General features: G+C 33.7%; 10 protein-coding genes across 15 annotated transcripts; 5 read left to right on the top strand and 5 right to left on the bottom strand.

Moving 5' to 3' along the window:
• Positions 1-29078: 29078 nt before the first annotated feature.
• LOC116769071 (mitochondrial pyruvate carrier 1) lies at positions 29079-34448 on the bottom strand. The gene is made up of 4 exons (XM_032660051.2): positions 34319-34448; positions 33933-34005; positions 33755-33855; positions 29079-30202 (listed from the first exon to the last, which is right to left on the bottom strand). The coding sequence occupies exons 2-4, from the start codon at positions 33998-34000 to the stop codon at positions 30036-30038; spliced, it is 336 nt and encodes a 111-aa protein (XP_032515942.1). The 5' UTR covers positions 34001-34005; positions 34319-34448; the 3' UTR covers positions 29079-30035.
• A 583-nt stretch (positions 34449-35031) lies between these two features.
• Positions 35032-42916, bottom strand: LOC116769007 (uncharacterized). The gene is made up of 11 exons (XM_032659977.2): positions 41986-42916; positions 41556-41689; positions 41024-41153; positions 40263-40428; positions 39929-40109; positions 39186-39303; positions 38781-38901; positions 38468-38587; positions 37510-37798; positions 37107-37224; positions 35032-36711 (listed from the first exon to the last, which is right to left on the bottom strand). Exons 1-11 carry the CDS (start codon positions 42757-42759, stop codon positions 36460-36462), a joined length of 2403 nt encoding a protein of 800 aa, XP_032515868.2. The 5' UTR covers positions 42760-42916; the 3' UTR covers positions 35032-36459.
• Positions 42917-43394: 478 nt separating this feature from the next.
• LOC116769143 (large ribosomal subunit protein uL1) lies at positions 43395-46647 on the top strand. Its single transcript, XM_032660173.2, has 8 exons — positions 43395-43543; positions 43636-43688; positions 43781-43911; positions 44115-44328; positions 44949-45116; positions 45613-45846; positions 46178-46275; positions 46462-46647. Exons 1-8 carry the CDS (start codon positions 43525-43527, stop codon positions 46592-46594), a joined length of 1050 nt encoding a protein of 349 aa, XP_032516064.2. The 5' UTR covers positions 43395-43524; the 3' UTR covers positions 46595-46647.
• A 183-nt stretch (positions 46648-46830) lies between these two features.
• LOC116768881 (ras-related protein Rab-11A) lies at positions 46831-54462 on the top strand. The gene is made up of 6 exons (XM_032659747.2): positions 46831-47109; positions 47496-47617; positions 51353-51585; positions 52585-52700; positions 52893-53024; positions 53288-54462. Exons 1-5 carry the CDS (start codon positions 47070-47072, stop codon positions 53021-53023), a joined length of 642 nt encoding a protein of 213 aa, XP_032515638.1. The 5' UTR covers positions 46831-47069; the 3' UTR covers position 53024; positions 53288-54462.
• Positions 54463-54496: 34 nt separating this feature from the next.
• Positions 54497-62799, bottom strand: LOC116768880 (glutathione S-transferase 1-1-like). 2 transcript variants are annotated; one of them, XM_032659744.2, is made up of 5 exons: positions 62655-62799; positions 59375-59519; positions 56671-56871; positions 56050-56255; positions 54497-54710 (listed from the first exon to the last, which is right to left on the bottom strand). In XM_032659744.2, exons 2-5 carry the CDS (start codon positions 59513-59515, stop codon positions 54608-54610), a joined length of 651 nt encoding a protein of 216 aa, XP_032515635.1. In that variant the 5' UTR covers positions 59516-59519; positions 62655-62799; the 3' UTR covers positions 54497-54607. The 2 variants fall into 2 exon arrangements, with proteins under 2 accessions (XP_032515635.1, XP_032515637.1); XM_032659746.2 differs by having other exon boundaries at positions 59375-59516; positions 62655-62794.
• Positions 62800-67499: 4700 nt separating this feature from the next.
• Positions 67500-79895, top strand: LOC116769342 (WD repeat-containing protein 44). 4 transcript variants are annotated; one of them, XM_032660415.2, is made up of 19 exons: positions 67500-67706; positions 69893-70037; positions 70461-70573; positions 70943-71031; positions 71104-71196; positions 71490-71609; positions 72535-72665; positions 72949-73048; positions 73310-73390; positions 73601-73736; positions 74258-74373; positions 74846-74969; positions 75589-75699; positions 76156-76209; positions 76523-76724; positions 77193-77324; positions 77534-77917; positions 78035-78628; positions 79140-79895. In XM_032660415.2, the coding sequence occupies exons 1-19, from the start codon at positions 67639-67641 to the stop codon at positions 79269-79271; spliced, it is 2925 nt and encodes a 974-aa protein (XP_032516306.2). In that variant the 5' UTR covers positions 67500-67638; the 3' UTR covers positions 79272-79895. The 4 variants fall into 4 exon arrangements, with proteins under 4 accessions (XP_032516306.2, XP_032516305.2, XP_032516308.2 ...); XM_032660414.2 differs by having other exon boundaries at positions 79137-79895; XM_032660417.2 differs by lacking the exon at positions 71490-71609 and having other exon boundaries at positions 79137-79895.
• Positions 79397-85645, bottom strand: LOC116769343 (desmoplakin). Its single transcript, XM_032660418.2, has 9 exons — positions 84206-85645; positions 83543-83776; positions 83022-83276; positions 82660-82863; positions 82066-82292; positions 81593-81695; positions 81217-81346; positions 80908-81017; positions 79397-80277 (listed from the first exon to the last, which is right to left on the bottom strand). The coding sequence occupies exons 1-9, from the start codon at positions 85445-85447 to the stop codon at positions 80164-80166; spliced, it is 2619 nt and encodes an 872-aa protein (XP_032516309.2). The 5' UTR covers positions 85448-85645; the 3' UTR covers positions 79397-80163.
• A 3218-nt stretch (positions 85646-88863) lies between these two features.
• On the bottom strand, positions 88864-89683 carry LOC116768985 (trafficking protein particle complex subunit 1). Its single transcript, XM_032659927.2, has 2 exons — positions 89425-89683; positions 88864-89291 (listed from the first exon to the last, which is right to left on the bottom strand). Exons 1-2 carry the CDS (start codon positions 89521-89523, stop codon positions 88953-88955), a joined length of 438 nt encoding a protein of 145 aa, XP_032515818.2. The 5' UTR covers positions 89524-89683; the 3' UTR covers positions 88864-88952.
• A 195-nt stretch (positions 89684-89878) lies between these two features.
• Positions 89879-91491, top strand: LOC116768984 (mitochondrial import inner membrane translocase subunit Tim17-A). Its single transcript, XM_032659926.2, has 4 exons — positions 89879-90035; positions 90123-90286; positions 90374-90551; positions 90761-91491. The coding sequence occupies exons 2-4, from the start codon at positions 90143-90145 to the stop codon at positions 90934-90936; spliced, it is 498 nt and encodes a 165-aa protein (XP_032515817.1). The 5' UTR covers positions 89879-90035; positions 90123-90142; the 3' UTR covers positions 90937-91491.
• A 1831-nt stretch (positions 91492-93322) lies between these two features.
• On the top strand, positions 93323-96772 carry LOC116769209 (periplakin). Of its 2 annotated transcripts, none has more exons than XM_061529383.1 (8): positions 93323-93481; positions 94174-94269; positions 94403-94507; positions 94670-94771; positions 95016-95147; positions 95821-95985; positions 96281-96418; positions 96630-96772. In XM_061529383.1, the coding sequence occupies exons 1-8, from the start codon at positions 93479-93481 to the stop codon at positions 96720-96722; spliced, it is 834 nt and encodes a 277-aa protein (XP_061385367.1). In that variant the 5' UTR covers positions 93323-93478; the 3' UTR covers positions 96723-96772. The 2 variants fall into 2 exon arrangements, with proteins under 2 accessions (XP_061385367.1, XP_032516141.2); XM_032660250.2 differs by having other exon boundaries at positions 94400-94507.
• Positions 96773-111049: the final 14277 nt, after the last annotated feature.

The following is a 111049-nucleotide window of genomic DNA, read 5'->3' as shown; positions in this document are numbered from 1 at the left end:
TTGAATCAACCAAATACGGTACTCCAAAGCCCTGCCAAATTCGGAGGCACCTTTCGTCATAGATCCCGATATTATTTGGCGTCATTCCAAAATAATTACTTTACGTAAACCTGCCCAATCGCCTGGAAATTAGACAATTGAATACTTGAAAACTGATGGAAATATGAATTAAACAGAAATATTTATTAAAAATATTTAATAGCAAACAATATTCCCAACATTTATACTAAAACAGTTAGTCATAATCAGAAAATAAATAAATAATTTATATTTATCATAAGACAAAACCTACCGCATATACCGCATCAACATAAATTTTAGATCGCTGTTCAATCTCCGATACAGGATTGTATCAAATATTCGTTATCTCATCGTAAAGGGAATTTTGGAACCAGAAGCAAGTAATTTGGCAACAACGTACGAACAAATTAAATACCGCTATAAACCTATCAAATAACATCGTTATTATTCTGATTAATGGCATGAATAAGACAAAAGGTTTTTTGTAAGGGTCAGTGGAATTGATACGTCATCTATTGTAACCGTAGCCAAGGCTTTAATGAGACCTATCTGTAAAAAGATATTATAACATGATGACTTTAGTATAAGATTCCAAAAATAAAATCAGCATAATTTGGCAATGTAATATTTAAATATTTATATAAGCAGTACCAAGCAAGGGGAGTTAATGGAGCCTCTGTAACTATAACCTTGTTATTGCTAGGTTACTTGCTGTCTTAGTGACAGTAATATCAATGCTATTAATAGCGATTCGTGCCTCTAAATTTGTATATTTACAGACACATATTTTCATTAACTATCTTAACAAAACATTTTTTTTATATACCATAAACATATTAAACAAATTAATAAAAAAAATTGACGTTAGACTATTTATCAGCAAAAAATGTGCACATTTGAACTGGAATTAAAAGTATTCTATAAGGAAAAATGTGATTAAATTGAACATAGCCGTCAATAACATCTATATAAAATTTAATTAACATTATGTAATAGTAAATATCTCTATATAAGTAACAAGAACTAATGATACTATCACATTTCGTATCCATTTAAATAATCCACTTTCAGAAATTTGAATGTAATTTAAAAGCGACAAGACGTACTAAGGAAAGGATTCTGCAGAGTCATGCTCTGAGCAAGATGAATTATGGAGGCGATGACGGTTTGAAATAGAATCAGTATAACTCTCTTAATGAGCATCTTGAAATTACAGTGTAGTTTGTATTCGTTCATACAGGAACGACATTTTCAATGCTCTGCTTTTGTGGATTAAAATAAAAAAGTCTCTTTTGTAAAAAATCACAAAAAGAAATGTTTTGGTTTTTAATTCATACGTGTAAACATATATTCATTATTTTTCCTATGTGCCATAGTTCCCACCTAGCAGACAAAGTCATGCCGCCAACCGATTAATCAGGATCCGTCACGTCTTGTTCAAGCCTTGAAGAGTTAGGGGCCTTGTGGATTAAGCCGAGTACGTTATCCCGTCAGGAGTTTGGTCGTGGAGGGTAGCGAGTTCCGAAGATGGTTTCGTTGCAGGCCTCCCGCAGTCAGTCTAGTCCACTGAGTGGACTAGACTTCCATGAAAGTCTGCCTCGCCAACTGTAATCTCAGGGTGGCTCCATCGTGCCAGTTGGCGATCGGATGAGAGAACCGCTGGTGATCTCCGGGCATCTCTGCTTTCTCTACATCATCCTGACCCTATTGTCACATTGAGTTGTGGATATGTTGTTGGATAAAAATATTAAAGCTTCTTGCTACTTCAATTCTCCATATTTACCTACGACTAATTCAAAAATGAAAAGTTTCGACAAGAAAACTATGCTATTACAGCGGTTGTCTATCCTCCCGTTAAAGGTACACCTCATTATAAAAGTTCTTTACTTTAACCTCCTACATGTCTATCAACACCTAATTACTCGTAAGCAATACATGCTGTTTTTGTATCTCTCATATCCAAGTTATACTATATCCATATATATCCCCATTGACAACTGCTGAACGCGTCTTCGGCACCTTAAAAACACAAAATATTCTAGTTTCTGGTAGACAAAGATATGGTCAAAATAATTTATGGCGGTTCCGATTGCATAGCTGTGATCAGGAGATGGGTTGCTTATTTGAAGATAACGATATGTCTTCTGATATGGCTCTACTTCGGTGCTTTTTAGAACAACTGGTCTTTTAATGTAACTTTAATGCCCACCATTAAGTTTAGCTAGTACCATATGACCTGACTGACTATGCTGCGAGAGAAATTTTGAGTTTTCCCTTATCGTTAAATTTTATAAGCTATAAGGACGCCGGAACTGAATGGCCATACAGCCACTGGCCTGAATCTTTTGCTGACAACAGATTCAGACATATACAAAATCGAAGTGTCATTCATTGAGAACATATGACCACAGTCCGGAAATCTATACCGACATATCTTCCATAACTAATAAAAGCAATTTATTCTAGGAATAACAAAACAACCATTAATTGTAGGGTACTAAGGTAACCTCGAACCTAAACTTGATAACATCATTGAATCCAAAGTTGAAGAACTTGCAAGAAAAACACTAAGACCTAAATGAACGTGCAGAAGAGCTTATACCATGATTTGGATAAAACTAATCCAGTCAGCTTCGGGCACAGGCTAAAAGAAACCTGCCCCTAAATATTCTATAGAAACCACTTTGAAGAGTATGTACAAGAATTGGTTTACGCTTTAATTTCTGCATTCCCTTTTTAGCATCGACAAACCAGGCTTACAGATCCAACGATCTTGCTCGGACGGAAAAAATCATACTTCCTAAACGTAACAAAGGATTGGAACAGTTTCTTTCCTATTATAATTTGGGTGTCTGTCGTCACTGAGACAGTGTGTGCACCACTTGATCTTTATTTCTACGTACCAATGGGTTCAGTAATAAACAATATAATAATATAAGCAGGCAATTCTAACTTACTACTTTGGGTAAATGAGAGAACACATTTGTAAACATGTCACTGTTTTATAGTTATGACATACAAAACTATAGCGACAATAACTTTACTCTAAGTAACTTTATCTGTGGAATATAAATAAGAGAATAAAAGAAAATATTATTCTGAAAAAAAATATTAAATCATAATCAATGAGCATCACCCCAAACTCAGTACTGTAGAAAAACCTAACTAAATATTAGACCGATATTTATCAGCTATAATAGTTTTACCGCGTAATTTATAGCGTAATTTTTTTTACTAATTGAAATAATAGCCGAACAGAATAAACTTAACATTTTAATGGCTGTATATAAAAGTTTTTATCATATTTATCTCTTCTATAACGTTTACATTTTAAAAAGCTCATATTGTCTTATAAAGTAGTAATGAAGTCTATGCAGGCTAACAAAACGATCCACCTGGCAATTCTCCAAGCAATTAAGCCATCTGATTGTTGCTCTATTTTATTAGAGGCTTTCCTATTAAAAACTGAAGATATGTCGCACTGCAGACTATAATAACAAAAATAAATATTTACTTTTGAATATATTAGACCGTTTTTAAAATGTTTCTACAATAAAAATGAAACCCTTATAAAGAAAGAGTAAAAAAGACAAATATTACATTATTTATATTGTGAAATTACAATAGCCGTATTAAAATGAGGTGATGTTCTTAGTTTATTGTACTAAATAGAACTTAAATCATAACGACGATAACAAGGAAACATATAGCATAATAAAACCAAATCAAATTCAATAATGTAAAGGTCGAAACAAAAAATATGATAACTATATTATTGTATAACAAATTCCGATATTAACATGGAACACAGGCTCAGCATTGCGTCAGAAAATCCAATAAAACAAACCACCCCAAAGGAAATTCTTTTCATCTGTAGCTCACGTACACTCACATAGAACTTTGCACACACACGTTTCCGTATAGATGTATGTTTATCATTTTCGTACATTGCAGCTTAAGTCAGTCGAAAACGAGATGGATTTCGATCATGTTTTATAGACTAGAAATGAAACTCGGCACAAATAAATTGAATTTGTAGAAAGCAATCAATATGAAACCTAGCTTAATCCGTGACCGAGAGCCATTGTGTTATGAACGCTAGCGACGAATCTGAAAGAGATTTCTGATGGACGACGCCGGCTGTCCAAGTCACGAAAGACTATCAGATGCAATTCACACCTTCCCTTACTATAGTATATGATCTTGAACCACTAATCATCAAAATTTAAACCCTAGTATATATATATTTTTTGACAGTAATAATTTTATTATGTACGTAATGCTCTCGGCTTTGATGTAGTATTTTTTTAATGGTTTTATATCTATGATTATATTGTACACTTTTCATTGTTAATGTGTCTGTTTTCATGCATGCCAGGAATAGTCTCTGATATGACGAAACAGGTTGATACGGAAGTTTTACTGATAGATCATTTTGTATTACTGACTATGATCCCCTTAATGTTACACTAATATTCTTGTTACGTCTGTGAAAGAACAAGGACAAAGTCAAAGGAAAAACTCGTTTTACATGAGCTAACTTCACCAAGTGACAATTACTTATATATTTTTTTAATCTAACCTATTCTTACAATTACTTCTATATTCATCAAGAAGCGTAAAATACATGATATAATTTTAGAACTTTTTTCTTGTTACTTTCAAAATATATTTCTCTACATTAACAATATCTAAAATGATGTACAATTCACATGTATTTTCTGTCATACCAAAATATAGATCACGTTATAAACTATTTTCTGTGACTTGGTACGCCTTTAAAACGTGGATTACCTCCGGATTTTTTCCCACTAAGCTTCCGTAATTGGATCCTAAATTGACCGTCCGTTGTTTGGCCATACCTAAAGGATTGTAATTCTGTTGGATTGCATCATTTGGATCCCATTAAAACAGGATTAAACAATCCAATTGTGTTTAAAATGTATCCACGATAATCTTCTCATTTTGTTATTAAGGTTATCAAATTTATATTACATAATATTATATGGATTAAATGAAATTTTGCAATTCGATTGGTTGTAATAACAAAATGGATTCCAATTACGTTTTAATACGATTTATTGTGTTATTAAAACGGCAAGTCCACATCCTCGCGTGTTTTTTGGAGCTCACTGATTAAATATAGCGATTTTATTTCATCCATTCAAGGTCGTAATATTTTACTTCGCACTATTAGTCGTATTTTATATTCTCGTAAACTCCTCGGTATGTTCATTGTAATTTAATATTTCGTATCTTGTTTAACGTATTTGTTATTGATATTACATAAGTTCGTTGATTTGAATAATCGATACAATAGCGTCTGTATTTAAAGCAGTAAATAAAACTATTTACAATCATTCAGGCATCCGTAATTCGTTTGAACATTTCAATGCGATGCCGTTTGTTCGTGATTAGTTATTTCGAAGAAATGTTACAACTTTGAAATGCGTAAGAAAAATATATTGAAAATGTACCATACAAAAGTTTTAAGTTACACGCCAATAAAGTTTAACTTGAAGAAAATTATGAGTTGAAAAATTATGATGTGTATCTTTTCGATAACAAAAGAACATAAAATGTACACTTGCTTCAATAGCTGACGCAAAATAGAGCTTTATATTAATGTAATAATGAAATTGAATTAAAAAAAAAAAACAATTTAATCCAAAAATCCTTCAAAGTTTCTCTTAACTAAATAATCATCGTAACTCTGTTTAAACATTTAAATTAAACTCAAATAGTTTTAAGGTAAAAGACAATTATATATATAAATATAAAACACAATACAACTGAATGTAATAACTGGAATGATAATTCGAATACTCTTAATAGTTTGTAAACAAGTAAGCGCTGCCATAACAATAAGCAAACAACATTAAAATCTGAAACACGGAAGGACTATCAATTTGTTATTAAAAAAAGAGGGATCGTAAAAGTGTAAAGTGTTTCTGCGAGCTTTGTTTGCGGTTCGTTTCTTTGTAAATAAATTTAATACTCACGACTTTGTATATTACTATGACAATATACTTAAATATATTAATAAAATAAAACTAACGACAATAATTTATGCATTCATAATTTGTATTAAAAAAATATCAGCCTTTTATCAGAAAGACTCTAAATTATAATATTTTATTTTCTGCTGGATCTTTGATTTTTAAGTATCCCTCTTTGATTTTAAAGTATAAAATGAATTATCAATATCGTGTCGCATCCGTCGCACGTCACGTGCAATGTAAACGTCACAACAATAACGGACTTATTTACATCTAGAGGACAATCGAAACTAGTTCACGATCCGAAATAAAAACTCCAAAATGTAATATACATACATATTGGTGAAGTTCTCTCATATTTTACCACTCCACTGAGGGAAGTCAACATTCCGCAGGATCCTTTATATTCGGTATGATATATGTTCTAATAAAAAATATACACCGATATTTGTTTTTGAATAGGAACGAGATGTAAAGAACGCTTTGAATGTAGTATTACTTCATATCAGTGCAGTGTGACATCACTGATACCTACCACTAATACTAATTTAGCATTAATTTAAAAATGTCATCACCGTTAATAAAGACGCTTGGATACTATCCATTATCTTATTTGCATTAAAATATTTGCATATAAATTTCTGAGATTGTTTTATTTACTTTGAGGTTCGCATAAATATTTATTATTTCTTGTAAAAAAATTCCTTTGATTTTAAAACATCAGCCCAATGATTGTCAAAAGCACGTTTAATTAAAAGCCAAGATGGTGCGTCCGTAAGCCTCATAAACATCTGAAAATATTTGCTCTGAGATCCAAGAATCTCAGCTGCGTGTTGTGCAATTATAAAGAAAAATCTAATTTCAAAACATTTCATCCGTTTTCATATTATATGAAATCGCTGTACACCTGCGGTTTATTGCCACAAATTACTTAGACTTTATCCTTGTTCTTAAAATTAACCCGAATTTGTATGAATATTAACAATTTTTTTTATATTTTATTAATTAAAATTAAGTAAGAAACTAATGTTAAATTAAGCAACATAAGAATAATATAAAAAAATCGAGTGTACCTACATCGAAAACTATAGTTATTCAATGTTTTATGAAACAACAATAAAGCATATATTCTGCGTTCCGTGGTCGCAGCGGCGAATACTCCCAGCGACTCACACAACTTCATTATAACAGAGAGACTTTATGAAGCCACGTAAAAAACATAACAAACGTCCCAAACAAACCAACGGGGATGAATCTCGTTAAAATAACACAGTAATGATATTTGCATTAGGAATTAACCGCGCGGAATATACGGCAGTAAATAGCGTACTGCCATCTAACAGATTAGTATTTTTATTTTATAATATTAGTATGTATATTTGTTTAAAAAACTAAACAAAGAAGAGAATAAACCTGTATTTATTTAAAGAAAATTCTTAATAAATTAATTATTTTGTGTAACACACCTGCAACCTGGATGATGTGTGATAATTTTCGTATAATAATTTAAACGCTGCGTTTTTAAACATACTATACAAGCGTATAATCACAGCCGCACACTTTCGTGAGTCAGATTTCGGTCGTCGGCTTAAAAATTAACACTTTCACCCGAACTCCTTACACTTACTGAAATCTTGGGCCTCTGAATAATAAAAATTTCCTGCGGCTGGTAATTCTTAAAAAGCTCGACTTTAATAATGTTTTAATCATATTTGCGGCCTTTATAACTTCCCTTAACTTTCTTTGCTGAAGAAAGAGTCGTGAAATTATTAGCTACTTGGAACGTTTCTCGGCGTAATTTCTTCCCTACACGATACGGGGCCGGTTGCACTAAAACTATATTTGAATATCAAGAATATTTTGTTGAATTAAATCTATAAAATACAGTAGGTATACTTTTACGTTTTTGCTATAAAATTATAGCTGATAGGTAACAGATTCAATAAAAATTTTTTACTTCAACGTTAAACAAGATCTCAACAATTTTTCAAATTTTTATCGTATTGGTTATATAAAAAATTTGAATTGAAATGAAAACTTTTTATTATTGCAGTTAAAATAAAATTGAACAAACCATACGAATAAAAAAAAACGAAGCTAACTCGCGATGGCAAAACCGGCTTTCAACGACGTAAAAGCAAAATCGAATTTGCTGACGAACTTCGAGTATCAAAGAATAATACAGTACTTTTCTCATAACTTTATTTTTAGTTCTAGCTACCGGCAATCTTTAGTTTCTTTGGTCTTCTTCTTTTGCTGTAAATTCATAGAATTATTTACTACTAACTACCCGCCATTTCTTCCCCGTGGAATTACTTTTATTTCACGCTTATAAAGGTTGAGTAGTCGGTGAAAATATATTTCCAGACGAAACGCCTGTTCATAATAAAATATGTTTTGAATTTTTTACATAATGTTATAAATATAACTATTTATATTGAATTAGTTTTAAAATGTAATTTAAGACAGAGCAAGGATACTATAAAGTAAGAAGGGACTTAGAATTATGTATATATTTTGTAAGACTTAAATAATAAGAGTAAAGATATTAACTTTGTTTAGAAGTATTAATGGCAGAAATTTAATAGTGAGAGAGAAATTTAAGTACACATACTCGTTTAGCTGACTCTATTCAGGATTAGACCAATTGCAATACGTGATATGAAGTGTATTCAAATAAACGGAAAAACAATCAATGACAAAATTAAATATTTAATTAGCCAGATCTTACGGTTTATGAACAGCACATCACTAAGTTACAGAGTGGAAGGATTATCACACAAGTTCACGACAACATCAGAACTGAATTAAAAAATTAGGAAGCTAAGTATAAAAACAATGGAACAAAAATAGTTAACCATATTGATAAATTAACGACTTGATGTTAAAAATGTTCTGATAGATGTCTAAGATACACTGAAGCTAAAATTACATGAACTTTCAAGTCAGGACTGCGAACTCCGGAACACCGCAAGTTTTGACGCTAGTTCTGTTCAACGTCCCAAGAATATACAGGGCACTGATTAAACGGGACGTACAAATAAGAAAACAAAACTAGAACGTGATTTGAAAACATATATCAAGACATCTTCCAACAAACTATTTAAAATTTCCCGTTGTATATGACAAAATATAACTGTTATTAAACAAACATATTTATAGCTTTTATCCTGATATACCATTATTCGTTTATCACAGAATACGCGAACTATGTCTTGATACGACAAATAAAATAAATTTGAAATAATAAATAAAATAAACAAATTAAATATAAATATAACCGAATAAAAAATATGTTCATACGAAGAAAAATTCAAAAAAATATAGCGAAAACTACAAGAATAATGGCAGTTTACAATAGTTCACCCTTTTTATGTATTATTAGAAGAAAAAAAACATTTTTAGAATGAAGAAATGTATACTTTTTAATTTATTTCCTTTGCACATAAATGTGGCAAAGAAGGAAAACATAAAGTCAGATTAATTCTCTACCTGTACGCTTAGTCAAAATTTGCATCGTCACGACAAACTAAGCGTTTCCCGTTTCTCGATTAATGATACTAATATGATGGGGAGAGGTTTATAAATGAAAACTATTCACGTTCCGTGTAGCGTGATACTAACAGGAGAAACTAATTATAGGTACAGATTACTTTAGCGGTCTAGAAGAAAAAAGATACCTCAAACGTTAGTTAATTATTATCTCGGATCACAGAAAAAACATGGCGCCTCGAATACATCAAGACACCTAAACCCAGGTAACTTCTTATCTGGTCAGTTTACTAGCTGCAGAGAAAAAATATAAAACAAGCAACCAAATAAACTCAAAGGTATACATTTTCAAAATTCATACCGCCGACTTCAAAGGGCTGTCATAATTTTCCGTCGAAAAATCAACACAAAAATTTTAGAAATTTTCATTGAAATAAAATGAAATAAACCTTTTTTTTTATTTTATTAACTGAAAATACTTAACATTCTTATTATTATAATAAGACATAATAGATAATAAAAAAAGGACTTATTAATAAAACTGTTTCTTACTACAAATATTTTCTTACATTTGAAATGTCTGTTGTCGGAATAATATATATATTTTTACAAAATGATTTTCACTGTATATTTTTAAAAATAAACCGTATTTAAAACCTTTCATTTCTGCTCGACTCTGTGGTGTTTTTATTTAAAATACTTCATAAAATAGAACGATGCAACAAAAAGTGTAGTAACAAACGTTACCGAACGAAGTCACTTGTATAAACTAAGTTAATGTTAAGTTATTAAGTAGTGCGCTGGATGTAATTAATCGTATGCGTTGTAGTACATAAAATTACAGCGCTTTGTTCTTTGTCCTAGTTTCATATATTTTCCAAGTAATACCTCCAGTTGCTAGATAAGAGGATGTCAAGCCTTTTAACTTTGAGCCAGTTTTCGCTTGACTTGAATACATTGTTGCCTTTTATTTACATCAAACTAACATTCCAAATACAACCCGAAGCGTATTCTCCTGTGAACTGAAACCATAATATTATATTTTTAAGAAATAATCAAAGACACCAATGAAACATATAAATATATTGTACTAGTTGTTGATCTCGACATTGTTTTGAATATATAATGTTTTATATTTAATGTATACAGAAACGTGTTTAATAAAATAATTGTGAAAACCAACTAGCAGTGACATCTATCGCCTGTTTACATGACTTTAAACAAATACAAGTGCACTCTTCCCACAAGATTGCTTCGTCAAAATACAATCGGAAAGTTTTTAAATTTTTCATTTCTATATCTTAAATCTTTATTTATTTTATGCAAAGAGTATCGTCGTAGTTTATAAGTATAAATCGGGTTACGAGCAAAGTCAGGGTCATTAGTATGTTTTATTGTATGAGCTATATTATTGTACAGTTTCATTGAATTCCTCTAACAGTCTTTGAGAGAAATAGTGACGATAACTTTTTATAGATCAAAACATACTGTCGCGTTTATATGGAGACCCAGCAAATAATGAACTCCATAAATTAAATCAGTTGATTCTGGTTAAGACGTAAATTGACAAAAAATATATTTTTTTGTCATTGAACTATTATTATCTTAAATTCAATATTTCTGCTTGTAAATGAGATTGTAGCACGACGTTGAAACAGTTTGGTGGTTAGTTTAGACGTTTTCAAAGATCAGAAAAGTTATCCGTACATTTTCTAGATCGCCGATGATTATAAAAATAATTATTTAAATACATTCTTATTCCTTTTATAAATTATCACATTCTCAAAAGCTTTTTATATTATTGCACATAATTATCACCTTACTCTGCCTGCAATTATAAGTTGTTTTCTTTGACCGCAAATAAAGCTGTATGCATACATAAAGATAATAGAAAGTTTCGATGCATCCTAAAAACATTCGGTATCATAAAAGCAAACAATAAATGATTTTAAAGTAGCTGGAAAGTTGCAAACTTTGAATGTTGCAACAGTGTCTACTTTACAATCGTGCCAGCATCCGACTTCCTTAAGCAACTGAACGCGTTTTAATAATGCATTTCGGTTTTTGTTTTAAAAATCGGAAAATGTTTGAAAGCTGGTACAAGTTGTAAACTTAGCGGAAACATTTCATTGCACAAACGAAATGCCTTTAAACGTTTGCAGTCAGCTTTGTTGCAATATTTAAAAATATATACGTTACAGTCATAGTGATTAAATTAATTATAATATATAATGACTGGCCTTTATATATAATATCAATATTGACTATATAGTGTGAAAAATTTATCATTTATTTTAAGGTTAGGTTAGTTAGGTACGCTTGAGGCAAATTGAAATACAATTTTATATACTTTACCTACTTGTTTCATTACTATATCCAAGACTTCGAAGATATTATATTAAATTGCTAGTTAATGTGTACCATGTCAGTAATCACTCTATCTAAATTGAGTAGACATTATAAAATAATGGCTAATTAACGTATATTATATCCAAATTTATTAGATCGGCTATAAGATACAAAATAGGAGCGAATAGAATTAAAATCATCGCAGTATATTTTATAATTCTTCTAGAAATAAGTGATAGTGATAGACATTATATACTTTATGTTATTTGATATGTCCGCCCGCGTCAGCTTGTGCCTCGCGTCCTTTGGTTTCATGTAACGAGCGAAGTTGCGTCGGTTCAGAGCTCGCGTCAATTACGGCCCAGGTGAGAATAAAACGCAAGCCCCGACTGATTGGAATAGCGCTTTTTTCTATAGCAAATAGGTTTTACGCTACGCCGCAACTTAAAATCAAAAAAACCCACGTGAACACCACGTAAAGAATTGATATGGTATTAAAGACTCTGTTGAATAATGAAATTACCTCACTGGAACTATCATTAAGTAACATACATACATACATACATAAAATTAAATAGATTTCTCCTTAAAATATTACGCAAAGAATATTTTTTAGAAAGAAAATCGCAAGTTTGCGACGAGTTAACAGCAAAATAATAGAAACTTTTTCAATAATTCCCTGCCTTCCGCTTCATACCCGCAATTAAGGAGGAAGGAAAGGGAACAGCACAAAAGAAGTTTATGAGAACCGAATTACCGAAGCTGACTTCAAAATATCGTGTAAATTTGATAGCAGCTGAAAAAAATACTCTGCTATTTATAAACTTCAAGAGCAATCGAAGTCGAAAACGCTGATTTCTCATCCAATGATAATTAAAACGATCTATTGACTAACATCGACTGATGGATTTGTGTAAATTCGTAAAAAATTAAAAGGATCAACGAATTTAAATAGATAGAAATAAATAGCATACGCTTTGCTGCGGTACGGCTGTAACGAAGAGTTGTTAGTGACCGGAATGAGTGATGAAGTGCCGCGGATGAGAATGTTTTTAGTACATCAGTAATGAGCATCCAATTCAAAAATAAAACACGTTCTTGTTATTATTAAAACAAGTATCATTACTGTTATATTATACTTTAACCATTTATAATATTATATATATATATATATATATGTGTGTGTGTGTGTATAATTTAACACAATACGGAAACGTTGTGATCTATATAAAGTCCTTTGATCAGCGAAGTGCATCAACTTAACTCTATAAAGCGACGGCGCTGGTTAGTACTGAAGTTTAAAAGTGATGTCGACTTATAGCAGGCCTTATACTCCACAATTATAACACGCAAAGAGGCGTTCATCAATTAAAAAAAATGTCATTCCGTACAACATATTCTATTTTTGAAATTTTATAAACCTATGAAAATTTAAACTATGTTCTGATGAAAGAAAATTTAATCTTCCACTATACGTGAGATAACTGCAACAATAATCTGACAAAGCTTCAGATAACTTGTTAATAGCGAGTAATTTAATAATCTCCTATAACAGATATAAATTAATACCGACACAAACAAACATAAGCACGTCGATAACAACGTACTTAACAAAGTGCATTTACAAGCAATTACGAACGTAACACCTCCGTAGTCCTGATTAAACTGTCATTACCACTGTCGCATTCCGTCTCAGTGATAAATAACAATACTGCTAGTGCATTCAGTGTGTACATAGCTTTATTATATTATAACATTTAATTATAGTATTTAGTTATAACGAAACGAGGAGAACTTTTGTTCATTAGATGAATTCAACGAAGAAATGGTTGGATTAAATGATAAATAGGAGAGCATTTTAAATTTGTTTGTACGTTTGTTTCTTTGATTTCTTAATTGGGAAATGCCTATCGTGATTATATAGATTCTTAGACCTAAATTAAGTTATTATAACATTCAGTATATATTTTTAGGCAAATTTTTCATTTTTAAATAATATACTCTTTAAGTTTTACATCTTTCATGTCTTTTAAACGTCCTTTATAATATTAAACAGAGGTAATGTAATGAAAAACATTAGAATAAAATTAATTGGCGAGAAATATGTGAATTATTATTTAGAAAAAATACAAAAAAAATAAATTATATAATTTAGTTTGACTATCAAAATACACACCTACTGTCTGCCATAAAATTTTAACTTATTTGTCTTCTTATAAAAAAAATAATATAAGAATATGTCAAAGAACAATTTAAAAATAATAAAAAAAAAACAATGGTAATCTTTATTGCTAAAGAAATATACTCATATAAATATTTTTACAAATAATCATATTTTTATTATTAAGTTTTTATAAGTAATTTTCAAATTAACTCAAAAGTTCCCAAAACCTGACTTGATAGGAGCCTTTTTCTACTTCATTATTATGTAACCAAGTATATATGATGAATGATCTCAATACTTTCAATCAACGATTTCCTCTCCTCGATCTGAATTTACAGTTTTGTCTCTACCAGAGTTGTATCCGATGGGAAATCACTCGTTCGTAATTTTAGTTTGCAACACCGCAACGTCTTCATCGTTGAATTTATTAATTTTAAGCTCTGTTTATATAGTTTTTCATATAAAATTTACATCTATAAATCATTATTTGAAGTAATATACACAGATTATATATTTTATGTTAAACTAAGATTTCGATTTCTGTTCCTATTTTAAAATACAATTTGTTGGGTTTCAAAAATAGAACATAATGTCATTGAAACAAAAAACTATTCTTGAAGCAAATATAATTGCTTGAACAATTAACATTCCAAGGAATCTATAATACATTTCAATTATGAATATTGAATGAGAACGAATTTAACTTCTTAAACTTAAATTAAATTGGAATTCACAGATATTTTAATTAAAACTATTTATAAGCGAGAAATATTCGCTTTCTTTTGTGTTGTTATAGTTGGGATTGCATTCTTATTTAGCTCGAGTGTGCATATGCATACATTATATATAAAAACAGACGTGAGGGTATTTTTAAATCCTGTATATTGGAAAGTAAGCCGCGTTAATTGGTACCGGAGCGTGTGCCATCAAGTTATTCCAATTACTCGTTGCTCCATCAATATCGATGCTCTGCTTAATTTTCAATTCGCCTTTTATAATACGTAGATGTTAAAGAATTATTGTATGAAATACGAAAAATATTTATGATACGTAGATATTAATTCCGCTTGGACATTTTTGTTATCATTTGTTTAATATTGATATAGTAATTGAATATTATTTTCGGATATTCAAAGTGTGTTAATTGTAATAAAAATATTTGATCCACCCATATCATTAGAAACCTTTATCAAAGTATTTTGCAATAAATTTGTGTTTTAATAATTTCTTTGCTCTTTGACATTTAAAGAATTCGTTCTGTTGAAAGATTTAAAACTTTAAACATTGAGTTATTTGTGAAAAATTGTTTTAGCGTTGGGGTTGCAGTACGAATTATATATGGTGTGTATGAAAAAGTATATATAGTAGGATTTGTGATTCAACATCTTCGTCTTGAACATTTTAACCGCCAAAGAAACCTGTCAGCCGGAGATCCAAGTAATGAAAGAATAGAAAACATTTTGTAGCGCAAAATAATTAATTATTTACCTCCAGGCGATAAGAGTCGTATAAATAACGTTTGCAAAACATCCAACAAAGCTCGAGGAATGATTATCGCAAGAATTAATAATAATAAATAAACAATAATTAGGTAATCTTAATTGGTTTTTTTATTTACAGTGTTTATGGATACAGGAAGATTATCACTCACGTAGAGCTCATGAGGACCCTTCAAATCCTGTCCCCTACTATGAAACTCAAAAAGTAATAAGTGTTTTGTGAATAATTCTGACGTCATATATTATAACTTAATAAAATTTGCCTTCGCGATTGCATTTTTATAGAATAGAAAAGCTGGTCCAGATTGGTCCATACTGGTCCATACTGGTCCACACTGGTCCACAATCAATTACAATTCCTGTCAAAATTCAAAGTATATCAGCATTGAATCAACTGACTTCATTCACACATATATTAAAGTATCAGGTTATCTAGACATTTCAGCAAAAACGTTATTTCATCATCATCATCATCAACATCACCCTATCGGAGCCCAGTGCTGAAAAAGACCTCTTCTCACATGGAGAAGGTTAGAGCATTAATCACTACGCTTGCTCAAGAGGGGTTGGCGATTTCAATCTTATAATTTGAAATTATAAGACCAGGTTTCCTCACGATGTTTTCCTTCACCGTCAATCAGTAGTGTCTAAATACTCTTAGAAAGTACATATGACTCGGAAAAGATAACATTGGTAGTTGCCAGGTTTCGAACCCGCGCCCTCACGGATGAGAGGCGGGCCTTTAACCTCCAGGCCACCACGACTTTAAAAAAAAAACATTATTTACATGAACCGATTTATGAGAAAATTATGTGAAATAAAATACAAGTAATAATAAAACAATAGGAATGAACAGACATTTAGAAAATCTAGAAACTAATCTACGGTTTAAGAAATATCATGTCTCAGTTGTTAGTGAATATTTTATATTTTCCAGTCGTCAGCATCAGACTAACTCGCCACTGATCTGATTTGTCTCTTCTCAGGACATCTTCAACTCTGTCGATTCCAAATCGAATCTCAAAGGAGAAACGTACTCTATCTGCGATAGAAAGCAAACTATTCCTTTCCCTTACAAAATAAGTTTTATAATCTCCCAGTTAAGGTTCCTAATCGAATAATTACGTGAATAAATATTTAATTCTACGTAAAACGACACGGAAATTGTATTTGTACTAAAAAAAATGTTTATTTAAGAATCGATAATAAAAGGAATATTGCGGTTTCATAAAGTATTTAAGAAAAAAGTACTAATAATTCTTGAAACATAATAATTTATAGATATTAAACGAGACTGGAGCTTTATCTTCAATGATTGGCGCGGTCAGAGTGTATTCGTGCTGACCGGAATGAATTAATGAACGGCCTTACAGTCTACAGACAACAACTAGTTTTCAATTAAAAACTCGACTATAACTAGCGTTTAGATTTCAAAATCTCAATAATAATAATAATAATGATAATATTTATTTTATTTATTCTTTATTAACAACTTTTAGGATTACAGAAGATAGAAATATACAATCTTGGTGACCTTATCGCTGAAGAGCGATCTCTTCCAGAAACCAACAATATTATTATTGTAGTAATAACGTATATTTTTTAGTATGAAATAAATTCATTCACGTTTACATAACAGTTAATTTTTTTCCCGATATTGATGAAGTTTTTCATAAAACAACATTGCTCTAACAATTCGTTATTGAAGATTAGTTCAAATGTTGCCAGAACAGGTAATAGCTTCAGCAATTAACAACTGTCGGTATTCAGTTACACAACATAAAACGACGCAGTAAATTAGAAGATGAATGCTATACGAATTCTTGTTTACTGAACATTTCAAATGAAAATCTACTATTGGAATGTAACGAGATTTTTATAAAAATTTATGTTTGATTTAAACTCACGTTTGTATGAAAACTGAGCATTTTATTTTCTTTTTATACAATGTAGCGTAAAAACTGTGTTTATATTTACGTATTTATAATGACTAAGGAGGAGTGGCGATTATCGAAAAGAATACGCTTCAGCTGGAAATCACAGCAGTGCAGTATTGCGGGTGAGATCTCATTCAAAGCCTCATTTGATCCTCACTCTGCAAGAAGCTTAAGTCCGCACACAGAATTCAGAGCGGAATTAATGCACAAGCAAACCAAGTCCGTCTTTCTAACGACGCTGCGGATTTAAAATGGAAATAAAAATTAACGAATACTGTTTATAGCTAAACAAAGCTACCGTGGACCTAATAACGTGTTATATTTTAATGTTGCATAAAAGCTTTGTAAAATGTTAGGTTATAGTGGAAACCAATTCTGATTTCTTCGGCACTTTATACAAATTAAGCAAAAAATTATAATAATCGCATTATCAAACTAAAAACGCAGAGTTGCTAGCTTGTCATTCCTACCTTGGTGGACACTTTTATCACGGTCTATGATTGTAAAACTTTAAAATGTAAGTTTTAATCCGAATTTACCGAGTGGGTTTTGCGATTAAGGATACATTACAAACATTATTCAGACAATCGATAATTCTATTCGGTATTTCTCAGAGACCACACACAGGACGTACATATGTATCAATGTTAAGAGGAACGTCTTAACGACTATATACATTGAATTTAAAATGTCTTTGCACTTGTTCCCTTAATTTTATCGATTTTATATAAATTATGTAATATCTTTTTTACAAATGAGACCCGGAGACAATTCGGAGGGCGTTTAACCTTCTTGTACTCCAAAACTTATGCTTAACTGTGGTATTAGCGATACTTAGTACCAAGACTAACGATTGTTACACGTTCGGGAATAATATATTGGAATTATTAAGGTATGCACTAGATAAGTTCAAAAGCTGATCTCTTAATGGCCTAGTGTGCTCACCTACATATCCATCAATTCCCTTAAAACAGCTAATTATCAGACGACAGGAAAGACAATTCAGGCATTACCTCTGACGTCAGTGCTTACTAATCGTCCAATAAAGCCATATTTTTCGTCATTTTCAAAGAATAATATTAAAGATATCACAACACGTACATCAGTCCAATCAGTGGACAGTTTGTAATTCTCTCGAATATTCTGGAATATCATCTATATATTCAGGACGTACCTCGTAAAAGTCTCCTAACAATAACAAGGATGATTCAATCAAATTCGATGTTTTTCTAATAAAAACAACATGGAAGTTTGGTTGCCAAATACCATAATTAAAAATATGATATTTCACTGACTTCCTTTTCATTGTTTCCTGTAGTATGAGGTGAAATAAAACTCTTTTAATCCTTTGAAATATTTTTTTATTTTAATGTATTATATAGAAAATGTCAAATAAATATATCCGTCGTGTCTCTAGAAAACTCTTTCCCGTATATTTTTCCATATTAACGTATTGTCAATAGAAGAATTATGATCCATATAATTTCCGTTTAAATGATGAATTTATTAATCTAACTTTATACTTGTATACCAAATTATAAATACTTTACGATTAAAATAAAATTAATCATATTAAATAATAATAGTACTCGCAAAGAATCAAACGAATAACTACAGAAGATAGGAACAAATTAAACAGTCGAGCCCCACATGAAATAAATGTGACAATATCTAATATAGTCAATTGAACACTCGGTTGTGTATCGCTTATCAATAAAGTTTGGGCGCCGGGCTGAAAGGCTGTTTAAGTCGGGAGGCGTTTACACAGACAATGGGACAGACGATTTAGAAACGTGAACAATGAACGCTGTCTTCATTGTGTGAACAAGTGTTTGTGAACGAGACCGCGTCTCGCAGGTCGCTTTCAGCTGATTTGATGAAGACGCTTTGTAGTCCGCAGCAGACCTTAACTTTACTATATATTGTATAACTTTTTAATACTAACTAAACGACACCAATAACTCTTCTAGTGCCTTGCTATATATTTTTGCGCCATAGAATTAAATCATTTTTTCACATCAAAACCTAATAAAACCTTTGGAAACAAAGTAGTACATGTTATACTATAAGCTGCCATAGTATATAAACAAATTATAATTATACACATTTACTGGAACATTTAAATTCAATGACTGTGGTTCAACTTCATAAATAATTACTATAATATATATATATTAATTTTATGACCACTTTTTAATCAACTTGGAACGATCTACAAATATACTAATGACTTAATTTCAATATAAGTCTTGTAATAATATAAATTTTCTCTTCTAACAAATAAAATAAATACAAAAATATCTTCTACTCATAATGTTTTCGAGATCACGAAAAAATATATATGAATAAATAACCCGAATGGTTGACAGTTAAATGTCTCCCTAAATATATATTTTAATGTATACTACTCGCAATTATCGTTGAAGCATCCTATAATATAACTAATATCCAAATTAATTTAATGTCCAATTTTATCTAGAATAACTATTATTTTTGCATGATATTTGTTTTAAAATAATATTTTCATCTCTAGTTATCACCATACACTTTGTTTATTGCTCAAAAATAACCATACACACGCAATAAACTGAGCGCGAATCTTTGAACTTGACATCAAATAATAACCGAAAGATTTTTATTAAATGGAAACGCATGGGTTTTCAGTCTTCACATAATAATTTTTCCATTCAATCACATAATATATAACAAAAGTTAATTTATCTTATAATGCAGTGTAAATTCCCCTCACCGTTTTGTTGCACATACTTATACTCTTTTGTAAAAATTCATAACTGTGTCTGAATTTCATAGCTTCAAGTTCCTCTCGGATGTCACGCTCGGATGATTTATTGCTTGTTGACTTTTAATGGCTCCATAAAAATAAATCTAACGCCTATAAATCATCAGGTCTAGGGTGATGTAATGAACGCTGAAGGATAGTTCACGGCTAGTAATACCTCAGATTGTATTTTAATTGTTTCAGGAACATCTTATTATGTTACAAATAGTTTACTGTAAAGCCAGTGTATTCAGCATCTCTAACTGACGCCATCAGCATGATTTTTTTTTTCAATTAATCTCTTAACAGTTTAAACAGTCAACAATTACTCTTACATATTTAATATGCATTTTTTTAAAATAGGTATTTTAAAAAGTTAGTTAGTTGGCAGGTGAAAAATTTATAATTTTTATGTTTCCTAAATATAATTAAGAGATCTTGTTCCATCATATGGGGTTTTCCAATAGGGACGCTTGAACTTTGACAGCTGATTGCGGCCATGTTGTTTGACTGACAGCTGTCAAATGCAGTGTGTTATATTCATTCCGTCCTCCCAAACCACCATGGCAGGTTACAGTGTCGAGCAGCACGTGCAAATCATAAAATTGTTTTATGAAAATGGGTCTTCAGTTCGAGCAACGTTCCGCGCACTTCGCCCGTTTTACGGTCGCGATGATCGTCCTGCCGAGTCGACTATCCGTCGATTGGTGGACAAATGCGAGTCAACCGGGTCAGTTAACAATCAGCCGGTTCCCGTGCGTCAACGTAACGCGAGATCTGCCGAGAATATCGCCGCTGTGCGCGACAGTGTCCTCGAAAACCCGCGGCAGTCAATTCCGCGTCGCGCACAGGAACTCGGCCTTTCGCAGACGACAACTTGGCGAATTTTGCGTTGTGACTTGAGCCTGCACCCGTACAAGATCCAGCTGACCCAAGAGCTCAAGGTTAATGACCATAGACAGCGCCGTGTGTTCGCTGACTGGGCATTAGAGCAGTTGGAAGTTGACGCCGATTTTGGCAAAAAAATCATCTTCACCAAGTGGCAATGCACCCGCAGAAAGTGACTGTTTGGTGCGGATTTTGGGCCGGAGGCGTGATTGGTCCGTATTTTTTCGAAAACGATAATGGTGTGGCCGTCACCGTCAATGGTGAGCGATACCGGTCGATGATAACCAACTTCTTTTGGCCTGAAATCGAGAATATGGATCTGGACAACATGTGGTTTCAACAGGACGGCGCTACGTGCCACACAGCACACGCTACGATGGAAGTTCTGCACGAGCAATTTCTGGACATGGTCATCTCGCGCGGAGGCGACGTGAACTGGCCACCGAGATCGTGCGATTTGACCCCGCTGGACTTTTTCTTGTGGGGTTTTCTTAAGTCGCAGGTCTATGCCAACAAGCCGCAAACCACCGATGCCCTCAAAGTCAACATACGCCACGCCATCGATCAAATACAGCCCGATTTGTGCGCCAGAGTCATCGAAAATTGGACCTTTCGTGTGCGCGCCACCAACCGAAGCCGTGGCGGTCATTTGAATGATGTCATATTCCATACATAATGGGGTCGATAGACCTTCCAAATAAAAAAAAATTTCGCAAATATCTTTCCTACATGTATTTTTTTTTGCATTTCAAAGATTAAGCGCCCTTAATGGAAAACCCTATATAACGCAATATTTGTGTAACCCTAATTAATGGTAAGTACCATTGTTGTCGAATCATTTATTTATACACATGGCCTAATTCAAATTCCGGACCAAATTTCTAACACCCAACATTGACTCCTACAAATATAATGAGTAACAAAGAACTAATTAAGAATGGCAAAACAATTCTTCCCATAAAAAGTTTTATTTCATGAACAAGCGTAACAAAATTCTGTTATTTTTCCTCTTCTCTTGATTCTTCCTTCCGACATCCCAACCGAGTAACCAGCTAGTATCAGCCATCAAGGATCGTTTTGTCTCGTGATTACACTCAACTGTGGACTGGTGTCACGTCATCAACAAACACGTGTAAATAAAACATCACATGTTAGTTGTTGATATTTAAATGTAATGTCTAATTGCCACGAGGTCCGTGTTTATTGATGCCGGAGGACGGTCACTATTAAATTATTTCAGTCACTAGCTGCTCCATCAATACCAAACTCAGTGTAACACTATTTGGATATTGTTTGCGCATATATATACATATATATACATGTATCACTAACTCTGCCCGCCACGTCGTTCACGCGAAATAGTTATGTATTTTTTTAATGTATACTAATAAATGAATATATAATTTCTTAAATTAAAGTAGACAAAATAACGCTTTTTTACATGAGCTATCTACTACTCACCAGTGATGTTCCCGTCAAAATAATTCCAACCGTTTCCGAGATTGGATGGAACAAAAAGACAGACGATTATTTTTTTTAATGATGTTTTTTTATCCGTATAATGTATACATTTAGATTGACGTATAGATTTATTAAAAAGAGCTTATTTTAATACTACCAACTCTCTTAATAAAATTGGTATTATTTATAAATATATAACCTATGAACGGAAATCATAAAATTGAATTGTATTTCAGTTACCGAATTCAATATACTCATTGTTAGTTTCATTGTCATGTACAGCTATATATATGTAGTTGAATAAATTTTAAGTTATTTACCTGAACAGTACACAATATACTTTAAAGCGTACACAAATAAAATGAACAAAGAGCGCCAATAACAGGCGGAACGGCAAGCAATCAGTTAAGTCCATCTAACGGTAATAAGTGACTTAACAAGAAATTCCACAGCAATGTTACGCAACAACAATTTGTTTCGTTGCAGCCACGTAGGCTAAGTTACTCAAGCTAGGTAATAGCTTTAGCAATTAACTGACCACCTATAACTTAGCTCGAACGCAAATGGACCGTGAAAGAACTTTACCTACTGGATAGCTTGCACAGCAACGAGCGCTCCAAAATGTAAGCAATCACCCTGTATATAAACATAGCACGTTTATAATGTACTTCATTTCTAATTATCATATAAGACTTTGTAATTATAAGGTCGAAATCCTTTTATTTCAGTGTGCTGCTTTCAGATATTTTTTATTTCATCCAAAATAAAATATTTTAAGATATACCCAATAGAATTAAAAAGCTAGCAACCCAACCCCGTCTTGTTTTTTCATGTAAATTTATGACTGAAACTTAAAAATAACACAAAAATTTTATGTTTATGTATACTTGAGCTAATTTAATAATTAAAAAAGTTATTGTAGGAGAAATATAACCAAGCGTCTGCGATATTATCATGTCTACTGAAAGTTATCTTATAAATTAAACGAAGGCTGTTATAATGGTAATGATAAATAATATTAAGAAAATAGGATTTCAACAGTATCTTGGGCACTACCTAACAAGGCCATTCACCTGTAATTGTTCATTTATGCAAACGAGTAAATTACTGAAATAACTTTTTCAAATGGTGTCTATTTATTTAAAGCAAAAAAATCTTCATGATCGGAAGAAATATTTCCATGAAAATATCTCAATTGGTCCTATTGGGGATATTGGACCCCAAACGCGATGTTATCGGAATTTGACAGTACAGCAATCATTGGATATAACGAGAATTCTTCCATTGTCAGTCCGCGACCGTTCTTTCCCAATCCCGTTGACAAAAGATAGATTAGCGAAGACACGACCGGCCCGCGTGGTTTTAATAATTCAACAGGCCCGGCCGTGGCGCCATCTTGTTCAGTTAAACCGTATTCTACGAATACGGAATAATTTCTGTTTCAAATATAAATGCGATTTATAGTGTCTTGAGTTTTATGAATCGAGTTGGATTTTTTTAAGTTATAAGCTTTAAATATATAAAGAAATATAAATATAGATTGAACGTGAAAATCCTTATATAACACAGTGTGGTGTAGTGAATGGAGGCGGCAAAGTGTACGTGTGAAGGCGGTTCAAACCGGACGGAGGTTCGCCGGCGCCGCTGCGGAAGGCTCTCTCCCGGTTCAATCGACCGTGAACGCGTGAACACGTGATCATATAAAACTCCAATATAAATGTTAGCTGGTTTTGTTTTCGCAGACAGCTTTTTGTTTACCGTCTTGCTTCCGAGACTTGTGACGTCGGTTCCAAAGAAAAATGTGTGTGTTATTGCTGTAATATTTTAAACGCTTCTGTTTACATACGTCGAGATTTAAGTACGACGTTTCATACTAATGAAAACACTTTCACGTTAGTATTTCCTATTAACATCGAGAACTTATCTTTTCCACGTTTATTCACTTTACTAATTACTATTTTACTTATGAACAAATATAAAATACAATTTACATTTTTATAAAATATTCAAGTAATATTTATAGTTTAATAAAAATATATTTTCAGTAATATCTAAGACTTTCGCGTGTATTCATTTAAACAAAACTAATGTTTTCGGAATACTAAACGTTTTTTATTATTTTACATCAACATACTCCCGACGTTTAGGTTCCTTTGCAGAAACCGCGATCAAGGGCAGACGAGATGTAAACATAAAAAACGCATTTTATATCCGAAAATATTTTAATTAATAATACATTTATAAATTATTTAAATGTCAAATTGAAACGTAAAATTTTTGTGTTCATTTGCGTTCAGAAACAAGAGCATTTATTATCTATGGTGGGCTCCGATACATATGGCGGGTTATTAATAACAGGAATACGTGCCGTTTGTGTGTTTTCCTCTTTTTGTTGTTCTCCGTTCATTTCCTTTCGTACATCGCATGTTTAGACGTAATAACTGGATCGTACGTAATATGACGCTATATAAGCTACACTGTTTATTCCGTACATATTATATGAATTACGATAATATTCAATATAAATACAATATCTCTCTCTCTTGACATTTCTTCTTATATTCGTAACTTTTGCCAATTTCATTTTCTAGTAAAAACGAGTACTTAAAAACAAAAAATATTTACCAAGAAATTAAATACACCGAAATTAAATTGCTATAAGTGTACAGCATACCTACATTACTGCTTGTTTGCGACGGATGAAATAACATCTTTGGCGTTCATTAAGTAAACTTTAATAAGATTTTTTTTATGAAATTCGTTTTATTACTATTTATCATGAATTTATTACATACAAAAAATTGTTTTTTAAATTCTTTGAAAATGGAAAAACAATTTTCATAATAGTTTTTATTTTCAACAATATCTTTTAAATATAGGGTTTTCCATTAAGGGCGCTTGATCTTTGAAATGCAAAAAAAAATACATGTAGGAAAGATATTTGCGAATTTTTTTTTTTATTTGGAAGGTCTATCGACCCCATTATGTATGGAATATGACATCATTCAAATGACCGCCACGGCTTCGGTTGGTGGCGCGCACACGAAAGGTCCAATTTTCGATGACTCTGGCGCACAAATCGGGCTGTATTTGATCGATGGCGTGGCGTATGTTGACTTTGAGGGCATCGGTGGTTTACGGCTTGTTGGCATAGACCTGCGACTTAAGAAAACCCCACAAGAAAAAGTCCAGCGGGGTCAAATCGCACGATCTCGGTGGCCAGTTCACGTCGCCTCCGCGCGAGATGACCATGTCCAGAAATTGCTCGTGCAGAACTTCCATCGTAGCGTGTGCTGTGTGGCACGTAGCGCCGTCCTGTTGAAACCACATGTTGTCCAGATCCATATTCTCGATTTCAGGCGTAAAGAAGTTGGTTATCATCGACCGGTATCGCTCACCATTGACGGTGACGGCCACACCATTATCGTTTTCGAAAAAATACGGACCAATCACGCCTCCGGCCCAAAATCCGCACCAAACAGTCACTTTCTGCGGGTGCATTGCCACTTGGTGAACCTCGTGTGGATTGGTCTCGTCCCAAATACGGCAATTTTGCTTGTTGACATAGCCATTCATCCAAAAATGCGCCTCGTCGCTGAAGATGATTTTTTTGCCAAAATCGGCGTCAACTTCCAACTGCTCTAATGCCCAGTCAGCGAACACACGGCGCTGTCTATGTTCATTAACCTTGAGCTCTTGGGTCAGCTGGATCTTGTACGGGTGCAGGCTCAAGTCACAACGCAAAATTCGCCAAGTTGTCGTCTGCGAAAGGCCGAGTTCCTGTGCGCGACGCGGAATTGACTGCCGCGGGTTTTCGAGGACACTGTCGCGCACAGCGGCGATATTCTCGGCAGATCTCGCGTTACGTTGACGCACGGGAACCGGCTGATTGTTAACTGACCCGGTTGACTCGAATTTGTCCACCAATCGACGGATAGTCGACTCGGCAGGACGATCATCGCGACCGTAAAACGGGCGAAGTGCGCGGAACGTTGCTCGAACTGAAGACCCATTTTCATAAAACAATTTTATGATTTGCACGTGCTGCTCGACACTGTAACCTGCCATGGTGGTTTGGGAGGACGGAATGAATATAACACACTGCATTTGACAGCTGTCACTTAAACAACATGGCCGCAATCAGCTGTCAAAGTTCAAGCGTCCCTATTGGAAAACCCCATATTTAGGAATTAGTTTTTTTTTCAATAAACTAATAATTTATATTAAAAATCGGTTAACCGGAAAACCGCAAATAAAAAAAATAATTATAAATAAGTTTAAAAATGATAAATCAAAGTACATAAACAATTTATAAAACAAATTATAAATATTTGAACTACAGATCAATCTGATTAATATGAACTTTACAAAACTCGTATAACTCATCTCGTGTCCCAAGTCACAATCACTCATCTACCCAAGTAATCTAAATATACACAACACTATAATGTAATAAATAATAACAGCTCTAAAGAAATAAAAAAAAACATAAAATAAATCTCTTAAGTCATATAATAACGTAGCGATAAAAAAAATTACTCCGTTTTTTTTTTAATCCAAATTCATACTAATTTTATTTGAATCGATTCAGAATATATTTTGTATCTATTTAATTATATGTTCTATATTTGAAGACATAGATTTATATTTTAAAAACCGCGAATATCTTATCTTCCATTGATTTCCTTGAACAGTATCAGTGACAATTTTATAATTATCACTTTTGCAATGATTAATGTAGTGTCGATAATAGATTTGCAAGTGATTTCAATATTTACAATTAAGATAATACTTTAAACGAATAAAAAAGTCTAGTTAGTTATCATTGCACGAATCTTAAAGCTTATAATGGGTTACGTTTTACATAATTTATTTACGTTTGAAACAAATTTCGAATTCGCGAAAATCTATATGTACGTACATAGTTTTCACTTAATTTCTTTTGATATTTTTTTTTTCGTCAAAATGGTATGTCGCCCGGGATGCAACTCATCGGCCAGTTCATTACATACAGCTCAAAATAATCGAAACGACGGGTTAATTAAAGAATTTTAATTGAGAAAAAATTCGATAGCCTTATTTTTATTTAAACGAAATGTTTACTGCCAAAATACCTCCAGAAATCACGTCAGGATATCAGGATATGAATTATTTTGAAGGGTGGTGAGAGTGTGAGTAACAAATGCAATTCAATTAAACTTAATTTATTTAACCTTCTAATAACACTACGCAATAAAATATGTATTTGGGCATTTTTTCATATCATCTGGCCGTGATCACGGTTGCTGCAAAGGAACCGAAACGTCGGGAGTATGTAGGCTTAAAATAATATAAATCAAAAAAAATTTTACAAGTGCGACTCGGACTCGCCTATGAAGGGTTCCGTAGCATCAAGTAGATTACATAATATAAAAGTAATTGTAGTGCGTTGTAACTTTGGTCGATGTTTAATAAAATAAATAACTTGGTTTTACATAATGTTTGTATGAATGACAAAGTTGTATATGCGTTTTTTGAAAATGTATTATTTGTTAAAAACTAATAATGATATCTCGTTCAAACCAATTTTCGTTGAAAGTTTCGATTGAAATCTACAGCATATATTTTTTTAGTTTTCTCACTCTCTTAGTTTAAAAGTTAGAGTGGGGGGGACACACTCAATTTTCCACTTTGGAGGCGTCTATCTTCAAACAATTGATTTTGACGAAAAGTGGTTATAAGAACCTTAATGCCTTTTTTAAAGCCCTATCCATAGACACCCATCACGTATAGGTTATCTGAAAAGAATACATCAACCTTCAAAGTTTCAACTATGTAAGCCCAACAGTTTCAGAATTAAATGGCTGTGTCATAGGGACGGACGGACGGACGGACAGACATGATGAATCTATAAGGGTTCCGTTTTTTGCCATTTGGCTACGGAACCCTAATAAGAAAAAACGGCTATTTTATCCGAAAACCTCAGTTTTATTTAAATGAATACACACGAACATCTTAGATATCATTATTTGTGTTTGAGTTAACTTCTTTTAACCGCCTTATAACTAACATCGCATTCATGTAGTCCATACATTTTGTATACAAAAATATTGAATGTAAAACATATTAACTAACTTTATGTTATCTGTAGAAAATACTGAGTCTATATTTCCCGCCAACTTTGACAATAGCCAGCCTTGAGACTGTTGACGGGCGAACAATGCATCTTTGTCCCACAACTCGCGAGTGACATTCAGTGCGTGACCGATACATCGCTTTCAGTGTATCATTAACAGAACCATTGTTAAATGTGGACTACGGAATGTTATTACGTGTGGAGGCAACTATTAATAAATATGCTAAGTGTCAATATTAAAATAACTTACTCTTCAATATATTTTCATTATCTCATGTGTCAATTTATTACCATTATGATTTATATAAATATTTCGCTGTACATTTAAATCGGCTTAAGGTAAAAGACGGATTACCAATAAAACTACAGAAAAATATCAACAAGAGAATATAATCGGTGTAATAAATTTAATTACAATAAATATTCAAAAAATATATAGTTTGTACACATCCCGAGTAACTACAATCAGTTTAAAGTTTAAACGAATCGAATTCAAATATCGAACAACAGTGACAGATAGGCACATTAAGTAACACAAATTATTCAAGCCCATTTATATAGAAGTATTCTAACTACGTGGGTTGTAAAATCCACCCACATAAAAACAAAATAATATTATTTCGAAATAAACATAACATTAATTCGGAAAATATCTTTAACTTATATAACATTTAATATATTTTGTATTTTTAAAATATGTTTAGCTAAATTGCTAATGTTCGAAATTCGACAATTCTTGGCATACATGCTGCGTCACGTCTAAGTGTTTGTCACTTCCAGCTGCTTAAAGCGCTGTTAAAAAAGCTTTTATTATTTCTTTAACAATTTAAAGTATCCTGACAAAAAATTGGAGCAAAATATATTTATCATCACCAACTCCAATTTTGCGACTCATGTGAGGAAGAATGGACCAAAATAATTTAAAAAATCTTGAAACGTCGAAACGTATCATAAGTTCTATATAGTTACTGTACGATTCGTTACTCGTATTTTATTTTCCACTACACAACACGCTACATACATCGGAAGAGATTGATATATTATACAATTATCTAAAATGGATAACATGTATCATATTAAAATGGTAACTGAGCTATTATACACTTATCAACGTTTTTTTTTTCATCTTACATTAACTAAAACAAAATATATAAAACAATTTCAATTTGTGCAAAAACTGTAACAACTAACAATGTGTCACTATTTTGGCAGAATGACAGCTGATTTATAACTTTATATATATATATTTAAAAAAAACTATTGTCTATTCCACTAAGTTATTGGCAAGACCATACCAGGTATGATCGTCACGTTTTCATTTAATTATTTAATCACTTTTCATTCTTCGTCTTATTTTCTATGTAATAGTAATTAATGAATCTAGCGCCCTGAGTCAGTTGGGCGCATTCGTTGGTGAAGTGACAGGCAAACAACAACAAATTCCTGGGCTGCACCTTCCACGCGAAACGCATGAACATTAGAGAGTACAGTGTTAGCGCTGCAACAAAAAACATGTGGGTATTAGTGTTCATAATCTGAAGTTTACTTACTTAATGGTGTTACTGACTAAGCCGACGGCTGTGACTATTTACAGTGAAAAAATTACTTCTGATTGATTGAATAAATACAAATATAAATCAATTAATCTACAGCCAGGAACAGGCTACATCAAGCCTTGGGGTCTTAATAGCCCCAAAAAAGTGCTGGTGCAGAAGGCAAGGGGAAACCACTGCAACTATCTTCCCATGAAAGTCACCTGTATACGGATCACTCATACGTGATGTCCACGACGAGTCCGCAAAGACTCTTGCGACGATGCAGAATTAATGAATAAATACATATATGTTTAGAAAATGAAGAAGCAAAAACACATCCGAAAATATTACGGTTTATGTTTAATGAAACATTTTAATCATCCTATTAAAATCGCATGCCAATTTATTAATCCAATTTGGATCATTTTCACGCTCTCTTCGTAAATTATGACTAATTTCACACATCACACTTTATGACGATTCTAATATCGTACGGAGTACATATTACCAGACAAATTATAAAATTATTTTGTCAAATCCCTAAAAACTTAAGTAATTGTGACAAAATTTCAGACATGTTTAGGACAAAAAAATAAGTACAAAGTGTATACAGGAGGAATGCCATATCTGGATTTATTTGGCACGAATTGGAATGTTCGGCAAAATCTGCTTCGCCTAAATGTCTATAAGTCGAGCTTTCATGACGACATACGAGCAAGAGAACTCAAAATGGGTTCTACATAGTTGTGCCCTGTCTTAACGCATCAGCGCTTAAGACAGCCTATTTGGTTTCTATGACTAAAAAAGCTGAGAGATCAGACTCATCGAATTACAGGCCTATCTCCATAGTCTCCCGTCTCTCCGAGATGAAGCGAATGATCAATTATACTGTTTTTGTCGAAGTCGGATATTATATTTATCTTACTCACCGCCTAATTTCCACCATTCCGAGTCAAGGTGAGGCTCTGGCAGTCGGCCTTGATATCATGAAAACGTTCGATCGGGTTTGGCACAGGAACCTTCTATCGAAGCTACCATCTTGCGGATTGTCCAAGGAACTTTGCAAAAGAATCTCTAGAACTTTGTCCAACAGATGGCATAAATGCTGTTTTTGATGGCACTTGCTCCGAAAGTATTGACTTAAATAATGACGTCCTACAAGGCTCGGCGCAATTACGACACTGTTTTGCCTACACGGAAAAGATATGAGTCTATGATAGCATTCATTGCTATGAACTATAGAACCAAGTACAGTAGCTCACAAACGGGCCTTACCAATATCCCTCGTCACATCTTGGAAAAAAGTCGCAAACAACTTGTGCATGAAATCGGAAGTACCTTATCCACGGCCTTTGATTTGAGTGCGATTTGCCCAGAGCAAGCCAAGGTTATGGGTCAAAACTAAGAAAACCCCATTTACTGTTGATCACAGGTCTAGAACACTTCCCTAACCACCTCTAAAGGTATTGGGATCCTTGATATCAAAGTCTCCAAATAAGCACAATTCCAGAGTAACATAGAAGATAAGGACAAGTTGTTTTCCAAGAAACTAGGTGTGATAAACATACACGTATGATCATACCTTTAGCAAACATTATTGCCTACAAACCATTTGACCCCTTACAAAAACAAATGTCGATATTCCCTTGTTCACAGGCGGTATCGAGCCATTAAGTCTCAAGACAGATCTTGCCTCCTGTCTTCTACTGCCTGTATAATAGGAAATGTTCCAAGAAACTGTTCTATATGTAGGTCCATTCTCACTCTTTGGCTTACCAATGGTCGCGTATAGTGTTGTTCGAGAGATTTTTTTTCTCATAAACGCTGGCACTATAGAATATACCTTCTATGAGGTTTTCACAAGAGTCTACAGTATGGACATCTTCAAACAATGAATAAGGAAAAGCCAGCAACACAAAAGGGATACGTCTGTTATTATAGGTGTTCATAGACTATAGTGACCGTTATCTACCAGGCTGACCATATGTCCGTCCCATCCCTCATATGATATAAAACGCGGAAGCAGGAAAAACTTAAATTAAAAAATTATAATTTTTCAGATATAAAACCTAAAATTGTATATGAATAGAAAAATTACACATACATAATCAAAAGACAGTTAGTACAAAATTATATTAACTGCTTATACACATATACTACTCGGTAATTTATAAATGCACAGGAAGTCAAAGAGACATTTGTATTGTCAGTCGCTCATTGAGTTAAGAACAATACTCCTGATTTACAAACACGGTTGACACATTGAAATTAAACAAATTCATTACTTAAAAAATGATTGTATACATTTTTATATCAAATAAAAATCTGTTTTTATCTAAGAGCAATATCGCTTTATCAATGCTCAGTGCAACAATAAAGTAGTACTATAAATATAAAAAGATTTGTTGAAGATAAGAACAATATGACTTTGTATAAATCTGGTCAGAGCCAGTTAATATATATAGCATTTACTTTATATGATAAATAAATATAACATTATACTAATTAAGAAAAATATATTTATATGCCATTTGAAAATGTATTATCAATGTGTCACCTTCAAAGAGTTTCATGTCAAGTGTGTGATTAGAAGATAAAGCCCATTTACATATATATTTATATATATATATATACAGACATAGTTTGTAGTAAGAAATCATACAACTTATTTACTATGACAGCTATAATTCTTATAAGAATTGTATTTTTAACATTCCATTAAATTTCCGATGCTTCATAGTATTATTTACTATGAGATAAGTTAACTACATACACTATTAGAATAAGACATTATCACAATGCTGTATGGATATGATAAATAATCATTGTGGGCAAGTAGGTTACTAATGTATGAGTTACGTGACAATAATGTTACAGCAAGTGGGTAATTCCAGGAGATTTTGGTGACAAAATCTATTACCGTAGTTAACATCTAAATACTATTAAAAATATATCATGTTAGGAATTCACATTATAACATAAGTACGAGCTTCTTTATCACATAATGTGAGCAATTTATTAGATTTTATGCCATTTTATCAGATTGAAAGCTGTACAATGATAAATCTCATATATTTTTCATATCTTTTAATTTTCTGTTTTTATTTATTATCATTGTATTAAGTATGTATATACTTCGTTACTGTTCTGAATATTTCATGCCAAATAAAAGACATGAAACTTCTCAGCATTCCATGGATTCACCAAGCAAGTGCCAGGTCCATCAAAGATTAGATTTAGAACCCTGTAGGGTCTTTTTTAGAACATTTAGAACCTTGCATGGGGTTTCTTATACTATATTTCTTTACAAAGATCAATAAATACTAAGTGTTTCTCAAATTGAAATGTCTGAACAATTTTTCTGTCTTTCGGTCTGAACAATTTTATTACCATAAAGTATATGAGTTTTAAAAACTGGTTGCTTTCACGAAATTCGTTTATAATTGTATATATTGACACAGTTGTTTCTGAATCATTGATGTTTGTAGTATGTCATAAAATATCTAAATGCATACCAAAAGTCATTTTTCCGCTGATAAAACTGGGGTCTTTTTTAATATCTGCGATGGCTGCTAGTGGAATACCCCAATTGGCTACCGGACCCCAGAAATGAGTACTGAAATTATATTAAACATAATATTAATAAATTATATATAATGTATTTTGTGGTGTTAAGTGTCTGTAAATACTGACCTCATTAAATAATCTCTAAATTCTTTGCTCTTCAAAGAATCTAGTAGTTTTCTCACAGCGCCACTCATTTTTACTGAAATTAAAATATTACAAAAATTTTTAAATCTTAGTTATAATGTATGATCGTTATCCTTACATAAAAAGTTATTTATATCGAATGCATTTATAAGTAAATAACAAAATCGACGCCTTCAAAGAAAAAATATATATATATTTGAGTAAGGTGTAATATTAAAATAATTTGTTTAAATTAATTTATTAAAAATTCACTTATTTAAATTACGTATTCAAGTTCAACGAATGGATGTCAAGGTTAAAAAAGGTGGTATTATCATTAACGGAGAATAAATTAGGGCGGAGTAAAAGGACTATGAAATATAGCTCACCTTTTTAATGTTCTTTGTCTTTTAATAAAATAATAAAGACTATTAGATATTAATTGATAATTTCTGTTTGCTTTACGACTCTCACTACTGATCTCAATGTCATTGTCAATTGACAAGACTATTTAAAAAATAATTGTTAGGATTCAGATGACAGTTGAGAATTGTCAAACATGTTGATGTTGCTATACGAGAACGCATAGGTTTTGTGCAGAAACGTTAAAATTAATCCATTTTTAGAATAAGGCTTGAAAAAATATTATGAACGGTATACTTTAAATATCAAATTTATTTCGATAGAAATTCAATTATTTCAACGCATTATTTACAACGTACGTCAATATAGTGACAAATTTTTGAAAATAAAGGATTTTTTTTTTATCATTGACAATTTCATTAGTGAGTAGTCAACTCGCTTCAAAAACATCAAATCCGAATAAAAACATTATAAAGAAATATGGTGTGATCAGAATGACCTTACTCCGAACCATAATAATAGTGTACATGTTAATATATATAACGCTATACATAGGACTGGTTGGGGCTCTCGTGTATATAAGGAGTACTATCATTGCCGAGCACAAGTGAGACATCTTTTGTGATCATTTTTTCGTGTTTTTGTTTAATATTTTACCATTTCAATATAGTGCAACCTTAATTTACTATTATAATTCCAGCATACCTGAAAATATGTACATACAATAAAACACAGGACATAGTTTACGTGAGATTTAATAAAAAAACTATAAAAGGCACATAAAATGGACGGCACATTATTACTCTGTACATGATATATGGAATGTATAATTTAATATAAAGCATTAGTATAAAACAATACAATTGTTTTTTTATATATATATAGTTTTAAAAAAATTACCTATGAATAAAACCTGTGAGAAGTAAAAACATAACTATCACCTACACTATATATCCTATGATAGATCTTAAGACAATTTATACAATAATTTCGTCTTCAGATTATAAATGCATGTGAATCAGGTAAAAACATTAAGTAACCAAAAATATGTGCAACATATAGAATACATATTTTTTATGTTCAGAAAATAATTATATTATATATATATATATATATATACATATATGTCCAGTATTCTTTCTAATTATTTTGCTTTCATATAAAAATCTAACAAACAAAATTAATACAAGACAAGGTGAGAATTGATTTGACAAAAGTCAGTCATGTTCCACACGTGTATAAATTAACACTAGTGTGGTGAATCTAATAGTATTGAATTCTGCATTAAAATTAAACATTGAAAAACACACAGCAATGATAAGGTACCCTGGGTGAACTAATATAAGACTCAATTTACTTATAAACAAAACACAATGTCTTAATTAGCTGACCTTGGATTCATATATAAACAACTTATTCTATAAACCTTATTTAAAAGTCCATTAAAAAAGTTAAAAATGTTACTGGACTTAAATAAGCACAAAAATAATATTGTTATCGATCTTAGAACTGTTGTTCAATTTCTGTTTGCAATTTTAAGTATAATTTTAATTAATTGCATGTCATAATTTATCAGAACCACAGATAAATAACATTTCTATATTATATTTATATAAATTTTACTATAAGACTGTAATAGTAGATTTACACTCGCGTAAGAATCGCCAGCTAAGTACAAAGTGAGAGTGTAAATAGTCGCTCGCGTCTTGTCTCGCGCCTCGCAGCGCTCGCGTCCGGAGGTGCTGTGATACGAGACGGAACTCAAGACGAGGTACGAGGCGAGAGTGTGAAGGTAATATTAGACGATGTTGGTTTGTTATACAATTTATTCTATGGCGATTGTACAATATGATATGCTCTTTCACATATCGTTAATCAGTTTAAAATTCCATTTGTACTAGATATGTCTGACATACATTACATTTTACCTCTTACATATGAAGATCCCATTAACATAACCTTGTTACAATATAGATAAAACATTCAATTAAAACATACAAATGTTACGAAAACATCGTTCACACAACGCTATTGGTCAGATCAGTAATATAAATTTCTGTACAAAAATCTAATAAAAAAACACTAATTATATTCCGTTATAGTTTAAAATATTTGAATAATGTTTGAAACTGAGGATTCTCAATAGACATTCATCATACGAGACACTTCATCTCCACCAAATAAACATGGCCAGAGCCATGATGAGAACCAGATCAGCCCTGACCGCACTGCCCCCGGCCAGCCTGCATTTGAACATGTCGATTCTCGTCTGTTTGTCCTCTATGATGTTTTGGAACTCGGCCTCCACGATCTGACCGTCGTAGTACGTGGTCTGGTCCTCGAAAGGATATTCGAAGCCCTGGAGACACTCGCACTTGTAGCCGCCGGCTTCGAAGCCGCGACCTTGTATCGGAACGCACTGAAACGAATTTTTAATGTCATTCGCTTGTTAGGCTGAGGATACACTTGTTATTACGGGTCGATATATTTCTATGGTGATAAAGTTCAAGAGTCCGTTATTTTTAATTAATATGTTTTTAAGTAAAATTATTCACAAGAGATTGATGTATACACTTTTTTTTTGTTTCTATTTGTTCTGGCTAATTTCTCGAACGGCTGGACCTACTTTGACGGAAATCGCGCTCACAATTAGATAATGCCATCAGGACTAACTTAGCCGCTTTATCGGCCTCTTCGATAAACTCTTATAAATTAAGTTATTTTTTTAAAGAAACCTATGTAATGACATATATTTTAATATTTTTGATTAATACTCCTATATCGATACATTACTTGAATTCACTCTACACTCACATATGAGGAGCTCCTGTCACATTTGTCTGTGCTCTTAAAAGCATTGGGGACGTAATACTTGTCCGGGCATTGATTGATGTCTAGCTGCATTAAAGACATCGTAACCGCTACCACCCCTCTGAAATAATATAATACAATATTTATTAAAATTAATATACTGTAAGGAATTCTAAAAAAAACTATGATTGCCCCACAAATTATGTTTTTAACGTTATCAACAAAAAGTATATAAAAAAAATATCACAGCACACAGAAAGCTATATTCCGGAAATTGATATTTCACGACAAGCTAATCAATCAATGACTTCTTAATTATTTATTATCTGTTATATTTTACTTCCTACAATTATCTGTCCTAATAGTGTTATGCCGACTGCCTTGTTTCGCACTAACTACTACTAACTTGAATTCCAATTTCACTTTAACGTTATCCCAGCCAAAGAACGGCGCGGCGTATGTCACCACCCATTGCTTCAGATGTCCGTCACAATCGTAGTAGGGCTGGGTCCAGTGTCCGTGCTTGATGCTGGCCGCTCGGTAGTACGTGGGGTACCTCTCGTACTGTTTCAAATATTTGCCGACTTCGTCATTACGTATCTTCATTTTGAGGAAATATTTCTCCAGATTGTCGAAGTTATTGGACCAGCGCTGTTTAAGGAATTGGAACCACGGTTTGTTCGTGTACAAATCCTCTGCAACGTAAATAATAGTGTGGTTATTGATTTGATACGTTTTTCCTATTTCTACATATAAATATAATCCCGGAGGATATTTTGCTCGCCTCAAGACCAGACATATTTATGTATTCGCGAATTGTAAAGCGCTTTGTGTTAGAGCTCAGGTTCCTTGGGCAACCAACATCCCCAAAGACCCTGCCATCAAGGTCAACAAGTATTACGAGCTCTCTAACGAACTCACTAAGAATAGGTTCGTTGTAAATTTATACCCGGTAGAAGTAGGAGTGAGTGGTATAACAGCCAAATCTCTCTACAACCGACTAAAATGCTTAGGCCTGCAAAAGAACTAACACGAGTTTATTCCTAAAACGTGCCTCGACGGCGGCCCTAGTAGGTTCGTTTCAAATTTCGTTAGGTTAGGAGAGGAGCTTGGACGGTGGAGGGGAGCGTTTAACGCGTTAGATAGGGGCCCCTTAAACCTACACCTGGGTCGCAAGTCCCAGGCACTGTTGAATCTCCTCTCCCTGCAACGATGGTCCCGGCACCGGACGGCGAATCCATTGAATGCTGAGAGGTTTCGTCTGTATCTCTAATCGTAGCTTTAGTACATGTCTCATCGTCTTACTACGTACTGAAAGTTATATTCCGTCTCTTTCCCACTCGTGGTCAAGGTGTATGTCTTACCCGTTTTATTGATTCTCGCTAAATCCTCCAACTTAAACTTCCTTGTATTCAACTCGGTCTTGTATGCGAATGGTGCGAAGAACGTCCGGTTGGTGAATTTATTCCTATCCCAATATGTACCTGGAAACCAGTCACAGAATAATGTCATTTATTGATAAAACAAAGCATATAATTAAAATATTTAATAATATTAAATAGTACTTTTCGAGGTTTTACATATATTTATTTATATATAAATACATAAATTACAATACTGTTAAACTCTGAATATATAACTAGTACTAAAAGAAGAAAATGATCTGTATCAGCCCACCTGCTGACCAAACCTTGGAGTCACCCAAAACCAGTGCGAGTGTTTCTCCTAACATTTGATCTTCTGTCAGAGGTTTGTCGGCCACCCTGGTGCCGCTGAACACTTCCTTAGGATCCGATACCTGGGAAACAGAAACACAAGAGTTGTGAGAGAAATGTACCACAAATAATATATATATATATATATATATATATATATATATATATCATCACTATGGAGTTTCTATGATTATTAAATAATTAAAAAAAAAAAACTGCCTATAGATTATATATAGTTTTAAAATATAAATGAATATCTCGTAACAATTATACACAAAATGGCTGAACTAATAATCTTGACTAACAAATTTGAAATTTTGTTTCTTAATTTTTCCTTATATCTTTTATTAAGTTAAAGTGTCCATACTTGTAAAAAGGCACTGATGAAGTTGGCCAACCTAACGGCCATTTTGGCCTGGTTCTCAAACTGTTCCTCCGCACCAAAAGCTATGTCCCCATTGAGAAACAGATCCGTCGGGTTATACCTGAAACAATATAGTATAAGAAAAATTAATTTATTATTCAACTATCATTTAATATGTCATAGATATTATAACTTTTATTTTTTTGTCTCTTTTTCAATAAAAACATTTCCATATTACAAAAAAATATCCTGCAAATAGATTGCAATAGACGAGTTTACGACAGCGTTGGGACTTTTTCATTGTAACCTATACTTAAAAAATTGCAACAAAGATCTGCGTAAAGCGCTTATTCGGGAAGAAAATAATCTAAAAAAAATATAAACAGTATTCATAGTATTTGTAGATAATATTATTATGAAAGTTTGGTAAAGTCTGAGCATTTTCAGAAATCATATGATATCTCAGCGAGAGGGCTTTATATATACACTAGACTTAGTCTGAGTCACTATCAGAATTAGAAATGTATAAGGGACCAGGCGACCTCTGTTCCACGTTAGAGGCAGTAAATAAGGAGATATTGGATATAATTAAGTAATTTTTTTTTCTATTTCTATAGAACAGGATAAAAAGTCTCCTAAATCCGTTTGCTAATTCTTAGCTTCCTCACTACAAATTTTCAGCCGTATATATATATATAATTTTAAACAGTTATATGAAGATCTACTACTAAGGTCCAACAACTCACAGCGAACAATTATGCGGCTGGACGCCTCGTATATAATTCAGCACGTCGTACACGTTGACCCTCTCCGCGTGCAGGGAGTCGCGGCCGGGCGTCGTGTTCACGTACTCGTAGTAGCGGTCCATGTACAGAGCTCGCAGTATGGGATGAGCTCGCTCCCACTGAACCGGCAGGCGTTGGATCCCTGGAATGTGACCAATGACATATCAATTTCGGCTGTTGCTAGAATTACGTCTGATTTTGGGAAATAATGCTTTTATTGTTACAAATAAAAAACTTCTTTAGTGAAACTTAAAATCTATCAAATATGAGTATTAGATGCCAGCGTCACACTCACATCCGATCTCCAGACAGTCAAAATTGTTGTAATATTGATCAGCGGTGGCTCTCTCCACGATCTCTCCGAGGTAGGGTCTCCTAACGACGCCGGGGAGACGGTAGCCCGGCTTGCACCGACACTGATAGCCGCCACGACGGAAGCCGAACCCGTGTATCGGCTCGCACTGCAAATCAGAATCACACATATATATATATATATATAGCTATTAGAATTATTAGACTACATTCTCGCAAACAAAAACTTAAACTTCATTCATACATAGTTAACACAAAAATTATAAGAACCACAGTTAGATTTCAATTATCATTAACAAAACCAACAGTAATATTGATTTTTGAAGATAAACCCGACTGGTTTTTAGAATATTTTTTACAGTGCCGGCGTTAGGGGGGGGCGTGATGGGGCGATGGCCCAGGGCGACAAATTTGGGGGGGCGCCAAGGTCTGAAGTTGGAGTCTCTTGCCTCTCCTGGTGCAAACCCTCAGAACTGTCCTCTACGCTCTGTGCATATGCATATTTTTTATTGAGATTTTTTTTTGATGAAATTGTAAATATAATTTTACTTGGGATCAGCAAAAAACTAACACTTGAAATTGCTTCCCTCAAGTGGGCGCCACAATATTTTCGCCCGGGGTATCAGTGGCCCTTACGCCGGCACTGATTTTTTATGTAATAACTTTTTCTGATTACAAATTTTCTTATTAACATGTCAAAACTCAAGCTCATATACCATCTCCATATATTATCTGTTAACTCACCTCTGTCGTTTCGTTCTTACACCTGTCGGTTGAGGCGAACCTATTAGGTCCCTGATTCCCTGGACCTGTGGGACACTGGTTGATGTCTATCCGGTCATAATCGATCTCCATAACTACAGTTGCTGTGTATCTGACAACAGACACATATATGAAATATTGATATCAAATAAGATATTTTACTTGATTTCGTTTAAACTTTGAAAACACCTTTTGATATTCACAAGAGACACAAACATACACACTCGCTACACATAGGTACATAATCACACAGACTTTGTACTGTAGGTTTGTAAGTTTATGTACATATTAATTCCTCTGTTAACTGTAATTTTATTTATAAATAGTTCTGTATCTTTAATTTTCGGGGTGGATGTTAAAATTTTAAATTGCTACCAAATACCAATACCAAAAATAATTTTGTACAATTCAATAGAAAACAGTTATTGTTCGTAAATTTTGATAATTACCTAAGTATAAATATATAGTATTCATACTACTTGCTATAAAGATAATATGAGCAAAACAAACTCACAATGGAAATTCAATGTGCCTGAACTGTGTGTGCCGAGGATAAATATCAGCAATGGGAGACACTGCTCCAACCAGCCATTTATTGAGCCTGCCGCAATCAAAGTATGGTTTCGTCCAATTCACTGGCCCCGGATCCTATAATATTAATAACATTCAAAACTTGTCACATCCAAAAACAATTTGCAAATTCACTTCTCATGTAAATGATATCGAATAGCAATGTATTACACTGTAGTTGCTACTATAGAAGTTTCTAAGTTTTGTCCTTACAGTATTTTTTATATGAAGCAAAAATAATAGAGAGTTGAAAAGATTATTTCTGGTTTACATATAAAATTACTGAATAGTAGAATCATTTGCCTTTATTATTTGTTTCAATGAATACAGCAATATTAATTTCTTTCTAAGCTGTAACACTATATTCTACAAACCTCGTCATTTCCCGGTGGTCCGTGGAATGTAAATGTTTCGTTAGTGTTATTAGCGTATCTGATCTCTACTTGATAAGTAGTCTTTGTATCATGTCTCTTATTGACTTTGTCCGGCAACCACAGAGAATACCACTCGTTTGTTCTATAGAAATCTGACGTGTAATCCTTAGAGAGGCTCTCGGGATCGAATGCACCCAAATCTTCTACGAAGAATGTGTTTAATGTCGATATCTTTTGTAAATGTACGGGATCATTGAAGTCGTCGGCTCGGAAAGCTCTCGGCGCGAATCTGGGCATAGTCTTGTTGAAGAATCCTCGGTAGGAAGAAGTATAAGACATATTGGGTGAGAAGTATATGGAACTGGCGTTAATATACGGGTTTGCTGAAACATCGGCTACAGATGATAAGAAGTAATACATCATTCCTGGATCGTAAGTGTCGTTAATGGCGGGGCGTATGAATCTAGATTGGAGGATATAACTCCAGAAAAACGCCCTATTCATAGCCATGTTATGCAAATGTAACAAGGCTGTACGATTAGGGAATATAGGGTTGATATTTATTTCTTTTACATCCGGATGATGGGAAACTGAATCTTTTGGAAGGAATAGATCATCCAAATGGGTGATGTAGCAGTTGTCTTCATTGACTTTGTCCATTTTTCCTCGGATTTCATCAAACGCATCACGTATTTGCCATTCATATTGGCCTGCCACACCCCATAACAAAACACACAATGAGATTAAAATGAGACTACAGTTTAATACCTCCATATTCACTTTATCACTAAAAACACAGTATTGTATATTCACAAAATCCTAAGCATAATTATGATCAAATTCATTATCAGTTACAATTTCCGGCTTTAAAACACATTGTAACCGCTTTTAACTCTTAAATTCACGGTTGTTTTGATTTGATGAATGAAACTACAGAGTACAGACTATACTCTACTGTCCATACTACCCCAGTATTCACTTGAAATTTTTAACTAAAAAAAAATATTACGTGCAGCTGTACCTTCTTAATATTTGGTTAAAAATAATAGAATTTACTTTTAACCAAATATAATTAATGATAGAGATTGTTTTTGGGATGGTTTAATATATTTTTAAAACACTCTTAATTAAGTGAAATAAAAGTGCAAATATCAAGAAACATTAGTGATTATTTTACTTTGATTTTCCTGCAGGATATTTAAAATTAAATTTGAATTTGTGTGTGTAAATATATTTTTTTTGTTTCTCGATATTTTTACTCCCAACTCTTAAATCCTTATATAATTTTCTTTTTTCCGGCTAATAATATTTTGTTCTCTACAATTTTCATAATCTAATTAAGTATACACGGATAAATCGAAAATTGCATTCGATATTAAATGGAATATTTAACTTTTTACTACTTACATGTATTATCTATGCATAAATATTTAATATAGTCAATTGTCAATAAAGAAATAAGAAACTCTAACCTAAAATATATGGCATAGTAGTAAATATAAGAATAAAGTTTCTCAAAATACATCAGTCATAAATAAAATGGCTGGAATAATATTTCGTAAGTTATTTTAATAGTTTGATAATTTTTCGTGTATTCTTTTAAAGTATTTAATTTTACAAATCTTATAAAATATAAATATCTCGTTTCAGGTTCCTTATTCAATACATCTTTAACATTGAATAAAACTAATATAACAACAATAGTAAGTATACGAAAAAATAATATTAACTTAAGTCAGTGAGAGATAAAATAACGTTGAAATTGAGATTCCAATGACTTGGTATTCCATTTTAGAGATCCATTAACACCGGCGCAGTATACTATGCGGCTCGTAAGGGAACGAGGGCGAAAGCGAGGGCAAAGAAAGTTAAAGTAGAAATTACAAAAGTCGGTTTTATACCACACAACCAGAGAGGAAAAAATAAGTAAGCATCAACAAAATTGAGATAGATCAATGATCACACTGTCGTAAAACATTGTTTTATAATTTATAATATGCTATATATGTTACATATATGACTATATAAATATAATTCATAACAGTTCCAAATATAAAATCAATCATAATCTTTGTACAAAGGCAACTATTATTATTGCTGTCATCAAAATATAACTTTTACAATTACAGAGACACAAAGGTACATGTTAACAAGCATTTAGATGATTCAAACAAGCAGATATCAAAGGATGATGTTTACCCGATGCGGTATTATCGTTGGGTAGTGTACACCGCCGAGGAGGCTGTCCTCGCTCACAAGGAAACTCACCATCCAACCATGTACAATGTACCCGATGCACTTGTCCTTGCTCAAGTTGAATTAAATATGGAAGCCGTTAAGAAGGTATTGGAAACATATTTGGATGAAATAGAGACATCAAAAAGCATCTTAAGGCCTGTCCTCACAGTTGGATCAGTAAACAAGCCCAAAGTGCTCCACTACGGTGTTGATTTGAATGATCATCCATTAGGATATAGTCTGTAATCTTGATTCATTCCAGAGAGCCCTGCATTCTTCTGAGTTTCCCGTTAAGTTACAGTAAAGTTAATAACTTCTTCAACAATTATAAATAAGATTATCATTATAGTCAGTTTCATATTATAAAAAGAATTTTGTGTGTTTATCCATGACAAGACAGATCTGAACCACTGGTTAGTTAGGAACACCTGAGTCTTCACAGATTCTTTTGGTGTTAAAATCACTACACCATCTTTAATATATAAATGAAATTATACGCTACTGATGAACCACGATTGAAATAGTTTATAAAAAATATTCCATAAATTATAAGAAAATTTTTATACATCAAAATAGTATATAAATGATTCATATACTAAAAGTTCTATGCAAACTGTCTTCCATTTGTCCCAAGTCTCCATAATTCCCTTGAGAAGAAAATTGATAATTTTCACATTATATAAGCTAAAGAGTTAATTAAAAACATATAAAATTAATCTTTACAGAACCGCTACATAGATAACTTCTCCCGTCTAACGCTTCTGCCAAGGATCTTCCCTCGTGATGAGGAGCGTACTATCCTCGCTTTCTGTAAGGGTCCGGAGCTGATCAAACAAGTGGCGGAGGCCGGCGCCACCACCGCCGGCAGTACAGAACTCGTCAAGAAGATACAGGTAGCAAAACATACATACATAATAACTTATCTAGCGTGCTACGTACGCGCTACAGATTAAAAAATAAATGAACGTCGCCGGGGCAACATCGTTGTATGGATAAAATATTACATTATGAGTGACGCCGCTGACTCCGCGGAACCAACACCAAGCCGTGTGAACCAGAAGATTCCTGATACCACACAAGCAATGGAATGGTATTCCTAACATCGGGGCAATCATGTAGTCTCAGGTATAGGTTATAAGTTTTAATATGTAATTCTTATTATAATATACATATAAGTTAGTTTCGTAGTTTTCCTGGAACCTCTGGTTGCTTCGAAACATACCCTATATAATTAGTGTGTAATCATATTTTTATAAATGTATAAATCGCTGCTATTTTCATTATTTGTATGAAGTTAGCGGTAGTAAGCTTCAATTTGTTACAATGTTTTTAAAGAAATAACTTAATTATTTCTTAAACATTACACATAATATATGTCATTTGTTTCAGGAAGGTTCATTAAAACTCAGCGACTATGACTATGTGATAGCTCATCCTAATATACTGACGGAACTGGTGCCAATAAGGGGTCTGATGAAGAGAAGGTTCCCCAGTCCCAACAACGGTACACTGGACGCTAATATATGTGATTTGGTGAAGAAGTTTGCCGCCGGAGTACAATACAGAGTTGTTAAGGATGAACACCAACAGAATTTTGGGTCTGTTGAAGTGCCAGTTGGGAGGGTTAGTACAGCATACAGACAGGATATAAGCCTTTTTATATATATATATATGTATGAACTTTACATCATAAATTTTAATTTTTAAAATTTCTGTTAAAATATTTTTTTTCTTTCTAATGTATACTTTTTTAATAAAATCTTTTTTTATAATTTTACAAATTACACCCTGTCCAAAAAGACTTATATATAAAAATACAGATTGCAAATCAAAAGCTTATCCGAAAATTATAAGTCGACTTTTATCCCAAACTTTTTTTTTTATTAGAGAACTCAAAAATTGTCTATGAAGTAAAAATAACAATAAAGGAGAGTAATAGAAACTTCTTTTTCAGCTGGACATGGACGCTCAACATATTGTAGAAAATGTTGATGCATTGTTGAAAGATATTCAGTCGGCGCGACCGAAGCGAGAGGGTCTTTTTATAACCAGGTATAATAAAAAAAAATTTAGTAAAATTACGAAATATCTCAAATACGAGAGTTAAAGTGAAAAAAGTAGTAAATGTTCAATACTTTTGAGATGCATACTTTATATGAGAAGATTAAAATGTACTGCAAAGATTTGTCAACTGTTGCTCGTATAAGTATGCCACTAAATAGTATTTATACATTGTAGGTGTTTTATTACAAGTCCGCCCTCAAGCGAGAAACTCAAGATAGATCCATTCGTTCACGTCGACCGAACACTATCTAAGGAAGTACAAGAAGACAGTGATGATGAGGATGAAGCTGTAGCCGCGAGATCATAATTACTTATTGTAAATAGTTAGAAGTTGTAATTAAAATATAAATTAATAGTTCATCTTGTGTTTCACTTCCTTTCAGCCTTTAGAGTTGTTTCGACAAAAAACTAGTCCCTATTAAAATTTATTACAATATTTCTTATAGCACACACAATTAAAAATATTTAAAATGTATGAAAAATATATAATAAAAAAAAAAACTTGAAAGTTACCTCTATATTCTCATGACGTTTCCGAACGTAACAGGGGCGTAAAAGTTAAAACAATCCGCCATTTTGTCCCAGTGACAATTTTAGATTTTATCTAGTTTTAACCCGTCTTTATTCAAATAATCCGTATTTAAAAGTGATATATTGTGAGCTGTGTAGTGTTTAAAAAGCCTGTGATATTTTTGTGTACAATTATTTTTTGTTTACGTTTCTTATATCTTGACGTTATTAGTTGACCGATTTTGACGTCGAACGGACAACTAGATATCAAAATGGGTACAAGAGAGGACGAGTACGATTATTTATTCAAAGGTAAATATTCTGATTCTATTTTTATCATATCGTTATTCATTGGAATGTATTCGATATATAAAAATACATAATGTGTATAATACGTTTAAACCATTGTTTTATCTTGAATGACGTACATCAATAAGTCATGTATCGGATTTTTATCATATTTTAAAAGAGATTTTTCTTAATAAATATCTTGTTATGCAGTCCATATCTAAGTATATTTATTTGCAAGCGCCTATAAATAGTATAAAACTTGCGCTTTGTATTTTATCAGCTGATTTCAGCAACACCCCACAACAATATGAGTCACCATATACCTTCGCATAAAGTCCGAATCACTTATCCAAGATATATAATGTACAATAAATAGTTATAATGAAGCGCCGTTTCTTTTGTTCCAGTTGTTTTGATTGGGGACTCTGGTGTGGGAAAAAGTAGTCTTCTCTCCCGTTTCACTAGAAATGAATTTAACCTAGAATCGAAATCTACGATAGGGGTGGAGTTTGCAACAAGGAGTATAGAGGTAAACAATGTACACATTACATATAAAAAAAACAGTGCATTACACTACACAAAGGCTTTGTCCCTTGTGTCTGATTAATGTTAATGACTACTGAAGATAGTTATTTCTTTACAATCATCATTTCAAGGTCATTTTCGTTATATTTATTAATGTATCGATGACTCACCGCTGCCAAATAGCACCATTAATTGGTTTTATAGTGCTACCATATCTTTTGGCATTCAAAAACATGCCGTACAATCTTTTGTGCATCAATTTGTATTAATATGTCGATAACTAAATGTGAAAATCAACTATCACGATGAACCTGATATATTGAACCATAAATTTCTTTAATATAATACGAAACTATGTTAAAACATGCAACGGTATATCAATACTCTCATTATTACTATAGTACTGTAATGTTATGATGTCTATTGAGAAACTGTATTGTCTAATTCCGATATCATCTCTCCACACACCACAGAATTCACAATTCTGGCATTATTCCAATACAATTTTCCCTTCAACCTGAGTTGTATACGGTACTTTGATATGAACTAATCGCTTGAATGAATTTTACAAACGGTCTCAGTTGTTTGATTTATGTGAGTATCATTTAATCATTACGTCCGAGACTATTTAAAGATTTTTCAGATAATCTAAAAAAATATGCGCTATTTTCTTTTTTCTTTCCTTCGACTTGTTAGGAGTGAGAAACATTCAGTTCAAAGATATAGGGCGGAGAGTATTGATTCTCATCTCATTAACAAAATAGTTATACATATTCTACTGTCTTTGTTATATTGAGGGATTTTTAAGGATCATGGAAATATAACTTTGTAGATTACCTTTGTTGGTAAAAAAATAGTTTTTCACGCAATAATATCCCTTTAACTATCTTTTCTAGATTGGTTTTTTATTTCAAATCTATATTCAATTTTCATTCTCAACGCAGTTCAATGTTATCAGTAAAATATTTTTTAACCAACTTCAAAAAGGAGGTTTCTCAATTCGACAGGATATATGCATTTTTGTATTGATGATAAAAGTTCTTTTTAAGATTCAAAATATTAGTCTTGCAGCAATTTATATAGATCTCTTAATTTTTATAATATAGTAATACAGTGTTGTCTGTGTTATTCTACTAATTATCGAAAGTATTTGTTTCAGCCATTCCATCCAATTGATATAACTATTATTTTAAAAACCTATTTGAATATTTGTTATTTGTCACGGTGTTCAATAAAACTCTTGTATAATAGGGAAAGGTATTTTTTATCTGTACGTAAAGTAAATTAGTTATTACAACAAGCTCACAAAGATAACTTTCATTTTCGTATTCAATGTGTAATTTTTTACGGTTGTGGGAAGATTAATAGTTTCTTGCTCGAGTAATGTCAATGTGTACAGATGTTGATTTTCTTGATTACCCGTTTTTTCCATACGTGTAGTCGTGTAGGGTATATTATTATCCCACAACAGATGGGTTTTATGTGGTGCTGAGATGTTTCCTTTCAATGTTTTGTACATGGAAAGATTACCTATTTCAATACCTTAGTATGTAATCTTTGATGATTATATATAGATTTTATCATACGTAATGATATCTAAGAAGTTCGCGAGTATTTATTGAAATAAAACTATAATTTTCGGATTTACTACGCGGTTTTTTTACTATTTTAAAACTACATACTCCCTATGTTTCGGTTCCTTTGCAGCAACTGTGATCAAGGGCAGGCGAGATGATTTTTCATGATGATGTCGGGAGTATGTAGTTGAATTAATAAAAAAACTCGTAGTAAATCCGAAAATATTTGTTTTATTTCAATGACGCGTTAAAGACATATAATGTGTGAAATGTTTAAACAAGTTTTCGTATTTATATAAATATTGGAGATAATAGTTTCGTTAATGTATACTTATACGAATATTTTGCTGATTTTTTTTATACATTTTCATTGTGTAACACGTTTCTGTATGATAAATTAATTCGTATCTTTTTATTAATTAAAAAAATTTTTTTTAATTATAAATTAATAAAAGTACTTTTTCATAGATTGCAATGAGGTTATATAACTTTGCCATGTCTGTGTGATATTTCATCAGCATATTTAAAAGAAACGTATCAAGATATGTTTATCAATAAGTGAACATAACTGTTTTTATTATATATTAATGAATAATATTGTCGCGGTGACGTCACCCACGCTCTGCCACAGCAGTCGCCGGCATATTTCAATTAAACACGAATGTCGTATGAAAGATCGCGGAAGTGTCAATGAACCTCTAATTAATTTATATGACCCCTTTGAACCCGACGTCTTGTTGGCCGACCTCAGTCTGTACTATACGATCCAATAACATATACTATAGTTTTTTTTTGTCTGATGATATTCTGTTCTCAAACTTTTCTCTTCCTTAAAACGATCTATAAAAATATTCTCTGTATTTTCACAATCTTAACGAAGTTTCTGAATATCTTGTTGTATAGTCACAATTATAATTGTTTTATGTATATAGGTGTGTGGGTTGTCTGTGTGTTTTATTATTTAATTAAACCTACATCATAAAGTAAAATTTCAATTTCAATTGTTCATAAAATACTTTCATACTTCGAGAAGTTCTGAAAGATTTAGAAATCTATTAATTTATATGCAAATTTTTTTAGCACATATTAAGTTAAATGTCTTTAGATAAATCATTGAACTTAAAGTGAAACTTCTAGCTAAATTAAACTCTATTGAACAGAGTCAGATGTTGCGTTGCGGGAAATTTGTTGTATTTATTGGCATTACATTTTTATTTGTTAGAAGCCTGAGTAGCTACGAATAGTGAGTTGGCCGACTGAGCCGAATACCGAATTGTGGCCGAATGTATATCTGCGTTTGAAACATTGCAGTAGAAATTGTACCATGACAATTTTTCTTCGTCGCAAGAATCTTTGCAGACTCGTCGTGGTCATCACGTATGAGTGATCCGTATACAGGATGACTTTCATGGGGAGATAGTTGCGGTGGTTTCCCTTTGCTTTCTGCACCAGCACTTATTTGGGGCTATTTAGACCCCAAGGCTTGCTGTAGCTTGTAGCCTGTTCCAACCAGTGGACTCTAAATACTCTTCGAAAGTACATATGACTTGGAAAAGATCACATTGGTACTTGCCAGGTTTCGAACCCGCGCCCTCACGTATGAGAGGCGGGCTTTTTAACCTGAATGCCACCCCGACTTTCCCATGACAATAGATTCACAAAATATTGCCAGTCCAAAGACTTTGAATTCCAAATCTGTAACAGCACTTAAATTAGTAACTAAGTAAAATATCAAGGACAGAGAGGTATTGTAATAAAAAAGGAATAACTAATATTTTTTAAAAAATAGAGGAGTTCAGAAAGGTGTGATGAATGACTGGGCGAAGTTAGTAGGAGTGGACTATAAATAAATTAAAGCAATACAGTTCGATTGACCCAAAAAACTTGCGCCGTTACGACTTAATTTCCGCTAACACGAGCTGAATAACTTGTCAAGTTATAATAGTAAAGAAAAAATTATTACATATATGTATTTACCCAAAACCAATACGACTTTGATTAATAATGTATTTATTTTCTTCATTAACACAAGAAAAATGTTGTAATATTCTAAATATCATATTTTCTATACCAAGCCCATTAATGACTTGTCAATATTGACTTACCACAGAACTATATATACGTATACTTTGAATGTTCTAACAAATACATTTAAACCGAAGGTCGACGGCAAAACCATCAAAGCCCAGATATGGGATACAGCCGGCCAGGAACGGTACCGGGCGATAACGTCCGCGTACTACCGCGGGGCCGTGGGCGCGCTGCTCGTTTACGACATCGCCAAACACCTGTCCTACGAGAACGTGGAGCGGTGGCTGCGCGAGCTCAGGGACCACGCCGACCAGAACATACTCATCATGCTGGTCGGCAACAAGAGCGACCTCAGGCATCTCAGGTACGTCGCACACGGCGCTTGTACACACTACACATATACTGGACATAGTGTTCGAGGTGCACTTTCAGATTTGCTTTTCAATCTCCAGCGTTACTTCCAGTAACGTCTTACAATATGGCTGAGGCCAGTGTTTATAGTTTTCAAATACAAGAAGATACTTGTATGTTGCCATAACAAAACTACAATGGTTCAGTGTTATAAGTAATTACAATCGATCATTAAATTAATTGTAAGGATTATAGTATATTATGATTAGTACGGCGCAGATGGCGCCACTTGTAACAATAGTTATATGATAATTATCGGGAGATTCCATTAGAAATTTCGAGGACTTATTTTTCAAATTATGACGTGTGAAAGTAAAACTCAGCACAAGGATCTTTGGACGAAAAAAAATTATTTCGCCCTTTCATTGAATGAGCAATAGTCTAATAAACATTCGGTCTGATTGAAACCTTCCTTGGCATTCAAGTTTAATAAAAAGTAGACTAATCACTCCTCATGACATTACCGTCCTGTGAGTAAAGTTTTTGACTAAATTCGTTCAAGAGATTAGGAGAGACAAGCGGACGGATAGAAAAATTTTCAGTAATAGTATTTCGTTGTAGGTACCTTATAAGTCATATGGGTGTAATGGAAACCTTTTAATTTGAAATTTAAAAGTGACGGTTGAATTTCATGTATTAGTATAGTTACGTGCCACTCATTTACCTACATCATGTTTGATAAAGATCTCGTTCTTATTCAGGAAAACAGTTTTAGTTATAAAATGTTTGCCTTCTGTGTATTTTAATACGCTTTTTTAGTAGTTAGGATGCGACGACATGACAAAGATTTCGTATAAAATTTATTTATTTTGGAAAATTCTAAGTTTCTTATTCACAAAGCATAATAAAATCAAACCTTTTGAGAGACATTCAATAGCGAGTCGTGTTCGATATAATAAAATTGTCCAATGTCTATTAAAGAAACTTAGAAGATCTTATTCTGTGTTCACAGATCTATCCCCACGGAGGAGGCGAAGGCATTCGCGGAAAGAAACGGTCTCAGTTTCATCGAGACCTCCGCTCTCGACTCCACCAACGTCGAGCCGGCCTTCCAGAACATACTCACTGGTAAATATACAGCACTGGAAAGAGTACGGAATGAGATCCTCGCTGTAGGCTAGTCACAAGAAACGACAGTATTGATTAAGACAGATAAACTCGATGTCACGTCTTAATCTTATAATTTCTGGCCAAAAACAAATGATACTAAAGTTTAAAATTAAATTAACATAAATTATAAACATAACTACTGTATTCCAGAGATCTACAGGATCGTGTCCCAGAAGCAGATGCGTGACCCGCCCGAGGGGGACGTGATCCGCCCGGACGCCGAGCCCGCGGACGTGCGCGCCGCCGGCGCCGACGCGGTCCGGCGCAACTGCTGCCAGTAGGGTGAGTATACGGATATTGTGATACACACACTCACACGTGCGCGCACACACACGCTCACTCACTCACACGCGTACAAACACACACGCACGCACGCACACGCACACATGCACCCACGGACGCCGAGTATTCATACAACGCGAGAAACACAGTAAAGTATTCAGAGAACACTAAAAACAGTCTGTTTTAAAGTCAACTAAATATCCCCGAATATATTGAAGTAATAGTGAAAGAAATGTTTACATAAATGTTATTTTCTGTTGCAGAGAGTCCAATTAACATTGGGAGAGAAAGTCAGCTATGAAAGGAATATTAAAGCAAGATAATGAATCATTCCCAGACAAGGTCAAACTACCAACGTAACTAATGTTGCCAGTCCGCGATACTAAAATCAACAATAGACAGTATTATACCTGTGTCTCCATAACGCTTCATCGGCTGGCAACACTACTGCTGTTAAGAGTGGCTCATGTAGATAGCTTTGTGTAATTATTGATATTTAGTGTTGGAACGATTGAAACTAATAAATCTATTATAATAATAAATCGGAGGCAACCACAGCAACGCGTGGCCGGCTGAGAGTGCACGCGTCGCATCGTTTGGCGCTTGTAGTACACCACAATGGAAAATACATTTTGCGTTAAGACGGAAATATATATATTGTTTCGATGTAGTAGATAATACATACATATATCTATTTATTTAGTTAATAAAGTGTTTATCAGCGACCTCGTCAGTTCGTCCGGAGACTCGTCTAAAGACATCTACGGGATCTATATCTACACAGCAATAAATCGACTTCATTCAAATTATTTTCGCATAACACTAGCAAATAGTCTTTTGTAAGGGATAGCTTTTTAAAATAAAATAAAAAAAAAACTTTTTTTATTTACGGATATTATGTGCCTTCGGATTCGGTGATGTTTTGGAGCTGCCAGGTGTCGATATCGAGCGTTTCTTATGGGTCTCAGCAATGTGAGTATGACTCCAACAGTGTGGTCCAACGCCGTGCAAACCTCATTAACATGCTCGTTACATATGTTCCGTAACATCCTGCCCGGTGACTGCCATCTTAGTGTATATCGCGGTGCCAGGGAGGCGCGGTATAGTTACTAAATTGTTGGAGTTATATTTTAATTTTACTGTCAATGCAATCCGAGATCAAATAACGCTTATGATAAATTTACGCGTATGTTATGATAACGAGGGCTAGTGCTCGGGCGCCGTCGGTGATGTTCGGGCGTTCTCGGGATGGTTCGGGTGCGCTCGGCAGGTCTCGGGATCGCTCGGGCGTGTTCGGTGGTCGTCGGGCGTGTTCGAGCGGTGTTCGTTAAGGATATGTTATTGTATTACATATGCATAGTTATTTTTTTTAGTGCCTGTCTGTGCATTTTCTGTAATTACTTTATTAAAGACAAAGATAATAAAAATATAATGTGAAGGTCTGCGAGTTTTATTCGCCAATGAAACGATGCTAAGATTTGATTCCGTTTATTGTGCCTTATTCCTATAACTTAAATATCACGACAACAGCGGTGTTGACTTATAGTGAGGGGTTCAGTGTGGGCGAGCGACACGAGCCGGGGTTACTTCTTGAGGAGGCTGTTGACGAGAGCCTTGAAGGCGTCCAGACCCTTCTCGTTGGCCTCCTGGTACCCGGGGGCAGTGGACTTCACGGTTTCATACCATCTGGAATAAAACGTTGACACGACCATATCAGAATTTGACTTCCGAAAGACAAAAATGACCTATGACCCAATATAAACTTAGAACTGTGTAATATGTGGAATAGAAGTACTATCATGAAAGAATTGCGAATAAATCATGATTAATACTAGCTGATGACGGCGGGTTTGCTCGCAACCCCTTTAAGATGAGTCATCCTAATGAGGTTTCATTATGTTTTTCGAAGATACCTTCCTTAGACCTGACATAATAGCAACGAAACTATCTCACGACATACTTTTTATTTTAAAATATAATTTTATATATCCATATGATTGAAGGAGGAATAAAATAACAAAGATTTAATTGAGAACACTCCCTTTTGAATTCTATTAAAAAGTTGCCTAAACTAGTGTTTATTTCATACTCTACCTGCAAGCGATCGCTGCTCGATCGTTATCGGTCCAGCCATTATTAGCCAGGACGAACAAACACACATACAAATAATTTTAAATATGCATATTTTGTTATAGATCATTATCTTAGGTACTTTTATATGGGTTCATTGAACGGATGTTAATTTGAAACTAAACGAGACAAATTTTGTCAAAACGCAGTATTCTAGGCTGAGGCCTACATGGTAATTTAAGCCTACCGACACTTTCATATCAAACTGGTTTTTTTTTTTGCTTTATTATAGAATATATATATTTTTAATCTTTGCAAATACTTTCCTTACTTTTTCCAATCACTCGATCTATAATTAAAAACGTCAAAAAATTCCTTATATATATTTAAAAATAATAAAAAGACTGGTGCAAGTTAGCATTATCATACCACAGACGAAGCGTATGCCGTCCCTCACTCGATGAGATACTTTAGTACGAAATGACCTGTACGAGACTAACACGGACTAAGGATATTGGAGCGACCTAACTTACGTAAGAAATACCTGTCTATGACTTCCTGTAGGAGAACGTTCAGTGACGATCAAAACAATAATGTATCAGTTATGACTTAAACGCTGCAACTGCCTTCGATCACCGACCTTTGTATTATAACCGTTAAAATCAATAATCTCATGATATACTAACAATCACTACATTTTATAGCATCGTTTAAAATATTTTAAGATTTATACAAAAAAAAATATGTCAAAATACGTATATGTTTCTTCTTTTTTAGTTCTTGTAATGTGAATGTCATATTTAGGGTGAAATACGACATCAAAATGTGACGTTATATAAAGAAAATTTACGAAGAATTTAGATTAAATAATATAAAATATCTCTTGAGAAGCTGAATGACATCGGATTTGTATGTATTCAAGAAATTTTAATCGTATTAGTGTTTATCGTGGTACCTCTTAACATTGGCGTATTTCTTGAAGTCGATGTCGGAAGCCTCGAAGCTGGAGACCCCGGCGACGATGCTGAGGTCAGCGACCGTGAGGTTGGGCCCCGCCACGTACTTCTGGCCCTCGAGGAACGTGTCCAGTAACTTGAGGGCGTCCTCTACTTTGACCAACTTATCCTGGTCGGCCGGCGCGCCGCCGAATATTTGTGGATACTGGAATATAAAGGGATAGTGACGATTGATACGCTAATACTCACTAGATGGTTTACTTTGATAGGACAGTATGTGGCTATGATCACATTTGTGTCTGTTTGAGTATGCCTCGATTATAAATTAATGTTATCAACGTGTATTAACACAACAGAGCAGGCGGCTCGTAATAGTCTCGTACTTCAAGTGGAATGTTTGCTTACGAAACCCGCGAAGGGCGAAGCGGTCGGCTCATTGGAATGCGTTAGAGTTACGATCGCTTACACAGTCTATAGACAACTTGACTGTACGAAAACATTATAGCAGTCCGTGTTGGACCGTAATGAGCTTTAAAACCGGAATTATATTTTAATTTATAAGATATAGCCGACGGAATCGTAAATAAAACCAGGAAAAAGTATATATTTCTCATACTTACGAAGTAGTCGCTGAATCTTTGATACAAAGTGCCGATGTCGAAGTAGAGCCGTTGGTCGACCAGCGCTCTGGCCTTGGGCTCCTCGGGGTACAGGGCGCTACCTTTGCCGTACTTGTTCACCAAGTAGGTGATGATGGCGCGGGACTCGTAGATAGAGTACCCGTCATCCACCAGGGTCGGAACCGTGTGTTGGGGATTGATCTGACAACAAAACCATTCATTGATTCTCTCTCTCTCTCTCTCTTAGTTACACCGAGCTATGTAAAGAGGGATTTGTGAATGAACAAGGTCGCGACTAGAGACAAACAGTTCTGATACTTAGTGATCGTTATTAATTGACTCGCAAGTAATTATATTATTTACATCCTTGAAGTTTTCCTGTGACGCTGTCGTCCATTTGATATATTGAAGGAATATTTTGTTTAAAAACGATCACGACAAGGAAATAATTTACAACTATCGTAGAGATATAAACATTGTTAAACGAGATTTTTTTTATAAATATCGCTATTAATGTTACGTATTATTTATTACACATTGTGAATTATTATATTCGATTGTTTGAAAAACTTGTTTAAATTAAATAAATAATAACTGTGGTGATTTTAATTTATTATATAATTAGTTCTAAATATAATATCAAACTATTGACAAATTGTTTTTGTGTAATTACCACCTTATCAAGCGAAACATACAATATGGAGTCAAATAAAATATGTTGTTTCGTGTTGTCTAAGAATGTTCTAGAACGTGCCACTAATTTAAGTATTTTTTGTCATATTTTCGAGCAGGTAACCAAAACTAATCAAAGGAACGAGATGCCTCATTTCATCTCTGGTGTCTGAATTTTTATTAAAACCGGTTTAAGTCAGTTTTACCTCAAGTAACATATCGTTACGTTTAGTTCGCTGCTTTATTACATTATAATAAAGACATCTGCAGTCTTCTGGAATATTGATATTACATTAAAAAACAATATCTGTATATTTCTAGAATAATATTGTAACAAGATTAAAAATACAAATCGTATGTACAATGGACACGAACGAGTTCTCGATAAAGATCAACGACCCCTTTTAAAATTACATCATGCACGCGATGCGACCTTCAAAGATATGTTCTGGGATAACAGCCCTTAGTGCAGTAACATTAAGGCATTGATTTGTCAATGCCTTGTCGACGTTTCAAACAGGGTTTTGGGAACAACTTTGCAAATGACCATGACTATTTTTAGATTCTGCGAGGTGCCTTCGTGTAATTAGATAACGAAATATTACTTTTGAAACAAAGCTTTTGTTACGAACCGTCCTAATTATAGTAATATCAGAACTCATTATACCCCTACCTCTATGATGAGTTGCCATGGTCAAAGTTAACATACAATCTTGAGTTTTCAAATTATATATAAAAAAAATAGTGCATGGAGTCCGTCCGCGCAGAAGAAGTGAAACTTCGTAATTTGGAAATGAAAATAGAAAGGGGTAGAAATAAATTTTTAGTAAACTCATATCGTTTCTTTAAGACAAACTTTATAAACATTGCTTACAATACACAATTGACCCATCTATTTACCCTCGCTCCATCTCTTTCAATCCCCCCCCCCACCCCCCAGGAGCCTTTAACGTTAAACGCAACCATGTCGGAAGGCGCATAAGAAGCTACACTTCAATACGAAAAATATCTGTGTATAGTGTAACGCAGCTAATTTATTTAAAGATGCATTAGAGTCGTTAGTTTTTCCATGAATTGTAATGATAAATGGAACACGTATCGATTTGCATGAGGAAACGGAAAATTTAATCATTAATTATAAATATTCTCAGCTCAATTATTGTTTATTTATTTAATTGATTCCTTTACAATTAATATTAAATGTAAACAGTGTTTTCTTTGATTAAACACATTGAATATGTTTTTTTCTGATCATGGTAATGACTTAGGACATTTTGAGTTAATTACGTACACATTTTTTGGGTTCTGTAGTGGTTTTAAAAAATATTACATTTAAAGATTTTTCAAAATCAATTTAAAATTATTTGAGGAGCTATCCGATATCACGGAATATAAATTATATATTTATATTCGCATTTTTTATTACTCACTTCTGTTTTGTATAAATATATTCTAGTATGTAGCGTATATTTCAAAGAAAAATATTAATAATTACAAGTCGCTAGTACAGTTCCGTTGCTCATACATCGAACTATGAACATTTCATTTCAATTTGAAAAAATATTTAATATAATGAGATCTAAGACTTTCGCGAGTTTTATTCATTTAAATGAAACAAATATATTTCGGATATACTACGCGGATTTTGTTATTTTAAAACTACATAATCTCGACGTTTCTTTTCAGCAAACCTGGTCACGGTACCTCAAGACGAAGAAAGCTAAATTATTACCATCCTTGAATTTCCTCAAGAGCTGCCGGGATCAAGACATCATACCAACATGTGTCAAAATATCACCTAAAAAAGACATCAAACACAGCGGCAGGATACTCCACCAGGCAAGTAAAAAAAAAAGACATCTCGTCTGCCCGTGATCACGGTTGCTGAAAAGTAACCGAAACGTCGGGATTATGTAGTTTTAAAATAATAAAATCCGCGTAGTATATCCGAAATATATTAGTTTCATTTAAATAAAAAAAATATATTTAATGTAGCGTATTAAACTAGAATAGTATATAATGAAAGTTGTACCTTGAGGTATTCAGGTTTAAGGTGTTCTCCATGATGCAGGTCGACAAGCTTGAGGTTCAGATTGAGGTTGAGAGCGCGGGCTGTCAACAAGACAGCGCGGCAAGGCGCGGATCCGGGCACGTAGTACAGATCTACTGGCATTCTGCTACAGAGTATCAAAGAGAATTCAAATTACAATTTTTCTATAATTGTATGCAATTCATTCGAAATTAATTATTTCTCGTTGGCCAAACATCAAATTTGTGAATATAAGCAAACATAAAAAAAATGTTTCATATTTCAATTGGCATTGTACGGTTCTTTCTTTGCCTTTTTCATACAAAAGTTTTTTAAAAAATAAATCAGGTTCACACAGAAAAGTTCGTTATTAACGATGAACTCACGACTTTTCACTTGCGAATATTGTATTAACCTATTTATAGTCTTAATCTTTTATAAACTGGAACATAAAAAAGCCCAACTAACACCGTGTTAAGATTGTGTTCTCTAAGTTTAAGGTAACATTATTTCACTTATAATTATTGTTGTTGTTGAACAGACTAAAAACTAAAATAGTGACAAATATGTTTCCATCTGTAAAAAAAAAATCTAAATATAATATCGGAAGTTAAAAAAATACAACATTAGATAACCTCAATTTTGTCACGTTATTTATGAAGTGAAGGCGGAAAAAGAATCGACACGGTAATAGTTGATTGTTCAATGCTAGCTAAAGGCCGTGCAATTCTTTTTTTATAGAATGACTAAAACATTTTTCAATCGAAATCCGAGTAACCCACAGCCGGTTACAGAAAAAAATCAATAGACTGTTTAGTTCATTTAAATTTATTTCCGTACTTTTTATATATGAAGATAGTTGTAGGAAGTTAGATTTTAAAACTAAATCGACCTTAAATCTTATAAAAAATATATTTAATTAATTAAATACTATAAATTGATTACTGTTGTTGTCATAAATATAAATAATTATACGGAAGTTTATTTGTATTGTATAACATTGTTATACCATTTCTGAAAAGTAATGTTTCATATCACTCCTATTATAGTTTTCATGTGAGAAAAAATTATGCTTCGAAGAAAAATACTATGTTCTTAAAAAGGATTTTTCTGAACTGTGTCATACAAAACTTTCACCTCGTTTTCCCGTGATCACGGTTACTGTTAAGTAACCGAAACCTAGGTTACGTGTAGATATAAAATAATAAAAACACATAGTGCCTACATGCGAAAATATTTGATATCATTATGTGCCATACAAAATAGTTTACGTACATTGAATTATAGGTAAGTACCTGTTGTTGTGGGAGTTGAAATATATTTTTACACAAAACGTAATATTGACAATATTTTATAAAATAAATCTCAACAGAGACTATAGTTAAAAATGTCTTTTAACGAGAAATTTGTTTAGATGACATTGACAGATACTTCGTTTTGGGAAATCCCGCGAAATGGGGTCGAGATTGCGAGAACAGAAATAAACAAAAATTAATGCCCTATTAAGAAAGTGTTTTCATATATTTCATATTTAGCATGTTTATATATTATATTTGTTAGTGAAATAAGTTACTTTTATTACGTCAAATATATTTTATCGTTGCCTTATCAATATTATGCTTGCGAATCTAAGATAAATTATAAGTACTAACATTATTTGTTGAAACATTCCTACATATATTATTTCACTCGATTCAATTTATAATTAAATTATAATATTAAATGATTTAAACATATATTATTTTAAATATAAGCAAGACACAAAGTTTGTTGTTTGAAGCGAAAGTATTTTTTAACTATTTTAAGCAGACCTATAACACATACTTCTGCACGAAAATTCAAATCTGTGAATTTCTTATAGCGGTTCGTATTTCGTTTATACCACGAGCTACTTTGTTACACTTCAGTCTTGACATAATTATTAAGGCACTAAAATAATATTCCGTTTAAACTATGTAAGTTGATATATTATATATATTTTTTCATGTTAATATACATTCTATAACAAATTAAATAATATCTTCAAAATCCGCACTCCCAAAACAGAATCTTACAAAACAAAACAAAAAAATATACTTAGGAGGAAAACTTCTTTTGTCTTCGATTTGACACAATATATATGTATTTAAATATATCTTTTTTGTGCATTAAAATGAAACTATATTTTGCGGATATGATTAGGAAGTTTTACTCCAGGTTTCGGGATTCACATCACGTAACGTCGGGTCAAATCTATATATATGCGAGTATAAAAGAAAGTCGTGTTTGTCACAAGAATGGCTGTACTGATTTGGCTAAAAATTGGTGGGGTATTAGTTTAGAACCAGGAGACATAGGATACTTTTCATTTATCGCCTGAGAGATCGCCTGGTCACCTTTACATTTCTAATTATTCAGTGCCGCCTAAATGTTACAATTTTTACTCAGCGTTCTGTTTGATGTGTGTATCGCTGGTAGAATTGAAAATTATAATTACGTGAGAACATCGCAGCTCGACGGAATTATAACGGGAAAGAGGCCGTAATCCACTTAACATTAATATTGACGGTGAATTAAAAAAATAGGGAATCCTTTAAATGTGCTTCATTTAAATCAAACTGGAAAATTATTTCGTTACAAAACACGAAACAATATATATGATTTAAGCGTTTTTTATTATTGGTTTTAGAAAAAATATATATGTATGTCAAAAATATTTGAACTGCCAGTCATGAAAATACTTCAAATAAAGATAATTGTAAGTGCATATGTGATGTCATGTTTATATGTTGTCATAAGTATTGAAGCGTACACTTACATTATCATTAAGTTGTTTAATCTTATACTATTACATCAAAGCTAAAGAAGAAGAAGGTAACACATTTGTCACATTAACGGGCGTAAGTTTTATTAAAAAGGCAATATTAAACTTAGTACCAGCTTCTATTATTGACTTTCACACCGAACGTTTAAATAATTCTCACAGATATAACATTGACTGTTATTATAATGATTTCTAATGAAAAACCTTGAAACCGTTGGTGTGTAGGTCGATAAATCAAAACTTGGTCAGACTATTATAAGTGAACATATGATATAATAAATACTTGTGATAAAAAAAGCTTCGATGTTCTTAAATAAAAAATGAATTGAACCTTTTTATTACAACATCAATCCATCGAACCATCTCGTAATTAACTTTAAAAAATATATTTAATTTAACGTGATAACAATAAATATTATAAGTATTAATTAGTAAAAACTAATTAATAAAGTAAACGTAACAATAATAAGAGCACATTACCTTAATAAAGTAATATTTTATTCAAAGTTGTTGAACGGAGCGTCACTCGAAGGGGCCAGCGTTCAACACTAACTGTTAGCGAGTAAGCGTCGGTAGAGGGAGGTCGCTTTTATACTCGCGCCAAATCTACACCGTAGTGATGCATTTACCAGTTTATGTTTGTGTATTGTAAGAGTTAGATATTATTCATGATATATCATTGAAATTTTGTCGCTTTTCAACATTGCTGTATTATACTGTTATAATAATGGTAATGAATAAGAAATGATTTGATTTCCATCGAATATACTAATTGCTTTATATTTTAAGAGCTCTGACGTTACAGTGACAGCTTATGTTTGATTGAAGTTTTTTTTTGTTTAGAAATAATCTTTGGAGTTTTCTACAAGGACTACATATAAGTTAATTAATAATTTGCTATTAATGCACAAGCTGTTCCATCGTCTTTGTCTGCATGGAATGATTATACTTTTATTATTTATAATAATAAAGATATCTAAAGTAGAAGTCAGTCCCGCCGCTTTCAGGATAATCGGGAGCAAATAGATACACATATAAAAATTATTAAAAAATATTTTCAAAGCGTATATTTAAAATTACAAAACTGATTTTTATTTAATTTATTCTGGAACCAGTATTAAAACTTTAAAATGTATTGCTTTACTTGTTATTATAATATAGAAGATACGTATACATTATGTATAATAAGAAATCCAACTAGGTCTGTTAAATTTTGTACGACTGAATAAAAAACGAAACTTTTCTAAGTATTCATAATATTCGCAGCCTATTCGAAACAACAACGCCATCTCCTAGACTATAAGAGGTCATTAATCAATACATATCATAACTTTACTTCTTTGTTGACTGAAAAAATATTCCGAATAAAACATTGAAATTATATATATTATTAAGCCATGAACTTGGTTAAGTTAATATAATTAATTTTAAACTTAAACACCCGTAATAAATCTGCATCGAAACATAATTCCAACAGGATACAAATTAGAATGACGTCGCCCGCGCATTTTACAATTGATTCATAGCGTATTTCCCCGGTACAAAGTACGTTTTCTAAAAGTTTGACTATTATGACACAAGAAAAAACCTACATTTCGTAATTATTTCACTTATATACGATAAAAAGTTATAATTAATAAATAAATTTAGGTTTAATATTAAATACCATGCAAATATATTTTTTTAACCTTAAGTAGTTTATGTATAACAGATCACTTTTATTTATTTTCAATACTGCAAACTAGACGTATAATTAATCTGTAAAGAAATATTTAAGATTCTTTAGCAAGATTTTCAAAGGTTTTGATTTATAGTACGTCATTTTGGATGAAAATCTTTGGCAATATTGTAACAGACTATACGTCAAAATGACAATCAGATACATAGATTACTTTAACATTTGTTAATAGCGGTATGTGTTGCGAAATGCAATTATTATTAAATAATCCTTGTGTGTTTCTGCCGGCACCGGTATATATTAGCTATTGTGAATATCTTCCTAAAATGTATATAAGATGTAATAGGTATTATATATCCGTGTTTATTATTATATTAAGTTTATTTAAAAAAAAAGTATTGCAATGCATTTTGGTGGATACAAGTAGAATTGTAATGTATGTGTGTTAATTGTATTTTCTTGTCTTCATTGTCTCGCCATCTTCTTAAGATTTTTTTTGGTGTTTTTTTATTTACCCGTAATTTAATGTTCCATGAAAAACTTTGTCACGTGTTAGGGATGTCAGTGCTTAAATGTTTGATTTATTAAAATATTTAATTCGAAAATTAAACTATTGTAATTTTTAAATAATGTTAGGCTTTATATTTCAAACTCTTTCACAGTTATTTAAAAAAAACAACCTAAATGACATTTAATGTGGGGCTAAAATACCTAGATAATTTTTTTTCGTCATTGAGATTTAATAAATGTTTCATACAGATATGTCTTTGTACATGCCTAAGGTCAATGGTAGGGTTTCAGATGTCATCAGATCTCCGGCGCCGTTCCATCTTCAGCCACCGTGACGTCAACAAAGGATGCTATATTGTGTTGAATTTAGCCCTTATTGCATCGAGGTGGAACAAACATCTGATATCCACGAATTGTGTGCTTTGTTTTTAAGTTGTATAATAAAAGAGAATTTTGAGACTAAATTAACAATTTGGAGTTATAATTAAATTTAAACGACAAGGAAGTTATAGAAAGGCTAACCTATAGAAACATTTCGATAGTGTAACAATCCCTTATTATGACCAATAAATAATTTCTCTCTTATTTTCTTAGATGCATAATAATGTTGTTGGTAGATTATTATTTTTTTTGGTAAAATCAATTCACTTTACTGATTTTCATCAATAAATCAATTTTCCCAATAAGAATTGCCTTAAGACAACCGCTTCTACTGCCGTTCTACGTTTGAAACATTTAAATATTTCTTATTATATATTAACGAGGACCAATTAAAGAAGCTTGAGTTGCTTCCTCACAGGTAGTCGTTTTGAATTTGTCTTAAGACAATATGAACATGTCTCGCAACTTCGCTCTAACTTCAGGTGATAACCAATACTCGTTCGCAAGAATTTTAACATTCTTTGTATTCTTTATTCCTTCATTTCGAAACAAATTAAGTATCTTAAGGACTAGCTTCGGTTATTGGTCACTACTTTTCGTCACTATTCTTCTCAACAACTTAACTTCAAAATTTATGAGTCATTTCTCACCATTTTACAAAGAATTTTGACTTGTTAAAGCAAATCGATTAAGACTTATAATATAATCGATTAAGTCTTCCTTTCAATAAATAATCCAAATGCATTTACATATTTAATAAATATTTAAATACAGTTATTTAAACTATGCTCTCAGTCAGTCAAATAATAATAATAATCTTTATTGTACACCCTTCAATTAACGACTATTGTGTGTTATACATATATATAGTATATATATATATAGTTATATATATTATATAATACATTTAGTTGTTATATATTATTTAATTCTATTGTTTTATTAAATTAACGAGAACTTATTTAATGCTAATAATTAGCGGAAGGCAACGAAATGAAAAATTCAGACATATACGGTCGAAATTATTATTTTCTGTCGGTAAATAATACAGAGTAAACATACAAAGTAATTGTGTAATAGTTAATTTATGACTTGGTATTCAGAGAAAGGTCAAATTAGATTTACATTAATAGCAGCAAATAATGCAGACCTAGCGTAAATGAAGCTAGAAATATTAAATAAAGCATATGTATGCTGAGCTTAATTTAATCCCTTAAATATATCTTACTACAAATTTCTGATTCTACAAAAACGTTACCTACACGACTGATTTATACTTAAGATTACTCGCTTAAATATCTTTAATAATCCAGAACAGATAAAAGAGCCTTCAAAAATCAAAGGATGCGCTACTGGCCAAACGACTGCTTAATCTGGCATTGTCATTAACAGAACAACACGAGTTTAAAACAGTATCTGGATTGCCGTTGATTGTCCGGGATAGAGTGGTACGACCCTTGTCAGCCAACGCAACGGAGAGTTTTAAAAATATAAAGTTGAAGTGACCATCTTTTTAACGTTATTTAAAGCAGATGAAAGTGACTTTATTTTATAATAAAAAGGTAAACTTAAAAAACACTTTATGTTTTGGATGTTTAGGTGCAACATAGGCCTTTATTACAAAAAAAATAACATTATTCCTTGTCCTGAAAAATAATAGTGTTTTATCATTAGTATTTTTTACTCAGTGTAGTTATTATGTTATCTATGTTTATTATTTGATAATAAATTTGTATTAAGCACCAAATTAACTAATAATTAATATACACGACGGAAATTCTATCAGCCTTTCTGTTAGAAAGAGTTTTCTTATTGCACACAGGCCTTGATAACAAAACTGAAGGTTTTTATTCATTAGAGTACTGGTTTAATTAATGAAGCCAGAAGATAAAATAATGAGCTGAGATGAAGTAGGTTCTAGGCGTATTATCAGTGATCAAGTAGTATTGGGCCATCCATTAATCATGTGAAGTTCGAAAGGGGGGGGGGGGGTTATATATAAAATCACGAAATATCACAGAGGGGTGGGGGGATTTGTAACAATATATCACGTGTATTTATTTTTCGGGATACTGAACCGAAAAGCTTTTTGGCCTCACGCTAACTTGCTAGCCAGCCAGCACATACCAGCGGTGTTCTTTGTACTTCTGTACTAAGAAAAAAGCTAAGGCTCATGTGAATTCTTGTCATATGCAACCAAGTCCGAGCTATAATAGTTCGGTGTACAATGTTCGTCCTACCCGCATCCTCACGCGACGATCAAACGGTAGATCTAGAGAGATTCTCTGCGTAGTGTGCGTAAACGATGACGCCAAGTGGCTTGACGAAACGGATGTTGATCTTCAACCAAGCTCTGTGCCAACATCTGTCTTGCAAGATGCTTTATATCCAGTTATTGGTGTAGAAGAAACTCTGACGAACCCATGGTCTGAGGATACTGCACATTAAATCTGTCTACATTTAAAAGTTGTAATAATAATTATTGTAGTCTTTAATTTCCTATAATAAAATTTGATTATACCGAAAGCTGTATTTTATAAATATTTAAAAATAGTTACGAAATTGTGTAGTTACCAAAATATGGATGTGATATAGGAAGAGGGGGGGGGTGAAGTCTTAAACCTAATTTAACAGTAATTTTGTTTAAAGCACACAACTTATATATATTTTTTAATATGGCACATGATTTAACTACTGGTTTTGGAACGCAACGAGCAATCACAATAACCTGTCATTCATGACAAACGTCAGTGCGACATGTCGTATAATAGAAAATGGTTGGTGAAAATTGTATTAACTTTGTGTCTCAAATAACTCTAATGTAAACCGTGATCTAGATGACTTTATTTAATTTTTTTATAAAGTTTTAAGTGATTGACCACATATACCGACAACATGGACGACAGTAGCGATTCTGAAGAGTTTTTTGATGCTGAAGAATTCACGCCTGTCAAGGGTTCGAAGTAAGTTCTTTTAAAATATAATTTCAAAGGAATATTTGCGTTAAACTAAACATATTATCAGAATACTATACACCTTGCTTCAGTTAGTAAACACTGGCACCGTTTATATAACTTATCGAGTCCGAAAAACTGGTTTCGCTAGATAGTAGTACTTAAACAGATGTTTTCCTACTTTTATACGTCCTTGGTATCGGCAGGTGATTATTTGGTGTTACAGTTAGTTCAATTGATTACTGGTTAAGTCTGGGGTGTAGTTATATACCAAATGTATTCATTCTTGGTCAGTAAGTTGTGTATATTGGTTCAATTTGGTTGTTAGTAAATATTTGTTATGTCAAAATCGCTTCTATTATTTTGCTACTCCATAAAGTAAGTTAGTTTTAAATGAATTATATTTTTCCAAAAATATTCCTGTGTTAAGACTTCTCAATTATCATTTATATTTACGTGTGTTATGTTCTGTTTATGAGCAACTTACCACTGACTGAATACAAACCTGTCTAGCATCTTACGGAAAATCTTTCTAGAATAAAGAAAGGCAGGTTATCTGTCAGGTTAGATGAGAATTATATTTATACATTTCATAGTAACTATAACAGCTTTAGCTTACCTCACTAATATTGTATAGAAAAATTCTGTTTTTCTTAAACATACAAACATTTACAAATATATAAGTTTATATATGTAGTATATAGACAACCAAGGTGCACCTCAGGCAGATATTAATATATTCATATGTTGTTTCAGATTAACAAAAATCGCTTGCTATTGATATTAAATATCTATAACAACAATACTTAAAGTTTTTACAGAACTATATATCATTTTGTATTTGCATTTCTTAGTTTTCTCTGGCTTTTACTTGAAATCGCACACATGACTCAGAATATGTGAGGGTGTTAAGATATTATAATAACAAAAAATAAGACCACTTGAGAGGCACTTTGATTGTATGTGTTTGCGATCCCTGTTACTGTAAACTAGTCATAACTTTGAGTCAAATATGGCATAATAAAATCTCAGAGCAAACCCAAGAAACATTGATAGTTTTATTTAAATTTTTAATTGTGAAATTTGTATCATAATACTAAAGATTTTTTAAACTCGTATGAGAAACTCCTATCGATTGATTGTGTTTGTATGAAAATTAACATATCAGCAAAATCATAAATTGAATCCATTCATTGGTTTTGAAGGTCGATGACATCGTTGTCTGTGTATAATATGTGTATAGTTTACATTATGGCCGCTGAAGCCAAATTCCACGGTAAATAATAGTTGTGGGTCAATTCATCTTGCTCATGGCTGCCACAGAGGGTAGACTTGATGGTAACAGTTTATGAGAATACAATTGAGTTTTGAGCATTCACTCGGCCGAGGTAGAAAATTATTATCTTCCTATATATATACTTATTTATATTTCCTGGCTGTACATGTGCTGATCAGATAATTTTCTTGATTAGTCTTAATAGGAATTTGTTGTAAAGAATTACTGTGTCTATTTCAATTCTAGCAGAGATGTCTGTGGCTTTTTTAAGATCTTTGAAGGTTTTCGACGGTTTGTCAATGTATCTTCATATTTGAGTGTCCATTGTGTTAAATTCGGGGAACTGCACATTACTCGTACATTTGTTACACTTATATAGTGTTCCAGATTTTTCTTTTTAAACCTGTTTTATTGGATGAGCTGGAGTGACGACTTATCAATTAATTACTGGGAACTGTTCTTGTATACTTTATTGGTACCTTGTAAGGGTTAAATATATCTTTTTTATATAAGATTTACTATTTTTTCTCTAACAATAATTCTTCACTTTTTTCTTTCCGTCAAGATGATATTGGACAGATCCTTTCATCAGTAGAGCAAGTATACCAGTTGTTTCTATGGGTCTATTTAGTTATTATGTTGTGTTTTAAAAAAATCTAAAATGTTTACTTTTACATGGGCTCTGAACTGGTCTTATTCTATGCTTAGGAACACTTCATTGTTTACTTCTCAAATTTGTGTATTCCAAAGAAGCAATAGACGTTAGGTTAGTGTATCAAACAGGTTTACTTTAGACATGTAGCAGAGTTCTAAGAAATTGATAACTAACGTAATAAGTAATAAAGAAAAAATAACATTCCATTCATATAACGAAATTGCATAAAACATATAAAAATATCATAAGAATGATTTTGTTTAGGAGATCCTCATTATGTAAGAGTATCAGTTTGTCAGAGAAGAGTAATGGTGAAGATAAAACGAGCAAAGCTGAAGAGACGCCACAAGTGGTTGCAGCCAGCACGCCCATAGAAACAGTTCAGGAAGATAGGAATACAGTCAAAAATGTATGTAATGTTAGCACCACTTTCTATAGTCCTAAGAATGGAATAAATGCGAAAGTTTCTGGGCATTTATGGATGTATGATGTATGAGTGTATAGAAGTGTGTGTGTGTGTGTGTGTGTGTGGGTGGGTGTTGGGGTGTATGGATGTGTTTTATTTTGACGGAAAAAAAATTGTAAGTAAATATGGATGAACCTTTTATAATGGAGCTTAGAATATAGAAAAAAATAAAATTAACTCATAAAAAGGGATTTCTTTTAGTACCTTTAGGGCGTGATAGGTATATTTTGTATATCATTACGTTACGCAGAATATAATCGACTCTTCCTCTCAGTTACTCACTACTATTTTATCTCTGAACCAAATACCAGCCTACGCGAACGAAGTCGCAGGCAAGAACTAGTATAATATGAATAATATTAACAGGTGGTGCAAGAAAGACGACGTTTCCAGGAGTTGAGGAGATGCATGCAGACGGAGGAGGAAGATGAGCCGGAGGCGGGGGCACCACTGGCAGCACCCATGGAACACCCCTTCAAGTATGTTAATATTTACCATATATATGAGAAATAGTTTTTATCTACGATGAGAAAAATAGATAATATTAGAAAAAAATCAAAAATTATGGTACATTATTAGCTTATATTCTAAAAAAAAACAATTTTAAAACCGCGGATTGCAAGTGGCTCATATTGCTTGTTTGTATCTTTTACCCAAATTAGTTTGATTGAAACAAGGTTTATATTCAAAACGAGAAACATAATCAAAAGTCAATAACAACACAATATATTCCCTGTCCGAACCGTGGCGAATGAATTGACTAAAACAGTTCAAGACTGAAATATTTGACTGTGTTTCCAATGTACTGTATGCTATGATGAAAGCAATATGTGTCTTTGGTATTGTAGAATAATATCACACGACACAATGAGTCTTCAGAGCATGACGTCACTTGGTAGGATCGGGAGAATTCTAAGCGGAGCCGCTGAATCGCATCGTGAGTTGAATATTATAGATTTAATGTTATAAGGTTAAATAGATGATGATTCGTTGATAACTGTCGGTACAGCGAATATCCGAGATTCCACGCACACAGTGACCGCGCCCCGGGAACTCTCACACGTCACTGACGAACCCATCATGGTGGATAGGACGCAAAGCGGTAAGAAATTTGTTTTTTTTTTGTTACTGTGCTTAATTTAACCAACTTTTATACTTCGACTTAACTTGGATTGTAATGGAAGGCGAACGGAGCCATGTATTTGGACTTGCGTCGCAATAAAATTGTGCTATTCTCATCATATATTTCTAAATCGGACAAGGAAGGCCAAACATCCGAGCCATTTATAAACGCAGGGCCCATCTATGTTGTATAATTATTGGAAACCATCGAGAGCATACGAGTTAATATAGTTAGTGTACGAGGGGGGGTCTTATACCTGGTTCTCTCCCCAGTGGAGCCGGATGTGATCGCCAGCACCAAGGCGAACAGTTTGAAGGTATGCCGCGGGACCACCGTCAGCGTTAGCGCCCCACGAGCTGGTCCTATAGCGCCACCTAGGAGAAGAAAACGAAGTGAGTGGCTGATTGTATGTATTACCCATACCCAAACCAGCTAAAGCACTATATACACTACCTCGCGTGATCCAGGAAAAGTTGTAAGTGGAACCTAAAGTATTATCCCTTTCTTTCTTTCCAAATCCTACTTCTCTGGTCCAGATCTTTCGCGGGAAGCCACTACACAGAGGTATGAATCTTAAGTAAGAACCCTTTGCATGTTTATTTTGATGCAAGTAGTTATGATACTTCTATCGACCTCAAACATCAAGGTAAATAATTCTATCACGACCGTATCCTCTGTTTGTCCAAAAATTAGAAATAATCAGAGCCATCGATAAACAGTGAGTATAGTAGTAATATATATATCTTGGACCTCCCCCTACTCCTCCACAACTAGTCCCTTCTCTCTCTACATGTTGGCGTTAGAGCGAAATGGTCGCATCCGGTCGATGAACAGAATAATAAAAGTGAGTATTGTTCTTGATTTCCTCGAGAGTAACGCATGAAGCTAGAAGTGAAGTCGGCGACATCTTCCAACCGCCTTATTTCTTCTCCTACATTTCTTGCACAATAACAACCTTCTGTTCTGTTTGCTGCCTGTCAATATTCGTCGTCTTAATCGGAAGTAAGTGGCCCCCCCTCAAACAACAAATCCAGTCCCTACATATCCATATACGACCAACACGTCACGTATTTAAAACAGGTTATATTTTCTATCGCCACTCTTCAAGTGCTGTAGCCTGTAGTCCACAACAACCGTCTTATAGAAGTGCAACGTTTTTTCTTATATTTATATATTATTTTAATATAAAATGCAATATATTTTTCCGGTGCCGCTGCGCACTGGACGAGTCATATAAAAGATGACTGTTGTTGTGATCTTCAATAATTATTGACAAAAGTGATCGATACTTGTCTAAATATTAAATGCCCGGCACAGACAAACTTCACGGCTCCCAATCCCTGTCTACGACCGACGGGGACAATCTCAGCGTCTGCACAACAGACACTGATGATATCGGTTACATGAGGAGGATAGACAAACCGCAGCTAGAGACTCTGATTGTTGAGGTGAGGGGATTCATTTTAATAGGAAATATTGTTGAAATATTTAAACTTTTTCATTAATTGTCCACGAGAAAGCAATTTTCATTGAGTTACTATTGATGTTGTAGTTTAGTCCCCATCATGTACAATGTCTGTTTTGTGTATACTTTTGATAAGTAATTTTTATGTCTCCGTATCACACTTATATGAACTAAAGATAAACAGTTTAATAGCGGAGAGCTGTTTATTTTCGTTTTTCTGTTGTGTAATATGTCGTTACGTCGCATCTCCTCTTCATGTACACCAGCCAGCGTCTTCGGTAAGCGCGGCGTTACCGAGTCCCGCCAGCACCATCGAGTCGCTCACCAGAGAGTTCAGAGACGAACTGGAACTGTCCACCAAATACGGTACGTGCGGAACACTGACTAGGAACCGACGGAAGTCCTTGGAAAGTCGTCACTAGTTTGAACCGTTTCATATAAAATTAAAAAGTAACCAATACATTTAAAGAATAATATATTCACATTGATTTTATTATTTGCGTTTTTTTTTAAAATATATATTCGAATTTTAAAATGAAATTGCCAATAACACTATCTGTAATAGATTTGTGTGAAAATACGAAATTTATAAGAATATCGTCTAAAAAAATTGTTTTTTTGTATCAGCGGATTCTTCAATAACTCGCGAGTCTCGTGATTCTACTCTGAAGCCCCATTCCACGCTGGACATTCGGGAGGCCGTTAAAGGTGCGTCATTCACTCTCAACGCCTCTCGGGTCCGATCTCTATCAATATTCGTCGCAATGCAACATACTTGTATCCCGTAATCGAATCGACTGTTGCTGAAATATTTTCTGGTTACCAGTTATTTTGCTTCCTTGCCAAAAACATATTGTCAAATATTGTTGAATCCATAGTTTTTGGTCCGACAATGAATAAGTTTTTGTGATTGGGCAGGAGATTATGTGGTGAAGCCTCAGGATGAAGAGAAAGCTTATAGTGGTGATAGTATCGAGGCCTCTTGCGGCACCGGCAGGACTCACAGCGAGGGCCGGCCACCGACGGGCACCTCCAGCTTAGGATCGGTCTCCAAGTGAGTGTCCAGGCTATAGGATGCATCCACAAAATGCACACCAAAATACTCTTTTAGTATAAGTGTTGCGCTATCATTTCCAATCACATAGTACTATAATGGGAAATTTTCATAGGTTTTTTTAATAAATTTTATAACTAGTCTCTTTTCAAAAATTTTTACGGTCTATGTTCTTATGATACTAATTGACGTAGGGTCCACAATTAGTTACATATTATGAAATTTTTCCCAAAATACATATATAAAACATTATCATTCGGAAAAATATAATGTTTTAATGATTTAATATTTTACGGTTTTGTTTGGCCGAAGTTAATACACGAGAACCTTATCAACCGAAGCTTACGCGATGTCATACTTGATGATATAAATATAAAGAAAAAAGATCAAAGGCGAGACGAAAATGTCGTGACGTTAAAAACGAGTAGTGAATCCGAAAACATTAGTTTTATTAAAAAAAACTTTTTTTCTTTTAGAAACACAATAATATGGTTATAACATTAATGTATATTCCCATCCAGACGTACAGAGTGCCGCGCACGTCGGCGCTCGGCCGGGGATTCCCCTCAGCACGCCGCGCGACCGCTCTCAGACATGGAAATACTGGAACAGGTCACCGTGCTCAACCTGGACACAGGTGACATTGGCTGTTAAGATGAATACATGTTAAAATAATGCTCTTAAGTTTTATGGCAAATACAAATAATATACGCAAAAAAATTGTTCCTTAATTACATTAAAATATAGTTGTAATATACAGTATAAGAGCCGGATTTAAAACTACCCGCAATTTATTCCTGACTATAAACTTATTAAAATTATTACTAGCTCTGATGAAAGAGCGTGTTTTGTCAGATTGTTATAGAAAATTAATATCAGAGTAATAGTAGTCAAAAGAATCTGATTGTTTTTTTGCTGAATACATCGAGCCGGAGATGACGTTCGGTATTTTATATAAAGCGAAAACAACGCATCTCAACTGATGTAATCAATTTACTAACTCGAAGGAATCCAGGCTTATAAGTCAGTCTTTAGAGTAATTTACTCTGTAACCCTGCGGCGACTGTGTTTCTGTATATTCTTCCATATAAGCCGCTATCTCGTCGCAGGTGAGCGCATGCCTCTCAGCGTGGCCGAACACAAGCTCCCTCAGTGCATCAACCCTCTCAGTCTGCACATCATGAGGCTCACTTCGGAGTACATCGGGCGGACGAACGACGGCGAGAACACCAGGTGACGTAAATACATAAGGAAATATATATAAGGAGACCATTCACTATTCCACACTGGAAACACGATGTGTCACTTTATGGTCCTATGGAGTTTAAAATGGTTTCGTCCGTTACTACAGTGTGTAAAGACCCTTACACATGACCGCGCCACATGTTGAGCCCGGGCAGTAGGAATGACATTTTTCTATAACATCAGTGTACATTTCCAGCCCGCAGACGAAGCCAAAGAGTATTTGGCGTAAAAGGTCGTGTGTGAGTGCGGGCGGCTTGCAGCGCTCTCCGTCCACGCCGCTGCCGGCTCTGTCCACTCTCAGTCTATGCACTAGGTCTCGCACGGTTCGCTCGCGCCGACTCCGCTTTATGTTTCCGTACCGCGCCCAGGCCACCAGCTTGTAGCGCCTCGTGTCACGTGCTGTGGATGTAGCGCTTATTACCTGCGGGTGACGGCTTTGGCTGTTTGAAGTTCTGATTAAGTTGAATACGCCTCGTATATAGAACTACTATGCCGTTGGTCGGAATATTAGTTCCAAAGTATTATTGATGCTCCCATAGTTGCTTTGATTATATTTTTAAATAATATATATATATATATGTATGTTTATAAAACCGTTCTTTTATAGAGAAACTGATGAAGAGAGTGAGAGTGTGTGTGTGGGGGCGGAGCAGGAGGCCAGGGACGCCGGCAAGGAGGGCGCGGACCGACCCACCGGCATCAAGAGGCGGACAGACAAGTAATGTATACTAGGCTTCTACCGCGACTTGATTCATATCGCCTGTGCTCCTGTCTACAGGGATACAAAGGATGTTTTTAATGTTATACACATGTCAGCCGGCAGCCGGCGACAGCTGCCGTCGTCTGTAGTGTCGGTCGCGGTGTGTGTGTTCCTTGTGGAATACGCTGTATGTAGCGATATCTTGTATCCTGTGTGTTGTTCGGGGGGATGGGTTACAGCATTTCGGAGTATTGTAAGAAATTCATCATCAAAATCCGTTGCGAATATTCTTCTTGTATATATCACACACGTACACACAAGCTCTCTCTTTTACGACTAAGTAGAATACATACAACATACTATTAAAGAGCTATCTTATTACTCCGAGGGATATTTCAACTTCCTGAACTGTTCCCGTGTGTACGTCAAGTCGCCGCGAGTGAGGTTGAGTAATGTTAATATTCAATGATTCAGTCTGATCCGCGCCGATCTAGTGAAGTGCCACTCCCAGGACAACATCAACGTGAGGTGATTGGGGAACGGTTTGCTTTGAAACTGAATAGCGTGTGGTCACACATACATACACTCACTCACACACACACACACACACACACGCACACACACACACACACACTCACATCCATATGTACATACCCATACTAATACGAAAGTTATGACAAGTAGTTTGTCACAATGTAAAATGACTTTTATTTTGTGTGCATTAAAAATGTTTTTCCTTTGAACTGCCAACTAATTCCGTTTTCGTTTTGTTCCCTAACTCGTGTTTTTAACTAACCTCTTATACTATCGTAATCGGTTCACACATCGATGTGTGCGTCAGGTTGAAGCGTTTCTTCGGTTCCACGGTGAAGAAGACCGTGGACGCGGCCAAGTCCCTGGCGCAGGAGGTGTCCCACGCGCGTCACAAGGAGGACGTGGCGGACATAGTGGACGAGGTCAGGGGAGAACATAACGTTAAACTGAAGGCCTCTAACTCACACAAAGGACCTTACGACTTCGACGGATGTGTCAGATATGTTCAGGTGACTTATATTTTATCACACACGCACACACACAAACACACACACACATGTATCTTCAAGCCAACCATAGGGTAGTCAGGGCATTGTAAATTAGATACATGCACAATAAATACCTACCTACCTACAAATATATCTCCTTTAGGAATTGTTTTAAATGTTTAGTCCAGTCGCCTGTACTTCTCAATTCTTCGTTGAAGATAGATCATTCGCTAAATGTAATCACATTTCGTGCGAAATTAGGGATCTCTACACAAAACTAATTCATCATGGGTTCCGTGTGTCGACTCTATGGACACAGTTATGTTCAAACCACAAAACAGTCGATTGTCTGAATTTATGTAATGAATCACCGTCGATATGTGACGTAACCGAAAGCACTGTACGCTATAGCCCATACCGCAAAGTGATTTATCTGTTATACTGAGAGCTGCACGTTCGGTTCCCCGTCCCTAACTGGTTGTTGTGCAGGAGATGGGTTCGGCGCACGCCGGGGCGGTGTGGTGTTGTAAGTTCAGCGTGTGCGGGCGATTGCTGGCCACGGCGGGCCAGGACCGGCTACTGAGGATCTGGGTCACCAGGGACGCCTACCACCTGTTCCAGGTACACACATGAACATGGACAATGAATATAAATTATACTATATTTCGTATTAGATGTTGATAGTACTTATCTAATATTATCCCAGTTGTGGTCTCACAAGGATTTTACTTTGTCAAAGTAGATATAGGCGGCTTTTTTGCCTTCGTATCCAAATTATAGTTACTGAGTGAGTATCAATTGTAAGTCACTAAATAGATTCCATGTAACAGGACATGCGAACCAAATACAACGCAGAGAAGAAATCCTCGCCGACTCCTTCCCAGGAGTCCCTGCCGTCTATGGCGGCGCCACCCCCGTCCCCGGAGGACACGCCCCTCGGCCCCTCCGCCCCCTTCTGTCCCAAGCCGTTCTGCACGTACTCCGGCCACACGTCCGACCTGCTGGACGTGTCGTGGTCCAAGAACTACTTCGTGCTATCCAGCTCCATGGACAAGACGGTCAGGTTGTGGCACATCTCCCGGGGCGAGTGTCTGTGCTGCTTCCAACACATCGACTTCGTGACCGCCATCGTCTTCCATCCGAGGGACGACAGGTACTTCCTCTCGGGCAGTCTGGACGGGAAACTGAGGCTGTGGGACATACCCGATAAGAAGGTACGGAGCCTAGTTGTTTATTTATAGCAGCTATAGGAGAGGGAGGACTTTCGATACGTAGAATGACAGGGTCAGTTTGTGTTTGAACTTTTTCACAAAATAAGTCGCAATCCGCAGGTGGCCGTGTGGAACGAGGTGGACGGCAAGACGAAGCTAATAACGGCAGCAAACTTTTGTCAGAACGGCAAATTCGCCGTGGTCGGGACGTACGACGGCAGGTGCATCTTCTACACGACGGACCAGCTGAAGTATCACACGCAGATAGACGTGCGCTCCACGCGGGGCAAGAACTCCACGGGACAGAAGATCAGCGGCATAGAACCCATGCCCAACGACGACAAGATACTCGTCACCTCCAACGACAGCCGCATCAGGCTCTACGACCTGCGGGACCTCAACCTGTCCTGCAAGTACAAGGGATACGTGAACGTGTCCAGTCAGATAAAGGCGTCCTTCTCCCACGACGGGAAGTACATAGTCAGCGGCTCGGAGAACCAGTGCATCTACATCTGGAAGACCTGCCACGACTACTCCAAGTTCACGTCCGTGAGGAGGGACAGGAACGACTTCTGGGAGGGCATCAAGGCGCACAACGCGGTGGTCACGTGCGCCGTGTTCGCGCCCAACCCCGACCACATGATACGGACAATAACGGAGCGCGAGGAGCGCGGCAGGGCAGCCAGCGGCGCGGCCGGGGACGCCGGGGACGCCGTGAGTTCATACTGTTTACTTTCTTTTGTTTCAATGATGGAAGGTAATCACCGTCGCCCATAGACATCTGCCACATAAGAGACGTTGCGGATGCGTGGCTGACCTTGATTGTGGGAGAGGGAGAGGGAAAGGGCAACCGTCTCCCTCACTCATCGGTCCAAACGGAGCCGTTAAAGACTACTTCACACCGATCTGCTGTGAGAGTGTGGTCGTTTCCCGTTCGAGCCAGCGCATGTTCAAACTGTAGTTATTAGACCACAGCTAGGCTCTGCCACCTACCAAAGTTACCTCACCTTACTAATGATCACCTTGGGAATATCGCCTCTCAGCAGCTCTCATACGTATTTGACACGTGTAGTTATACCAGTGGGGCTATTTTTTGCTTCCATATAAATGATCGAATGAGGGGAGGAGGGTTATATGTCGGTGGAGCTTTGTCACTCCATGTGACGTGTAACATGTTCCAGTAACCTCGTTTCGTAACCTCTCTAGTCATCGTGTGTTTCAGAAGGGCGAGGGTCTGGTGTCGTCGTCGCAGGCCGGTCACGTGCTGGTGAGCGCCGACTTCAGCGGGGTCATTAAGGTGTTCGTGCACCGGGCGAGACCCAAACACAGCTCGCTGCCGGCCTCCGCGCTACAGTAGTAGGCGGGCCACACACACACACACAAGGATCGTCAACACGCACTCCCACACGCGTAGTTTAAACGGCGAGCTATATTAATCGCAGATAAAGTATTTCCTCCCTTCCCTCCCCCCGCTCGGCCGTGTATTTATTCTGTGCGTACATTCACGCTAAGCTTAGTGTGAGCAACACTGTTTCCGGGATTCTTTGAACATGTCTTATAAATTATCTTCATTGTTAAGTTCTGAGAGTCCCGCGCGAGTGCATCCGATCGTTGTGTATATCGATGTTTGTTAATATATAAAGCAATGTAATATATATCTGTTTCGGGAGTGTTTATGAGATTTATATAAAAAACGCCTTTTGTTATTGAAGTTGAATATTCGACTATGAATTTATATGTTAGGTGTGTCCGGTGGCGCTGCTCGTGCGGCGCGTCACTACTGTACTCGGGACATCGCCGGATCGTTCGCTTGTTCTCGTTTCAGTGTACATTTACTGTAAGTGTAATATTTTTGTATCTTGCCCCGACGCAGCCGACGTGGTCGTATCTCTAAGCTACCCGATGCCATGTTGTTTGTATAAAGATGTTCAGTGTATATTGTAGGTCGCATTTACCATGTAATAAATCGTTATATTACTTACACTCGTTTCGTTGTATGAGAATTATAAAAAATGTTTTTAAATATAACTTTATTCAAATTATTCATATTTATGGAATGTATGGAAGGAATTGTCTTATTTTATTAACCGTTTTAAATTACAACCAAAATGAACCCGCCTCTTATTGAATCTTCTCAATTTTACATTAAGAGTTGCTTCCTATCGGACTATTGAGTCGCGGAGGTGACTTCAATACGAGACAAAATGTACTGCATCGGTCGCAGCTCCAACGATTACGATACGTTTGTGCTAGGCCTTCCACGGCGGCTTTTGGAGACTTCGCCCCCGTTCTCGTCGCTCGCGGGTTGGTTCTTCATCAGGTTTGTGTGGCTCCGCAATGTGACCGGGGGGCTTCGACAGTAACTGAAATAATAACTCTAAATTAACATATTTATTAAACATTAGATGTTAGAGGAGACTGACCTCGGGGATACTGCTTAATGTTATAATATATCCTATCCTATCCTACTAACGTCGCGAGGGAGTGTTCCAGGAACAGTTTCAGACTTGTTTTTCAATCTTCAGCGTTACTTCCAGTAACGTCTTACAATATGGCTGAGGCCAGTGTTTATAGTTTTCAAATACAAGTAGATACTTGTATGTTGCCATTACAAAGCTACAATGGTTCAGTGTTATAAGTAATTACAATCAGTCATAACAATAATTGTAAGGATTATAGTAATTATGATTAGTACGGCGCAGATGGCGCCACTTGTAACAGTACAGATGTATAGGTGTTTGTTGTTTTTTTATGAAAAAACTACTTCAGAGCTTTTTGATGACACTAACCAAAAGTAGCTCACACGTCAGATTACTACGTCGGCGGGAGTTTATCGCGAGATGAAGCTGTAACATTTGTGCCGCGTGTGATACACGAGATACAGGCTGTACTATGTTGGTTATGTACAGTTTTAAATCACTATCTCTGAACCCGTTCCCAAATCCATGCGAACGAAGTCGCAGAAAAAACTAGTATATGTGAATTATATTCACCAATTGTATGTACTGCTGAAGCTCGTGATCACTGATGTTCCCTGAGTGCTCCTTGTTGGGTGGAGACAGGGGAGGCTGGAGGGAGAACTCGTTGGCCAGCGGCGTCGGCACTGAAATGTAACGTTTAATGTGATAATATTATTGTAAGAAGTGTCGGGTTCACAACACCGCACTAGCACGGACTGGTGTTTTAATGTAACTGATAAACAGATTATAAATATTTATATCCGCATAAACATATTATCATTGCAATTGGTGTATGCGTGCGTGCGTATGTGTGTGCGTGTGTGTGTGCGTGTGTGTGCTCACCGTCCTCCCTGTAGTGCGAGGCGTGTTGCCTGGTGAGTATGGTGAGCGCTTGTTTCCACTGCGCCTGCATCACGCCGTGCAACTGAGCCGCGAGCTCACCGCGGCCTCGGCGGTAACTCGACAACTTGCTCTGGAAGAAGTGACATTACTTATAGCATGAAGGACGGGACTAAATACAATTAGGGTATATAGAGTGCCTTAGCACTGAAAGCGTTTATTAAAAATAAATACAAAATTGTTGTTAAGTCAGTGATCTGTACTTAAATAACAAGATAAATACATTAGCTATATGTTATTAAGTCTTATATCCTGCAAAATACGTTTTAAAAAAAATTTGACTCTATCTCGTCCCACTAGTGATGTTTTTGGAACCGACCTCGAGTAGGCCGATCTTCTCCTGCGCCTGCGCCAGCTGGAGTCGGTACAGCTTGATCTCCTCCTTCTGCTTCTCTTCCAACACGTTCACCTCCAACTTGTGCCTACAACACGTATACTAAGTTAGTATTTCGCTAATTTTTAGAAAGTAAAGTTAGTTAAAGTAGTGAGATAGCTTTAAGAAACATAAAATTGTGTTATTTTTTAATATGACGGCCTTACTATTAGTTCCTTGTTGTTATTTTAAAGTCAAAGCTCGTTGAAAAGCTGATGTTGAATGTAAGTTGGTCTCTGACCAGGATTAGAAATCCTAATCAAAGTTATCAGACTTCCATCGCGACAGTTCAAATGTTCAATCAAAAGGCAGCCTATCTTTTAGGTTGCGGGTTCGAATCCTGCATATTTTAATATTTATTCATGCTGATCGCATCCCACAAGCCCACGTGTCTGTGTGTCTCCTAATCCTGTACTAACTGTTCCCGTACGGCGGCGACGGTCCGGTCCGCTTTCTGGGCGGCCGCTCGCTCCCTATCCCGGGCCGCGCGCTCCATATCCGCCTCCGCCAGCTCGAGCTGTCCCTGGAACTCCCTCAGCTTGCCCAGAACGGCCGCCTCCAACTGCGCCTGATAGTGACGCTTCAGGTCCTTCCTTTCCACCTCCAGCTGTTCTTGGAGACTCTCCGCTTCGGACTTGACGGTGTCCTGGAAATATGGAAATGGTAAGCTCTCAAGCCACTTCAAATTTCTGATTTTCTAAGAGTCCGTGCTCTACGTTTTTGGCTGATCGTAATATCTTATGGGGATCAAAACAGAGCTTCGTAAGGGGTCTGTCCTCTCCGTAACTGTATTTTGGCTTCACGTTAACCACCTGATGTTACCGGATGTGTTTGATTACATATGGCATGATAGTTATGGAGTGGATAGAATCCTCCGTGGCCTGTGTTTGAAAAACATTGTAGAACTTGCCCATGCCATACTTCAGATAGTCTCCGACCGGGCAAACACACTCATATGCAATGTGACGCCACCAGAACACGGTTACAACACACGTATATACACATATACTAACATATTTGTTCTGTATCTCCGCACACTGCTCCTTCATGGCAGCGAGTTCTGCCTCTAGCATGTTACATCTCTCTTTCTCTTCGTTAACTCTTTCTCTTTCCGCTTCCCTCTCCTGTTCTAGCTGTATCTTGTCTTGTCCAATTCTGTGTATCGTTTCCATCAATTCTCTAGTTTTGAGTTTAGTCTTCTCGTGATCGTTTTTCTCCTGTAAATATTTTTAAAAGGTTTTTACTCGTTATTTCGTTATGTTCAAAATGTATGAGCTGTTTTTTTTAAATATATAAATAGTTAACGAAAATATTAGTCGTGTTTGGAACATTCTTATCTCCCTGTACTAAATTATAAGTAGTCCAAAGAGCTCACCTTAGCCAAAGCTACCTCCAAGTTCTCGACGCAGTCAGAGGACTGTTTGTTTAACCTCATGAGTGTCTCACAGTTCTCTCTTACACTGGCCAACTCTTTTTCCTTAAGTTTCATTGTTTCTGCACTCTGTGCTTGCAAACTCTGAAAGCTCTCTTGTAAATCCTTCTTTTCTGTCGTCAACAGTTTGCATTGCTCCTGGTAGTCATGCGCCAGATCCAACGCTTTGTAAAGTTCCGTTTCAAAATGATTTGTTTTCTACAAAAAAAAAAAGAAATCCATTATTATGCAAAAGCGTTTTGCAACAAAAATAATATACGAAATCTAAGTTACCAGAAGAATATTAAAGAAAAGTATGTTGAGATTAAATGACAAAATGCTATAAATCAAGAGCTTAGATTAGTTTACTGATAGTAAGCTCTCAAAGACACCTTCATATTGTAGATTGATTCACAGCTATTAAGTCTGATACTAAAATTTATACCATAAAACAAGTGTGGTCCCTCCAAAACCAATAGACGTACCTTCTGTGCTTCATCGGCTACCATTTTAAAGTTATCAACTTCCCTGTTCATCTCGTCCAGAGCATTCCGATGCCTCTCCTCGGCCTGGTCCAGATTCCCCGTCAGTCTTAACCAGGCCTCTCTCAGTTTGTGTATGGCAGCGTCCTTGGCACGGTCCACTTTAACAGCAACGGCTAACTTTTCCTGTTGCTCTAGTAACTTCCTTTGTAACTGCTGTATCATGACCTCACAATGCTGAAATATATTTCAATAAATTTATATACTTAACTATAACAGATTATTATTTTTTTGTCTATGATGGAGCTTGTTTTCTTAAAGATTCATCGGTCAATTATATTAAGCAAAATGCCTCGTTGGACCCGCCACCTACTGTGAATCCACTGAAGTCTAAGAAGTTTCATCTTGTGAGTGAACTAAACTTAAATGTGTTTAACCAAGAAATTTTCAGTGAATTTAAAGCTTTAACTGTAATATGCTTTGCAAAAAGTTAGAACTGCCAAAATTTCCTCGAAAACTTAGTGATGTGAGACAAAGAGTTTTATTTCATTAAATGACAACATTAAACAAGTTTTTACACTAAGCCCAACATGCCAACTGCTACTGAAACCATATTCTATATTCTCCACAAGTCCTTAATATTTGTCTGTCAGTGTGCTGACTCACCTCTCTTTTCAATCTTTCTTCTTCTAACTTAATGTTGTCAAACTTTTCATTCTTATCAGCTTTCTCGCCCCAAAGTTCGCTCAAACTCAGCAAATCTGTTTCGATGGAGTCGATTTTAAAACCGTCACGATCCAAGCAAAAAGGCTTCATTTGTGGTAATTTAAAATCATCCTTCTTAAAAGATACATCACTAGCTTCCGTGGTAACACTTTGAGTATTACGACCAAAGCTTTGCGACCTATAGTTGTCTAATACTTTAGATGCTCTCTCTAGTATTTTGTTTGAAGACGGTTTGAATGTATCGCAGTATCTCGGTTGTGTATTTCTTTTGGGAGTTGATGTAGGTTGAACGTCTTTATTCTCGGAGAAATTTAATTTTCTCATACTCGGAGATCTGGTATCGTGTTTTATGTTTGTAGAAGCACAATTGTGATTTGCAAGTTCACTCCTAGTTGTGGCAGAGGAAAAGTTTTGTGCGTCAGAATCAGTTTGGGCTGAAGTTGATGCATTGGATTGGGTTTGTTTGTTCTTAACCAAGTAAATATATTTATCTAGTATATTACTGGACACCACCCTACCGCTAGGCAACTGTATGTCCTCGGTATTCTTATTGCCAAGAGACTTCATTATATAGTCACCTGTTGCTTGAATAACATTTTCAGAACTAATTGTACTATCTCTGGCTTTGTTCTCAGGTGTTTGATACGATTCCACTTTAGTTAGAAATTCATCTATTTCGTGTAGGAGAAGTTTGTCAGTTTTCTTGCTCGGTGTAGACGTAATACTGCTGAGATCACCATCCATACTTTGTGATTCATTTAATGTCAAATGCAAAGCCTTGTGATCAAGAATCTGTTTGTACACGGGTTGTTTTTCGTTTGTTATGTCAAGATTTACGTGAGATACGTTTCTTTCTTTCCGAGTTTTCCTTCGCTTTCGACGCGGAAATGTAAAGCATCTGCGGTCTAAACTACGATTCTCGAAACTTTCCGTATCCCACACTTTTCGTGATCCCAGGCTGGAAAATGTGTTGCTTGTGTCTATTTCTAAGGTTTCTAATCGAGATTCCAATGATTGCACTTGATCAACAAGTTTTCCAATAACTTTGGCAGTGCACGAAACCGGTTTGTGAACTACCGTTCTAGAGGACTCGAGGAACGAATCCTCGGAACAGGAGCTATTCACAAGAAAGAACGTTGGCGGTATTAGCAAAAGAACGTCTGTGTCGTCGGTCTCACTCATCACAAAACATCGACGTTTTCAAGTAAAACACAAAAGCCATTATATGTATATGATCAGTTTATAATATAAATAATCTTTTATGATCATACATTGACTAAAATTAAATAGTTTCTTTTATTTTTTACACAAAAAATATGTTTGTTTGGTTTAGATTGCAAAAGTAGTAACCGTTGCTACAAAATGCATATTGACTTTGACAGTGACAACTAAATACTGATACTATAACTGAAAATAGGTATACATAAATCGGAGTTCACTTTTCAAAGAAGTTTGTCTATAGTATTCGTTGATTATATGTCATTCAGATAGTTTAATATTATTTATTACATAAAATAAATATAAAAACTTATTACTTATAGCTAAAAGTACATGTTTGTCCGGATTTAATGATAGCTAAAAGATATCACATTTTTTGTGTGAATCTTCTGCTTCACACGACTGATGACCAGGTGTTTATTTTACGGAATCAGTGGCCTCATTCGTTGTATAATATCGTTTCCATACTTCAGCCAGCTTTTTAAATTACTGTAAAAAGATTTTTGGTTTTTAATAACCAAGATAGAGTTTTAATAGACGTATTTTTGATTCACTAAAAGAATAACTATATTCGAATCAACCGTTCTCACCAGTTAAACAAACATCACCATAACCGTGGATAATTAACTCTACGCTCGTATACATCGGTGTTGTAGCTATTATTTTAACCGACAAGATAATAGCTACGCGTCTGGGTTATGTTTCTTGTCTACCTGCAGGATGTGGAAAGATCTTACTTATAGGGACCTTCTTGTCTCTTCAAGCCAAACCTTGTGTTGCAAAAATATCCGTGGGCGATTGCGGCCACACACCATCAGGTAGACCGTTTACAAGTTTGCCGTCTGTGGCACAAAAAGAAGTGGTGATGGATTTGTGTTTTGACAACACATAACATAATAATTCAATCTCGCAATACCACTCCTTCAAATCGATAACATTTCCTAGTGTGTCAAAGGCTTTAATTTGAGTTCTGTTACTTGAGATGGTATAGAGGCAGTTGCTTTGCCTTCTCATGTGATTTTACATTTAGACAATTGATACACAAAAAAAAATAAGTGTTAGACTGTTACAAAATTTAACAAGGCGCATTGCTTTTGAGCAAATGTTGCGGCATCCCAACATTTTTGTGATAAATGTTAATTTAAATAAAATAATTTATTTTATTGTTTGTGCTCACAAGTTGAGCTTTAGAGGTACATATAACTTTAACAAGAGTTAAAATTTTAACAACTTCCGAGCCCAATTCCAACCTTCTATTACTTTATCTTCAACTTATCCAAAAGTCTCTGAAGACCCCCTCAACAATCTTTCTGAGTAGATAATGTAAAACCACATATCCTCGAAGGTTACAAGTTCTATGGAAGGGAGAAGGAGAATGGATATGCAACCAGCTGTTTGAGACTTCGGTTGCTAATTTGGTGTTCATTACGGCGTATTAAAAGTGTATTCTTGGGCATTGATTTTGTATATAACATTACGTTCCTTTCTTTTTTCTTTACACAAATCTCATATTTTAGAAAGCTGGTCGACGTTTACTTCTGTACTCTCGCTATTCCTAGTTACATTTGGATATATTATTTCCCCTATATAGTGACAGTGTGTCGTTATTATTACTATAGAGTTCACTAAGTCCATTAAAGACAACGAAACATTTTAAATTACTATTTCTTAAAAGCTTATATTTGATACGCAATTTGTGTTGATGTCACTGCGAGTTATCAAATTCATTTTTCGGCATACTTTATCTAAATACTGAGACAATATGGCAGATCTAAGAGTGTACGATATTGCATAAGTGCATTTGGAGAAATAATATAAAATAGGTCATGAAACCAGGCCACTCATTTTTTTTTTGCGATAACACACTGTGAAGAGTATTAAATCTACTATATTTAATTATTAAATAATTCTTAGAAGTTTGCAGTAGTGGTATCTCACTAGTTTATCTAATATTCAAGTGCATATGATTAATGTTTGGTATCATACTTTTTGTAAGCCTAGGTATTCCATATTATTTTTAGGTACCCATATGTGTTAATGAGATCTAAGACTTCCGCGAGTTTTATTCATTTAAATGAAACAAATATATTTTAGGATATACTACGCGGATTTTATTATTTTAAAACTACATATAATCCCGACGTTTCGGGATCGAGATCTCACATCTCGTCTGCCCATGATCACGGTTGCTGAAAAGTAACCAAAACGTCGGGATTATGTAATTTTAAAATAATAAAATCCGCGTAGTATATCCGAAAATATATTATTTTCATTTAAACCTATAGGTCTTTGTATAATCATCTTTTCGCGTGTCCCTCAAATGTTTATTTTTTTAATGTTGGGTATAACCGCAGCTCTTATATTTCGTAGATAAAAAAAATGATTAAATATTTTACAGTTTATTATTGCTGTAATTTTGATCAGGACCTATTAATTATGCAAATCCGTTTTTTGTCAGTGATTTTAAGTGTTTTTCAGGCTTCAAAGAAAGCCCTTTAAATTCAAACATAAACTTCCTTACCTTTTAAAGATTGAAGACGCTCTCTCACGTTGTTCATATCATTATAATGAAGCTCTATACTTCTGTCACGGAGATGCATCAAAGATGTATGAATTACTACAGGGTTTTCCCCAGTGCTTAACTCCCCATCGCAAGACAGCGCCTTTTAACATCCTGAGCATCGTTTTGGCAAAAGAATAATTATTTTAAAGGGTCAAAGGGAAATACTACGTGGATGTACAATCCTCAATTCCCACTCGTCCTTGACTCTCTAATATCCAAAAAATACATACGGCGTTCGGTTTAAAGATATTTATTCCTTATAAAAACAATAGTTCACTTAAAATGAGATACAACAGTGTTACAAGTATGATCTGTTGATGAAGGCTGGGGCATGCGTGTTTTCATGTTTACCTAGCCAAGATACGAATAAGCGACAGCTCGCTTTGTGAGTACAGACTTGATGACAACTTCCAATAACATCTTCTGTCCACGATCTCCTCGCTACATTGATTTAAAATTCATTGTTAATTTTTTTTTTAAATAACATCAATCTTTAGTTTATTTGTGTTTTAATCAACTAACCCTTTTAGTATAATGTCTCACAAAGTGAATGGTCTCTGAATTAAGAAAAAATTTTCACTACCAAGCCGCAACCTCATTTGTTCATCAAAACCTCTTTATATGACCAAATTAAAAAAACTTGACATTGGCAGAATCCATAAGGTAAGATGTTTATTAATGCCGATTGGTGCTCTAAGTAAGCATTAATGAATGTATACTTTGTATAGTAACAAAGCTTTTTTAATATCAGCCAGGAAATATATGTTGATTATAATAATGACTTTGGAGTCCAGAAAAGAATGCAATAACAAAATAATTCGAGTTCTGATGATGTTTATAAGTTTATTTATATACACAAAGTTATATCTTAATAGTTCTTAAATTAATTTTATCATAATATATTTATCAAGATGCCCGTGCTGCGGTGAACGGTGCTTGTTTGATGAATGCATCCAGTTTAGTTTTGAAGAGTTCACTTGTTATGGGTTCACCGATTCCGCACAAAGGGTTCCTAGTTATATATTTAACGTAGATCTCTGCATATATTTTCTTTAACAATTCTCTGACTCCTTGCACTTGGTTGTCTGTGTTCATAACAAACTTTAATCCTGAAGGAGTTTCTAAATAATGCAATGTATATTTAGATGTTTTGTAGTTCAGGAAACCATCTTTGGGATCTAGTGGCGATATTTTGGCAACAAATGATTTGATTGAAAAGAGCATTCCGTACATTAGTTTCCCTTCCTAAAAAAGTATCTGTGAGATTATTGAGATTCAGATCATGATAATTATAGTTGTTTAGGTAGTAAATAATTTGATAGAGTAATAAAAGTTTTTATCTTAAACATAATAGAATTAAAGATACAATAAATATTACCTCCTCTCGCGACATTCCCGCTTGTTTAGTTCTGTTCCATTCCCCATAGTACAGTAAAGTACCATAGCGATCAAATATATATAAATTATAAATTGTCATTTTGTATTCTTAAGACTATAAAATTAAAGAATATTTACTTCAGTTATACACGGTTTTATTACATTATAATATACATATGTATCAATTCTATAATTTTTCTCGTAGAATTTAAATTACTAGGCGACCTATCTTCAATTTTATACTGAAATCTGTCACAACTCATACGTCAAAATAGCAGGTTTGCTGTATTGAAAAATACAAAATTATGGCTACATACGTACTTATGTGTTTTAATTTAGACATTAATTTGTTGCGATATAACCAAACTTAATATTCTTCAACAAAACTAATAAAGATACTCAAAGTTTCTTTTATTTTAACAATTTTTGTTCATAGCATTTTAAGAATAAAAAGAAAATATGTAATTGTCTTTGGTTCTTAGACCTTCAACCTTGTCTCTTACTGTAAAAGAAGTGCGAAAGATGATGTAAAATAGTAATATATCGAAAATTTACAAAATCAAAAGTGACCACCAGTAGCTATACCAAAAATAGTAATACTTTTATGTTTTGGTGAGTTAAAATATGATCTCTGGTGCATACAATGTATGAATGAAAATGTGGAGGTTAGAAATATTTTTACGTACATTTTTATTCCAGAATAAATTTATAAATAAATAATGGACGAATATTCGAGAGAACCCTGTCCGTGGCGTATTTTAGACGACGCTGGTGGTGCATTTTTGATGGGCGCAATAGGCGGTGGTATCTTTCACTCAATAAAAGGATTCAGAAATGCTCCAACTGGATTTAGCAGAAAAATGGTATTTTGTCACACTTCTATATCATAAATTCACCTTCAGTATTGTGTTTTAAAAAAGGAGATTTCAATTTAAGTATTTATAATACAGCTTGGAAGTTTGGCAGCCATGAAGGAGCGATCGCCAATAGTAGGTGGTAACTTTGCAGTTTGGGGAGGCATGTTTTCAACGATTGATTGCTCTCTGGTGTACTTAAGACAAAAGGAAGATCCTTGGAACTCCATAATGAGTGGAGCATTAACTGGTGGGATCCTGGCAGCTAGAAATGGTAACTTATATTTAAAGCTAAAAATACATTAGTTAGTAATACCAACTTTGAAGAAGAAGCTTCTAAAATTTCTAATGAGAGTTTATCATTGATTGCTTATTATATTTTTTCCATTTTAAATCACATATATTTGTTTTTTGCTGTATAAAACAATCAATAAATTTAAATGTTCTCTTAGCAACAAATTCTACCGAGTATCAACTTTTTAGGTGTTCCAGCGATGGCAGGTAGTGCTCTAGTAGGGGGCATTCTGTTAGCGTTAATAGAAGGCATAGGTATAATGTTCACCAGAATATCATCGGAGCAGTTCAAACCGCAGCAGCCAATATTTGAAGACCCCTCAGTTTTAGGCCAGAGTCAGTCACCGGGCCAAAGTTTTCAATAGATACATTAAATTGGTCAACATTGTGCAGTGATATATGTCAAGTTGAAGTAATCTATTATATTATTGGAGCTTATTGCGGACGATTATATAAGTTGTACGACATACAGTAAATACAATTAATTCTTGATTATATTGTCATTATATATTACATTTTGATATATTAACTGCACAATTTCACATACAATTCTTGCCATTGGGCATAGTTTTTGTTTATAAATTATTTTTTTATCCCGATCCAGGATTAATGAGTGAATTATTTGCATCTGTGATATTTTCAGTTCGGTACTGATTGCTCATAATTACACTTTGCTTGGTTTAGTTAAACCTCACATTCTGTGGTAGTGATTCACATACAATATATTTATTTGTTTCCCATATTGTTGTATTGTGATTCGGGTAATTGTATAGCGGTGCTGATTGACTCGGTTCGATCGTTGATATTCTGGAAGACTTATTTGGCCCATTCTTTCATTTTATCACACTGTTTCACATTTTACCCGACATGGACTACCTACCGATGTGATGTTTGGTTTTTAATAGAAACAATTCAATACTTATATTTGTTTTATTTCATCCTACAGTTATTTTAACTTAACTAAGTTGTTTCTATGACGGTAGAACTATATGTACATTACTAATAGTTAACACATTCATTTTGGATAGTTATAAACATGCAACCCTATATAAACAATATTATTCTTCTGTTTTGTGTCTGAAATACTTGACAACATTATAGTCACTAAGAATAGGTTTGTTGTAAATTTGTATGCAGTAGTGGGAGCAAGATTTTTAACAGCTAAAGGTCCCAATGATGATCCATGGATTGGTGAGAAGTTTTCGTCTCATAGTGCTAAAAGCTTTGTCTTCAATCAGTGTATGTATTAAAAATTTATTTCAAATATAAGTTAATGATCGAGAATTATATTAATGATTGAGATTATTAGTTGTCTTAAAGAATGCTGTTTGTTTCGATATATCTCTCTTGTCCAACCTTTACGGCTTTTTATGTATATTTTAAACGTCATTATTTATACTTGTAAGTTTACTGGTTTATCATGAACTGTGGCTTCTCCCATTTTTCGTATCTCCTTGATGACGTGAGCCAACACCTCGGGATCTACGCCTAATTCACACAACCTGATGCATATTGTGAGGGTTTCTGTGTCCAAGCCAGTGCTGAGGAGTTGAGATATCTGATACAGTATCTGGAACGTTTCCCTAGCTTGGCTGATTTGAGCGTTTTTTTCAGATGTCATCATTAACTGAAAAATAAATCTTATGAACAAAAAATTTTTACATTATTAACCGTCATACTATGCCATATGATAAATAGATTTTTCTGTTCTTACAATATTTCTATTTAGACGTACTTATAAATATTACTTGTAATTTTGGTTGTAATAAATAAATCCGTTTATAATTTTCAGTTTCAAACCAGTTACCTACGAATTTAAAACAATGTTCTATTTGTCATCATGACAAATGACAACGGTGTTGTCATTTTATTTTATAAAGAACAGGGCATATTATTTTGAACTTAAGTTGAATATGATAAGTTAGCAAGGTAAAATGAAATATATTCAGAGCATTAGTATTGAAATTAGATTGAGGAGAAACAAAACGTTTTTCAATATTTTTCATTACTTCAAGCACTAATTTTGGCGACATTGAAAATGTAATAAAGTTATAACTACTTATAGTTATAATTTTTCTCTATTATAGTATTTTAAATTCCAGCATTTTTTACACGGTTATTGTTATAATATATTAATCATAATATTAGGTGTAAGGGGGGAAATTTCGTTTTTATTTGAGTTAAGCAAATTTTTAAACACTAAATTGTTCACAAATAAAGTATCTCTATTTTGATGTTTTATGTATCTTGCACTCTTTCTTGTGTTTTTACTATTAAGGTTTTAGCCAAAATTATCAGAACAAGTCATTGAAATTGAAGTAATATTATAAAGTTTGTTGATATTCAATAAAAATGAAATTTAATCATGAGCATGAAGCCATGACGGCGTTTTATTTGAGGTTATGAAATTTCTTTATAAGGATTATCCATAATAATATGTCACTTTTTTCTCTAAGGCTTTGTGATGTCTTGAAAATTGTAAAGATTCCAAGTCTGCAAGTAACATATGAAAGAGTGAATAAATTCTTACTATGAAGTGATTTATAGTTAAGAGATATGGTAAGGGTCGTGGCACTTTTCAATTATAGGAGAGGTAATTTATAAATATTTATTTATTTTTTTAATTATTTAATACAAACCTTTAAATTATGAAGTAAATACTTTAGTAAATACTACAGATCTCTAGTAAATGGTGTTACCCCAAATTAATATTTTAACTCACAAATCAAAAGTTACGCGCGAAAGTAGTGAATCATGAGCATTCTCAAACGTACTCTATTTTTAAACGTACGCGTTCCAACTCCTGAAATAGATAGTTTCAGTGAATTTTGTGCGTCGTTTGCATCTACAAGAATTTTGATAAGCATATTATCCTGACAATAAGTTAGCCTACTTTTCGACAACACTATGGTAAGTATTTAACCTTTTTGGTGCCCCATCATAACTTTTATATAAAAAAAATAATTGTCAAGTCATCGTATTTCTTTACAAATGTGCTTTTAATGTAACTTTAATGGAGAATCATGAATTTAGTACAACTTTGTTGTCTATATTAGAGGGTTCGGAAGGAATTGATATGAGGTCTTTATGGACTAAAGTTAGAATATTTCGTGACACTAAGGTACTAACACTGGTACAAAAGTATCTGTTGTTAAAACGAAGAAGTACTCCACTTAATGCGTTGTACAGATTTCCTTGATTATTTCCAGTATACTAGACTTATCTTTATAAATACGCTGACATTATAATCTGCATAAATTATTCTCAAAGCGGCGTGCTTTACGTGTTATGACTTGCGCATTAAAAGTTTCACTAATTTATGTAAAGCTTTAAGTTTGATATGAATATTTCATGCGAAACATGACAAACAGTAAACGTAGCACATGAAACGCCTTGTATACTGGGATAAGGGAGATTACCTTATAAAATTTTTACTGCGGCATTTTCACTGAGTCTGCTATGAGAATGCACCTATTTTATCGAATTTCTTATGTTACTTACCAATTTTAATTTAAAAATTGTATAATTGCATGATTAGTATTATAAAATCGTCAAAATTGTATCACTCGATAAATCTAAGGTAATGAATATACTTAATGTAGGCCGATGCTCAAGAACAGAAGCCGGAGTCCCCGCAGGTCGGCGATGGGGAACAGATCACGAACAAATTGAATAGCGCAGCTCCTGAGAATAAACAGGTATATAATATATCTATGTTAAAAATAAAGAATACTTACACGTCTTAACAAGCTACATGAGATTTAAACTTTAAAAAGTTATCATAAATATATTAAGATCTTTTGTTTTATTATTTTTATTTCTTTGGAAAAGGAGGATTTGGTCGGACAGACTGAAGTTCCTGAACAGGGAAAGAAACCTGACGTCACTGAGTCGAGAGTTGAAGCTAAACCTGAACCTTCAAAACCAGAGGAATCAGTGAGTTTGGACATGAATAGCTGTTAAGTAATCCGTTAAATAGACGAACATAGTCCAAGACTCGTTGATATTTTCTTGATTCATATAATTTCTGAGTTTGCAAAAGTAATTTGCGAAGTAAAAGAGTATTTTTGCTAATGAGAGTCTTTATAACGTTTGCAGGGAGACTGGCAGAAACGAGAACAGGATCTGCTGAAAAAGATTGAAGAGTTGGAGAAAGTTAAGAGCGAGAGAAGTATTGATGGACTGATGTTGGAACTGAAGGTGAGGTCATTAATATACACAGCACACACGTACACATGTTTGGGAAATAGTATTTAATAATCAACATACATCAGAAAGGTTTTTAAAATTATTGATTTTCTGCATTAAATTTATTATTTTATTTGCATATCATTAAATCGTATATATTCTTATTTATTACAAAAAAATATTTAATTAAAATACACGTACGTATGTACATATGCTGCATAGCTATAGGTTTATATAAACGACGAGTTAAATTAAGGTCAGAGAAGAAGAGATAGATCTGCTGAAAGCAAGAGTCAAGAACTTGGAGACAGAGTTACAAGCGGCGCTATCAAAACCCGGCGGAAAGAACCAGGAGGTCATCGAGAAGATCAAACAACAGCACGAGGAGGTGAGTCGGTTACAGAGGATGGCGGGCAGGGACTAACGGCCATTGAAGTAGCCGGGTACTAATGTCATGGGCATGTCTTGGGAGCTTTATCTATATTAGTGTTTCTGCCAGACTAATTCCGACACCTACGCTTGGTGTACAAATCTTGTCTCATATAACTTGTGGGTTTTATCTGTGTTAGATATTTTGCCTAAATTAAATTATTCAACAGCTGTATTTAAAACTGTAATATAAGTATAATAGAACGTACTTAAGATTCTTTTGCAAAAATGGTCCGTGAATAAAATAAACTAATTTTTTCGGATCACGGTTCGTTCGTCTGTCCGTCATCAGGGTTGCTGCAAAGTGAACGAAACGTCGGTAGTGGGTAGTTCAAATAATACATAAAATAACACGCGGCAGTCCGAAAATATTAGTTTTATTTAATTAAATTCTTGCGAATGTCTCAGATGTCTTTATGGTCGGAAATAATCTGGGGGCCTGTACCTTGGGGTTTTTATTTCAAATACTTCCCCACGTTTAGACTGCCCTCGGATAGAAGTTAGCGACGATCGATATTAACTTTATCAAAAGCTATTGTAGAAAGTATTTTAGAATTTTTACGATGAAATTTCTGAACGTAACCAACGTATAAGCTACGAGAGAGCTGAATCAGCATACGGTTCATCCACAGCTGTTAAGTAAAGCCAAAGGAATGATCTTCGACAAGACGAAGATGGTCAAGAACCAAGAGCTCCAGATCGAGGCGCTCTCTACCCAGGTGCAGTCGCTGAAAGACATCAATCAGATAACCAAGGACTTGTTGGAGATAAGGAACTCGGAGGTCAAGGCTATGGAGGTTCGTACACTCACGAGGGAAAAGATAGCCTCGTGAGAAATATACTAATCATACGGTTAACATTGGAGTAACGCGGAGGATTCAGTTAAAACTCACATAGCTTAGTTGGTGAAGCGAGTGTAATATACGGGAAGTAGCGGTTTCAAAGCCTGTTCATATTTTGACATGTTGCAAATCTCGCTCGCCTTCAAAATCACAGATATATTTAATTTTAGAGATTTCTAACGAAGTAACGGCTAAGAAATAGTATTTTTTGTGCGTAACTTTGATTTATTTTAAATTGTTCGTTATCAAGGACCGTTTCCAAGCTCTGGAATCCAGATTCAAGGGGGAGAAGGAGCGGTACGACCTCGTGCTGAAGAGAGCTCAGACCAGCTCCAACATTAACGACGACCTCCGCAAAGAATATGAAACACAACTCGCCATATTCAAGGTACGCGTCACCTGAGAGCTACCCGTCAGCTATACTGACGCTCCCTACAGGAAAACTCACTGCAGGAAATCATCACAACGATAATGAAAATTATGAAGAAAAAAAAACATTTTTTATATATATAATTTCCTTTTTTTGCACAAAAAAAAATAAGGCTTGTAAATATTTTTGTCAGTTTTGTGAATTTTATAACTTAAAATGTTTCTTTCAGGAATTAAGGGAGAAATACGAGTTAAGAGTAAAGGCCTTAGTCGAGGAAAATAATCGGCTTAAGGCGTCTGTTAAAGGAGGTCCCTCCGGGTGAATATACGACGTAACACATATAACGTATTGTTGAATAAACGCTTCTTATAAGTTATCGTTTCATTTACGTCTCGTATTTATAATTCAGTGAAGGTTTGACGGGAGATTATTATGAAACGTACAAGATGCAAAACTAATCAAATCTAACTAGCAATTGTATGTCCGTTGTTTATATTTTAAATGTCGTAAATATATCTTCAAAGTCGTCAAAGTTTAATTTAAGGACCGAAGTTAGGAAGCAAAGATGTAAAACTGTCCGTGCTTTTGGGTTGCTAATAGATTTTTAGCGACCAAAAAATCCTTTCGAGATAATGTTGAGGGAAATATCGTTAGCGGTTTTGAGATTTTTTTCCAGGTTAGGATATTTTTACAGTATTTTGTTGACAATGAAAATGGTTGTTGGTCCTTTTTAAATTAAAAAATTCAGGTGATAGCAATTTCGAAATTCTCCTTCAGGAAACAGGTTCATTCATAACAAAAAGGTCTTATGTTGATAACAATTTTGTATTATCACGTGGCTCGTGTATCTATCCTAGAGAATAGTACAAAATGTGTGCGGAGACAAATAAAATAAGCGATGTCTCAGATCCCGATCTTAATCGTATTGTTTTGGAACTTTTTCAGGTTTTGTCTTTCTTAGTTTTAAATTGCTTTTAGTTTAGCACCTGCATAAGTTTATTATAGAAAACAAATAATTACTTTGTGACGTCATCACTTATTTATGGGGTACGGATACTTTCTTCACATCAATTACGTGATAGTGATTTTTCTAAGACTTCATGATCTTCGGTCAACAGGAAGTTCCATACCGGTGTGAACGTGCACATAACATAAATTTAGCACATTTCGATTGAGCTGATTTGTAATAATAATTTTAATTGCTTAAAGAAGGTGCAGATATTGGTAATCCATATTAATTTCAGCTTAATAACTCTTTTACAAACCTGTTTCGATCGATGAGCAACAGGGTGATACCGCTGACCACAAGGTTGTTTGTCGAATGAATATCCAAAAAGGGTCTTCTAAATGTTAAAATAAGGAACACAAGGCTGTAAATGCAATTTAAAGGGGAAAACGAGTAGACGGCCTCCCGGATGGTAAGTAGTAACCGGCACCCATAGACATTTCAAGTAAAAGAGGTGTTGTAGATTTCTGAACCACACAATACTTCCAGTCATATCGTACGTAAGCGTTTGCTTAGCTCGTGCTCGTCCTTCAACCATTAACAAGTTGCAGGTACTAGAAATGTGCGCATAGCAATTAAGGCACTCTAGTGCATCCGATATTACAATCTTCAAAGTAAGATCTTTCGTTTAATACAACAGTCCCAAGTCTGAAAAGGATTTTTGGAGACTTCGAAAAAAAATAGGAACCCGTTCGTCGTCAAACTACCAATTTTTACTTATCTCCAACTCCCTGATAGGCAAGAATCGTTCGAAGACGTATTCTTAGGCGTTGACGACAAAGTAATGACTAACTATACAGACATTAAGGTTACCATAAGTCAATAATATTGCAAATGCAGCCTTCATCGACGAAGACGAGGTCCTATTGAAACACGTCTCTCTGGCGTATCATCGGAGGACAGCATGACATTGTCACATCCGCCAATGCCACCTTCTCTTCAACGATTCCTGGCCTCTTAAAATCACCTATTGGAAGGGCGCACTCGAGCGGGACGTTGAGATACGCCCTACTCTACTCGTATTTCAAAGTTCTCATATTGAATAAGTAATTTGAAACGTAGGTCCCATTCGGACTACACGTCTTCCCCGTTGACACTGTCAAAGTCTATAGAGCTAACAGCAATAGCCTAGTCGAAAAAAATCAATTTCAAAAAAAAAAACAAACTTGGATTGAAAGTATTATGTGTTAGTATCATTTCAGACAAACAAATATGCGCATACTTATATAATACATAAGCATAGTACATATATATATTTTTTACTCTTCATTTGCAAAATTAAATATGTTCAGACAATGAGGACCAGTATTGGATGAGCCAAAGTATATTTGGCTCACTCAAAACTTTATTCATTTAAGAAGTTGTCAAAATGTGATGTGTAAACGTCTCATTGAAAAACAACATTAAAATGGCTATTTGTCAAAGTATTATGAGTTCCATCCTATATTATAATTGTAATCTGTACCTACCTATACTTTGTACAAATTAGTAATTGTTGTTTTCTGCAAGATACATTTAGAACCGCTGCTACTGGGAGTGATGTATACTCGTAAAGTGGCTTCTACAAAGCTCTCCATCACAAACATCAAACATTAACCTTGTAATCTGTTTCTGACCTTTCTAAGGCCGCCCTCGATAGACACGAAACTGATAAACAGAACTTCACCCGATCGTTATATAAATTAGATGGAAGACGCTGTAAGAGCTGCCTTTGTATAAAACAAATAATATAACCTTATATATAGAATATTTGATAAGTTAAATTGAAACTATCACTGAGTTTCAGATATAAGTATTTTAATAATTTAAACAATTTTTAATTTGAACAAAATAAATCAATAAAATAGAATTCGTGTCAAATTTAGTTTATAAATAAGAATATCCTTTGTCAAAATTAAGGTCTTTCTGGTAAATTCTGGTTGGCTCTTATACTTTTGGTAACGTACATTAGATAAGCCAGTCCCTGGCTAGTAATTAGTTTGTTCTGAACAACTCTCGGCAATTTGTGGACCTTAATCACCTTAGCTTACACTTAAGTTCGTTATTGATTTTAAATCCCATGGGAACAGAACCTATTGATTCTCCTAATTACCCAGTACTCTTTCACAAACAAATTCCAGTACAATATTTAAGTTTCAATAAATATTTTTTAAAGAATTTCATTTAAAATTTGTTTTGACATTTTCAACAGTCGTGGTTTCGGCAGTACTAGTGAGTAACTGTAGTATTATTATTATTATTAGAAATATTGCTTTTATAATAATAATATTAAAACTAAACAAGAATTATAACGTTTCATTAACACTGTATTTTGCGAAGAGAGATGCAAGTATCAGCGATATGTATTACGCTAATCTTATTATAGCGTGTCAGCAATAACATGCTAATTTCATCAAAATGCGCCGCTACGAAGACGGCTTTGTTCGCTGTTGGTATAAGTATGCAAGTAACAATATTGCATTATAATATTTGACATAGATTTTTAAATATAAGAATAAATTTATTTACGAAAATCAGGAATTTAAGGAGAAGCTAATGCAATGGAGTATTAATCAAAATGGCTGTGTTTTTAAGGCAAAGCCCGCACTGATCCTCTGTCAAAGGCTACAGTGACGTCGTACGATTTGATTGCTTTGGCTCCAATTGTTTTCATTTAATCCCTCGCTGCTTCTAATTCTATTTCATCCATGCTATTGCTGGGAAATACTATTAAAATGCTTGCTAAAATATTTTATTTTCCTTAAAAATATATATGTACTTACTCGCAGGTACTATTTCGTCTTAAAAGAAGTATGCATGACACTTTTTATTTTTAAATTAACTCTATGAGTAATTATATAACGCAAAATGAATATAATATGATATATTTTTCAAAATTATATTAAATAAACTGAAAAAGAAATCATTTTAACTGCTTTAATTTCCTGTCGATATAAAACCGCCATTTTGGCGTTGTTATTTTGTGACGTCACATTATCCGAGTACTCAGAATAATGAGAACAAGGCGTTTGTTCAAAATACGTATATGGTTTCATAAAAAATTACTCGACTTAATTCATTATTAATTTTAGTACATTGTTATATTTATAGGAAATATAAGATTGAAAACGTTATGAATTGTATTTTTAGATATTGTTATGACTTTTATTCGGTACATGGATTTAATAACTCAAACTAGACGAAGTCGGGTGTAAAACATTTTCTTAGTTAAATATGCCTAACGATTGAAAATTTGAGTAGCGTCTTGCAAAAGTTACTTAATAATCAACTTAGACAACTAACCTGAGGGCGAAAAAGATAATAATATCAATGTTCATAAAGTAAATCCATTTGGGTAAGTACCTGTATTATTTCAGTTAAAATATTATAATTAAAGAAATGTTTAAAAAAACACAGTGGAATATATCAGAGAAACACTGGTATTCTGTTTCTGGGGGATAAATTTGAAAAACTTTATGTAAGTATAGGATAATTTTAGGTTTAAAATACAAAGTTTTAATTTGAATCAAAATAAAAAAATACTTTTTAAGTATGACGTCATTACATGATATGAAGAAAAGCTTGTTTAGTTTAATGATTTTAAGAGTTAAAATCAATCACATCGAGTTATTTAATTATTTTTCCAAGCAAAAGTTTGCCATGTCTCAGTATGTCACGGTTTACTGTAATCTCATTATGAAATAATAATAAAGTGATTCCGCCCCCCATGTTTGTATAACGCGGTGTACTCGGATTAAAACTATTACTTTATCGAGCAGGAATAATAAAATGCAATATATATAAATTGAGATAAAATAAACCTTATGTAAGTGAAACTTGTTAGTTCATTTCAAATATTAACGATTCCTTGGATAATAAAAAATTTATGAGAATACTCGTAAAACTAGGTTGCAGAAATAATTACTAACTAATATATATATTACACGTAAAGGTATTCGTTTCAGAAGCTAACTTATTATTTTTGGACCCCAAGTTACAATTCTCATCTCAAAGAATTGGATGAATAAAATAGTTTTTAATTATTATATACTTTATATCAAATACACACTCCATATCTTCGTTATTTTGTCTGGTCTTTATTACTAATTGATTGATTATTGTAATATTTTTGTAAATTTTGTTTGATCCAATCTGTTGTATGAAACTCACGTTACATCCTTGAAGCGGTTCATATAATGATAATTGAAGTCCTCATTTTTTATGTGGAAATAATCATAGCAATATACAATGTTTCAATTGATAAAAATAGTGGTACTGGCTAATTACAAATGCCTGTGACATAAAAAAATATAATCAAATGTAGGAAGTGTTAGTTTCTTTGTTTGTTAAGCTCATTTTATTTATTATTTTTTGTCTATACTTTCAAATGTGACCTAAATATGTGCTGAGACTTAACTTCTTATAGGAAATCACATTCATTTATTTTTATGAGATCTAAGAGTTACGCGAGTGTTTATTAAAACAAAACTAATATTTTCGGATTACACGCGTTTTTTTTTTTTACTTTAAACTACATACTCCCGACGTTTCGGTTACTTTGCAGCAACCGTGATAGCGGGCAGACTAATCCGAAAATAATAGTATTATTTAATTTTTTTATTTTAGTTTTAATAGAAACTGCAACGGTTTTCTTACATTCATGCTCTGTAGTCTATGGATTTATCAAAGACTTTGTTTCCACAGTCTCTCATAATTGTATATTGTATTTCACTAATTTTACCCATTTATTTTTATTTATGCAAATGAAGCTCTCTTTCATTTAAGTTTGCATTTCCCGCGCATTGAATTCATATGTTATCTGTGGACAGCAAACCTGCACTACTCTATGATTATGTGTGAAAAATTTTGGTGAACACGTTTCACTAATTGCTGGTATGATAATAGAAAAATATTGAAGCAATAGCTATTAATGTTATTTTTCTTTTTTTAGGTTAGTAATAACTAAATAACAGCGATTTTTATGTTAAAGTAGTTTGTGGAATGTTTTAATTAAAATAAATTACTATTTTTTCAGAGCAATAACTAATGCAGTTTTATTCAATAAATTAACATATTACTGTAAGAATCGATTATTTATTGTATAAATCGATTCCATATACTATCAATTATAATTATATTTTGTAACGTCAAATGTCAGAATGACACTTGTCATTGGAGAGTGGCGGTTGTCCCTCTGACTTTGGACGAGGGGGTAGTTAACAACGACATGTAAAACTGAACGGTCAACATTAAAATGTGGATAAATCTAATGATATCGAAGTAATCCGTTGTTATTTATTTGTAACCGAGTTGATCTTTCATTATATATATTATTAAAAAAAAAATCAACTGATAATCTGAAATATATACCTACATATTTATATTTTGTTTCAAACATTTTTTCAGCCGTATTGAAGTTAACAGTTTTTGTGCTCTACGAAGCGTAACATTCTAACTTTGCCAATGATTCTTCCGAAATTTATTTGAGTGGTACTGATTATTTTGTTCGGAGAGTTTCCCGTATAAAAATATATATTTGAATAACTCAGCATCTTTAGGTTGTTACAGATGATAAATCATTGGTTCATATATCTGTATTATTTAATTAATTTACAATATTTCTATCATTTTATTAATTATTAGCTTATTGCGATAGATTTAAATTTGGAATATGATATTTCCAGATAAGATTATTAAAATCGTTTTTTTTAACAAAACACATACTAAATGAAACTAATATATTTCGGATATACTACGCGGATTTTATTATTTTAAAACTACATAATCCCGATGTTTCGGTTACTTTTCAGCAACCGTGATCACGGGCAGACGAGATGTGAGTGTCTGTCAGTTGGTCCTTGTTATTTATCACCTACCGCCAACGATTTCTTAATTTTCTGGCTTACCGCTCTGGATGCCGGCAGAATGCGCTCACGGTGTCTTGAGGTCTTGCGGTGTGGTTACGGACATGGTATTTTATATTTTTAAGAAGGGGGTCCCAGGTGTTTGATAGATTCCAGCCATCTTCTCTATTGAATTTGGGATGTTTTTTAATTTCAATAGCCTCGCGAATTAACCTCGGTATATACTTGTCTTCGCGAGCGAGGATTTGAGGTTTATCAAACCGAATGTTGTGGCCTGGTTTGTCCATTGTGTGTTCACACACTGCTGACTTCGACGCGCGCCTGTTTTTGATGTCTGAGATGTGTTCTTTAACCCTTGTACCGATGCTCCTCTTCGTCTGTCCAATGTATGACAAGACACAGTCACAATCGAGTTTGTATACACCCGCTTGTTGCAAAGGAATGTTACTCTTGATTGGTCTCAAGAATTTTCTCACTTTCTTATGTGACAGACACTAACATCTCGTCTGCCCGTGATCACGGTCGCTGTAAAGTAACCGAAACGTCGGGATTATGTAGTTTTTAAAATATTAAAATCCGCGTAGTATATCTGAAATATATTCGTTTTATTTAAATGAATAAAATCTGAATCTGAAATCAGATAAGATTTCTGTATTATAGGGCATAAAATTTACTTATTAAATAAACAATTGAATCATTTGTATTATAAAAAGTTGAAGTATAAGAGCCGGACATAAACGAAAGGTCTTTTAAAAGTGATTCTTGTATTCCTTTATGGTTTTACCATTTAAAAAGCTAGTTCTAAGCTTTGTAACTACAGCAGCTTGTTATATTTTCATCTCAACAAAACTTCTTGTCTTAATATTTTCCGCTATCGAGACGTAACAAGGTTACCTCGTTTCAACTTTACCCAACATTGTTTTATTTGACATTTAGATATATATATTTATATGTAACGAGATTTGCTTGTATCATAAAAACGGAATAATATGGGGACGAAGGATTTATTTTTTAGGATTCAGTTTTGAGAATCTTATTTGTTATGTCAATTATTTTTTTTCGTTTGGTTCAGCTTAAGGAATATTTATGTGTAAGACAAATTAGTGGTCGTTTTTTTGAGTGACTGTTAGATCATGCCTATTTAATGTGAAATAAAAGAGGGGTCTGGGGGTTTTGACCTTAGCATTTTGTGTAACAGTGATTATATTTAAATGGCCACAGGGGTTTTCTTCTTTTTATTAAGGAAAAGAAAAATTTAATATATTGCTAAGATTTAATAGAAACAAAGTAGTTTTATATGTGAAAAACAGTTTGGACTTACATATTTAGTTTTGTGTTACATCGGCAGCCGGCCAGTAATGTTCATAGAGTAGAGAGTAAGCCATAGACAAAAAGGAAACGAAATTAACATAAAAGACAACGAAAGTCAGTAGAGTGAAGGTGCAAAATTTAAAATATGACATACTTAAAAAAAATATTAATTAATAAGTAATATAAATTCAAATCATTTATGTAGATTTTACTGTAAGCTTTATAGAACAAATTAATTTTAACACTGCATTTAAACCTCTGAAAAATTCGTGAACAAAATCCAGTACAACCTTGATATATGTTAAAAACTATTTTATTGAATCATATTCTTCAAAGAGGATTTTAATTATATTAGACATTTCTTAATTTTGTCGCAAGAAAAGATTATAGTCCGTAAAGCCTAAGATACCGCTTGGTGTAATAAATACGCTTAAATTTAATCAATAAAACTCTTACAAAATGCCATTTTAGTTATGGAAAATTTGAAAACTGTTTAATCTTTAATAATATTTTAAAATTCATTTGGTTTGTTTGAACTATAAATAAATGTTAAACCTTATTTATTTGTTTTACCTCCGTATACAAGAGAATAGACTTTAATGTCAAATCTTTTTTTTTATGCCATGGCTTCATTCACACTGGAATCGTGGAATATTTCGTCAATGTCAACGTTTTTATTACTTGTATTTCTTAAGGTATTGTGTATAAATGTCAAACGTTATTAACACGGCATTGTTTGCTCGGCATTTTAAATAAACACAATATTTTCCTTCCTTTGATGGTCCGTGGAATGTAATTAATGGATAAGTATAGAGCACATTATAGGTTATTATCTTACTTTTTAAAATAAAATTCTTAAGAAGGTTTTATATATATAGGTTCGTTTGTTTATGACCTAACAGATTCGTATGCTTGATATAAATCATCGTTATGTTAGATACTAATGTAGGTGTTCGAATGGGAACGGCAATCGTTTCTTGGGTAGTACAAAGATGCAAAATTGAAATTAGTATAATGTTCCAATGCTAATAGAATTGTGTTTTAGTGCAGTAAACCTTACGTAAAAGATGTAGCTAATGCATTATAGATGGTGAATTTATAAAATATTTTTTAATCTCCTAACCTGCTTCGAACATTATCTTCTAAATGTACATTGATTTTAACATTAACACTAAGTAACAAGTTATATAATATTCACCAAAATATAAAACAACCTCTCTAGTTTCTTGAATATTCAATGAAACAGTAAAAACTAAAGTTGTTATCGTAATAAAAGGGAGTACTTAAACTAATTTAAAGCAAGAGAGCGGCCATTTAAAGCTCTTTATTCTGGACGTCGGCCAACATTAACCTTGTAATGTGTGACCCTTCCCAGGTAAAAGGCTGCCCACAAACGACCGAAGGAAAGAAACTAATAATGTGTCTTTCGTTAATCGCCGTATAAATTAGATCCAAATATAGACATACTCAGGGTATAACGTTATTTAATGAGATCTAAGACTTTTGCGAGTTTTATTCATTTAAATGAAACTAATATTATTCGCATCACTACGCGGATTTTATTATTTTAAAACTACATACTCCCGACGTTTCGGTTACTTTGCAGCAACCGTGATCACGGGCAGACGAGATGTGAATGTCTGTCAGTCAATCCTTGTTATTTATCATCTACCGCCATCGATTTCTTAATTTTCTGGCGTACCGCTCTGGATTATTAGTATCATTTAAATATAACGTTATTTATGAAATTTATTTTTTCATAATTTCTACTACAGCTTGTTTGAAGCTAGTAGAGTGTTTCAAACTATTACGGACTCTGGTTTACTTCTGAAAAAAAGTGTCATTTTAAACTTTTTTCCTATTAGCGCGGGATGTTGTTGATCAATTCTGCCTCCTTTGGTATCCCTTATTTTCTGTCACGTATCAGTAGCAGTGCATTTAAATGAATTGAGCGTGAAACCCAGTTTGCAAGAACCAATCTGATGACAGAAGACTTGGAAGACTTCAGATTTCTGTATTACAAGTCCATTGAATTCAGGGATGTACAATACCCAAAAAACATTCACACGAATAAGACTTTTTTGGACGAGACTAGTGCGTCTAAAAATACACTTTAAGGTAAAGTGGGAAGTTTAAGCTTATTTTTAGTTAGATAACATGTAAGCGCCCGTCACTGAAGATTTGTGTAAGTAGCTACTAGATTTGAATTTTTAACAAGTGTTAGTGTCAGGCCTTATTCACCTTTCCTTTCAATCCAATCACACAATAGACCCCACTATCCCATAACTTTGCCCTTCCCGGATTCCTGTAGAGTGTAGATGTTAGGGTAATAACATCTAAAGTAGGAACTTCTGTTGGGGATCGATCCGACGGATCGTTTATCTGAGATTAACAAACGTGAAGTTGTCTCATTTACTCTCTACGAAGGTGCAACTATTATCTGTTCTTAATTAAAATAATTCTATTTTTAATACTCTACTTTTGAAATTCCAATTTCTAATAAGTAAATACTTTTTCTTATCTTACTTATATCAACAAAGAAAGGCAACATTTTACAATCGAATAAGTCGTTCGTTTATTTGTTGCTATTCTGTTGGAATGCTAAGAAAAAAGCTCTTTAATAGAAACCATAAATTAAAGTGACGTATAATTGACTGTATATGGAATAGTATAAAAAACATTAATGCTTATGTTTGTACATATTTCACGACGGATGCTAAGGTTAAGGTAGCGAAAATGTCTATTCTATACAACACTTGCTTCTGTTAACTCTTAGGCTACAAATAATATCAATTACAGCACAACACGGATAGTAATTATCTTGAGTACAATTCTCAGTATCTGGTTCATCTTAATAACCTTTCAAATATGTTCTAGAAGATTATTGCTTTTGATCCCGTAGTAATAGATTTTTTTTTTGTAGTCTCAATATGTTATTATTTACACATTGTTTGGAATAATCAATGAACCTTTTAGTATTAATTTCAATAATTAAAAACCACACATGTTTAGTCAATCAGGAATCTCAAGCCTCGCTTTGTATGAGATTTAAATAGACATCTCATGTGATAGCTGAGTTACAAAAATTATATTACAGAGCAATGAAGATTTCACAGATAATAAAAAAAAATAAGTATGTTCTTCGGCTAACAGAAAATACGTTATTAATTATTTTTGTATCTATAAATTTTTAAACTGAGTTGATGTTACATGTTACTCAGCTGAATAGCCTTCCCCTTCAGTTGACATGGATTAATATATTCCAATGAGATCTGAGACTTTCGCGACTATTCAATTAAATAAAACTAGTATTGTCTTAGAAAAGTCTTGTACTTAGACTATATAGTTTTTTTTAAATAATTTAATACGCGTAGTATAATCCGAAAACATATTAGTTTTATTTAGTTAAAATATTATTTTTATTTATCTTACTAATATTGATTTTTTCTATACGAATATTATGTTAAATAAGTTTTTTTATAAGAGTAATGATTACAAAATCAAAAATAACATATATACACCAAACGCCTATATTTAATTCTTTAATATGACATTTTTTTTTTTAATTTTTGTACATGAATATTTGAGCTATGCTTTATATAAACACAGTATAAAATAGAAATTGAGTTTTATTATTTTTAATTTATAAAAAATTAAGTCGATGATTTTGTAAATAAATTTTAAATGTTTTCCCAAAACCAACACGCCGGGGCTACATGGCATGGATTCAGTAATGAGTTTCCCGTGCAGTGGACCGTGCTAGTGACGTCACAGCCCGATGGTAATCACATACACTCGCTTATTTTAAAATAAATCATTCAATATTCTCCTTATATATCTGCAGGGATGCTGTAACAAGTTTCTACGGAAGATTTAGTAAAATATCTCATTTTTCTTTATTTTTATTGTCGATAAATAGGTAGCTTTTATTTTGTGTAACTGAATAAGTGAAATTACAAATGTATGTATGAAAATTGCACATTTTCATATCGTCAGAATTGTATTTTTTTTTAAGTTATAATTTGGTTTCTTTAATTGTGTTAGCAAAGCTCGGATTCTTTGATACTATGCCTACTGTCATATACTATTACAACAATTCAATTTAACATTATATTAAGTTAACATTTAAAACATAATTTCGATCGTTGATTTAAAACTCAGTATTATATAAAACATGTCACTATAAGACGATATTTGAAATGTTTTTCATTTATATTTTGTGAGTTTATAAGTTAATTGATGTTAAGTAAAGATGGCAATCGACTTCCAGATGGTGTAACTTACGGTTCCCTTAGGGCTTTTAAAGTTATAAATTTAGGGAGCCATAGAAACTTTGCCTCGGCGTTCGAACGAAAATTTATGAAATATTTTAGATAAGATTTTGTTACTGAACAGAAAGCTGCAATTCGTACAGCTCATTACATCACCCACTATTAATAAATCACTCTAAGGAACTTTAATAATAGTTTTCTGTCAATGATGTTTAAGAACAGAGAATTGATTGACTTAAAAGTTATGACAACAACAAGTACTTGTAAAGTCTAAGTAACCATATTTTTATGAGAAATCTTGTTATTTCACATATGTCCTAACAAATACATATATATAATACCAATACATCCAAAACCTGACTAAGGAAAGCTTTCTCTATATTATTTTTGCCACACAGACTTAAACTGGCATTATTTACTGTTTTGTAGTTGGAAATATAACACATATAGACAAGTAGTTTATTGTGTATATTCTCTTTCTTTCCTACACTTAGTTTCGATAGAATAAATAAATAAATATTTTTTTTCTATTAAACGTATATTACTCTTATAGACGTCATATTTATTTGCAATTTACTCTATTTAAGGTAACAAACTCATTTCAACATACGAGTAATGTTTAAAATGTTCATAATTTTTGTGTAAAACCTCTTCATTTTATTAAACGATATCGTTTTAAAATAATTATAATTTTGAGGTTAATTTTCCCTCACGTTCTGTTACAAACAAATATGTTTTATTTAACCTTGAAATGTTTTAACATAGAAATATTGAATAAAAACAAAGGAAAATATAAAATTTATACAACATCATTATGTATTAAGGTCTCTGGAAATGTGAATAATGCTTCAGAGGCTTTTGTTTGATCTTGGTCCTGTTTATTTGTTTATTTGTTTACATTTTGAAAACCCTAATAAGACAGAAGAGAAATATTTTCCAGCTGAATAGTTTTAATGTGAATAAAAATATAGTTTAATATAGAATTCTAGTAATTGTACAGATAGATAGATTGAACGTTGAAAAACTAGAAAATCAAATGAAAGTACATCGATGAGAATAATGTCACGTATTGAGATGGAAAAATATTGAAAATCTACCTACCTACATTTTAATTATATATAATAAACATTTAAATATCATGACAGATACTATCCAAGTACGAAATAGTTTAACAGATAAAATTATATATTATTTTTTTATAAAAATTAAATTATTATTAATCAATATTAAAAGATTAAAAGTTACCCGCTTATATACATGTATCTTATAGGATCTTACATATATATACATATATATATATAGATCTCAATACAAGATCAATTTACAATAAAATATGGGGCTCCTCATAGCGTAGATTTATTTTTATGATACTGCTCTCAGCTTCCTTTGACCTTCAACAGTACAAGGTCACGTTCACCCAAACATTGATAAAGTACATAATTACTCTTGTTGCCTTATTTCATAGTTTTAATAGACGAACATAAAGTTAGCTTAATGCTGAGGTTACTTCAATGACCTTTACGTACGACAATAGTTTGGTTAGTGTGAAAACATTAATCATAAATCTTAATATGTATATTAATTTATGAATTAATCAAAACAAAAGGATTTATCAAATTACTTGCATGTACATAAATAAAGAGTATTTATCTTTGAGAATTTTACTAACATAGATCCGATACTATATTTAAATAAATATGATATTTCGGTTAGTTAATTATCCGTCTATATTATGAGTCTATATTTCACTTAACACTCACGGTTTAAAGTTTTTTATTTTTACTTTTTGTATCACAATCGTACTGATATTTGACTGTCACAATTTAGTTGGCTCATGAAAACTCATGATAAGTGTATTGGAAATTTATAAAGGATTTTGGAAACACAAATAAAGTCCATTAACTATAAAACTTACAGTAATATAGTAATCAGAACATAATTCAGCCTTAAGTAAAGCCAGTGTTAAGTAAATGGTTAGAACTGAGTGGGCAGTTTGTTTCATGTTTCAAATCTCTCAAGTGGTATAACCTTCACAAAAGGTCTTAGGTTAAACTTACATTAGTCTCCATACAATTTATATTATTCAATCAATACTAAATAATTTCCTAATAACTCGACTTGAAGCAAAGGAATATTTAAAAGGAAAAGTTCATAGATTTAAAAAAAGTTAAAATTAATTGCCAAACATATGTATGTATTATTTGTACTAGTTCTGCTG

Source organism: Danaus plexippus, chromosome 5 (assembly GCF_018135715.1).
Source record: "Danaus plexippus chromosome 5, MEX_DaPlex, whole genome shotgun sequence".
Lineage (NCBI taxonomy): Eukaryota > Metazoa > Arthropoda > Insecta > Lepidoptera > Nymphalidae > Danaus > Danaus plexippus.
The sequence above is the reverse complement of the archived record's forward strand: the minus strand, read 5'-3'. Positions and strand labels throughout refer to the sequence as shown.

What these genes read in the sequence shown, in the direction of transcription:
- LOC116769071 (XM_032660051.2), bottom strand. Translation starts at nt 34,000, where the DNA reads ATGAGTGGCGCTGTGAGAAAACTACTAGATTCTTTGAAGAGCAAAGAA. An exon ending in TTTAGAGATTATTTAATGAG is followed by an intron (nt 33,856 to 33,932) that starts GTCAGTATTTAC and finishes ATATAATTTCAG; the next exon opens with TACTCATTTCTGGGGTCCGG. An exon ending in CAGCGGAAAAATGACTTTTG is followed by an intron (nt 30,203 to 33,754) that starts GTATGCATTTAG and finishes TTTTTGTTGCAG; the next exon opens with CGCTAACACTGTACTCTCTA.
- LOC116769007 (XM_032659977.2), bottom strand. Translation starts at nt 42,759, where the DNA reads ATGGAGGTATTAAACTGTAGTCTCATTTTAATCTCATTGTGTGTTTTG. An exon ending in GTAAGAACGAAACGACAGAG is followed by an intron (nt 40,429 to 41,023) that starts GTGAGTTAACAG and finishes TCTGATTTGCAG; the next exon opens with TGCGAGCCGATACACGGGTT. An exon ending in AAAGTGAAATTGGAATTCAA is followed by an intron (nt 37,225 to 37,509) that starts GTTAGTAGTAGT and finishes ATATTATTTCAG; the next exon opens with AGGGGTGGTAGCGGTTACGA.
- LOC116769143 (XM_032660173.2), top strand. An exon ending in AAACTAATATAACAACAATA is followed by an intron (nt 43,689 to 43,780) that starts GTAAGTATACGA and finishes ATTCCATTTTAG; the next exon opens with AGATCCATTAACACCGGCGC. An exon ending in TTGAAGTGCCAGTTGGGAGG is followed by an intron (nt 45,847 to 46,177) that starts GTTAGTACAGCA and finishes CTTCTTTTTCAG; the next exon opens with CTGGACATGGACGCTCAACA.
- LOC116768881 (XM_032659747.2), top strand. Translation starts at nt 47,070, where the DNA reads ATGGGTACAAGAGAGGACGAGTACGATTATTTATTCAAAG. An exon ending in GTACGATTATTTATTCAAAG is followed by an intron (nt 47,110 to 47,495) that starts GTAAATATTCTG and finishes CTTTTGTTCCAG; the next exon opens with TTGTTTTGATTGGGGACTCT. An exon ending in AGCGACCTCAGGCATCTCAG is followed by an intron (nt 51,586 to 52,584) that starts GTACGTCGCACA and finishes CTGTGTTCACAG; the next exon opens with ATCTATCCCCACGGAGGAGG.
- LOC116768880 (XM_032659744.2), bottom strand. Translation starts at nt 59,515, where the DNA reads ATGCCAGTAGATCTGTACTACGTGCCCGGATCCGCGCCTTGCCGCGCT. An exon ending in TTAAACCTGAATACCTCAAG is followed by an intron (nt 56,872 to 59,374) that starts GTACAACTTTCA and finishes TTTTGTTGTCAG; the next exon opens with ATCAATCCCCAACACACGGT. An exon ending in AAAGATTCAGCGACTACTTC is followed by an intron (nt 56,256 to 56,670) that starts GTAAGTATGAGA and finishes TTTATATTCCAG; the next exon opens with TATCCACAAATATTCGGCGG.
- LOC116769342 (XM_032660414.2), top strand. Translation starts at nt 67,639, where the DNA reads ATGGACGACAGTAGCGATTCTGAAGAGTTTTTTGATGCTGAAGAATTC. An exon ending in GGTGGATAGGACGCAAAGCG is followed by an intron (nt 71,197 to 71,489) that starts GTAAGAAATTTG and finishes TTCTCTCCCCAG; the next exon opens with TGGAGCCGGATGTGATCGCC. An exon ending in CGTGCTCAACCTGGACACAG is followed by an intron (nt 74,374 to 74,845) that starts GTGACATTGGCT and finishes ATCTCGTCGCAG; the next exon opens with GTGAGCGCATGCCTCTCAGC.
- LOC116769343 (XM_032660418.2), bottom strand. Translation starts at nt 85,447, where the DNA reads ATGAGTGAGACCGACGACACAGACGTTCTTTTGCTAATACCGCCAACG. An exon ending in CTCGCACTACAGGGAGGACG is followed by an intron (nt 81,018 to 81,216) that starts GTGAGCACACAC and finishes GTTACATTTCAG; the next exon opens with TGCCGACGCCGCTGGCCAAC. An exon ending in TTCAGCAGTACATACAATTG is followed by an intron (nt 80,278 to 80,907) that starts GTGAATATAATT and finishes TTATTATTTCAG; the next exon opens with TTACTGTCGAAGCCCCCCGG.
- LOC116768985 (XM_032659927.2), bottom strand. Translation starts at nt 89,523, where the DNA reads ATGACAATTTATAATTTATATATATTTGATCGCTATGGTACTTTACTG. An exon ending in CGGGAATGTCGCGAGAGGAG is followed by an intron (nt 89,292 to 89,424) that starts GTAATATTTATT and finishes ATACTTTTTTAG; the next exon opens with GAAGGGAAACTAATGTACGG.
- LOC116768984 (XM_032659926.2), top strand. Translation starts at nt 90,143, where the DNA reads ATGGACGAATATTCGAGAGAACCCTGTCCGTGGCGTATTTTAGACGAC. An exon ending in CTGGATTTAGCAGAAAAATG is followed by an intron (nt 90,287 to 90,373) that starts GTATTTTGTCAC and finishes TTTATAATACAG; the next exon opens with CTTGGAAGTTTGGCAGCCAT. An exon ending in GATCCTGGCAGCTAGAAATG is followed by an intron (nt 90,552 to 90,760) that starts GTAACTTATATT and finishes TCAACTTTTTAG; the next exon opens with GTGTTCCAGCGATGGCAGGT.
- LOC116769209 (XM_032660250.2), top strand. An exon ending in TCAAACAACAGCACGAGGAG is followed by an intron (nt 95,148 to 95,820) that starts GTGAGTCGGTTA and finishes GTTCATCCACAG; the next exon opens with CTGTTAAGTAAAGCCAAAGG. An exon ending in CGGAGGTCAAGGCTATGGAG is followed by an intron (nt 95,986 to 96,280) that starts GTTCGTACACTC and finishes TTCGTTATCAAG; the next exon opens with GACCGTTTCCAAGCTCTGGA.